General features: G+C 30.7%; 1 protein-coding gene and 1 long non-coding RNA gene across 2 annotated transcripts; one reads left to right on the top strand and one right to left on the bottom strand.

The window, feature by feature from the left end:
- The first annotated feature begins 51,968 nt into the window (after positions 1-51,968).
- Positions 51,969-142,910, top strand: imd (immune deficiency). Its single transcript, XM_065511135.1, has 2 exons — positions 51,969-52,575; positions 141,546-142,910. The coding sequence occupies exons 1-2, from the start codon at positions 52,021-52,023 to the stop codon at positions 141,705-141,707; spliced, it is 717 nt and encodes a 238-aa protein (XP_065367207.1). The 5' UTR covers positions 51,969-52,020; the 3' UTR covers positions 141,708-142,910.
- LOC135959972 (uncharacterized) lies at positions 75,181-75,702 on the bottom strand. Its single transcript, XR_010576566.1, has 3 exons — positions 75,635-75,702; positions 75,372-75,475; positions 75,181-75,314 (listed from the first exon to the last, which is right to left on the bottom strand). It is a non-coding gene; the product is annotated as an uncharacterized LOC135959972 (long non-coding RNA).
- Positions 142,911-144,179: the final 1,269 nt, after the last annotated feature.

Genomic DNA, 144,179 nt, shown 5'->3' with positions numbered 1-144,179 from the left:
TCTGTCCCGCAGAGAAAATATCATCAGGCCGGGTTTCAAGATGGGTGAAGGTGCGAGACGAATTAAAATGACAAATGACCAAATGAAAACCAGATATAGCTCACAACGTAATAAGGGTTTGTCATCCAAATTAAGGAATCACTGCAGGGCAGTTAAGAAATTGGACGACATGGTTTATAGAATACGGAAATGTGGAAGACCGATATCGGGAATTAAACTTGAACATCTGAAACGACTAGCCGCCTATGGGAGAAGTGAATCTATGCCTATTCGGGACGAACATACCTTAATATAAAGTATACCTTAATATAAATACTAAATACAAGACCTACAGTGATGAAGGTTTGTGTATTGAAAAAAAACAACAACAACAAACAAATGTATTTATAAAAATATACGTCTTTACTCATGCAAAATACTTCATATACCAACAACATGAAGAAAATCATGAAACCGGACAAAGCCTTGGTCTGGATTCTTAAACTCATCCTTCACTAGTGGCACTTCCAAGTCCCTGTGGATGTTTTCATTTCTTATGTACCATGGTGCACCCGTCATGGTCCTAAGAATTTTCGACTGGGCCCTCTGTATAAGCTCAATACTGGAATTACTGGCCGTTCCCCACAATTAGATTCCATATGTCCAAATTGGTTTTAAAATGATTTCATACAGGGTGACTTTATAGTCCAGGCTTAACTTTGATTGGTCACTTATTAACCAGTGAAGGCTAGATGCTTTTAACTTCATGTGAAGTCTCTTGGTTTCTATATGACGGCGCCAAGTAAGTCTTCTATCTAAGTGAATACCAAGGTATGTAACATAATCGGACTGAGGTATATTAACATTGTTAAGTGTGACAGGTGGACAGCATCCCCTCCTCAGTGTGAAAGTAACATGTTTGCTTTTTAACTCATTTACACGTATTCTCCATTTGTTTAACCATGTTTCCACACATCTTAAGTAGCCATCTAGTATACTAGATGCTATATATGGGTTTTCATGCGAGCTAATAATTGCGGTGTCATCAGCAAATGTAGAAATAGTCAATTCATCACTCGTAGGCAAATCAGAGGTGTAAATCAAATAGAGGGTAGGTCCAAGAACACTTCCTTGTGGTACTCCTGCTCCAATCCTATATTCTCTTGTCACGTAATCATTGTACTTAACTGTAAATATACGGTCCGATAAATAAGATTCCAATAGTTTATGAGTGGCAGCAAACATTTTATTTTATATACCAGGCCTTTGTGCCATACTTTGTCGAAGGCTTGAGCGACATCCAAAAATATAGCTGAACAATATTTCTTTAATTCAAAGGCTTTTCTTATCTCTCCGGTTATACGATTAACTTGTTCGATTGTTCCGTATCGTTCCCGGAAACCAAATTGATACTCATTTAAAAATGGTATGATTTTCTTTTGGAACACTTTTTCGAACAGTTTCGATAAGCAAGGAAGCAAGCTTATTGGTCTATAGGAGGATGGTACGGTCAAGTCCTTACCTGGCTTTGGTATCATTATTACCTGAGAAGTTTTCAAATTTGTCGGAAAAACTCCATGTTTAAAGATCGCATTAAATATTGTAGACAGCACAATTATTTCCACTCTCGGTAGGTTTTTAATCATAGTAGGTGTAACATAATCATTTCCAGGTGATTTTTTAATATTATATTATCCTTGATTACTTCGTTAATGTCTTCTGGGCTTATATCTAATATGTCATCATTAGATAATGTTGACACAGGTGGCTCTTCAAGTTCAAAAACAGTAGTTGGCGAGTTTGGTTGAAAGACTGTACTTAAGTGATCGGCAACTATTTTAACCTCTTCCTCCGTGCTGCGAGTCCAGGTACCGTCAGCTTTCCTTAAAGGGCTTTACCCCTCTACCGGTGGCTTGATATTTTTCGTTGCCTTCCAAAGGGAAAAATTTGTGTGTTTGGTATTTGTTAAACTTTGAATGTAATTTCTATTTCTGCGATCCTCCTCTAATTGAAGGGCTTTTTTTCAGATTTTTACAAGCAGCAGACAGCCTCTGCTTTGCAGCAGGTGATCTACTTTGTTGCCATTCTCTTCTGAGTTTTCTCTTTTCTAAAAGAAGTCGTTCAATATCTGAGTTGGAAATGTGCATATCAGTTTTAGGAAATATTTGACTCTTTGAATGATTCAGATTCAGAGCCGATACAATTAATGACGTAAAGTCATTGACACTTTTATCTACATCTTCCTCACACTGAATACAAAGATCTGTGTGGATATGACTGCTTATATATTTTTTATATTTAAGCCAATTTGTTTTAAAGTAATATGTTTCAGTATGAAATTTTGAAATGTTAGTCCTCCCGTAATAAGATACTATAATTGGGGAATGATCAGAAGATAAATCATATGACATTTCTGTAGATATTGAATTTCGATTAATATTTTTTGTTATGGCAAAGTCTATGAGATCAGGAATTTTTTTAGGATCAGCACGCCAGTATGTTGGTTGTCCAGGGGACACAATCAACTAATGCTTTATAAAGCTGTCTACCTCTGGGATTCATTAGTCGAGAGCCCCAGTAAGTGTGTTTGGCATTATAGTCGCCACATGCCAGAAAGCGACCTTCTAGCGTGCTAAAGAATTCTTCAAACTTCTCCTTGGTCATTGAAAAGCGTGGTGGGCAATAGATCGCGCTTATATTTAAATCTTCAGCAAAGCTTTCCAGATGAATGAATGTTGCCTGTATATAGTCTTTTGAGAATTCATCTAGGGGATAATGTTTTAAACGATTTCTAATTAAAATACCAGTGCCACCATGTGTCTTACCATCAGGATGATTTGTACAGTAGAATGTATAACCCGAAATATAAAAGTTATACCTATTGATAAGATGAGTTTCCGAAACCAATAGCACGTCGAAGTTTTTATTCTGCATGAAGTGGGATACCTCTGATTTGTGTTGGTTTAAACCGTTTGCATTCCAGAAACATAGTCTCAAATAACTAATTTTTTTGTTAAGAGGATTTGTATCATTTGGTTCTGCGCTCTTAAAAGCTCTTGTATTGTGTTTTGCATGGATGACATAAAGTTTGTCATATTTTGATTAAGAGAGGTAATATTCTCGATAAGCGCGTGCATAAGTGCATCTAACCCTCCCGTATTTTGGGGAACACCCGGTTGCTGGTAACCCGTTCTCAAAACATTGGCATAAGAACCTGCTACATTCTTAGGCTGATCAATTTGAGTGGATTGTGAATTTAATTGTGTTGAGGCTGCTTGCTTGTTCAATAACTCCTTATAAACTGGGCACCCGCGGTAGTTGGCTGAATGATCGCAACGACAGTTACCACATTTTCTTCTGAGACCATTCTTTAGGATATCACATTGTGATGAAGAATTAAGGTCTCCGCATGCCACACACACTGTTCGCAAGGTACAATAATTTTTAGTATGTCCAAACTCTTGACAATTGCCACATTGAACAGGACGATTTCTTTTAAGAGGCTCCTCAATGGTTATTCTACGATTTAACAGATATCGTGTTGAGTAAATTGGGTGAGTTTCATTTCCCCTCAATTTATTTTTTTCTGGCTCCAACTCGACTCTAAACATTGGCTGAGGAATTTTATCTTTGTTAAATATATTAACTACAGCTCTTATTTCGTAGCCAAATTCTTGCAGGGCCTCCTTGATATCATTAGTCTCAACACTGGACTCTATGCCTTTAATGACAACTGTCAACCCTTTACTACTTTTTAGTTGATAGGTATAAAAATTCTTTTTATTATCATTTAGGTATTGAGAGATTTTTCTATAAAAATCCTCAGTGTATACGACTATTTTCGTCTCTTGTACACCGCCTTTTCTTATTGGAACAATATGGAAATTATTTTTTCCAATGAGTTCAACAAATGTTTTGACCAAATTATTCGAGCTGGACACACGCAGATATATTGGTGGTGGCTTTAATGATTTCTTTTCGTAAGCACCATCTTTTATACTCTTATTATTATCCTCGCTCAAGAGTGCGAAACGATTGCCTATCAAGGGATTATCATTTGGGGAATTTTGGGGACTTAGATTTCTTTTACATATCTTAGATTTCTTTTACATATCTAAGCATACCTGGTAGTACTCGTGATTTCAATGTACTTATCTTTTTTTTTGGTATAGCTCCCTTCAGTGTACCATCATTATTTATTGTGGTTTGTTTAGTGTTAAAAACATTCAAACTCTCATATTCTTTGTTAGTGTTTATTAACAGTATTTGTCTGTGTTTTTAAAACTGGTATAGTTGTTGTTGTATTTAAATTTTTCATATTTTCTTTTATGCTTTGTTCTAAACATAAATTGGTTGGTGATATTGTTTGTGTATTATTTTGTTCGTGTAATTGTATCACGGGGGAACAAGATCGTGCTCTCTCAGCTGGTTTGGCGGTTAAATAATTTTTTTTGTAGCTGGGGTCATTTATTTTTTTGTTTTGATCACTCTCCCCGTTAAGAAATATGTAGGCATTTCTGCCGTTCATACTGAGCCTACTCTCATCATGAGAATTCATGTGCTCTTTTAAAACAAACAAAAGGAATTAACATTCTTAAACCAGTTGTTTTTCTTTTCTTTTTTAAACAAAATTGCTTTTGCAAATTTTTATATTTATCACTAGACACAAATATAATTTCAAAGCGTCCAATCGCTAATTTTTAAAATTTTTATTTGCACTAAAAAACAATAAAATTTTAAGAAAATCGCGGAGCGAATAAAATGCACGTCTGTTTGTAGAGAAAACAAACAGAAAACGATATGTTTTTAATATTTTTTAAAGTTAATATCTTTTTTCGTAAATGGGTCTTATAGGGGAGCTATGACCAATTATCGGCCAATCTGCATAAAATTTGGTAGTGATATCTATATTTAAACAAAAATGTTTTTTCAATATTTTATTTTTCAAGACTAAAAATATTTTTTTATTTTTTCATATTTTTCTACAAAAAGTTATTAATAAATTCAATGAAACTATTTTTATATTTTATTTTTTAAAACAAGTAGTTTTATGGTAGAGTAGTAGTTGCTACATATACTCCCCCACCAGAGAGTTTGTTATTGAACTCTCGAAAATTTTACTCTTTTTGGAATTCTTGACTTATTTGTGATCGGCACTGTTGAATTCGTATTGGAAGTTTGTGTTCGTCTTAGTTGAATGGTAACAGATTTTGGCTCTTCGATTATTTCCGAATTAAACATAAATGCTGGTTTTAATCGATCTATGGATATGACTTTACTGCATCCATTTATGTCTAAGGTAAAAAATTTGTCGGCCTTCTTTAAAACACGATAGGGACCATCATAAGGCTGTTGAAGAGGTTTCTTTACAGCATCGTTACGAACAAAAACGAATGAACAACTTTCCAAATTCTTGTGAAGAAATACGGATTTATTAGATTTATGCTTTACATCCACTGATTTAAGCATGTTCATTTGAGTTTTAAGATTTTGAACAAAATCACTATTTGGTGCAAATTCTGTAGAATTTTGAAGTAGGTCGCATGGTAGACGAATAGTTGTACCATATACAAGTTCAGCGGGAGTTGCATTTACATCTTCTCTGATACTTGAACGAAGACCCATAAGTACAGTAGGAAGTACTTCTAGCCAATTTTTGTTATTATGACACATTAGGGAAGCTTTTAGAGAACGATGCCATCGTTCTATCATGCCATTGGACGATGGATGGTAAGCTGTTGTTCTTATTCTTTTACTACCAAGAATAAGTGCGAGTTCTTTGAAAAGATCGGACTCGAACTGACGACCTTGATCAGTGGTTATATTAGTAGGGACACCAAAACGAGATATCCAACCGTTGTATAAAGCTTCGGCCACTTTTCGAGCAGTCATATTCTCCAATGGAATGGCCTCAGGCCATCTAGTATATCTGTCGATGCAAAATCTATATTGATATGGGAAAAACGTTCAGAAGTTGTGGGATACGTACCGACCTGACTATGTGTGTGTCGAGTTACTTTGGAACGCTGACACTCTATACAATTTTGGGTCCAAGTGTGTATGTCTTTCTTCATATTCGGCCAAACAAAACGATCATGTATTAGTTTTGTAGTTACTTTAATGCCACCATGTGACAAGCCATGAAGAGAATTGAATATGATTTTGCGAAAATTTGACGGCACAAACGGTCTTGCTTTATTTGTTGAAATGTCACAAATAACTGCTGGTTTATCCTGTAGAATTATTATGGACTTTAAAATAAGCGAAGTTGAATTATCTTTCAAGAGCGATTGAAGCTCTGTATCATCTTCTTGACTCTTGCTTAATTGATCGTAATCAATAGATGTTGGGACATCGATGGTAGAAATCCGTGAAAGTGTATCTGCAATTGTGTTTGCATGACCACTAATATGACGAATATCTGTTGAAAACTGTGATATAAAATCGAGTTGACGAAACTGTCGGGGAGAAGCTTTCTCAGGATTTTGCTTAAATGCAAAAGTTAGGGGCTTGTGATCCGTAAATATGATGAAATGACGCCCTTCCAGCATATGTCGAAAATATTTGACTACAGTGTAGATAGCCAAAAGCTCTCTATCATAGGTGCTGTATTTTCTTTGGGTTTCTGTGAGCTTTCTTGAAAAAAACTAAGAGGAAGCCAGCCATCATCGGATTGTTGTTGTAATACTCCACCAATAGTATGATCGGAAGCGTCTACCATTACACAAATTGGTTTGTTATCCATTGGATGTGAAAGGAGTGTAGCATTGGCTAATTCTGCTTTACATTTGTTAAAAGCGTTGTCAGCTTCAGGAGTCCAAACTATTGGAGTTTTGTCATTTTTCTTGTTGCCTTTTTGATATTCAAGAAGCGGTATTTGAGTTTCAGCAGCATGGTGAATAAATCTACGATAAAAGTTTATCATAGCAACAAAACGACGAACTTCTTTTACATTTGTGGGTTTTGGGTAATTTATAATCTCTGCTACTTTATCAGGCAGCGGATATATACCGTCCTTGTTAACCATATGACCAAGGAACTGAATTTCTGATTGGCCAAAATGACATTTTGATAGATTAAGCACTATACCATATTCGTTGAATCGTTGAAATACTAATTCTAGGTGATGGTAATGTTCTTCTTCCGACTTGGATGCGATAAGAACATCATCTAAATAGCTAAAGCAAAAGTCGAGGCCACGCAATACTTCATGTTTGAATCTTTGAAAGGTTTGGCCAGCATTACATAACCCGAACGTCATGTAATGAAATTCAAAGAGTCCAAAGGGTGTTATAATGGCAGTTTTTGGAATGTCTTCTGGAGCCACAGGAATTTGATTGTAGGCACGTACTAGGTCTATTGTAGAAAAAATTGTCTTACCATTCAATCCAAATCCGAAATCGTGGATATGTGGCAGCGGATATTTATCAGGAACTGTTATGGCATTCAGTCTTCGATAATCTCCACATGGTCGCCATTGGCCATTCTTTTTCGGAACCATATGTAATGGACTGGACCAATTGCTTTTGGATGGACAACACAGACCTTGTTCCATCATAAACGCAAATTCACGTTTTGCTATTTCTAATTGTTCTGGAGATAGGCGTCGTGCTTTTGATGTTACAGGTTGTCCTTTCGTTTCAATAATATGCTGTACATTGTGCTTTTGTTTGACAGATGTTGTTGAAGGATTGGTAATATCTGGAAAACGAGCAATCAAATCATGATATGGAATCTTGTTGTTAAGGGTTTTAATTTCGATATGATCTGTCTTTTTAACGAAAAAAGATGTATGAAGTCCTGTGGAGTTATCAATTAATTTCTTCTTTTTAAGATCTACAAGCAAACCGTAATGCTGTAAGAAGTCTGCCCCAATTATTGGATGATTAACGTCGGCGACAATAAACTTCCAGGAGAAACTTCTTCTTAAACCAAGTGTTGGGGATAGGATAGCATCACCATACGTATTGATTGATGTTCCATTAGCGGCGAACAATTTATAATTTTCTGGACGTTTCTTTAAATTTTCTTTTGACAAAGGTAAAACTGATATGTCAGCTCCAGTGTCAATCAAAAAACGTTTTTGAAGTTGGTAATCGAAAATAAATAAACGATTTGTTGCTTGGCTTCGGTCACTAGTTGTATTTAGTGACCGCCTTGGGAGTTTTCCGAATGTGTAGCATTGTACGAACATGGTTGACGACAACAACTAGCGTTATTTCCAAACTTACGATGATAATAGCATACCTGTTCTGATGAACTACGAGATCTTCGTGATCTGTTACGGGAATTAGAGCGTGATGAACGACGGTTTCGAGAAGTTTGGAGATTTTTTACTGCATTTGTTAGAGCTGAAATTTGTTCACGTAACTCACCAATTTCATTTGTACCTTGAATGGCAGCAATATTGTTTGAGGATGAACAAGAAATATCTCCAATCTTGTCAGCCATTGTAGCTAAATTGTCCAGGGTTTCTGAGGAAGTGGCTAAAATTGCTTGAGTCTGAGGAGGTAAACGTTGAAGCCACATAGTGCGGAGGAACTCATCTTTGACACCACCGTTGGCTAGACTACGCATTTCTCGTAATAAAAAGCTTGGTTTCTTGTCACCAATTGGTAATTCATTTAGCAGAGTTTTTATGCGCTTCTCTTCAGAAATGGAGAAATGATCAATGAGGCGCTGTTTTATTTTGGTGTAGGCATCGTTTGGGCGTTCAGTAATTATGTCACTGACTTGGGAGAGAACTTCTGGATCTAGTTCCGGTAAAACTGCAAAATATTTCGAGTTTTCATTGACTATGTTATGGTTCTCAAATTGTGCCTCCAACTGGGCAAACCAAATTGCTGGATTTTCTTTCCAAAATCGTGGAATACGGAGTGTTACCGTTGATGTAGTTACAACAGGTTCTGCTGCGGAATCTTGAGCATGTCTAGGCATCTTGCGTGAAGAATTCGGGGTCACCAATTTAAAAAAAAATGTTTTTTCAATATTTTATTTTTCAAGACTAAAAATATTTTTTTATTTTTTCATATTTTTCTACAAAAAGTTATTAATAAATTCAATGAAACTATTTTTATATTTTATTTTTTAAAACAAGTAGTTTTATGGTAGAGTAGTAGTTGCTACATATATATATGAATATAATTTTAGCATGATAAAGGTATTTATAAGAGATTTATGAGTACTTAACTGATTTTTTGAAGTGGACCTTATATGGGAGCTATGGTCAAATATGGACCGATATTCACAAAATCCAGTAGTATGATTTCTAAATATAAACTACGGATGTGTGTGAAATTTTGTTTTGATATTGATATTTTTTAGATATTTATGTATGTTCTTGTGTTTTTCGGAAGTGGTCCTTATATGGGAGCTATAACCAATTACACTATACAACAGTGAAAAAAACACTCGATTATGACTGTATACGTTCGACTCTACTACCAAAGGGTAGTAAAACCCTATACTCAGTTTGTCTATTTTGGTGACCGATTTTTTTTTATGGGCCTCCAAAGTTTCTAAAAATCAGTGGGGCCTCTAAAAAAAGTGTCATCAGTTTTTGGTTAACAGACAATTTAGACTTTGTGATACGGCTTAACTTTATATGACAATAATATATTCCAAAAAATAGCTTTTTCGTGCACTTTAAACAAAACAATGATTTTTTTGTTAAAATAGTATGATCAAGTCCACACTTCTATGTTGTGCTGTATTATTTACTCGGCTGAGGTGTTCGGAAAGGGGATCAGTGGGTGGACCCTCAATGTCACACATTTAAAAAAAAATCGCCAAAAAGCCATTTACGATCCGAATGAGCTGAAATTTAAAATATAGATATCTCTTTTAGTTCAAGAGATATTTAGGTTTAATTTTTTTTTAAATTTTGCTCGATCTTTTTTTTTTTGTATTTTATATATGATGGGATAATAAAGGTCGAAATTTGTTTTTTTATATATGACGTATATTTGCGATACAATTCTAATGAAAATAAAACAAACCTGATTACAATTATTTCGTCCCTATAAAAAGTAACACGCATCCAAAGTTGAAGCATTTTTTATATACATATTTCAACTTTTTTTTTTTTTTTTTTTTTTTCATCATTTATTTATTGTATCTTCATTATTTAATGAACTAACAATAAGTGGTTCAAATCTTATATCTAATATTATTATTTAATTAGTCCAGCCAGTGCCGGACGAAAAAATTTTGTGTTCATGGTTGTTTTGGTTAAATTGGCATTCTTCCTTCTAGATTAGGTCTGCTGTGTCCCTCCTTCTTAATCGAGTGTGGCCACGGTTATCTAATATGTTGCGGGCCAGCGGGTTTGGGTGAACTTCAAGTTTTTTTAAATATTTTTGTACGTTTTTCGAGATTTCAGTTTTTACAATGGGCACGTTTAGATCTTTGTGTATATTCGCGTTTTTGATATACCAGGGGGCAACTGTGATCATTCTTAGAAACTTGTTTTGGCGTCTTTGGATCTTTTCTACATTTGACGCTGAGGCCGTGCCCCATAACTGTATGCCATAACACCATATCGGTTTTATGATCATGTTATAAAGTAGAAGTTTACAATCTAAACTAAGCGTGGAGTTTCTGCCAATAATTGGCTTATTTGAATTGATTTCAATTTCATTTGAGTCAACTTTGCATCTATATGACTTTTCCATGTAAGGCGACGATCGAGATGTATTCCGAGGTATTTCACTTCCGATTGTTGAATTATTGTTTGGTTATTGATATGAATAGGGGGGCATGATTCTCTACGCAATGTAAATGTAATGTGTGTACATTTTTGCTCGTTGACTTTAATTTTCCATTGTTTTAACCATTTTTCTAATTCAAATATGTGGTTTTGTAAGTGACGAGACGCTTCTTGAGGGTTTTCATGAATGCTTAGAATAGCAGTATCATCAGCAAATGTTGATGTATGAGTGCGATTGTTAGTTGGCATATCAGACGAATACATCAAATATAAAAAGGTCCCAGGATACTGCCTTGGGGGACTCCAGCTTCAATGGGTTGTGCAGTACTTAAAAAGTTTCCCTCTTTAACCTTAAATGTTCGACCAGTTAAATAGCTTTCCAACAGCTTATGTGTGTTTGCCGGTAAATTTTGACTCAATTTGTATATTAATCCAGCATGCCATACCTTATCAAACGCTTGAGAGATGTCGATGAAGAGTGCAGAACAGTATTTCTTTTCTTCAAACGCTTTTCTCACCATATTTACAAGTCTATGGGTTTGTTCGATAGTACTGTGTTTTCTTCTAAATCCAAATTGATGATTCGGAATACAATTGTTTTCAGTTAACATCGGGTACAACTTGTTCATAAGTATCTTCTCAAATAGCTTTGATATATTAGACAATAGGCTGATGGGTCTGTATGATTCTAATTTTGTGTGATCTTTTCCCGGCTTGGGTATCATGGTAACCAGTGAAACCTTCCATTCTGGAGGATAATATTCAAGTCGTAATATAGCATTAAAAATAAAAAGAATTATTTTTATTGCTATCCGGGGTAGCTCCATAAGCATCTTGTTGCTGATCTTATCCATACCAGGCGCTTTCTTGGGATTTAAATCAGCAATAGCATTTTCGATCTCTCGAATCTCAAAACGTAGGGGTACGGCTGCTGCAAAATAGGGTGCAACAGGTGGCAACTCAATTGCTTCGTTTGATGTGTTCGGTGTAAATACTTTTTTTAAATGATTAACAAACAGATTCCCTTTTTCAGTATCATTTCTTGCCCAACCACCACTTGAATTTCGCAAGGGGGACTTACATATAACGGGTCTTTTAAGATTTTTTGTTGCTCGCCATAATGAGTAATCCGATTGTGGGGTTGCGTCCAGGCTTTCTAAATATTATTCAATGATTCCATTTTTCGAAATTCCAAGAGCTTTTTAAGTCTTTTTATACAATCTTTAAGCTTCGATTTTAGTTGGGGGGATCTGTGCAATTGCCACTCTCTTCGAAATCTTCTTTTTTCATTTAAGAGCCGTTGGACATCTGCAGAATTAATTCTATTATATCTGAATTTTCGGGGTGTTTGGGTAGCATGTTGAGCAGCCATTCTGAGATTTTTATCGAAATTGATAAGAGAGTGATCGATGTTTTCTGGTGTTCTTAGCGGTATGTTTTCCGAGCAATGTGTACTGAGGTATTTTTTATATTTGAGCCAATTTATTCTTGTGCCTGCCATCGCTAAATTACCAGTCGGGGATACAATTTCTAGTTGGCTCAATAAAGTAATAATAGTGGGTGAATGATATGAAGATAGTTCCAGCGAGGATTCAATTTGAATCATTTCTTTAGGGATATTTTTCATCACGCTAAAATCAATAACATCCGGTATTTTTCGTGGGTCAGTAGGCCAGTAAGTAGGTTGGCCGCTCGAAAGCACATGCAAACCCATTTTAGAAATTGAGTCGAACAAAACACGACCTTTAGGGGTAATCAGTCGTGATCCCCAGAATGTGTGCTTAGCATTATAATCGCCAGCAGCCAGGAAACGGGGGCCTAGTGATTTAAAAAATCTATTATATTGACTTTCTGTAATTGAGAATCTTGGGGGTGAGTATATCGATGAAATCACTAAGTTTCGATGAAAATCTTCAAGACAGATTGTAGTAGCTTGAAGATAATCTTCGCAAAAATCACACATTAAGTAGTGTTTTATTCGAGCTTTTATTAAAATTGCCGATCCTCCGCATGCTCTACCTCTGGGATCTTTGGTGTCATATATTACATATCCATTTATTCGAAAGGAACTTCTGGACGTCAAATGAGTTTCAGAAACCAGCATTACATCAATTTGTTGGTTTCTTAAAAAATATTCGAGTTCGTTTTTGTGTTGGCGTATGCCGTTTGCATTCCAAAAACATATTCTTAGGCAGTTCATGGTCTGTTAAGCACAGCCTGCAATAACATTGATTGCATCTTAAGCATTTCTTGCATCATGTTACTCATTGAGTTTGTAAAGTTATTTACCGATTGCACAAGAGTTTCTATTGTAGATTCTAGTCGGGTAAAATTGAAAATTGGCGTTTGCTCTCTTACCTCTGGGTTCATATTTTCGTTTTGGGGTTGACGGACTTGCGGCTGAGTTTGGTTGTTTCTAAGTACATTTGCATATGTTACTTTGTTGTCATATGTCTGTTGCAACGGGGGGTAGTTCAAATTGATGTTATTTAATGGCTGAGCGGGGAAAATCTTTGGTTTCTGGCTTTGTGATTTTTTAACAATTGAGTAGACAGGACAACCCCTGTAGTTTGCTGTGTGGTTACCTCCGCAATTGCTGCATTTTTTTATTTTAGGATCATCTTTAGATTTGTTACATTGGGATGTGTTATGCAACTCCCCGCAAATGACACATACTGGTGGCAATTTGCAATATGCCTTGGTGTGTCCATATTCTTGGCAATTCATACATTGAACGGGGCCAAATCGTTTGTGTGGTTCTTCTACCGTAATTTTACGATGCAATAAGTACTTCAAGTTATATATGGGATGTGTTTCATTTTTTTTCAGGTTTATGTCACCGGGTTCAAGTTCAACACGGAAGAGTGGTTGGGGTATTTTTTCGCGATTTCTAATATTTATCACATTTTTTGTCTTATAGCCTTTATCTTCTAAGCTTTGCTTTATTTCGAGTGGTTCAACATTACAGTCAATACCCTTTATTACAACTTGTATATTTCAACTTTGTATGAGTGTTTTTTAATTTTTTCCCAAAAAAGTCCCCACATTTTTTCTTTTATAAAAAACTAATTTTCTTCGGGACTATATACATTTTTTATGATCTGGAAAGAGAACTTAATGTAAAAACGTATAAAGTCAAATTTGACTAACTTAAGCGGACATAGTACCCCCCAGCCCTATCCAAACTTGGCCAATTTTGAAACAAAATTTTAGGTTTGAGTAAAAAATTCTAAAAACGCAAAGCAACGATCCTCAAAAACTCGTCATATTTGTATAGACATATATATTGTTTATATACATACAAAACGTTTTTACTATCATACAGTAAATAACGTCAAAGTGGGCTATTTTCAAAAAAAAACTCAGTTTTTGGAACACATTTTCCCCGTTTTAGGAATTTCGGTTTTTGAAAACAAAGAATTGCAACATTAGTGATGCCATTGACTTCAGAACATTTAGCAATATATTTACACCAATGACCAAAAATATTTTTTTTAGGTTGTTCCACATTTTAATTCATAACTTTGGTTCCACTGTACCGATTTCAATTCCAAACTGCTTAGGACAATAATAAACAATTTTCTTGCAACTCTACTAAGTTTGTTTGTGTATTTTTTGTGCATGGCTCAATCGAGAATTTCATAAGGATCAATAATATATATACTTTGTTGGGTCTCAGATGAATATTTCTCAATGTTACACACGGAATGACAAACTTATATATACCCTCATTCACCACTTATGGTGGTGGAGGGTATAATAAACCCCAGCGGGAAAAATATGCAGTAAAGAGGCCTTCCTAAAGGCCTTCTTTTGCAGACACAAGGACTTCTAGCCGCATTGCAAAATCATTTCAATTGTACACAGCGTGTCATTGCGAGCCAAGGCCTTGCACACTCGCTGCTGTTAGAGGGCTGAGAGAAGGCCTACTTAGGAAGGGCTACTAGAAGGCCTACTTTGCAAGGGCTTCTAGAAGGCCTAATTGGGAAGAGCTATTAGAAGGTCTACTTTGGAAGGGCTATTTGCAGGGCTGCTATATGGTCTTATGTCTGTACAAAAACCTGTTATTACTGATCTAATGAAAGGCCTGTAGAAGAATGTCATATGGAATGCCTAGAAAGGTAGGATTCTGCAAAGTCTTATGGAAGGGCTACATGAGAAGGCATAATAAAGTGCCTAAAAGAGATAAAAAGCATTAGAATAAGACATCAAAGGACGGCCTATGAAAAGTTGTGCATTTTCAAATTTTATAGAACGTCTACCATGGAAGACCTATTTAAAGTCTTATTAGAAGATCTAAAATAAAAATAAGAATTAAAATGAAGTTGTTTGTTTAATTTTTTGAAACATTATAATTTCTGATTACATACTTAAAAAAATAATAAAAATAAATAAGAAGCCACATCAAGCAATTTATTGTTGTAAATTTTGTAAAGAGAGTTAATCAAAGAGATGCAGAGTATTGTATTTTTTGATGTAGACTATTTTTATTTAACCACTTGTTATTAGAAGGGGATTCATAGGCCTTCTTGAACACCTTCTAAGAGCAGGCAGTGTGGAATGAGTATCGGATCTTTTAGAATGTGTAAGTATGCCTTTTAGAAGGCCTACTAACTGAAGTCCTATAATTTTTTCCCGCTGGGACCAAACGCACTCAACTACATACAAATTATGCACGCGTGTGTTTGATTTGTAATTCTCATTTCATTGCAATATATTTATAAAAAATACATGATGCGGGAGGGAAGTCAAAAGGGAAAGAAGCTGAAACAAAGAGCGTAACAATGCTATCGTTCTCTTGTTGTTTATGAGATCTTTTAATTCTCATTTATCAGCCTATATATGTGGGAGCGAACTTGCAGCTTCTGTAGAAAGCTTTATTGAAGGGAGAGCGGATGTTGCAAGTAACTCCCTCAGAACGTTAGTCTTGTACGCAGTTTAGTCCGATCAACATTGTAGGTGCGCGACAAAATCTACCATCCACTAAATTTGTATTAATACCTTTTATTTTAATTGAGCCAGAAATGTAATTTTAATAAATAAATGAATATTTAAAACGAAATACCATAAAATTGGGGACTCAACCAAAATAGTGAAAATAGAAACTTCTTTTACGTGCAAAAAAGAAAAAAAACGGAACAAAAATTATACGAAAAAAGTGATTGTGTTTGTGAGCAGGAAAGTGCATGAGGGGAATACTCTCTTGATCGTCTCATTGTGTTTGATTGTGTATGAAACGAAAGCTCTTGTTATTGTATATGTGTAAAAAGGGGGAAGAACTTTGATGAACACACATGTTGCATGTATGAGGACAACCCCAGTGAGAGAGACTGAGCTTTCGATATAGAACATTTGCAAAAAACACATTCATTGTTGTTGAGGAAAAGGAAAAAGGGGAAAGAAGTCTAACGTATTTTTCATGAACGTTGGAAGTGACTGTTTGAACATTGAAAATACTGTAACGTATATTTCGGTAACTAAGCGTGGAAGGAAAAAGAAAATAAAGTAGAGACAATGACGTGTTTAAATGATTTTGATTGTGTGCGTGAGAAATTGAGAACAAATGGTCGTGCAGCAGTGGTTGCTCTGCATAAGTTTATATTTGAAGGCGAGGGTGATCGTGGCAACAGACAACGTCTGCTTGAATTTGACGGGTTTGCAGACAATGATGAGAAGTACAAGACCAAGAAAAAGTATGTTGAGGAGAATTTGAGTGCAGCAGATTTGGTTTGTATATGTAATTTGCTTGACATAGACTACAACGCAGACAACTTGTTTGAACCCATATATATGAATTTGCGTGTGGGACAGTTGTTATGTACGAGAAGTGTTGATGACGTTGACGACGAAGATGATGATCATGACGACGGTGATAATGATGATTTAGGGAACACGATTGTGCAGAACAACAATAGACAAACGACGGCAGCAAATAATATGTTGGAAATGTGTGCAGGTGGTACAAGTGGTTTGACTGTTGATGCTTATCAACACAACGACGGCGGCAAACGACAGGCGATACCAAATGAAGAGTACTGCTTATACTCAAGGAATGTTTTACGACGCAAGGATGATTTGATTATTTATAACGACGGCAATATGCAACAACGACGCAATAATGATTATAACGACGGCTATATGCAACAACGACGCAATAATGATTATAACGACGGCTATATGCAACAACGACGCAATAATGATTATAACGACGGCTATATGCAAAAACGACGCAATAATGATTTTAACGACGACAATATGCAACAACGACGTGTGAGTAATCTGAATGATTACAACGACGACGACGGGCGACAGACTTTACGACGCCATAATAATTTCGATGATTATAACGACGGCTATATGCAACAAACTACTCGACGAGGTTTTACTATGAGTTTTAGGGATATAGAAGATTCTATACGTAGTTTAGATGGAACTAGTGTTCTACCAATTCATGCCTGGATAAAAGAGTTCGAGGAAACAGCAGCTGTAATGGGATGGGATGGGATGAATTACAACGATTTGTATTTGCGAAGAAATCTTTGAAAGGTGTGGCAAAATTATTTATCTCAAGTGAAAAGGGAATAACAACATACGATAGATTGAAGAACGCATTGCTTGATGAATTCGAAACCCTTACCAGCAGCATCCAGCTTCACAAAATGTTATCCGAACGCAAGATGGGAAAAGATGAAAATGTTCATGAGTACTACCTGAAAATGAGGGAATTAGCTGCTAGGGGCAATATTGACTACAGGTCACTGATACAGTACGTGATCGACGGCATAAACGATAGCGACGTGAATAAGATGATTTTGTATGGTGTAGATAATTCCAAGGATTTTAAGGATAAGTTGCGGTGTTACGAGACAATGAACAAATCCACGAAGCGTCCGATTTATACTAAGAAGAACGAGAAAGATTTACCCAAGGACAAAGATTCCGAAATAAAATGTTTTAACTGCGGCGGAAAAGGACATAAGTCTAATAATTGTGATAGTAAATCCAAAGGTACCAAATGTTTTAATTGTGAAAAATTTGGCCATATCTCCAAAGATTGTCCGCGGAAAAAAGGTGAGTCCAGTAATATTCGATTATTAAATGATTACGGCGATGACATCATGATGAAGATAATTAGAATTGGCGACGTAACGACGAACGCTCTTTTCGACACCGGCAGTAAATTTAACGTTATCCGAAAATCGATATTCAGCGAATTAGAGAGATCATCACCGGACTGTACCTTGACGGAATCTAATTTTTATTTGAGCGGTTTTGGTCACGACAGAAAGGATAATTTGATTAAACCTATCGGCAATACTCATTTTTTGGTGACAATTGGTGAGGAAGACTTCGACCTAACGTTTCATGTCGTACCCGATGATTGCATGGATGTTAGTGTAGTGTTAGGCAAACCACTTTGTCTGTTAGCCGACGTACGAATTACACCCGAAGGTCTCAGTATTACGAAATTCACCAAGGATGACGAAGTACACACGATTATGAAAATAGACCTCGTAGAAAAACCTGAATTGGATATTGACGGGACAGCTAGTAAGAGTGCTAAGCTAATGGTGACTGAGATGATTGAAAATTATGAACCGGCTAGGACTAGGACTACGAATGTGGAAATGCGTATAGTCCTTAAAGATGACAACCCGATCTATTGCAATCCACGACGTCTACCGTTAAAGGAGAGGACAATTGTTGAGGATCAGATCGAGCAATGGTTAAGTGAAGACGTTATTGAACCGTCAGAATCCAAATTCTGCAGTCCGATTGTTTTGGCGAGGAAACGAGATTTAACAGCTAGACTCTGTGTAGATTTCAGACGAATGAATAAGGTCATAGTGAAGGATCGTTACCCGCTTCCATTAATTGAGGACCAGTTAGATCGTTTACAGAAGGCGAAGATTTTTAGTACGATAGATCTACGTAATGGATTTTTCCATGTTTCCGTGCACGAGGATAGTAGGAAATAACATCCTTCGTAACCCATAATGGACAGTACCAATTTAAGAAAGTACCTTTCGGTCTTTCAAATTCTCCAGGCGTATTTCAACGGCACGTGAATGCGATTTTTAGAGACCTGACACGAGAAGGTATAGCCTTACCTTATGTTGACGACGTCATAATACCAGCTGGAAACGGGAACGACGCGCTAAATAATTTACAAAAGGTTTTGGAGCTATGTAGAGACTATGGTCTTGACATCAATGTGAAGAAGTGCCATTTTTTGAAAAGAAGAATTCAATTCTTAGGCCACGTAATAGAAGACCAGAAAATATCCCCATCACCGGATAAGACGACAGCTATGATAAAATACCCTGTACCGCGAAATATGAAGCAGTTGGAAAGTTTTCTTGGTTTTCCCGGATACTTCAGGAAATTTATCCCAAACTTTTCTATAATTGCGAAGCCACTTACCGATTTGAAGAAGAAGGACGCTATGTTTAAATTCGGAGATGAGCAGATGATTTCGTTTGATGCTTTGAAGACGACCATGAGTAAGAACCCAGTTTTGGGAATCTACAACCCGAATTACGAGACGGAAGTGCACACAGACGCCTCAATCGACGGATACGGTGTTGTATTATTACAGAAAATCCCAGATGACATCCTATTACACCCCATTTATTATATGAGTAGAAAGACAACAGATCCTGAACGAAAGTATACCAGCTACGAACTTGAGGTTTTGGCAGTCATAGAAGCCCTTAAGAAGTTTCGTGTTTATCTTATTGGTGTTAAGTTTAAATTAGTTACGGATTGTAATGCTTTTACCAAAACATTGGATAAAAAGGATCTTTCCACGAGAGTGGCAAGATGGATATTGTTCCTGCAGGAGTACGATTATATTTTTGAACATCGTCCCGGAACACAGATGCGGCACGTCGATGCTCTAAGCCGAAACCCAATAATGATGATAACGCAGGACGACTTGCCTACCAAAATTGTAAGAATGCAAGACCAGGACGAAGAGTTAAACACCATCAAGGAAATTTTGAAGGAAAAGTCAACATACAAGGATTATTTATTGAAGTCTGATGTTTTGTATAGAATTGTTGATGACTGTGAATTGTTGGTCGTACCTAAGGGTATGCAGAACGAGATGATCCGAAAGGCCCATGAGAAAGGTCACTTTTCTACGAAGAAGACAAAAGAGTTAATTTGCAGCCAATATTTTATACCCAAATTAGATGTGAAAATCAACAGGTGCATTGCAAATTGTATTTCTTGTGTTATAGCCAATCGTAAGAGGGGTAAGCAAGAGGGAGAACTTCACCCCATACCGAAGGAAGACGTACCCCTACATACTTACCATGTGGACTATCTGGGTCCACTTGAATCGACGAGTAAAATTTATAGGCACATTTTTGCGGTAATAGATTCATTTACGAAGTTTTGCTGGCTATACCCAACTAGGACAAAGTGCCATATTTGGGAACCCGTTCCAAATAGTTTCTGATCGTGGATCGGCGTTCACCGGTGATGACTTCAGAACTTATTGTGAGGATGAGAACATTAACCACATAATGATCACTACCGGTTTACCACGAGCTAACGGACAGGTCGAAAGACTCAACAGTTCCATAATTTCCGTTTTAGCTAAATTGAGTATTGAGGAACCCAGCAAATGGTACAGATATGTCAACAAGGTTCAGCAGATGATTAATTCGACGTATCATCGAAGTATCAACACGACGCCATTTCAGCTATTGGTCGGTTCGAAGATGCGAAGTAAGAATGACATCCAATTGAAAGATTTACTTGAAAGGGAGTTGATAGCTAATTTTGATGACCGGCGTAATGAGCTACGAGACGCAGCCAAGCAACAGATTTTGAAGGTCCAGTCCGAGAATTGCAGAACTTTTAATCGAAGGAGGAAACCTGCCTTGAAGTACAAAATTGACGACCTTGTAGCCATTAAAAGAACCCAGCTTGGAGGAGGACTGAAACTAAAGGCCAAATATCTAAGACCCTATAATGTTGTCAAGATGAAGCCAAATGACACTTACGATGTGCTAAAGTATGGTGATTGTGAGGGTCCAAAACGAACAACCACTTGTGCTGAGTACATGAAGCCTTGGCCTAATGAGTGCTATGATGATGATGATTTTGATGACCCGCAGGATGGCCGAGATGTGGGAGCGAACTTGCAGCTTCTGTAGAAAGCTTTATTGAAGGGAGAGCGGATGTTGCAAGTAACTCCCTCAGAACGTTAGTCTTGTACGCAGTTTAGTCCGATCAACATTGTAGGTGCGCGACAAAATCTACCATCCACTAAATTTGTATTAATACCTTTTATTTTAATTGAGCCAGAAATGTAATTTTAATAAATAAATGAATATTTAAAACGAAATACCATATATATGTGTGTGTATTAAAAACGTGAAAATAAAACAAAAATCTAACAAAAGAATTTTTGTTTCTTGCAATTTTGTGCAAATAACCTTCTTAAAAGCAAATGTGACCGATTGTGTATTGTAGAGTATGTGTTTTATTGTTGTACAGATAAAACTATATCGATTCGCACCGAAATTCAGATGCTGGTTTTATCTAAAATTAAAGAATTATAGGAATATAAAAATAACAACATAAGCTGCCTTGTTCATAAAAAATATTGTTACGTTTTAACATTTTCAAAACGTTTGTTTATTTCCTTTAAATAAACCGGATACTTTTGATTGCAAATAATAGCTGTTTAGTAATTTGAAAATTGTAACAACTCTTTATTTATTTAAAAATGTACAACAACAGAATTAAATAGTCACTCAATGTTTTTTTTATACACGTTTATAAATTCGCAGAAATACAGACACACTTTATAAAGTTCACTTGAAACACAGCACTCAGTTGATGTTTGTTCGAAAAGCGTCTCTGATAATCTAACTAACGACTGCAACCTCTGCCACTATTTATAACACTGCCATCTGTACTCTAGATTTCTCTTTAACTGTCTAGAGGTTTCTAATACATACGCCATCTGTGGTGTACATTCTACAATGTTCTTTAACTGAATATTCGAATTCGAATATACGGTCGCAGCAAACAGCGTTGTCAACTTACGATCAATGGTCAACTGAAAGCTTTTATTCAATGTTAATAATGCCCACAGATATGTTACTGTTTGCTATTACAGCACTGCTATTTGAAAACATTCTGCTACTTTTAAATCAGCCGTTAAAATCGTTACATTTGAATTCAAGTACAATTTCGTAACAATATTTTATGTTTATTAAAGCGTTGTGTTGGCTAATGCTTTTGGGGTCTTTTGCAAACCATGTTCTATATTTATTTCATAGTTGTGCGGTATAAATATTCTTATTAAAGATATTTAAATAGAGATTTAAATAAAACATATTATTATTCCTTCTTAAAGAATTTTGATTAGTTTTTATTTAATCATGTTGATTGGAAATGAAATAAATTTAGTTCTCATATATTCGGAATAAATTTATTTATGTATATTTCTATTCACAAATGTAAAAACAGATATTTACAAAAATAAAATTTGTGTTCTTAAATATAAATATGTACGTATATATGCACATTACGGCCATTTTCACAATGTACGATTAAAAGTTAACGTGAACTTTAACCGCAAGTTAGGCTAATATGAATTTCACAATGTACGATTAATTCTTAACTGACACTATTTAACAACAAAGTTGCGTTAAATATAACCGAATAAATTTCGCCGGTTAGCATCTTAATTGTAAGAAATATAATAAAAGAACATGGAAAAACATTTATATTTTTGTAATATTTATAATTTTTAAAAGTGTAAAGCGAAGAAAAGTAAATTTTGCACGGGGTGATCCATATACCACCCGGATATTGCACTTACAAACCAAACAACAAATGTGCACGTTTCCTTGTTGGTTTTCAGTAATTGTTGTTCAGTTTGTTCTGTAAATTTTACAGTTAGGTACCTTAATATTTTTGAGTTTTATACGTTTTTTTATTATACCACTAAGAAAACACAAATTATTATTTTTTATGCCGTCTTTTAGACAATTTTTTATATTTCAATCTTTCATTACATTATTGTTCGTAAACAAATGTATGCATTATTGCCATACTTTCTACTTAATGCTTTGGTTAAGTAATCAAATGATGGTGAAACGTAAATCGGTAACCGTTGGTTAAATGGTCCCCGTTAAACAAACCGACAGTTAGTTAATTTTCCGGTTAAAATGAAATAATCGTACATTGTGAAAATGGCCGTTAGGTTTAGGTTTTACAGGCAGCCACGAAATGAGGAAGAAAGAAGAGCAGCTCACATGGGTCCAAGCAATGGTCCTTTTTGTTACCTGAAATTAGAAGAAAGTAGAAGAAAGAGGGAGAGATATAAGTGAAAAAGAGAGAGGAGAAGATTGAAGAAGTTAAGAAGGAGATGTATGAAGAAAAAGAGAGGGAGGAGATCTTAAAAAATTTACGTGCCAATGAGTCGGCGGTTATTGGGTCACTCTAAAGTGATCCCCGTGTCTGGTCTTTTTAACCAATTACTCCTACCTATAAAGGCATTAATGCCCTCAATCCTCATATTCGAGAGCTCAGAAAGACTATTTAGGGAACGATGTCCCAGAAACCTTAGGCGTAGATCTCCTAATGCCGGACAATGACAAAGAAGATGAAAAATAGTTTCATCCTCCTCCTCGTTTTGACAACTTCTGCAGAAGTCGTGGTAAGGCAAACCAAGTCTCCTAGCGTGGTTACCAAAGGTGCAGTGTCCAGTTATGACCGCCACTACACCACTCAATTGTGAGCGTGTAAAGCCAAGAAGATGTATTGTCCGTCCGCGATTTAGTCGGGGCCATATCGTCCTGGTTATAGTGCATGTGGGTTCACAATCCCATCTTGCCTGAGCGAGCTCATAGTAGAAGTTACTAATTTGTAGCTTGCATTTGTATAACGGAATCCCACATAGGAAATCTGTCTCCGTCAGGTAACATGGCGCCTTTTTTCGCCAGATCATCGGCAACACAGTTGCCCATAATATCCCCGTGTCCCCGTACCCACTTGAGTACGACTGTTGAATGTCTCGCCATCCTGTTTAAGGATGCCCGGCATTCCTGGACTAAGTTAGATGTTGTGTATACACCTGTCAGGGATTTTATAGCGGCCTGACTGTCAGTATATATACAAATATCCCTGTCTGATATCTTGTTATAACTAAGCCAGTTTTGATGGCTGATAATTCAGCCTGAATAATGCTACATTCATTCGGAAGTCTGAAAGATAACCTAATATCGAGTTCCCGAATGTAGACACCTACGCCAACTCGATCTCCCTTCACAGAACCGTCCGTATAGACTGAGATACCCGTTGTGTCATGTAAGGGCCCGTTCATTGCTTCCGTACCGTACGGAATTGAGAAATCGAAATTCATCGCTATGAAGGGCCTAGAAATGCAGTAATCGATATTCTCCGGAAGAGTCTGAATACTACCTATTATGCTGGCGTGACCATATGGAGTGTGTTTCCACGCACCAATCGCGTTAAGTCTAAAGGCAGAAGTAAATGCCATTTTTCTTGCCATTAGATCCACAGGGATCCAGTTCAATATAGTAAAGAGCGACTTTGTTGCGGTCGTTCTTAAAGCTCCTGTTATCGGGATTGCCATTCTCTTTAAAACTCTCTCGAATATCATACACGTCGAGCCACTGTCTAATGCCTTCCACCAGACAGAAACTCCATAAAATAGTGTCGGCTTAATGACCGTATCACATAGCCAGTTAACGAACTGGGGTCTAATACCCCACTGCGTACCTATCGCCTTCTTACAGACATACATAGCCGTCAAAGCTTTTGACGTCCTTGAAAGGGTATTGGGTTTCCAGGATATTTTACTATCCAGAATAACTCCTAAGTATTTTGCATTGTCCGATAGTGTTAGTTCAACACCATTTAATCGGGGAAGCGAGAAATGAGGAATCTTGTACCTCCTTGTGAACAGTACACGTTCAGTTTTGCTTGGGTTTACACTCAATCCACTGTCCGTACTCCACCGACTCAGTATACTGAGTGCGTGTTCCAGGCGTTGTGATATCGTGTCCAAGTGGATCCCAGAGACTGCCACCGCGACGTCATCCGCGTAGGCGACAGTTTTATAATCTAAGAAATCCAATTTCCTGAGCAGACAATTTATGGCCAAATTCCACAGAAGTGGTGATAAGACGCCTCCCTGAGGTGTACGCCTAGTGGCCATTCTCGTGATCACTGCCGTTCCCTTTTCGGAGCGAATGATCCTGTATCGTAGAAGGTTTGTGATGAACCTTACAGTTGATTGGTCTAAACCAAGATCCTGTAGAGCTGAAACAATAGTTGCAGATTCTACGTTATTCTATATCCAGAAAGGCCACTAACGAGAAATTACCAAATTCAAGGGATTTCTCAATATATCCCACTAAGGAGTGAAGTGCTGTCTCAACAGATTTGCCTTTCATGTAGGCGTGTTGAGAAGGAGATAATGATCCTTGTTTCAAAGACACTCGTATATGGATGTCGATGATTCTTTCAAGGGTTTTCAGCAATAATGATGATAGACTTATCGGTCTGAAATATTTTGCTTTGGTGTATGACACTTTCCCTCCTTTCGGAATGAATGCCACAGTGCATTCGGTCCACCGTTTTGGTATGTACGACCATGCAAGACAGGCATGATAGATAGTTATCAGCCAAGGAGTGACTAGTTCTATATTATTCTGTAGATCAGCGGGTATTGTGCCATCTGGGCCCGGAGACTTGTAAGAGTCAAAACTCCGTATGGCCCATTTTATCAAATGTTCGTCAATTATAATTGACGGAGTTGTCCGGTTGGGATGCGCTAGCCATGTCTGGAGGCAAGTTCCCCGGAATGAGTGTCCATGAGTACTTCTAGTGTCTCACGTCTATCAGTAGTCCACCTACCATCCTGTTTCTGAATATAACCTTGAACAGTTGATGTTTTCGATAAGATCTTGCGCAGACGATTTGTTTCAGAGGAACTTTCGACGCCGCTGCAGAAATTCCTCCAGGACTTACGTTTCGCGCTCCTGATCTGATTCTTAAATTTGTTCAACATAGACTTGTACATTGACCTGTTGCCTGATCTTTTCGCCTCGTTGAATAGTTTATGACAACTACGCCTAGTGTTCGCTATGTCTAAAGACCACCATGGAGGTCTTACCTTTCCTCTGCGAGCAGAGGGAGTGCATGTACGTCTTGTGGCCTCACTGAGAGAAAGTGTGAGCTTTTCCACAGCGCTTTCAATGTCCCTAGTGTCACCTATAAGAGGGGGTGAGGGAAGTAAACCATCAAGGATCCACCTGTGATCATCCCACTTGGTTTTCCTCCTATTTAGAAAAGACTTTTCCTTTTCAACTTCCAATTCTATTAAAAATGTCAGATACCTATGATCAGACAGAGATCTGAAACCTTCCAATTCCTTATGAGTTGCGAGTGGCTTGCACTGACAAGCGTAATGTCCAGAACTTCTTGCCTATTTGCTACCACAAAAGTAGGTTCTGAACCTCGATTGACAACTACCAGATTAAAGTCTAATATGAAGTCTAGAATGTACTCACCTCGTTCGTTTATAACTGAGCTACCCCAGATTGTGTGGTGAGCATTTGTATCAGCTCCGATATTTACCGGAGTTCTGGCCCGGTTTGCGGCACGCATCATGTTAGATACCAGGTTGTTTGGTGGTGGTTCAACCTGGTCGTGCGCCATGTAGCTTGAGAGCAGCCACACCTTACCTGCACCTGTCTCCCAAGCAGCAGCTACTGTATCTTCATCGCTGTAATCAGGAAGAATGAAGATATCTTAACCAAAATGCAAGATCTTATTTTACCTGTGCGTCTTATGTACAAAAGTTTGTACTCTTTGGCGTTGAGTCCACGTATCTCGCCATTGTGTATCCACGGCTCCTGGACCAACGCAATGTCCTCCCCATATCTAGCAATGTGGAGGAGCAGGGCAGCCGAAGCTGCCTTAGAGTGGTGAAGGTTCACTTGGATCGCCTTCACCATGGTCTGGATCATATATGACCGTAACGTCGATGTCTTCTGGGTCTGATTCCAGAAGAACATCTTCATCCTCCACATCGCCCAGAGTGCAGAATAGGTCCCCAACCATACTGGAGTGTGATTGGGTCTCCATTTTGTCCTCAGAGCTAGCGGGGTCATCCAGTTTAACTTTGCAGTCCATATCCTGCGGAGCTTCCAGTTTAACACCAGAAGTTTCGGGGTCGAGCTTGTCGTCACCACGGTAGATGAACAGCTTGATGCTATCGAAACCATAGTAAATCTTGCTTTGCCTCTCACGTAGTGGCGCCAAGGATTCCTTGTTAAGGACTACGACCACCTTTCTATGCGCACCTTCAGGAGCGGAAACCTTAACCACCTTCCAGTTATGGGTTGTATGTATGCCAGAATCTCCTCAGGTTCATGTGGTTCCGCCGGAATAACTGCGACTGATCTCGGTCTGCGAGGTATCTCGTTTACCGGGATCACGTCCAGTTTCGCGCCAGGCCACAATTCCCCTAGGGACGCCATTGCTAATTTTAGCAGAAGAGCTGAGCGGTGATTGGTACATGCTAGCAGTTTTACATGGCCTTGATACCAGCCAGCATCATCGTTTTGCGGGGATGGACCGGGATTCTCCTTGAGAATCTTCCAGTATACCCCCAGCATACCCTGACGGTATGCTGGGGGTATACTTCACTGTAAGGCCTTCTTATCACACGAGCCTCTTGCTTCGGACGTTTAGTCCTCGGCTGTGGATTTTGCTGCTGGAGCAGCTCCTCCTCTGAGCGTTGCCGTTTGGACCCAGCAGATGCGCCTTGGTTCGCTGCATCTGCGCTTGGAGGAGGGTTTGAACTGTCCAGCTCAGCCAGTTGGGCCTTAGCCTAATTTAGTTTCGGCAATTCGTCGATATTAAGCGCATCGGCCGACTTGGATCCAAGCCGGTCGATAATGCGCATGGCGCACAGTGGGGGATCTGAAAAAAAAGTGGAAATAAATCTGTAACTTCTAAACGAATAGCCCGATTTTAATAAAATTTCCCATGGCTATATAGGAGGTGTCGGTAAGTTTAAGTTTTGAATTTGGGCTTAAACAACCAAGGGGGGGCCGAGCCACAATACCCCAAAGTGGGGTACCTCGGGTATATCAAAAATTAAAAATGATGCCAAATTTTTGTTTGCGATCCGATTTGAAAGATTTTTATATACAGTGGTGGCCACCAATTTAAGACAAATACTTGAATTTTTTTCATCAACTGAATTTTAAGTGCGATAGAGCCAAAATAAAAGGACCTCTAAGGGAATGAAATTTATTATTAATGTTTCTAGTTTCTGAAAAATGTTTGGAAAAATCGGTAAAACATATATGGACAAAGATATGTCGAAATACGTTGACCCACCTCAGCGAACATCCGCTGTTAATAACATGATATGACCGAAACTAATGGAACTAAAAATACGAAATTTGGTCCGAATATTTTATAATAATAAAAATATAATGATATAAATGTGAGAAAATATGTTTATTTAAAAAAAATTTTTTTGGTCAAGTTGTAGAAAAATTTTATGTGTTCGTGGAGAATATGTATGAATTGACACAGTCGAATAAAACACACTTGTGTGTTAAAACAGTTCTCATGCATACATATTTGTGGAAATATTTGAAAAAATAATTGACAATTACGTGGAATTTAGCAAAGAATTTTTGTCTTAAATTCCTGACCACCACTGTATATGGAATGTACTAGACGAGATCTACAAAAAACATTGCTTTAGCCATATATTATCTCTTATAGTTTACGAGTTATTCGCATTTGAAAAGTAAAATTTTATTTTTTTTGCCTACCTTGGCCTGCCATTTTGCTAATAACGGATCCAATTCTTTCCCGATTTTCTTGAATTAACAACAAATTTATTAATAATCTTAGGAAAGAATTGTTAAAAAATATCTACTGAGTCAAAAGTTATGTGCATTCAAACTTAAAAAAAATAAAAAAGTCGTTTTTTCGCCATTTTTTTTTCGAAAAAAGTACCTACATTAATTTTAAATTATACAGAAAATGAGAAAAAAATAAATAATGTGTTTATATTTTTCTGAAAGATAACATTTCGGGAAATATTATTTCGGAAAATATCAAAATTCGTATTATTGCGTGGTCCAGAGCCTTCCGAAGTAGACCTATTTTTTATGTAAATTTCAACTTTAGACAACATATTCTAAAATCGCATAGCTGCTTTCAAAAAATTAAGACCAGTTTTGTATGTCCCAATCTGTTCTTCAATATCATGCAAAGGGATCCAAAAATCAAAAAAATCCCAATTTTGGGATTTTTGGAAAGTTTTTTGGGAATTGTGGGATTGTCATTAACAATTCACAAATATCTTTTTCACTTTTGGATTTGCATCGAACGTTTCTATATAAGTGTAAAATTTCATTAAAAACGATTCATAAACAAAACTTTTATTGCATTTTAAAATTTAAAATTTTCCAAAAAAAATCAGCTATAATTTTTTATTCGCATATTTTTGAAAAAAGTCTTCAATAATTTTTTTAATTCTTAAAAATTTTGTACATTTTTGGAAAGAGGACATAATTTCCTACACGCTGTGTTTTGTAATACAATTTATTGCACTGCCATGCCGACTGCTGCATAACCAAATACCGGTGAACACTACAAGATGAAGCTATTACTGTGAGTTATCTATTTTGAAGCCATTAATGAGACTAGCGGAAAAGAAATGATATACATATTATATATCAGCGTGTAGGAAATTATGTCCTCTTTTCAAAAATGTACAAAATTTTTAAGAATTAAAAAAATTATTGAAGACTTTTTTCAAAAATATGCGAATAAAAAATTATAGCTGATTTTTTTGGAAAATTTAAAATTTTAAAATGCAATAAAAGTTTTGTTTATAAATCGTTTTAATGAAATTTTACACTTATATAGAAACGTTCGATGCAAATCCGTTGTTAATTCAAAAAAAGATACTTCAAGAAAATCGGGAAAGAATTGGATCCGTTATTAGCAAAATGGCAGACCAAGGTAGGCAAAAAAAATAAAATTTTACTTTTCAAATGCGAATAACTCGTAAACTATAAGAGATAATATATGGCTAAAGCAATGGTTTTTGTAGATCTCATCTAGTACATTCCATATATATAAAAATCTTTCAAATCGGATGGCAAACCAAAATTTGGCATCATTTTTAATTGTTGATATACCCGAGGTGCCCCACTTTGGGGCATTGTGGCTCGGCCCCCCTTGGTTGTTTAAGCCCAAATTCAAAACTTAAACTTATCGACACCTCCTCTATTATTAAAATCGGGCTATTCGTTTAGAAGTTACAGATTTATTTCCACTTTTTTTTCAGATCCCCCACTGTGTGGCGGCACGCCTTTGCACGAAAGCCCTCCTAGATGGTTCTTTGCGAATGGGGGCGTTCGGTTCTGCCGTAGTGGCGGGTGGGGCTACGGTGGTTGGACCCGACTTCTGGTTCAACGATCCAACCTGTAGCATTTTCGCAGGGACAACTGTCTTATCGACAGTGTCCAATGATGGGGCTGTTGCTGGTATATTACCAGCGAGGACTAATGAAGCTTTTGAGGTGCTCGGCTTAAAATCCAAGGCTATCTCGCTGCTTTTAATCAAACTGTCACCAGAAGGTTGGACAGTTGACTGTTTGCAATCAGCCAGCATAGGTTTCCCCTGCTGACCTTTTGCTGTTATTTGTTTTTTGTTGTTATGTGTTGGTGAATTTTTCATTTTTGTTCCCACGAGTGAGCGCGTAAGGGGATGGACACTCCATGCAGGGACGGCGTACATGGATTAGGCAAAAACTGTATTACAACCGACCCGTGCCCTGGCGTCGGAGGGGAGCTGTTAGCGACTAGTTTTCTTTAACCACTTACTAGCCATTCAGGTCTTCGGCACTGCTACCATCACCTTGACATTACAAGTGGGGGGGAAAGAAAGAGTAGAGAGAGAAAGAAAGAACAGTTTTGGTCCGCGGGTTGTAACACTAAGAAGAGAGAAAGAATGTGTTAGCACTAGGTAACCATTTGTCAAAAATGTATCACCAGTAATAACATTATCCTAACACCAATTACATCCTAATGTGACCATTTGTTATAAAATGCATCACAGTATTATGATAGTCGGCTAACGCAGTTCCGTTTACTAACCTAGCTATGTCAAGAAGTTTAGACCATTTGTTAAAAATGTATCTTAAGATATTGACATCGCTTGAGCATTTGTCAAGGCTAATGACCTGTTGTCAAAACAGTATCACTAGACTAGGCAGTTGCTCCCCCTATCCACCACCTGGGACGCGTCCGATGGGAGACTGAGAACTCCACACGAAACTGAGAACTCCACACGAAGAGTGATAGCCGATTTTTTTTATTTAGATTTCAAAGAGTGCCGGGTGAAATATTGTGACACTAGGCCTAAAAGTTAAGTGCTGAAAATTTGAGCCAAATCGGACAACGATTTCTGGACGCGCATCGAGGTCAAAGTTCAGATATATGCAAAATTTTACAATTTATATGACATAAACTCGTTAACTTTCTGCATTGTTTTATAGAAATATGTAGATTTATTTATATTAATGAATATCACATTAAAAAAAATGTTTGGAAATTAACCCTGTATCTCCTTTGGGTCAAAATGACATGCTTTCTGCATTCCTCAGTTGTAGATAATTATGTAAATAATATTATGGAGAAAATACTTTTCACAGTTTTCTCTTTTAATGGTATTAATGCAGGTCACTACATTGTATGTACATACATATCAAAATTGTCTAAAAAATGGAACTATAATTCGGTGCGAATCGATATAGTTTAATTTTTACAAAAATAAAACACATACTCTTGCCCTACAATTACACAATCGGTCGCATTAGCTCTTATGTTGATTATTTGCACATAAGTTGTTTGAAAACAAAGCACATTCAAGTAGAAAAATATCAAAAACCAGTTTTTAGCAAAAAAAAACAAAAACAAACACACACTTTGTGGATTTTTGCTCTCTTCAGTTCTCTAAGTCTTAGAGTCTAAGTAACAACATAAACCAACAACAAATTGTCTTTGCAAAATTCGTGAGAGAAATTATATGAGAGCGGGTCGTAATGATCAGTGTTGCCACAACCTCAAAATTTTTGTAACCAAGTTTGTTTAAAAAAATAACCAAAATGCTAAAAAAGTAACCAAAAAAAATTTATTGCAAACGTCATGTTTTTATACTTCAAGATAAATTTTATGTCAAGATTTCACCATTTACAATATTATGAAAATTAGTTCTTAATCATAAAAAATTCAGAAAAATCTACCAGAATAATTTGCAATTAAATATATATATTTTTTTTTTATTTTTCTATTTTACACAATTATTATTACTGAATGTAAATCTTTTAATTTTTTAAAAATATCTGACTTGAACATCTTGCGTTTGTTGATGCCTGAGGTAATGTCGGGTTAAGGAGAAGAAAATTTTACATGATATTTTGTTGTTGGGCAATAGATTTGCGCAACTAAATTGCCTAGTGTGAAAGGCGTCATAGCTTTTCAAATATTACACTTTTTCTGTGGTTTTGCTGAACATTTTTCATTTTAAAAATATCTGCATGCAGCCTGTGGCATATGATATTGGTAATTTTCAAGAATGATAAACTAAAGATTACGCCATCACGCGCACATAATTAAATCTTTCTGCTTATGTAGAACTCAAAGAAACTGTGTTCCTATTGGTTAATAGTCAAGTAATTGTAATTCTAAGGTTGCCAACTCTGACATAATACATAAAATGTTTCGCCAGAAATTGTAATTTTCACATATGAAACAGATTTGGCAACCCTTAAAATGGAATATCTACGTCATTTAATGGGAAATCGTGCGCAAGGCGTAATCTTTAGTTTATTATTCTAAACAAATAGCTAAGGTTGAAGCTAGCTAACTAAATATTATATTTAAACTTTCTTGTTCACATATTTTTAATCTTATTCAATTTAAAGAATCGATCAGAGGAACAAAATTGACAAATTATTTTGGTGCAGCGAAAAATATAATTGAAAACACATATGTGGGACATTTATTTTTAAAACTTTCTTTATTTTTGGATATTCTTCTGTTTATTCTATATGTTTCTTCTTATTGGTTAAATATTGCATAAATTGAATAAAATGTATAAATAAATCTGATACAAAAAAATAGTAGTGTAATACTGTACTCGGTTTTTTGCGAACCGGTTAATTTAAAATGTTGATTTTCGGTTAACCGGTTTATCCGGTTTTTATCACTCGGTTAACCGGTTTTTAAAATTTAGGTTTAAAATTAAGAAATCTCATGGTTTTGTGTATTTTTTTATATTCATTGTACAAAAATTATTGGTCTGATTTGAAACCTAAACTGCTGATTTACAATATAAACCTATTTAGATTGATATTTTTAAGAAGTAAAATGATTCTAAATAGTAGAGGACGATGAGTTTACTTAAAAGCTTGAGTTTACGATGAGTTTACATAATCAAACTATAAAAATTAAATTCCGCAGAATTCTAGAAGTTAAGCAAAATCTTAATAATGATTCATTATAAACTTAGTGATGATTTTACCAAACGTCAAGTTGAATTTGATGTGCATACCTTCTTTCAATCAATTTGACTTCATTAGTGTGTTTTGTTCTTAAAATTTTATTTTATTATTCATTTCGTTAGCTTAGTGTACAAAGTCCTTTTCAGAAATAACAACGTTCCAAAATCCATAATTTGAAATATTTTGAAATCTGATTCCATATCAGAAAAATTTAATGAATAAACCAATAATTAAAACAAGTATATTATATATTTAGTAACATATTTATACTCAATTCCATTTGACTGACATAATAATTTTGAAATTTTTACAAAATAAAATGGACTTAGCACTTTTGTATATTCATAGGTATTTAATATTAACCATTCCTGACTACTAAAAACTACAAATTTTAAAGCTGTATATACTTTATTGGACATTTTATGTTTTCTACATATATATGACGGTTAACCGGTTTAACCGGTTTTTTCGATGTCGGTTAACCGAAAAACCGGTTTTCTAAAAAAGCCCAATTTTCGGTTAACCGACAAACCGGTTTTTTAAAAAGTCGGTTTTTTATAAACACTAATCGTATATTGAAAAATCTGTCTATAACAAAATGTTTTGAAAAAAGTAACCAAAATGAAAAATAAATACACATCTACACATCAGGAATAAAAATAACCAATTTTGGTTATAAATAACCAAAACGGCAACACTGATTCCAATATATGTTAAAACGCACATTCTTTATACTTTATATTCTTTGCTATAAGCTTACTTGCAAAGTAAATTAATAAAGTAGACTCCATGGCATAATGATTATAAGGTGTATGCGTTACGGCAACAAATACAACAATACAAAAACAAATAACTTTTATAGTGTCAAAAACAGCTGACATAATGTATACAAACTACAGCAAAAAAAATTTTGACAAGATTAAAGTTGTAAACAAACTCGAGAAAAAAAATAATCAGCTGTTTGATTAATGTCACCTTGTATATCATTACACCATGGTAGACTCAGTAGAAAAGCTGACTATTTTTTTTACTTTGGTCTACTCTGTCAATTCACTTGTGGTTGTTGTGGCGAAAAATACAACAAGCCCAAAAGCAAAAACAACAACAGGCAACTTTGACAGCTCAGACCTTAAACCAAAAACAAAATTGCTTGTGGTTTTTGTAAATGTTGTATTTGTTGTAGTACTGTCGCTACTTTATTAATTTACTTTGCTTACTTGTGAGTTTTCTTATAATGATCATGTGTTTTCATCTCAGAGAACAAAATCAAATCAAATTCTCCGCAATTCTTATAATGACAGTGTTGCCATTTTAGCACTTTCAGTGCTAGATTTAGCATTTTGTTTCTTGAAAATGCATTGAAATTTTTAAAAATTATGCTAAATGCTTTTTAGCATAATTTGCTTGATAAAAAATTGTTTCTCGAACAAATTTTTACTTCCAAAAATATTTTACTCCATAAAATGACACTGTATAATGGAAATAAAAAATAACTTTTATTAATATTTCAACTAAATTTCTTTCGGTGTGGTAAGTAAATGAACACAACGCACAAATTTACTTCCTTTTTTTATAACTATGAATGTGTTACGCATTTTTATAACTGTTTTATATCAGTTGTTTAAAGAAATTAAAAACAAAAGGGAAAATAATAAAAGTTATTTTTTGAAACATTAATAGTAAGATTCTTTTGATGAATTTTTACTTCCATCGCCGTATTTAGGATATGAATTTGAAAATTTAATAAAGCAAGCGATTAGCTTAAAAAAATTCAATTGAATATGAGAAGAAAATTCGAAATATTTGCATTTTATTTTTAAAAGAACTCGTTAATCAACTAAGAAATCTTTTGTCTAAAAATATTAAAAAATATTTCCATGTTTTCTATACAAAATACCCTAAATCATGTAAAGAGCCCAATAACAAACATTTTAGAAGAGTTCAAGTATAGTTTAACCGATATAAATATTATTCAAAATCAGTGTTCTTATATCTCAATACAAGATTGGGATGAAAAATCTGATACAATGATTTTTTGGATTCAAGTATATAATTATAAAAATTCTGTCGGTGAAAATGTATTTAAAGAATTGTATATTTTTCTTTTGTCATTACTCATTTCACCATTTTCTAATGCCGAAGTTGAAAGACTTTTTAGTTTAATGGCTAAATAAAATTCTTAATCGAATTAAACCGGAATTGTTAAGTTCAATAATACAAATTCGAGAAGGATTGAAATTCGAAAATGCATGTTACACTTACAATATAATTAATGATATTGCAAATAAAATAAGATCATCATTCAATTAATTATTTTGTATAATCAGTAGGTTTCTAATAGCTTTTGTATCGAATAATATTGATAAATGTATTAATAAATTAAAAATTTTATTTCATTAAAACATGGAAGTTATAAAAAATATTTGTTATTTTATTCTTTAAAACAAAAACAGAAATTCAATATAAAAGTATATTTAAAAAAACTATATATGTATATTTAATGTAAAATACATATATAAAAGAATATTCAATTCTGAATATAATATATTTTTTAAAAATTAAAATATTTATTTAAATATTTTTGTACTACATTTTATAAAATAACCTATAATTTCTTATTCCCAATTTATTTTCAGAAAAAATTTTGAATTAATAATTCGTTACCTTAATATAGAAACGCCCTAACTCGTTTTTTTTTTCAAAATTTAGTTTTTTGCATACTTCGATAGATAATCCCGTAATACACCATTAATAAAATAAAATGTGACAACATTAAATTGGATGAAGACCTTCATAAAATTTTGTGTTAAAAAAATCACAACTACAGAAATTTAAGTTTTATTAAGTTATAGGGCCTTTCTATATTAAGGTAGCGATATGAAATGTAATCTATTAAAACACGTCAACAATTGTTATGAACAAAATTAGAAAAAACTTTAATTTATATTTGTAACATTTGAAATAAAAATTGTATTGTTACATTGAAAAAATTTAGCACTTTTTTTTTCTTCTGTAGAACATTTTAGCACTTAGTTTTTCAAGTTTTAGAATATTTTTAAATTCATTTTCTGGCAACACTGTATAATGGTCATGTGTTTGTTGCTTTGATTTCATCTCACAGAACAAAATCAAATCAAATTCTCCGCTGTTTTACCAACACAACCAAAGCTTTGATGGTATGTGTTCGGGCACCACTGCTCCCCAGCTAGCATTTACATGATTCATTAGCGATCGCGATTATTTTGCGACCATTTTTTTAATCGTCCACACGATTGTCCTCATTTTGTGAATCTTTTTTCAATCTTCCAGACGATTGTTTCATTTTGTGACTCGTTTTTTAATCGTGCAGACGATTTTTAAAAAAAATATATATTTTAATGTACCAAAAGATGCTGTTGCGAGTAATTTTGGCGATTGTTGAACGAATGAATCGTCGCTTATGCATTTTAGCGAGCATCAAAGGATTGTTGTTAGTCAATGATCGTATTTTACTCTTCCAAATGATGCATCTATTATTGTTAAACCGGTTTATTTATATTACGCTACAATCGCCGATTACGGACTCTGGAGATCGTTGGGCGAATTTTACCGTTATACGTATAAACGTTTAGCAAAAACAAATTATTTTGTCTTCTTTTCAACTCAGTTTATAATCAGTGTCGAGACAAGTAAGAATAAAAATGTGGTTTTTGAAGTTAATTAAATAAAAAAATTAATTTCTAATAAAGTTTCTTATAAATACTAAGTGTATTAACTAAAAAGTGTTTTATTAGAAATCAAAAATTAAATTTATAATATAAAATAATTTATAAGCTATCAAATAAAGCCATAAGATTGAAAAGCAAACGTGAAGCAAAAAAAATGATGGAGTCTGCTTATAATGAAGTGGGATCATCCAAAAAACAAGTTAAAGGCAGGGAAACATCTGATTGCGATGATGTCCCAATGAAAGTCAGTTCTTTCGAAAAATTGGTTGAATCGGATTTCACTGAAACATCATCCGTTTGCGATAATTTTTCAGTTGAATATATAGAAGAAATGAATTGGCCGAGTAATGAAAGTGTGAAAGAGAAAATTAGACTTTGGACAGTAAAACACCAAGCCAAGAAAATTGACGATTTGGCTGAAAAATAACTTTATTTTTTAATAATTTTTCTACTGCATAATTATTTCCATTATTCATATGTATGTATTTATTTTCATAATTGAATTCAAATTTATATTTTATTTTTTTTTATTTAAAGTTGACAAAAAATGCCAATGCAATAAACAATATAAAACAAATAACAATACTTTTTATTTTTAGCATATTTTTATGCATTTTAGGATCAATTAAAATCTCCTTTACGATCGTTCCAAGACTCTTCTATAATTCTTTTTATCGCATCGTAGAAGATTCATTAAGACGATTGTGTAAAGATTCTGTTTATCGCATCGTAGAAGATTCATTAAGACGATTGTGTCAAGACTCTTTTTAACACATCGTAGACGATTCATAGAGAAGAGTCGCGGCTGTGACACAGTTACTCCCGTTGCGTTGAACTTTCGTAATTGGAATACGATATCGTGGAAGATTAATTTAATCGCCAGCTCCAATCGCGTAAGATCATTTTTTGAAAGAAAATGCTAGCTGGGTCTATGCCCTGCCAACAATTACTATTCAAAAAGTGTCCCAAACGTATCATCTTGTAGTTGAAACTTATCGAATATGATATCGCTTTCTTATCGTAATAGTGTCACAGTGCGGGAGAAAACGTGCCACGCATATGATACCTAATAATTCTATCCATTTAGTGTATTATTATTATATCTAAATTTATGTCTAAAAAGTGTCCAGAGAGAAGATAATGTTTCCAATTCTGCTTCTTGCATTAAAATGGAAATATTTTATTGCATTCCAGTTATGAAAACACTATGCATATACGTATTTACATTAAAAATAAATAAAATAATGATATAACTTAACTTAATACGACTTTAATTAAAAATTATAGTATAAAAAACTATATAAAATATGTTTCACTAATTAATTGGAATAAGTATTTACATTTTTAACAAAAATTCACTAGTTATTGCACTAACTCTATACCTTTAAAAAAAACTTTATTTATTGGTACACTTTTAACAAACACTTCAATTACAAATATAATTTAAATTAATATAAAAGAGTAACGTTACTGACTCACTGGCTGACTGATTCATCATCGCACAGCCCAAACGACTGAAACTAGAATCATGAAATTTTAACTGTGGGTTCCTCCCTCCCCAAAACGATCCGATAAGAAGGAATTTTTGGAAATTCGAACGTTTAGGGGGTAAAAAGGGTAAATTCGGTAACCTTATATCTTAAAAACTAATAAAGATACAAAAAAAACTTAAAATTGCATGTTACTCCATTCAAAAAATAAGCTTACAGGTGTTTCGTACTTTTTCGAAATTCGAAACTTTTAGGGGAGAAAACGGGTAAAAACTGTATTTTGGTACTTTTTTGGCACCCTATGTATCTTTTAAACCAATAAACATAGAATCAAATTTTAAATCGTATTCTTTACTTATCAAAAAATAAAAAATATAAGTTTGGTACTTTTTGGAAATTCGAACCCTTAAGGGATAAAAATTGTGTTTATTTTTGGTACTTTTTCATAAAATATGTTTTTCTATAATTTGACATAGACATACGAATATTTTATTATGAGCTCCCACCACGTTACAGAAATTTATTTGAATAAAATTGTACCACCTCAATGGGGATAAAAAAGGTACCAAAAAGGGGATAAAATCTGGAAAATACATTATATTTGAAACTATTAAGCCAATTTTGATAATTTTTTTAACGTTGGTTCCTGGATTCATACAAAAATTAACTAACAGGGTGTTATTTGGAACTCGAGTACCAAGGTGTATATTGGGCCAAATCCGGGTAAACAGTTTGGTACTTTTTTAAAACATATTTATTCTTGGGCACATTAACACAGATTTTAATATTTTGAGACATGTCTGTAGCATTAACAATTTTGGCAAAATGGAATATTTTTAAATTTCAAACTTGAGGGGTGTTCAAGGAAGAAAAGGGAAATTGGTACTTTTCTCCTAATGGTACTTTTTTAACATTTTAAATTATTTCAGTTATCGACATTAAAGTTAGCTGATATGTATCTAAGTGAAGTTAGTGTTAGGATAGGGGATAATATTTAGGTACCAAAATGTGTGAACTGAACTATAGGTACTTTTTTGTTCTTCTAATGGTACTTTTTTGAAATTTCAATAACAATGGACTCAGAAACATGAAATTCAACATAAAAGTGAGTGAGAATTCTAGGGGGAGACTTTTTGGTACTTTTTTTTATTGGAATGGTACTTTTTGTAATTTCTTCACCAATGAACCTAAAGCCATGAAATTAAACTTATATGAACCCGAGTGAGTGGGAAACCACAAGTGGGGGATTTTTGGTACTTTTTATATATTCTAATGGTACTTTTTTGAATTTCCAATGAATTTCCAAAAAATCGAAGAATTTCAAAACCGGTTTTAAAAAATTAAACACCGATCGGTTTCGGTTTTGTGATAATTTATTAAATACTAGCTGACCCGGTGCGCTTCGCCACCCCAATTAGAAGAAAAAAATAGTACTATCAAGTCTCACTTTGTGAATCTAATTGAAAATGTCTAATTTCATATTTTTGGGTCCATTATTATAGAAAATGCAAAATGTGTTCCTAATTTAAAATTTTTAGGTTTATTATAAAATATTCAAAAAGTACCATTGTAATAAGGAAATAGTACCATTGATTATCACTTTTAAATTCGCATTCACTAAACCATAACCCATCAAGTTTGAATTTTAGATTTGTATATCATTTCCTATATTATCAACTAATTTTGTTTCTATAATACATAATATTTAATAAATTATCACAAAACCGAAACCGCGGTTTTCAAATTCTTCGGTTTCTTGGAAACGCTAGGTCCATTATTATAGTAAATTCACAAAAGTACATATGAGATCAAAGAAAAACTACCAAGAAGTATGGCCTAGAATTTTCACTCACTTGGGACCATATACGCCTAATTTCATATTTCTATGTCCATTATTAAACAAAATTAAAAAAGTACCATTAGAATATATAAAAAGTACCAAAAATCCCCCACCACCCTACCAAAAAGCAGCCCCTTGTGGATTTCCACTCACTCGAGTCCATATAAGCTTTATTGCATGTTTCTAGGTTCATCGGTGAAGAAATTACAAAAAGTAAAAAGTACCAAAAAGTCTCCCCCTAGAATTCTCACTCACTTTAGAACATATACGATTAATATCATATTTCTATGACCATTATTACAGAAAATTCAAAAAGTACCGCTACAATATATAAAAAGTACCAAAAATCAGGCACTTGTGGTCACTCCGGTCCATATAAGCTTTACTTCATGTTTCTAGGTTCATTGGTGAAGAAATTACAAAAAGTACCATTAGAATAAAGAAAAAGTACCAAAAAGTCTCCCCCTAGAATTCTCACTGACTTAGGACCTTGTATGCTTAATTTCATGATTCTTAGTCCAATGTTACAGAAAATTAAAAAAAAGTACCATAAAGTATCCGCACGAATTTTCACTCACATAGGACCATATACGCTTAATTTCATAATTCTAAGTCCAAAAAAAAAAATTTTAAAAGTACCATTAGAATATAGAAAAAGTAGCAAAAAGCAGCCACTTGTGGATTAACACTCACTCGGTTCCATATAATCTTTATTTCATGTTTCTAGGTTCATTGGTGAAGAAATTACAAAATGTACCATTCGAATAAAGAAAAAGTACCAAATAGTCTCCCCCTAGAATTCTCACTCACTTAGGACCATATATGCTTAATTTCATGTTTCTAAGTTCATTGTTATAGAAAATTCAAAAAAGTACCATTAGAATAAAGAAAAAGTACCAAAAAGTCTCCCCCTAGAATTCTCACTCACCTATGACCATATATGCTTAGTTTCATGTTTCTAAGTCCATAGTTATAGAAAATTCAAAAAAGTACCATTAGAACTTACAAAAAAGTACCAAAAAACCCACACTTGTGGTTTCCCACTCACTCGGTTTATTATAAGCTTTATTTCATGTTTCTAGGTTCGTTGGTGAAGAAATTACAAAAAGTACCATTCCAATAAAGAAAAAGTACCAAAAAGTCTCCCCCTAGAATTCTCACTCACTTAGGACCATATATGTTTAATTTCATGTTTCTAAGTCCATTGTTATAGAAATTTCAAAAAAGTACCATTAGAAGAACAAAAAAGTACCTATAGTTCAGTTCACACATTTTGGTACCTAAATATTATCCCCTATTCCTAACACTAACTTCACTCAGATACATATCAGCTAACTTTAATGTCGATAACTAAAATAATTTAAAATGTTAAAAAAGTACCATTAGGAGAAAAGTACCAATTTCCCTTTTCTTCCTTGAACACCCCTCAAATTTGAAATTTAAAAATATTCAATTTTGCCAAAATTGTTTATATTGTTTTAGGCATGTCTCAAAATATTAAAATCTGTGTTAATGTGCCCAAGAATAAATATGTTTTAAAAAAAGTACCAAACTGTTTACCCGGATTTGGCCCAATATACACCTTGGCACTCGAGTTCCAAATAACACCCTGTTAGTTAATTTTTGTATGAATCCAGGAACCAACGTTAAAAAAATTATCAAAATTGGCTTAATAATTTCAAATATAATGTATTTTCCCGATTTTATCCCCTTTTTGGTACATTTTTTATCCCCATTGCGGTGGTAAAATTTTATTCAAATAAAAATCTGCATCGTGGTAGGAGCTCATAATAAAATATTCGTATGTCTATGTCATATTATAGAAAAACATATTTTATGAAAAAGTACCAAAAATAAACACAAATTTTATCCCTTAAGGGTTCGAATTTCCAAAAAGTAGCAAACTTATATTTTTTATTTTTTGATAAGTAAAGATTTAAAATTTGTTTATATGTTTATTGGTTTAAAAGATACATAGGGTGCCAAAAAAGTACCAAAATACAGTTTTTACCCGTTTTCTCCCCTAAAGTGTTAGAATTTCGAAAAAGTACGAAACACCTGTCAGCTTATTTTTTAGATGAAGTAACATGCAATTTTAAGTTTTTTTGTATCTTTAGTTTTGAAGATATAAGGTTACCGAATTTACACGTTTTTACCCTTTTTTACCCCCTAAACGTTCGAATTTCCAAAAATCCCTTCTTATCGGATCGTTTTGGGGAGGGACGAACCCACAGTTAAAATTTCATGATTCTAGTTTCAGCCGTTTGGGCTGTGCGATGATGAATCAGTCAGTCAGTCAGTCAGTAACGTTACTCTTTTATATATATAGATTAACCCCCATTAACACGAAGTCTGGTTATGCCTTATCTAATAGTTATATTGTCGGTTAAAATTATCTTTGTATGAAAACTGTCAGTATAACTATTAGTTAAAACATGACCAGACTTCGTGTTACTGGGGGTAAGTATTATAGAAACAAAATTAGTTGATAATATAGGAAATGATATACAAATCTAAAATTCAAACTTGACGGGTTATGGTTTAGTGAATGCGAATTTAAAAGTGATAATCAATAGTACTATTTCCTTATTGCAATGGTACTTTTTGAATATTTTATAATAATAAACCTAAAAATTTAAAATTAGGAACACATTTTGCATTTTCTATAATAATGGACCCAGAAATATGAAATTAGACATTTACAATTAGATTCACAAAGTGAGACTTGATAGTACTATTTCTTTCTTCTAATTGGGGTGGCGAAGCGCACCGGGTCAGCTAGTTATTTAATAAAACTTTATCACTATTTAATTTGAACTTAAGTTAAAACACACACTTTTTATTTAACACAACCGATTATTTTAAAATTCATAAATATACTGAGTATTGTCATGTTCTTCTTCTTTCTTTTAAAATGTAAACAGTAAAAAGTCGGTATTAATGTAATTTGTTATTGTAAAATTTGTCACTAACCAAAAATAATATTCTTTTGTATACTAAAATGGATCGTTTTTTTTATCATAATGTACTTTTTAATATTATCTATTAAGTTAATTTTTAGGGATCTTTGTTTGTAACTAAAATGTACTTTAAGATGAGCATAATTCGATAGTAATGTAATTGTTTTTGTAAAATGTTTTTTATATGCTGAGTAACATTTTTGCCACACAAAAGATACACATTTTAGTATACATATCGAAAATATAACTTCCAATTGCTGGCAGGGTGGATATCAAAAACCAGTTTTTAGCTAAAAAAAAAACACACACTTTGGATGGTAAAAACGACAAACATGTGGATTTTTGCTCTCTTCAGTTCTCTAAGTGAGAACACAAACCAACAGTAAATTGAATTTGTAAAAATCGTGAGAAAAATTATATGAGAGCGGGTCGTTGTTGTTGTAGCAGCATGAACAATTTACAATAATCAATCTGGATGTTCTGGTGGTTCTGCATGTTGTTCAAGTCCAAGCGGGTCGTAATCAGCGTTGCCACTCATAAAATATTTTTCCTACCAAATTTCTAATTAAAAACTACCAAAGCCTACCAAATTTAAAATATTTGAGAAATGCTATATGAATTCGTTTCAAAATTAATAGTTAGCTTAAACATATATTATTGCTGCTATAAAATTATCCAGAGGAAGAATGATATTGAAGCAGAGTTTAACACATATTATTAGAAAATAAAAGTTTTGAGAGCCCTTTGGCATTTTTTGAACTCAACACTACTAAATAAATACACATTTACCTGACTAAACTAAATATTTTAGAAAATGCTATCTTCATATTTTGCAAATATGTAGTTTTATTATTTTGGCTTAACATAAGTAGTTTTTTCGTTATTATTTTAATTATTTTGTTCTTAAAAATACTTCTGTATTCAGAAATATCGTAGCCTACCAAAATACGACAAATATCGGAACAAACCAACCAAACTACCAAAAGTCAATTTGTTAACTTCAAAAACAAATTTTGGTCCAATTCCCAATAAGCATTTTTGCTGGAATTCAAGTGTAAAACAAGTTGAATTCCAGTCATACATTCAAACTTCAAGGGTTGAAATACAGTTGTATTACACTTGATTTCAATAGCATTCTCCAGTGAAAAGGAAACTTGAATTCAAGTCGAACATTACAGTGTTAATACAGTTGAATTCCAGCCTTGAATTACAATGAAATTCAAGTAGGAATTAAAATTGAATTCAAGCTCTTAAATACAGTTTAATTTAATCCTTTAATTAATGTATAATTCATGTCGAAATAGTAATTGAATTCAAGCTTTAATCTGTTATTATTTTGATTATTTTTATTTTTTAAGATATATTAAAAAGTTTTAAGTTATAACAAACAAAAGGTCAGTTAATAATTAGTTAATAATGAATGTCAAATAACTTATATAAATAAATTTGATCTTAATTTAGGATAGGAGCAAATATATTGAAAAAATTAATTTTAACTTCGTAGATTCGTTCTTGAAAGCTTGTTTATTAATATTTATCCAGGAATCTGTTCATTTTTTACTATTTGTGAGCGCTAGATGAATATATTGCATTCTGTGTGATGACAAACAATTTGTTATTAATTTGATATTGCTATTACCATTTTACTCACTGTTTTATTTTGACGGAAGACTTGCTTATTTATTGTTTGTGCTGCTGTGCAGTTTTTTGTACATTGATTTTAAATATTTCAAATTTTTTTTTACAAAATTGATTAATATTTATTATTTGTTTGACAAAAAACAAAAATATGTTCAAACATTTTATAGCTTGAAAAGTACTTGAAAAAGGGCCAGAAATTCAAGTTGAATTCCAATTAAATTTCCAATACTTGAATTTCAATTTATGGGGTGCTTATTGGGATTGGATCAAAGCGGCAACGCTGGTCGTAATCATAAAGAAATAAACCAGTGATGTTCAAAAATAAAAATGAAGATATTTGGTGAGAGAGCTACCCAGCAAACATAATGTCAAACACTTAAAATAATAACAAAATGAAGAAAGTTTAAATTTAGAATTTTTGTCAAATAAAACCAATTTATTAAATGAATATAATTTAAATTTTAAGGAAATGAAAGAATATACATTATACGGCCGAAATACTCTCAAATTTTTTATTTATTTTTAACTTTGTTTTTTTGTGTTCAATTGTAATTGAAACGCGTCTGTTTGCTATGCTTCATCCAAAAACCAACCAACAACAATGCTTATTGAATTTCTGAAAAAATGAGACATTTATTACGCTCTTAAAAGAGCGTAACAAATGTATTTAAATTTTTTAAACAATTGTTGCAAGGCGAATTTATACAAGGTGGTGGTAATTCTACAAAAACAACAAATGGTCTTAACAAATGTCAAAAAACAGAAATTAAAAATTAAACAAGTATGCATTAAAACTAAATATAGTGTAGACAATTGAATAGTGAGGGCTTTACTTATTTATGCAAAATATAAATATTTTGTTAATTAGCTTTGAATATGTAGATATTGAAGTATAAAAACAAGCTTTGACAGGTGTTAGAACCAAACAAGCGAAAAAAGAGTAATCAGCTGATTGACTAACTCCACCTTGTATAAATTCGCCTTGAATTGTTGTATGGGATGAACATCACTGAAATAAACACAGATGGCGACATAGCTCTCTTAAAAAAATTGTCTTAAGCTCAGTGACGTCAACAGTGACCCAACTGATTATGTTATACTAGCTGACCCGGTGCGCTTCGCCACCCCAATTAGCCTTTAACTTATGAGGTGGTGGTAAATTTTACACCCTCTCTTCATTTTTTTAAAGTTTTATCAAAAAGGCTTGCGTAATAAAGTGCCTGCATTTTTGTTTCAAATAACATTTTGTTTTATTTTTTTAATTTTTTTAAATTAAAATTGTTGTATCTTATTGTTAAAAAGCAAATATTAACGAAATAATGTTTTTTAAAGTAAAATTTTTTGCAAAAATTATAAGGTGTAAAATTTACACCACATCTGTGACTATTCACGTCATAAGTTAAAGGTTAGAAGAATGAAATAGTACTATTAAGCAAGGTTTCGAAGAACTACTAAAAGCAGTCGCATTTTATTTAACTTTTTACAGTCTCATGCTTAAAAAAAAGTAACTAGTTTCAGTTTTTGATCACATGGTTACTGAAAACAGTTGACTGTGCACACACATTACAACAGCAAGCAGCAATCGTTTTTGTTTTTTTCAGCAGCGAAACGAATCAGCAGCCGCCATGTTTCAGTTTTCAACTCTACCGAACTGATTACACGACTTCAGCAGCAAAAACATTTCTGTGTGAGCTGCTTACGCATTGTCAGTTTCGAGTTTTGTTTTTCGTACTACGCAGCGTAACAAAAACTGCTAGCTCGACTGAAGGCTCCATTAGTCTTTGCGTTCCGTAACGTTTCTGTTCTGTGCCGTTTGAATGCTGTTAAGGCTGGGTTAGCCGACCGTTGATGTAATGTAACCGTAATGTTGACTTAACGTAACACTTTAGTGCGATTATAGAACATTAAAAACGTGTCATATGTTTTTGACATAAACAAACAAATTTAAACAGCTGTTTGAAAGTGTTATCAACACAATTGTTTTAAATACTGTTCAAGCGATTTTATAATTTTTTTCTGCGATTTAAAAAAAATGTATTCATCATCATTGTGAAGTGCTTCGAAGTGACTTCATATATGTTTATATTAACCCATTAGGAGACAATTATAAATATTATTTATTACCTTGTCATACAGACTTTATTTATTAAAGGTCCGATAACTTAAAAATTAATTAATATTGTACTTTATACTAAGGGCCATTATTACAACATGCCTTTATGTTCGTAATAGTAATAGTTAACTTTAAGGGTACCTTTTTCTATTGCTTAAAGTTTCACCTTCACTATGTCGAACATAAAGGCAAGTTGTAATAATGGCCCTAATTTGTTAATTTAATTTGTCTATACAAAATATTAATTTAATATTTTCAAACTTATTACTTTCGATTATTATTAGTATACATTTTATAAATGCTTGTGTGAACTAATTTGTATAATATGTAAATATTACCATAACAATAAAAAAATTTTGTTTTTAGTAAGAATTGTGCTAAATTTCCCAATTATTGATAAATTCACTGACATTTATTGTTGTGGGATATGCTAGTTCCTTTGTCCCCTTTTACAATGCAGAAATTGAAAGGCAGACATTTTTCTCATTCTCTTTGGAACTAACCTAAACCTGTGTAATACACACTGTACCTCTTCAACACCTCGCTTTCAAACTTCGTCTGTCTACCTTTCAATTTCTGCATTGTAAACGTAGACTATGCGCATTTCACTGGTTGCTTAAGCCAGATCATCAGGAAACCTTTTCCCAAAAGGCTTTAGAAAAACTAAAGATATTATACAAATCAAACTTAGAGTGAATGAGAATTGCAGACACTCAAGCTTTATTTGTAAAAATATCAAAGCTTAAACAAAAAATCAACAATAAACAGTGAGTTTATCTTTTCTTACATTTTGTTTTTTATTTATGTATTTATATTATTGAAATATTTAAAACATTGAAAATATTGTTAAGCGTTCTGAGCATAAGTATTTTTTTATACAAGACTTTTAAAATCAACAAGTTGACAACACCGTTAGTAAATGTCACGTTGAAACGTAAAGAAATTCTGTTTTTAACAGGTTCAGACGTTACAGTTACGTTACATTTTGTCACTATAACTGCTTTACCTGGCGTTTACACATGCAAGTAACAGTGCAAGTAATTGAACACATTTATACGTTTGCACTAACACAATCACTATGCATGTGGAAATTTACACAATTGTGTTAGTGCAAAAGTATGAATGTGTTGAGTTTTTGCAACTGTTACTTGCATGTGTAAACGCTAGGTTAACTACTTTACACACAATAGAAACGATCAGCTGTTCCGTTCCGTTAAGGTTACATTACATTACAGTCGGCTAATCCACCCTTTATATTGTAGATAGTTTTTCCGTAAGATCGTATCAGCTGTTTTTAAAATAATAACCAAAAAACCATCTTGGTGATTTTGTTACTATTTTTAGTGTTTTTTGTATTTAGACCTTCAACATATTATTGTGAACATTTTTATAAATACATACATATATTTTTTGTTAATGATTTAATTTAAACAAATTTTTTTACATACATAGTACATACATTAAAAGAAATTTATATTTATTTTATTAAATTTCAATGTTTTTTTGAAAATATTATATTTTTTATTCTTTTGTTAATAATAAATATTTCCCTTTCAAAAATGTTGGCACCACTGCTTTCATATTGTTGGCATTTTTGTGTATATATGATATCGGACGCAGCTGAAGAAAACAAACAGGCCTATTTGGAAAACTTTTTTTTACAGAGTTGCAAAAAAAGTACTATTTATGTAAACTTTAGAAAAAATGTAAACAAAAGCATAACAAAAATATTGCTATATTTGTGGAATCATTAGCTGGTCATTTTAAAAGATATTTTAATTTTAAAAACTGGAATAAATTACTGAATGACCGTAGAATCAGATTTCGTGGTTGTCACTTGCGCCATTTTAGTACACCACGTGTTATTCAAATTTCAATTTAATCATCTACATTGGTGTTTCGTAGCAGACTTTTGCTCCTAAAAACGAAAATATTCGTTGAGCACCAATATGGAAAAAAGTATCTATTAAATGATGTATCGATCATTATCCTAAGTGCTTTCATTCAGATGTAATATGACAGCAAACTTTTGAAAAGTAGAAAAATAAGTAAATTTTGATTTTTTTTCCCTAAAAATTAAAATATTCGTTGAGCACCATTATGGAAATGAGTTCCGAATAGGGGACAGAAATACCTATTTATTTATGTATTGAACACTTTTCCAAGTACTTTCAGTCAGAAGTTATAGGTCAGCAAACTTTTGAAAAGTAGAAAAATAAGTAAAAAGTTTTTTCGCTCTAACACATAAAATATTCGTTGAGCACCAATATGGAAATAATTTCTGAATAGAGGACGAAAATACCTATTTACTGGTGTATCAATCATTTTTCCAAGTGCTTTCACTCAGAAGTGATAGGTCAGCAAACTTTTGAAAAATAAAAAAATAAGTAAATTTTGTTTTTTTTTTCCTAAAAATTAAAATATTCGTTGAGCACCATTATGGAAATGAGTTCCGAATAGGGGACAGAAATACCTATTTATTGATGTATTGAACACTTTTCCAAGTACTTTCAGTCAGAAGTTATAGGTCAGCAAACTTTTGAAAAGTAGAAAAATAAGTAAAAAGTTTTTTCGTTCTAAAAAATAAAATATTCGTTGAGCACGAATATGGAAATAATTTCTGAATAGAGGATGAAAATACCTATTTACTGGTGTATCAATCATTTTTCCAAGTGCTTTCACTCAGAAGTGGTAGGTCAGAAAACTTTTGAAAAATAAAAAAATAAGTAAATTTTGTTTTTTTTTTCTAAAGTACTTTCAGTCAGAAGTTATAGGTCAGCAAACTTTTGAAAAGTAGAAAAATAAGTAAAAAGTTTTTTCGTTCTAAAAAATAAAATATTCGTTGAGCACGAATATGGAAATGAGTTCTGCATAGGGGACAAAAATACCTATTTATTGAGGTATTGAACATTTTTCTAAGTACTTTCATTCAAAAGTAATATGACAGGAAACTTTTGAAAAGTATAAAAATTAATAAATTTTTATTTTTTTCCCTAAAAATTAAAATATTCGTTGAGCACCAATATGGAAATGAGTTCCGAATAGGGGACACAAATACCTATTTATTGATGTATTGAAAATTTTTCCAAGAATAGTAAGAATAAATTAATATATACATATATATGGGGCATTTCACGTCAAGTGAACCAACTTTTGAAATCGATGTCTTCCGATCGCGATGAAATTTGCACCAATGTTAGTTCTATTGGATAGTAATTCGGACACCATTTTTCAACAAGATCGGTCAAGAACTCTCTGAGTTATAGGAGGTCAAAATTTGACATTTTGGCCAAACAGGTGTTTTTTTTTTATCCATATAACTTATTACCTATTGTTCTTAGCAAAATGTGTCCCAAATAGTTTAGATAGCTATTTATGCAATCTTTCGAAAAAAAAAATTAAAAAAATTTAATAAAATATTTTTGATTTTTTTGTTTTAAATCAAAAATATTTTTGACTTTTTTTTTCAAAATGGGCCCTTTTTATTTTTTTTAAGAAAGCTTAGGTCTTTTCCTAAGCGACCTATATGGTCGCTTAGTGGGATGCGAGTCGGATATCTATCAAAAAAAATATTTTGTAACTCAAGATTTAAAATTTTTTAATTTTTTTGCAAAATCAAAAACTTTGTTGACTTTTTTTAAAAAAATGGACCCATTTTTTAATTTTTTTTTTGCTCAGAAGAAAGCTTATGTGTTTTCCTTTAAAACCGGCAACCGTATATAAAATATTTAAATATATATATTTAAATATTTTATATACGGTTGCCGCTATGCTTAGTCACATTGAGATAAGACGTAAATTTAATTCGATTTTTTCAAAGATTAGAAAGTGATAACTTCTGATTGAAAGTAATTAGAAAAATATTCAATCAATAAATAGGTATTTTTGTTCCCTATTTAGAACTCATTTCTATATTGTTGCTCAACGAATATTTTCGTTTTGAGGAGCAAAAGTCTGCTACGAAGCAACAATGTAGATGATTAAATTTAAATTTGAATAATATGTTTTCGAATGAAATGGCGCAAGTGACAACCATGAAATCTGATTCTATAGATTTGCAGTTATTCATTTCCGTTTTTTATTTTAAAATATCGTTTAAAATAACTCTATGATGAGTCCACAAATAAAGCAATATTTTTGCCATGCTTTTATTTACATTTTAATGACACGTGCTCACCCATATATACAAAATACTACCTTTTTATACAACTCTGAAAAAAGTTTTCTAAAAATGAAAAAAGTTTGTTTTCTTCATTCGGTGATTTTCGACACTTTCATACAAGTGAAGACAAATAGAGTTGCCAATAGATAGTTTTTGAAAAATTTAAAATAATAATTATTATATTTTTAACTTATTTTATGTATTTTCAAATGGTCACTAATGCTTATCGTTTTCGTAAAAATAGCAATTTCATTAGTTTTTATAAATAAACTTGTTACTAATATCTATAAAAATTGTTAACCTAACATTTTCCCCAGAAATGTTTGTATTTGAATATCATGGTAACACTTTATTGTTATTAATAAGAATAATAAAATTTGATTTCAAGCCGCAAATGGACTTAAAAATAACAAATACTGATATATAAAAGGTTTATTTATTGAGCTGCTATTCTTTTCCTTAATTTCGTGGCTGCCTGGAAACCTAACCTAACCTAAAGATGTCGTGGTGGCAAATGTAGAAAGTTACCTTTATTTTTGTCATGTTCTACATACATTTATTGTTATGGTTGTGTACGCACGTGTTTTTTGGCAACAAAAACAAACGTAGAAAAACTCACCCAAAGCGAATCTAATTAGATTCTCCTTGAACTCACCACACCACTAAGCACAATCAGCTGTTACGGTTTGATTAATTTCCAGAGTTTGTTTTGTTCACGCCGATACTATAGTTCCCTAGCAAGGCGAATTCATATGAATAGTCTATAGTGATATTGTCTAAATGTTTTGGCAACACTGAACTAGTGATTGGTATTTTAATGTTTTTAATAAAGAAAATTTTTAACTCTCCTTCGAAGAATAGCAAGGAAAATAAATGCGCACAAGGTTTTTTAGAAACAGATGCGCTCCCTGTGGAGGATACTAATTCACATCTAATACTTGATAGAAATACATCACAACAACCTGATATAAGTAACTCTATTTCCTTTCCGTCAGAAGTTAATGATGTCTCATTTAACTCTGAAAATAATACAATGAACTTAAACAATGTCAACCAACAAGTGGTGGTTCAGTTTTCAAACATTAATGGATTACAGATAGGCTCCACCTATAATATAAATAAAAATATTTATAAACCGGTGAATAAATATGAACAACTTGTAAAATCTAAAAATAAAGAAAAACACAAATTTCCGAAAACAATTACGATAGATGCAATGATGAAATCTCAAGAGGAACCTGATAGAGAAATACTAAATGAAATATCAACCCACTTAGGAAGCCATTATAAAGACTTCATGCGCGAGTTAGGATTTTCTGAAGGACAAATATCAGCAAAAACTATTGATCATAATGTGTACGGATTAAAAGAGGTAAGATTTCGTCCCCCTAATTTATAGTCGCTTTAGAAAATCACAAATTACCACAAATTCTAATCTTGGTCCTTATTTTGTAAATCCCGGCGTCAAGTGATAGTTTTATATACGTTTTAGTTGTCTAAACTGAACTACAATTTGTTCTTGTTTGTGCAAATTAAAGTTTAGACCAAGGTATATTAATTATTATACCTTGGATTAGACCAAAGAATAATAACAAGAAGTGAAACGCTGTCAAAAAAAAACCTAAGTCGGTTGTCAAAAAAAACCTAACTATAAGAATGTATGGGTAACATTTTATTTACAGTGCCGGACTTAAATATTCAAACAGCATACAGATTTATTTTTAACCTTTCATATTTTTTAAACGAAGGCCACAACTTTCGTACGGGATTCAAAAAAATATTTATTTACATATAACTTATTGAAATATATGGAAAAACTAAACATAAATTGGCACATTTCAGAAAAAAAAAATTAACTAATGTTTTGAAGTTCGATTTTAAGGGGACAAAAATATTCACACAGTTTATAATTTTTAATAGGAAAATAGTTTTTTTTGAATAGTTGATATTTTGTGGAGTAGCCTATCTCTTAAATGACTTCTTTTAATCGTCTTGGCATTGAATCGACCCATTTTTAGTGACGTCAGCTCCAATATTTTGTCATTCTTGTAACAGGACTTTAAGTTTAGTCTTACTAATAATATGGAGCTTTCCTCCACGTTCGTCCAAGTTATCCCACAGATGTTCTATGGGATTCATGTCAGGTGATTGCGGAGGAGTCGAGAGAATGTGGGGAACATGATACACTATCCATATTCGGACGTCATGGGTTGTGTGTTTGGGGTCATTGTACTGTTGAAAATAGAAATGTTCCCAAGCTTTAACTTTTGAGCGCATTGTAGTAGGTTTTCTTTTAAAATATTAAGGTACACGATTTTGTCCATTGAAGCGACGATGAAAACTAAGTTTCCTTTATCAGATGCAGCCATACAACCCCACAACATGACCCCTTCTCCACCATGTTTGACAGTGTTTACTACATTGTTCTTTTCCAATTATAGGAGGTCAAAATTTGACATTTTGGCCAAACAGGTGTTTTTTTTTATCCATATAATTTATTACCTATTGTTCTTAGCAAAATGTGTCCCAAATAGTTTAGATAGCTATTTATGCAATCTTTCGAAAAAAAAAATTAAAAAAATTTAATAAAATATTTTTGATTTTTTTTTTTTAAATCAAAAATATTTTTGACTTTTTTTTCAAAATGGGCCCTTTTTATTTTTTTTTTATTTTTTTTAAGAAAGCTTAGGTCTTTTCCTAAGCGACCTATATGGTCGCTTAGTGGGATGCGAGTGGGATATCTATCAAAAAAAATATTTTGAAACTCAAGATTTAAAATTTTTGAATTTTTTTGCAAAATCAAAAACTTTGTTGACTTTTTTTTAAAAAAATGGACCCATTTTTTAATTTTTTTTTTTTGCTCAGAAGAAAGCTTATCTGTTTTCCTTTTTGTCGCTTAGTGGGATGCGAGTGGGATATCTATAAAAAAATGTTTTGTAACTCAAGACATACAATTTTTTACTTTTTTTTGAAAAATCAAAAACCTTTTTGACTTTTTTTTTCCAAAATGGACTCTTTTTTTATTAATTTTTTTTTCTCAAAAGAAAGCTTAGGTCTTTTCCTTTAAAACCTTTTTGGTCGTTTAGTTTTTTGGTCCCTTCTTTTTGTTTGGGAGTGTGAGAATCCCATGCTCAGCAACCAATTGTTTAGCAATTCTTGCTTTTCGTTGAGACGTTCCAAACTCAGTCATTGTTTTTGCAGAACTCCATGTTCTTGGAGCAAGCGTGAGAAGTTGAATTCTTTCAGCTTCACTCTGTGACGTTTTGTATTTCTCTTTTATTTGTTCAAGAACTTCTACTGCATCCTTATGGTATTGGTTTCGACACTCATTCGTTGAATTTGAAAAGTTAGAATAACCATCATCATCAACAGTTCTGTCTTCATTCTCGGAATTACTTTTGTCTTCATCTGGAATAACTTCAACGCAAGGCTCATTACTATTCGGTAATTCGTTCAACTTTCCGAGCTCTTTCCTGCATGATCCACAAATTTTCAATCGTTTTGACAGCGTAGGGAATTTTTTTAATAAGCCGTCGGAAATATTTCGCATATCTGATGATATGTGCTTCATTTTGTTAAAGGGATTAAAACAAAAAGACGAATAAATTTAATTTTCAACCTTAGCCTTTTTAGAAGTCGTAGACATTTTGAATTTTGTAAGTATTTATGTAAATAACACACGTCTTAACTTTAACGCTGTTTCTAAAAAACTGATTTCCGTATGTCTTCAGAATGACAATAAATAGTTTTTTAAGATCATATAGGTAGTACGTTTTAATGAATGAGTCTAAAATCTTTTATTAGGGTCAAGAAGGGCTTACATACTAAAGTACCTAGTTTAACCAAATGTTACAAATAATAATAAAAATAAACCACCATATAAATAACCTACCTGTCAACTTCTACCTCTCCACCCACTTCTTAAAGTCAAATGTCATAAAATAATAAATAAACTGGTACTTCGGAGAAGGGCCATAAAATATTTCCACTTGATTCCAAAATCACGTGCGCTGAAAACTACCTCTAGGATTGACTAAAAAATCCGCAAGATACAAAACTCAGACAAATTTTGGGGGTGGAAAATTGATAGCGGTCGGCCTCATATTGCACCCCTCCAGTTGCTATTATCGGTCAGTTGTTGTGGTTTTTATTTTTAAGGTTTTAGAAACACTTACACAAATATGAAAAAAATCAATTTAAAAACATTTGTCTTGAGTTACAAAACATTTATTTTGATAGATATCCCACTCGCATCCCACTAAGCGACCAAAAAGGTTTTAAAGGAAAAGACCTAAGCTTTCTTTTGAGAAAAAAAATTAATACAAAAATAGGGCCCATTTTGGAAAAAAAAAGTCAAAAAGGTTTTTGATTTTTCAAAAAAAAGTAAAAAATTGTATGTCTTGAGTTACAAAACATTTTTTTTTATAGATATCCCACTCGCATCCCACTAAGCGACAAAAAGGGTGTTAAAGGAAAACACATAAGCTTTCTTCTGAGCAAAAAAAAAATTAAAAAATGGGTCCATTTTTTTAAAAAAAGTCAACAAAGTTTTTGATTTTGCAAAAAAATTCAAAAATTTTAAATCTTGAGTTACAAAATATTTTTTTTGATAGATATCCCACTCGCATCCCACTAAGCGACCATATAGGTCGCTTAGGAAAAGACCTAAGCTTTCTTAAAAAAAATAAAAATAAAAAAAATAATAAAAAGGGCCCATTTTGAAAAAAAGTCAAAAATATTTTTGATTTAAAAAAAAAATCAAAAATATTTTATTAAATTTTTTTAATTTTTTTTTCGAAAGATTGCATAAATAGCTATCTAAACTATTTGGGACACATTTTGCTAAGAACAATAGGTAATAAGTTATATGGATAAAAAAAAACACCTGTTTGGCCAAAATGTCTAATTTTGACCTCCTATAACTCAGAGAGTTCTTGACCGATCTTGTTGAAAAATGGTGTCCGAATTACTATCCAATAGAACTAACATTGGTGCAAATTTCATCGCGATCGGAAGACATCGATTTCAAAAGTTGGTTCACTTGACGTGAAATGCCCCATATATATTCTGGATCGTTATAGATAGCGGAGTCGATATAGCCATGTCCGTCTGTCTGTTGAAATCAACTTTCCAAATCCACTAAATAACTTACAAACATGATTGATACATCAAAATCTCCGGAATTCTTCCAGCTCGGTTGCTATTTAAAATCGAGAAAATTGGTCCACAAATGGCCGAGATACACTTGCTAGAATAAATATCCGTACACATAAGCTGTGGCAACCCAAATCGCCCCTCAGTCACCAGATCTTAATCCAATTGAACACCTGTGGGATTTACTTGAGTGCAGAATTCGTGAGCAGAACATTATCTCAAAGGAAATGCTAAAAGAACGAAATCACGGAACAGTGGGCAAAAATAACGACAGAGGAAACTTTAAAATTAGTAAAATCAATGCCAAGCCGGCCTGCTGAGGTATAAAAAAGAAAATATTGTCGAACAAGTTATTAGTTTTTATTTATTTTTTTCAAAAGTTGAATAATGTTTAATTTTACCTTTGTGTACGGAAACTTTTTCTTGTTAATTCCACTGATATTTTATATTTTTTCGGTTTTTTTAATGGAAATAATTAAAAATTAATTTTAAAACATTTCATTAAATAAAAATAAGTTAGTTAACGAATTATTTCTTAAGCTTTTATTAAAAAAATCTCTATTCATCATTGTATATTTAAGATTTGGGTTGAAACAGCTTATGTGTACGGATATTTATTCTAGCAAGTGTATAAGCAAAAAACCCAAAAACCCATGTATTTTGTTAGTGTTTCATGAAATCATGTACATATATAATAGCATAATAAAAAGAAAACAAAAGTTTAGTTGTGTGTATATATGTATGTAGATGTGTAATACACATTGGCCCATAATCATAGTCAAACACTAAAGTCGGTTCTTTTTAAAAACAACTTCAAAATAAAAACCAGCTTTTTATTAATTTGCAACCATAGTCAAAATTAAAGTATGTTTTAAATTGAACCGACTTTAACTGGGTGCCACCGCAAATGTAGAAAATGTTTTCATACAATATACAACAAAAAACAGACAAGTTGCCACTTGCTGAACAGCCGACATACAAAATTAAAAAAAAACAAAAAAGGTAAACAAATAAAAGTAACCGGGACAACTAAAGAAAAAAGTTATTTGTTGTGGAAAAATGGAAAAGATAAGATTAATATCATAATTAGGATATTTTGGTACTAATTTTATTGATAACTGTTCAATAATTGCAAAATCTCTACCAATATCTTGTAACTTAAACATTTTTTACTTTTTGACGAACTTTTTTGCTTGGTGAAGAACAGCTGATGCTGTTGTTAAACGAGTTAATAACAGTATGTGATAAGATGTTGTTGTTAAACGAGTTAATAACAGCTTCAGCTAGTTTTATATTTAAAGTCGACTTTAACGTCAAAAGTATATTTTATCTTGTCTATGGTAGACCTAAAGTCCACTCTTAAGTAAAGACGACTTTATTTCTCTTAAAATATACTTTATTTCTGACTATGATTATGGGCCATTGGTTTTCAAACCAATTTCACCACACTCAAACACACAGAGTTGTAAAAAAGCAACCTTAAAAATTTTATTACAATTAAATTTAAAAATTCAAACAATTCTCAAATTATTTGAATTATATTTGACCTGGAAAGCTTTTATAAATAGATTTGTCTGCTTTTTATTCCATAATTTCAGCAAAAATTTAATTTATTTCAATTTCTTATTAATTTTCAATACCAAATTTTACAAATGTGTTTTTTTCAGTTTGAATTTCAACCCCAAAAAATTAAAAGTCAAAAAAATTAAAAAAAAAAATATTGTTCGTTTGTGCAAAATATACATGTTTCGGTTACTTTAATGATTTAAATATGTGGAAAAAAATAAAAGAATATTATCTGCCTGTGAAAGAGTGTGTTAAAATTACAATTTTCAAGAAAAAGTTTTGAAGTAAAATCTCTCTCAAGTGTGTTGAATTCACATTGTATGTGAGAAGAGAGAGAGAGAGGTTGTTGTTGTACAAAAAGAGAGAGCCTTCCCTTCTTGTTATTCTTTGGTTTAGCAAAGTATACCAAGTAGTCCAACTCTCTAATTTTTAAAATTACTCTCTCACATATACGGGTACTGTGTAAATTCAACACCCTTGTGAGAGAATTATACACATCGAAAGTCTCGAAATTTTAGCTATAAATTGTCGAATAAATATAGTTTGATACAAGTAAATTCACTAACACACATTATTTTATAATTTTTTTCAACACATTTAGCACTTTTTCTTTTCCGAAGCACCATCATTTCGCACAAGCTAAAAAATATTTTTTTTTTATTAATTTTGACGTTTTATTTTGTTTGTGGTAGGTTTTAAAATATAGAACACGTTGACATCAAGTTCTCATTGAATACAGTTGACTTTAATACTCTCGCTTGCTTTAATAAACTTGTGTAAAAGAAAAAACACTGGTGTTTGATTCTCTATTACATTTAAATTTGTTTTTTTAACGCTTTTACTTTTCGCGAATTTTATAAGTTATTCGAATTTGAATTGTGTTAAACATGTCGTCCTCCTCGGGAGGAAATCCTTTTTCGATACTGGACCCGGATAAACAAAAAAGAACTCCATCACCTAAACGCAAAAAAATTAACAACCATCAAATTAACATTAACAATACTATAGATTTCCCTAAAATAGGAGAAAAAAACAACAACATTTCAAAACAACAGTGCCCAAAATTCATAGTGTTGAAAAGTAAAATCGCAGATAAACCAATCCAATCATATAATATATTTCTTGTTTCAAAGGCTTTGGAGGGTATATCCAACGAACCACCCCAAAAAACAACTTTTACCAAAGATGGTAATTTGCTAATACTCACTAAAAATCATAGCTGTAAATTGTAAATATTTTTATTCAAAATATTTCCAAAAACTCAATTATTTTTGAATTTTAGTTATATTTGAAAAAATAAATTTGTATTGAAATCATTCTATATTATTCAAAATAGGATACTAATTAATATATATCTATTTATAATATAAAGCAATAAATATTATTTGATTTAAATAGAATACGATATTAAATAAATTATACTTAAACGTTTTGAATAAACATTCATAAAATTATACTAATATTATTTGTATTTTAGTAACAATAAGTTGTATTTTATTCAATATATAATGAATAGATTTTAAAATATGTAATTATTTTCAATTTATATTTTTATAGTCAAAATTAAATATTAATTTAGTTTATTCAAATAGTTATAAATGAAATGTTATTTTACTTATTCGAAAATTTGTTGATGGATTTTATTCAAAGCAATTTTCTTTGAATAATTTTATTTCTCCAAAAAAAAGAAAAATATTTAAATATTCAACAAAAAAATTTAGAATACTTTTATTCATAGAAATTTTCTTTGAATAATTTTATTTGTGAAAATAAAGTCAAATATTTTAACAACAAATTTTTGAACAATTTTATAAAAAAATATTTTTGTGTGTGAAAATAGCTCGGACGATGAAGATTTTTCATCCGATGATTATGAAAAACATCCTTCGTTTGCTATGAAAAAATAAAAACAATGCTCAAAAATAATTCAACGATAAATAGCCCTAGGAGAAATGCCATGTCAGACGATCATTTTGAACAACTAGTTACTTTAAAAACAGTTTTCAAAAATAATTCAAGAATTTTGTTCTTCACAATTTAAATTAATAATAAACCTCCAATTGAAACCATAAATCAGTGTTCATATTCTAGTGATAATCAATGATTAAGTAGTAGTTTTTAAAAATAGAATATTAGATATCAGAGAATTAGGGTTTGAAAAAAAATTTGTAATTCGTTTTTCAACTCAGAATGCAATCAGAAGACATTTTACATCAGTATTATTGTGAAATAAAAATATTCTTTAACATTTATTAGAATTATTTCTATTCAGTAATTTTTGGAAAAATAAATTTATTTGTTTCAAATTTGTGAGAAATAAAAATATTTCTATTTTTTGTTTGAATAATTTTAGTTTTTTGTGTTTTGTTTGAATAAATATTCCAAAGAAATTAGTTGATTTTTTTTGTATCTAAATAAAATAAATTTAAATTTTATTCAACTTTGTTTTATTTGAATATATAAACTTTTACTATTTTCTAAAAAAATATCAATATAATTTAATTAAACTAATATAAAATGATTATATTTATAATTTATTTGGTTTTAAAAGATATAAATATGGATAAATTTAACTGTAAATATTATTAATAAATTAAACAAATACTTTATTTAACTAATAAATAATTTGGAATATAAATATTTATAATTGGAAACAAAAACTAAAATAATATAAAAAATATTTATATTTTGTATTTTATTCACAAGTTACAGCTATGCTAAAAATGAATCCCAAACAAACAAATTTCTAAAAACTACAAACTTACCTGGTATTTGTCAAATTGAAACTTTTTTACACCCTACACTTAATATTATCAAAGGAGTGATTTTTGCACCAACCCTGAAAAATCTAAAGGAGGATGAAATCGTTGAAGGTTTAAAAGATCAAGGTGTCGTCGAATGCAAAAAAATAACAAAATTCATTGATAACAAAGTCACTAACACTTCACTACATATACTAAACTTTAATCTTTATAAATTACCAAATGAAATTAAAATAGGATTTTTAAATTGCAAAGTTGAACCCTATATTCCAAACCCTATCCAATGTAAGAAATGTTTCAAATTAGGTCATACCAGGAAGTATTGTAATGGGATTGAAAACTGTGACATATGTGCCGCAGTCATACATGATCCAACACCTTGCATAAAAATACAATGCATTAACTGCAATCACCCTCACCGCTCTTCAAATAAAAACTGTCCAGCAATAAAAAAAAGACAAGAAATACTAAAAATAAAAACACTGAACAATTGCTCATACAAAGAAGCATCACAACAAATAAACAACACACATTCATACGACATTCCAACAGAGGACCTAAAAAAAGTTATTGAAGAAAGAAAAAATAAATTAAAAATAACAAATTCAAACATACCCGTTAACACAAATTCCTCTGCAGAATCAAATTTAACAAAAACAAACAACAGCACTGAAAAAATGACTCAAATAGATTTAACAAAAACACAAGAAACATCAACAAAAACTCTTCATACAAATATTGATACAATTTTAAATCGTACTAATGTCAAACCTACAACATCTGCAAACCAACATCAAACACAAGCACCAACTACATCGAACCAAAACAATAACAAAAAGACAACAATACTTACCAACAAAAACAATAAACAACAAATTAAAGATAAACCTTCGAGAGATAATTTATCCGAAAGATCTACTAATTTACCAAAGACAATATCTTTACATATGCAAAATTCATATAACCCATGTAAAATTACTGATAGGAGACCTGAATTAGACTCCTCTCTCTCCGATATGGAGATTTAAATATATTATTTACCAAACAATATGGCTATTCAAATACTACAGTGGAATATTAATGGTTTCTACAATAATCTACATGAATTACAAATTTTAATTCAAAACAATTCTCCTGATATAATAGCTCTTCAGGAAACCCACCACGGGCTTAATCATATACAGTTAAATGGATATAAAGCATCGTTATCTGACTCTACATCCAACAGAAGTGGAGGTACAGCTCTGTTTTTTAAAAACAATTTAAAATACAATATATCATCAACGAGCAATTTTCATACGGCTGTTGATTTATTCTTAGGATTCAAACTAAAAATCTATTCGCTCTATTTAAATCCTTCATAAAGATTACCTACTGCGGAATTAACAACATACTTCACAAACGCTAGCACACGTACAATCATATTAGGAGATTTTAATTCGCATTCTTTGTTATGGGGTTCTCCTCACACCAATCAAAGAGGTCATTTTATAGAAAATTTGCTCACTAATTCCAATATTATACAGTTAAATGACGGTAGCCCTACTCATTTTTCTACTAGATCCACGTTCACACATATCGATCTTTCTTTTGTCTCACCGGATTTATCACCACACATACTATGGAAAGTAAATCCCAATCTGCATGGCAGCGATCATTTCCCGATTCATATTACTTACCAACAACCAAATCATCTACATTCCTACTGTAATGCTAATTTAACACGCTTCAATATTGGAAAAGCTAATTGGCATAAATATCAAAATTATCTAGAAAATATTGACACCAAAAAACTTTCCTCCAACATTAACCTTCGCTTTACCAAAGGTTTTTTATGTACATGGTTTACCAATACCCACCCGGGTGACACTACACTTCTATAAATATATGCGACGAACAAAATAAAGGGTAAAACACCAGGCTTTGACAACATCTCATATCCTTTGTTAAAGAAATTGCCTAATAAAACTCTATCTATACTACTTGATCTATACAATTTAATTTTTAGAAATGGTATAATTCCGCAAACTTGGAAGACTGCAACTATAATCCCTATTATGAAACCCAACAAGGATATTACAAAAATTGAAGGATACAGGCCAATCTCGCTTATACCTTGCGTATCGAAATTACTCGAAAAAATAGTTGGAACTAGAATTACATGGTTTCTTCTAAAAAATAAACTTCTTAGCATTCATCAAGTTGCATTTAAACCAAATAAAGGAACTATCGATGCTTTAACTTATATTGACCATTTAACAGCTTCCGCGCTTACACATCATAGTCACATATCCATCATATCAGTTGATTTTGAAAAAGCTTTTGATCGCATTGGAATTCATTCGATTATTTCACAGCTCAAAGAATGGAAACTTGGAAAAAAAATTATCAATTTTGTGTACACTTTTCTATCTAATAGAAAGATAAAAGTTAAAGTAAATAACTGCTTTTCATCTACAGAAAATCTATATAATGGTATTCCCCAAGGGTCCCCATTATCTGTAATTCTTTTTCAAATTGCCACTAACCAACTAAACAAAATTATATCCAATAATAAATTTTTCAAACATATTATATATGCGGATGATTTATACATAATATACAAGCATAAGCCAAACTCGAATATTCAACAGGAAATAAACACTTTATTCATTCCTATAAGTGAGTGGTGCAACACAACTGGTGCAAAAATCGCATTCGATAAAACTAAATATCTACACATATGCAAGAAAAGATCATGTAATACTACAAATATTGTTATTCAAGGAAAACAAATTAGTAAGACAAAATCATTAAAAATTCTTGGTTTAATTTTCAACAGCAGTTTCACCTGGTCTTCGCATTTAGATCATATTAAAAAAACGCTATCATAACGAATTAATATATTAAAATGCATAGCTGGTAAAATTGGTAACTCTCATCCCAATACATCAATAAATATTGTTCGCAGTGTCATCCTGTCAACTATAGAATATGGTCTAACCATCTATGGAAAAGCCCCAAATTTATAACTAATCCATTAGAATTGCCCTTGGCGCTCTAAAAACTACTCCTATTAGGAATTTATTTGCTGAAGCCGGAATATCCACAATTGACCAAAGGTATAGAACGCTTACTACAAATTTAATAATTAAAATTATATTTCCATCAGATCAACACCTTATTTATCGATTATCAAACCTGCTATCACAGCCACCAATGCGCATTCCTTCAACGATCTACAACTCACTTAAATTCGCGTCCGATATTGGTTTGAACATAAAACAGCAAAAAGCTTATACACCCACTGAACCACCATGGAAATTGAAAAAGGATAGTTTTATTTCGGATCTTATTAACCTACCTAAAGAATCTACATCCAATTATATATACACTTCACTTTTTAAAGAAATACTTGTAACATACAAAAATTGGAATTTCTTGTATACAGATGGCTCAAAAACAAACTATTCTACAACATTTGCAGTAATAGATAAAACATTAAAAATTGAATTTCTTGCTAGTTTAAATCTTGAATGTTCAATTTTTACTGCAGAATCAACCGCTATTTATTACACCCTCAATAAATATAAAAATCTCCGTGGTAAATATATTATTTGTTCAGACTCAAAATCTACGATAACTGCCACCCAAAACTTAAAAAATAAAAATACAACAATCTCAAAAATAAGAGATATACTAATAAAATACCCCACTAAATTTAAAATAATGTGGATTCCGGGCCACTCTGGTATTAAAGGAAACACCTTAGCGGACGAAGCAGCAAAATTTGCTTCTTCTGCACCAATTTTTTCATATAACTCATCAAATAAGAGCAATTTCAACATCCATTAAAAAAACTGAATTTGAAGAATGGGCCAACTACCAACACATATACAAAACATTCAACCCAGATAAAAATCCACCAATATTTCCGAATGAAGCTAAAAGAAGTGATCTTCAAAAATATATTAGATTAAGATTAGGACATACCCGCTTAACTGTACAACATTTATTTAATAACTCTAACCAAAACCATTGCCAATTTTGTAATACAACATCAATTCTAAACACAGAACACTTAATTTTCTTTTGTAATTTTATAAAACAAGCTCAGATACATCTTTTTGGTAAAATTTGCTTAGTAGATCTCCTAAAAACTGTAAATATAGAAAACATAAAGACTGTAATCTTACTATTAAAATACTGTAATATATACAATAGAGTGACAATCAGTTGTATGGAAAAAAATTTTTGTTAAAATTTTGAAGAGTGCCGGGCGGAATATTGTGACACTAGGCCTAAATGTTAAGTGCTGAAAATTTGAGCCAAATCGGGCAACGATTTCTGGACGCGCATCGAGGTCAAAGTTCAGATATATGCAAAATTGTACTGTTAATATGGAATAAATAGGTGAAACTCGTTAGCTTTCTGCATTGTTTTCTAGAAATATGTAGATTTATTTATATTAATGAATATTACATTAAAAAAAAAGTTTTGGAAATTAACCCTGTATCTCCTTTGGTTCAAAATGACCCAAAAACTGTATTATCGCCAAAATTAGAGAAAAATGCAAATTTTTCAGTTTTTGAAAAAAATTTGCTACTAAATAAATACTTTTACAATTGAATGCAAAAGAATCGAAATATGTACGTAATTATCGTTGTAATGAGATATAAATGACAAAATTTGATTAAAAAATGTTAAAGTTATTACAAATTCGCCAGACCATTACCGTGTTTCAGACCACTTGAACAAAAAATTTAGAAAAAAAAATTAGATATTTCGAGAAAAATTAAAATAAAATCTAATTTTTACTTAAAATATGTCCATATTTACTTGTATATGAGTTTTTGTCTTCGTAGGATACCGTTAACCTATTCGCAGGTATGGCCAAAAAAAATAATTTTTTTTAACGGCTGTTTCAAAACTCTATTTTCAAACAACAGTGCAAAAATGAATTTTAACCTTTAAGAGGACTTGGGGTCAAAATGGTTGTGTTTTTCTTGATTTTAAAAGTTGAGAATAATTTGGACCCCAAGTGCTGCTAAGGGTTAATTTCCATTTTTGTGCTGTTATTTTAAATTCTGGACTTTATGTTATATTTTCCTCAAGTTTCATGAAAATCGGCCCAAAAATATGTAACATTTCGCTATCTTTTCATTAGAAATTCCAAATATTGAAAAATTTGACCTTTGACCTTCACGATTCAAAGGTTATCGTTTTCCGATTTTAGTAAAACTTTCAGAACATATTTAAAATTACAAGGACTATAATATTGTGAATAGGTTTTACTTAAAATTTATAACAGTAAGGAAATTGGACTCATTCGCCTAAATATGGACAAAAAATTTGTTTTTCTTGAAAAACGCAAAATTTCAATCGCAGGTACGGAAAAACTGTAAGAGGTATTGACATAATTTTTTCATATTTTTATTCCCTATTTTGATCTCAATAAACCCCAATGTGATGATCGAAAAAATCTGAAATTTGTTTAACAAAATTTTTAAAAATTTGAAAATAGAGTTTTGAAACAGCCGTTAAAAAAAATTATTTTTTTTGGCCATACCTGCGAATAGGTTAACGATATCCTACGAAGACAAAAACTCATATACAAGTAAATATGGACATATTTTAAGTAAAAATGAGCTTTTATTTTAATTTTTCTCGAAATATCTAAATTTTTTTTCTAAATTTTTTGTTCAAGTGGTCTGAAACACGGTAATGGTCTGGCGAATTTGTAATAACTTTAACATTTTTTAATCAAATTTTGTCATTTATATCTCATTACAACGATAATTACGTACATATTTCGATTCTTTTGCATTCAATTGCAAAAGTATTTATTTAGTAGCAAATTTTTTTCAAAAACTGAAAAATTTGCATTTTTCTCTAATTTTGGCGATAATACAGTTTTTGGGTCATTTTGAACCAAAGGAGATACAGGGTTAATTTCCAAAACTTTTTTTTAATGTAATATTCATTAATATAAATAAATCTACATATTTCTAGAAAACAATGCAGAAAGCTAACGAGTTTCACCTATTTATTCCATATTAACAGTACAATTTTGCATATATCTGAACTTTGACCTCGATGCGCGTCCAGAAATCGTTGCCCGATTTGGCTCAAATTTTCAGCACTTAACATTTAGGCCTAGTGTCACAATATTCCACCCGGCACTCTTTGAAATCTAAAAAAAAAAAATCGGCTGTCACTCTAATATACAATCTTATTTAACAAATATTAGGTCAAAAACCTTAGTTGTTAGTACCTATGTAAAAATATTTATTTTGTATTCATAATTTATTATGATTATAAAGTTTTTTTATAAATAAATAAATAAATAAATAAATAAATAAATAAATAAATAAATAAATAAATAAATAAATAAATAAATAAATAAATAAATAAATAAATAAATAAATAAATAAATAAATAAATAAATAAATAAATAAATAAATAAATAAATAAATAAATAAATAAATAAATAAATAAATAAATAAATAAATAAATAAATAAATAAATAAATAAATAAATAAATAAATAAATAAATAAATAAATAAATAAATAAATAAATAAATAAATAAATAAATAAATAAATAAATAAATAAATAAATAAATAAATAAATAAATAAATAAATAAATAAATAAATAAATAAATAAATAAATAAATAAATAAATAAATAAATAAATAAATAAATAAATAAATAAATAAATAAATAAATAAATAAATAAATAAATAAATAAATAAATAAATAAATAAATAAATAAATAAATAAATAAATAAATAAATAAATAAATAAATAAATAAATAAATAAATAAATAAATAAATAAATAAATAAATAAATAAATAAATAAATAAATAAATAAATAAATAAATAAATAAATAAATAAATAAATAAATAAATAAATAAATAAATAAATAAATAAATAAATAAATAAATAAATAAATAAATAAATAAATAAATAAATAAATAAATAAATAAATAAATAAATAAATAAATAAATAAATAAATAAATAAATAAATAAATAAATAAATAAATAAATAAATAAATAAATAAATAAATAAATAAATAAATAAATAAATAAATAAATAAATAAATAAATAAATAAATAAATAAATAAATAAATAAATAAATAAATAAATAAATAAATAAATAAATAAATAAATAAATAAATAAATAAATAAATAAATAAATAAATAAATAAATAAATAAATAAATAAATAAATAAATAAATAAATAAATAAATAAATAAATAAATAAATAAATAAATAAATAAATAAATAAATAAATAAATAAATAAATAAATAAATAAATAAATAAATAAATAAATAAATAAATAAATAAATAAATAAATAAATAAATAAATAAATAAATAAATAAATAAATAAATAAATAAATAAATAAATAAATAAATAAATAAATAAATAAATAAATAAATAAATAAATAAATAAATAAATAAATAAATAAATAAATAAATAAATAAATAAATAAATAAATAAATAAATAAATAAATAAATAAATAAATAAATAAATAAATAAATAAATAAATAAATAAATAAATAAATAAATAAATAAATAAATAAATAAATAAATAAATAAATAAATAAATAAATAAATAAATAAATAAATAAATAAATAAATAAATAAATAAATAAATAAATAAATAAATAAATAAATAAATAAATAAATAAATAAATAAATAAATAAATAAATAAATAAATAAATAAATAAATAAATAAATAAATAAATAAATAAATAAATAAATAAATAAATAAATAAATAAATAAATAAATAAATAAATAAATAAATAAATAAATAAATAAATAAATAAATAAATAAATAAATAAATAAATAAATAAATAAATAAATAAATAAATAAATAAATAAATAAATAAATAAATAAATAAATAAATAAATAAATAAATAAATAAATAAATAAATAAATAAATAAATAAATAAATAAATAAATAAATAAATAAATAAATAAATAAATAAATAAATAAATAAATAAATAAATAAATAAATAAATAAATAAATAAATAAATAAATAAATAAATAAATAAATAAATAAATAAATAAATAAATAAATAAATAAATAAATAAATAAATAAATAAATAAATAAATAAATAAATAAATAAATAAATAAATAAATAAATAAATAAATAAATAAATAAATAAATAAATAAATAAATAAATAAATAAATAAATAAATAAATAAATAAATAAATAAATAAATAAATAAATAAATAAATAAATAAATAAATAAATAAATAAATAAATAAATAAATAAATAAATAAATAAATAAATAAATAAATAAATAAATAAATAAATAAATAAATAAATAAATAAATAAATAAATAAATAAATAAATAAATAAATAAATAAATAAATAAATAAATAAATAAATAAATAAATAAATAAATAAATAAATAAATAAATAAATAAATAAATAAATAAATAAATAAATAAATAAATAAATAAATAAATAAATAAATAAATAAATAAATAAATAAATAAATAAATAAATAAATAAATAAATAAATAAATAAATAAATAAATAAATAAATAAATAAATAAATAAATAAATAAATAAATAAATAAATAAATAAATAAATAAATAAATAAATAAATAAATAAATAAATAAATAAATAAATAAATAAATAAATAAATAAATAAATAAATAAATAAATAAATAAATAAATAAATAAATAAATAAATAAATAAATAAATAAATAAATAAATAAATAAATAAATAAATAAATAAATAAATAAATAAATAAATAAATAAATAAATAAATAAATAAATAAATAAATAAATAAATAAATAAATAAATAAATAAATAAATAAATAAATAAATAAATAAATAAATAAATAAATAAATAAATAAATAAATAAATAAATAAATAAATAAATAAATAAATAAATAAATAAATAAATAAATAAATAAATAAATAAATAAATAAATAAATAAATAAATAAATAAATAAATAAATAAATAAATAAATAAATAAATAAATAAATAAATAAATAAATAAATAAATAAATAAATAAATAAATAAATAAATAAATAAATAAATAAATAAATAAATAAATAAATAAATAAATAAATAAATAAATAAATAAATAAATAAATAAATAAATAAATAAATAAATAAATAAATAAATAAATAAATAAATAAATAAATAAATAAATAAATAAATAAATAAATAAATAAATAAATAAATAAATAAATAAATAAATAAATAAATAAATAAATAAATAAATAAATAAATAAATAAATAAATAAATAAATAAATAAATAAATAAATAAATAAATAAATAAATAAATAAATAAATAAATAAATAAATAAATAAATAAATAAATAAATAAATAAATAAATAAATATAGAACAGAGTTTCAATTTTTGGTATTGAAAATAGAACAAAATTTAAATAAATTAAAATTTAAAAATTTTTTAGAACTCTGTGTGTCTGGTGAAAATTCAAGAGGCACCAACACATACACATTTTTGTTACAACAGTTCATTTCCAAATAAATAAACTGAACGAAAATACTGCAGTATAATTTAGGGACAATAAGTGCGATTAGTTCGTAAACAAATATGAACAAAAGGGAATACAAAACAATATACAAAATCCTAACGGACAAATGAACCAAACAACAATGATCATACAATTGGTAAATAAGACAATTTAAGTAAACATTAAGGTAGCTCACAAACAATAAATATAAACAAACCGAAATAATTCAAAATTAATAAAAATAAAAATCGTAATAAATTTAAATAAATAAATATATGAGCCATCGGCGACATTCCCACCCCCCGTGGATCGGCAACGATTCACTACTCCAAATCAAGGACTGCTAGTTTGGAAAATGTGCGTTTAAGTATTCCACTACTTGTTTGGACATCAGTTCTTCGGATTACACCATCACTGCCAGGAAACACATTTACGACACGACCTCTCTTCCAATCTCGACGGGAAACAGCTGGATCACAAATTAGTACAAGATCTCCCGGGGCCACATGCTTCGAATATTCGCACCATTTGGACCGTCTTGTAAGTGTGGGCAAATATACCACAATCCATCTTTTCCAAAAATGATCTCGTTGCTGTCGAGCAATTCGCCACTGCTTCTTCAGTACCACTGGCTTTGTAATTTCAATACCTTCTGGCGTTTGAGCCGTATTTGCAAAACCCAACAAGAAATTATTAGGCGTCAATAGTTCTTCGTCTTCAGGACTGACAGGCAAGTGGGTCGAGAGTTCACGATGTTTTCGGCTTCAATTAAAAAACTATGCAAGGTGTGCTCTTTTGGGGCGACTTCTTTTAGGGTTACTCTTAAAACCTTTTTAACACATATACCACCTTCTGCAGGATTATGTGGACAATTAAACTGCCATTTAATGCCCCTTGTGGACAACTCATCTTCAATTTTAACCAGATCAAATACTTCATCAAATCTCTGCGCTTCTTGGTTAACTCCAACAAAATTCTTTCCGTTATCACTCCGAATCTTCAACGGGGTGCCACGACGATTTATAAAATTCCGTATAGCCAAAATACACGAATCAGTAGAGAGATCATAGGCCACTTCTAAATGTACTGCTCTGATTGTAAGGCACGTAAACAGGGCAACCCAACGTTTTTCATGACGTCTACCAACAGTCACATTTAATGGGCCAAAATAGTCAAAACCAGTATAAGTAAATGGCCGGACATATGGAGTTAGTCTATCACTTGGCAACGATCCCATAAAAGGAGCTTCTGGAACGGCACGACGAATCTTACAAATGTTGCAATTTTATGTGGTCTTTTCAACATGTGTGTGAAGATAAATTTAAATTTATTTAGCACAGACCTAAACCACATATTTAGCTCAGCCCATTTTGCAGTTAACAGAGCACTGTTAATCACTTAGCAGTCATAATACTTGAATTATAATAAACAAATTTATACCTACAATATCTGAAATAATTTCAGAATAAGAAAAAAAATGGAAAAAATTAAAAAAAAAATAATAGATGGAACTGTGGTAGTGGGATATCTGAAATAATTTTGGGATTCCAATAAATTTGTCATAGTCATATATAGTGTCATATCCGAGCCCTTTTCCTAATTTCCATAGTGGCCAAAAATGCTCTCCAGATTTATTTTTTCACAAAACTCAAATTTATTGGAATCCCAAAAATATTTCAGATATCCCACTACCACAGTTCCATTAAGTGACCCTAGGACTACCATTTCTATATAGTGTCATATCCGAGCCCTTTTCCTAATTTCCATAATGGCCAAAAATCCTCTCCAGATTTATTTTTTCACAAAACTCAAATTTATTGGAATCCCAAAATTATTTCAGATATCCCACTACCACAGTTCCATTATGTGACCCTAGGACTACCATTTCTATATAGTGTCATATCCGAGCCCTTTTCCTAATTTCCATAATGGCCAAAAATCCTCCAGATTTATTTTTTCACAAAACTCAAATTTATTGGAATCCTGATATTACGATGGGTTCAAATATCCATCTATTATTTCAGATGGATAGTTTTTTTTAATTTTTTCCATTTTTTTTCTTATTCTGAAATTATTTCAGATATTGTAGGTATAAATTTGTTTATTATAATTCAAGTATTATGACTGTTAAGTGATTAACAGTGCTCTGTTAACTGCAAAATGGGCTGAGCTAAAATATGTGGTTTAGGTCTGTGCTAAATAAATTTAAATTTATCTTCACACACATCTTTTCAACAGATTTCGTAGTCGTGGAATCCAGAACCTTTTCCTTATTTCGCCAATGGTAGCCTCAAAACATTGCCACACACAATATTACAGCGATCGAAACGATAAGAAGCAAAAACGAAATCTCAAGTGTAACAATATAGAACAAACAAATGTAAGGATGTGTAAAGAAATAAAAAAGGTGATAAAAGAAACAAATGTCAAACAAAATAAGTTATCATTCTCTGACGCATTGAAAAACAACATGGCATTGCCAGAAGTGAAAAATCAAGTACCTTTAATAATTAAACCAAAAGAAAAACAAAAAATTGAAAAAACGAAAGACGATTTAAATAAAAAAGTGGATCCGGTAAATTTTAAAATAACAAACATTGAAAATAGGAAAAATGGTACATTAGTGATACAAAGTGAAAATATAGATGAAAGAGAAAAAATAAAAACCGCGATTGAAACCAAAATGAGTGAAAGTTATGACATAAAAGTCCCAAATGAGATTGATATGTCTATTGTCTTAACTGATATGAGTTTTAAATACGAAGATAGAGATCTGATTGAAAAATTAAAAAAACAAAATCAGATTTTGGAAAACAGCAAGATTGAACTAATTAAAGTGTATGAAATTAAGAGAAATAATAGAACCATATTTAACGCAAAATTAAAAATTGACAGTGAAACATACCCAAAAATAGTATCGGCTCAAAAGCTCAACGTCGGATGGGAGAAATGTAGAGTTTTTGATGCAACAGAAATAATACAATGTTTTAAATGCAAGGGTTTCAATCAGAGTTTAAAATTACTACTATATTAGTCAAAAAATTGCAAAAAAATTCATAATTTTACTGAAAACTGCAACAAATATTTAACAAGATAATATTTCATTGTATACATACTAAAAATATAAATACTATTTACAAATTCCATATATGCACAAGCTTCATGGTAGAAATATTTGTCGCAGTTTTTCCAAAAATATTTTGCCTTACAAAATATTTTACGTTGCAGCTAGAAGACAAAATGAAAATTTTTAATTTTTAAAACTTTTGCTGCCTAAATATATGTATATTTTTGGTTAGCAAAAACAAATTAAATTGCTTGTGTATAATATACAAAAAAAATACTACAAAAACATCATACATGCAAACAAATTGCAGCGTGAAAACCATAAACTGCAAACGATATGCGCAGTGAAAAATTCAAACAATGAAAATATGGAAGATGCTAAAAGTAGACTGCCAAACCATACGAAGTTGAAAAATGTAAAGTACGAAATTGTGCAAAGTTAAAAATGTTTAAAGCGAAAATGTTTATTTTTAAAATATTTCCGCCGCATATATGGTTTTGTTTTGCCGCATATAGTCATTGAGTAGAAAAATGTGAAAAAAACTATGAAGTTGATTTGGGTGTACAAAATAAAAAATTGTATTGAAATGTGTGTTAATAAAGAATTTTAGTGCAATAAAATAGAAGTTTTATTTTTTGAGGTATGTAATTGTATGTATTGTGAAAGATAAATTAAATTAAATAAGATTCTGGACAAAGGATAGCTAGCGGAGTATATTATTATTGAATTTTTTTATTGATTTGCTTTTTAATACGAATTCAAATGTATTCATGCTGGTGGTAATAGGAGTCCAGAAAAATTAGTAAGAAAAAAAATAATTTTGTATGTAAAGCGGTTAAAAAAGGATATATAATGCAACAACAAAATGTGACAACAACAGCCAAATACCATAAATAACAGGATCATTCTCTGTTGCTTATTTGTTTTTTTGTTCTCCTGTTAGAAATACTACGAATGGATACGAAAAACACAAACAAAGTCGATCATTTACGCTCTCACTTGATATTTGTATACAGTAAAATTTTCTTCACTGCAGAATTATATTTTCAGGAACTTTCTTAAATTTCGTATTTCCTGTTATTTATAACCTCTTTGTATTCATTTGTAGTGATAAATTATTCTTGCTGTCATGCATGTGTCCTTTCATAATCTGGTTGTTGCATTTTCTATCCCTTTTTAACTCTTTTCCTTTCTTTTGTTGATGCTTACATTTTCTACCATTCCTCTTTATCCTTTTTTCTCCTGCTACAAAATCACTCACGATCACGATTGAACCTATTTATGTATTTGTTTATGATTTTTGCATAAATTGTTGTTGTATGTACACACATACAGCAATTTTATATCATAATTACCTACTTGTGTGTATAAGTTGATGTTGTTGCAGTTAATTTCCTTTTGTTCCTGTTGTACTTATACCTGTGCCTTTTTTGCATTATATCTTACACATAAAATTGTTCTTCCACAATTATTTTCTATGCTGCTTATTTTTTTGTTTGTTCTCCTGTTACAAATTTTACGAAAGGAAACATTTGAATGTACAACACTTTATTATGATAGATTTTATTCATAAAATGAATGATCCTGTTATTTATGGTATTTGGCTGTTGTTGTCAAATTTTGTTGTTGCATTATATATCCTTTTTTAACCGCTTTACATACAAAATTATTTTTTTTCTTACTAATTTTTCTGGACTCCTATTACCACCAGCATGAATACAATTCGTATTAAAAAAGCAAATCAATAAAAAAATTCAATAATAATATCCTCCGCTAGCTATCCTTTGTCACAGAATATACAGAAGTGTCAAATTTGACGTTTAAAAAACGCCAAATCAGATGTTAGGGCAGTTCTCATAAAAAGAGATAGCAATATATTTTGTACTACAATACTAAGGAAATGTATTGGCAGGAATTTTCAAAGCTATACAAAACGATTTTCTAATACATACATTTATGGACAATCTGCTGTGGTACCACTCTGCAAATACGCCTTACGGCTCCAGAGGAAATTTGCTGATAATTTAGCTCTCCATGAAAATACACTGATGAACGATATGTATGAGTTTGAGAAGGAAATAGAGTGGTCAAGATGTACTTACCTGTCTCCAATAGGTATTTTGAACCAATTAATTGACAACGACGATCCCGTTCAGCTTATACTACCGGATTTCTACAGGGAAACACTCCCAGGCTCCCATAGGGGCTGAAAGGAAGGAAATAAGAAAGAAACTGATATTTTATTTATACATTTATTTTATTATACAATTTGTATTTTCGAATACTAATGATTGTCTATTTTATATTATTATAATTAATTTTAATTATTCCAATTTATGAACTTTTTACACTTTGTAATATTTACAATTCGTTAACATTCTGTGATATAAATGTTCTCTGTTTGTTATTGTTATTAACAGCTGTTTAGTTTAAGTTTTATTTAGTTTTATGTTTATTTATTTTGTTTACAGACTATCGCTCTGTTCGTCACACCTAATGCCGGGAGCAAGCATTTTTTTTCATATATTGAGCTGTTCGCTTTTACTTATTAATTTTTTTAAGCAAGTTGCTTTTGCCTCACACATAGTGTATTAGAATAAGACAATAATAGTTCTAAGATTATATTTTGTTATACGGTCGTTTGTATCTCATATTAAAAAAAAAAAAGTCTCAATAAAGTGTTTACTTACTTACTTACTTGTACTACAATATCAGTGATGTGTTAAAGCAAAACGCTATATACAACACGAATTTGGTAGACAAAGAAATGTGAACAAAACAAACAAATAAATTTGTAAGACAATTTTTTCGTAGTCTGTGGCACAAAATTTTTTAAAATGGAAAATTATAAAAATGTTTGTGGTGTTTACGTGTAAATTTAAATGAAACAAAATTCTTGGTTGTTTTTTACATTTGCAAAATAAAACTCCACATGTACAATGGCAATTAAAAGTGAAATATTACAAAAATAAATGATTGCATCAAACTAAATCGGAAAGAAATTGAATTATTGCGGCAGAAAATTAAGACTAAAACAAAATGAAAAGGGCAGTTACTAAAAATGAAACAAATATAGAACTATATTATTTTCTGTCTCGTGACGCCTCTGTATACTTTGTGCCTTAGTCCAGAATCTTATTTAATTTATCTTTCACAATACATACAATTACATACCTCAAAAAATAAAACTTCTATTTTATTGCACTAAAATTCTTTATTAACACATATTTCAATACAATTTTTTATTTTGTACACCCAAATCAACTTCATAGTTTTTTTTTCACATTTTTCTTTTCACGCTGCAATTTGTTTGCATGTATGATGTTTTTGTAGTAATTTTTTTGTATATTATACACAAGCAATTTTATTTGTTTTTGCTAACCAAAAATATACATATTGTTACGTTTTAACCTTTTCAAAACGCTGGTTTATTTCCTTTAAATAAACCGGATACTTTTGATTGCAAATAAAAGCCGTTTAGTAGTTTGAAAATTGTAACAACTCTTTATTTCTTTAAAATGTACAACAACAACAGAATTAAATAGCCACTCAATGTTTTTTATACACGTTTATAAATTCTCAGAATTACAGACACAATTTATAATGTACACGAATTTACTTTGAAAACACAACACACTTTAAGGCACTTAGATGATGTTTATTCGAAAAGCGTCTCTGATAAACTCACTAACGACTGCAACCTCTGCCACTATTTATAACACTGCATTACCTAGAAAGCTCTTTAACTGTCAAAGTTCGAATATTCTAGGTCATACGCCATCTGTGGTGTACTTTCTACAATGTTCTTTAACTGATTATTCGAACTCGAATACAGCGTTGCCAACTTACAATCAAATCAACTGAAAGCTTTTATTTAACAATGCCCACAGATATGTTACAGTTTTACAGCACTGTTACTTGAAAGCATTATGCTACTTTTAAATCAGCCGTTAAGATCGTTATATTTGAATTCAAGTACAATTTCGTAACACTGCCCATGGCATAGATTCACTTCTCCCATATGCAGCTAGTCGTTGTCTAGATGTACGACCTTAATTCCCGATATCAGTCTTCCACATTTCCGTATTCTATAAACCATGTCGTCCAATTTCTTAACTGCCCTATGTGGTCCTTTGCAGTGATTCCTTAATTTGGATGACAAACCCTTATTACTTTGTGAGCTATATCTGGTTTTCATTTGGTCATCTATCATTTTAATTCGGCTCCGAACGAGTTCATGCATTTCTTTTTCTGCTGAAGCACCTTCACCCATCTTGGAACCCGGCCTGATGATCTTTTCTCTGCGGGACAGACCTATCTCTCCAACAGGAACCATTCTGTCGTTGCACTGTTCAACGAGGGCCTCCATTGTTACATGGCCACTTCTCACATCCGCTGGTTCCAACACCAACAAACCATTGTCTATACAATCCTCCACTTCCTCACGGGCCCATACCAAATCCTCTGCCTCAGTGCTAGCTCTTTTTAAAGGTGGCTCCTGTAATACTTGATGATTCGCCAGCTGGTTATTTCTTGATGGTGAAACATATCTGGTTTGCTTTAATGGTGCTCTACAGTTTCGCTGAATATGACCAATTTTACCACAGTTATAACATTTAATTTTGGATTTACATTGCTTCTCAGTTAAAGCCTCTACAACTGTCTCTTTTTGACATTGAATATTATTCAAGTCCGACTCCTTTTTATCGATGCCATCCACTCTGTTGTTAATAACATCAGACACTTTCTGAATTTTCTTATCTGTGGCTCTAGAAGATTCTTGAAGTTTTGTTAGAAGTTTATCGTTGTTTACTCTGAAAGTTTATTTAACTTCAGCTAACAGCTTCTCGTTCTTTACTCGAAGTGCAGCTAGAAGCTTGTCGTTGTTTACTCGAAGTGCAGCTAGAAGCTTCTCGTTATTTACTTTATAAGTTTCTTGAAGTTTCATTTGCATTCCTTCCATCTTTTCCATAATAGCCACAAACATTGTGCTTAAATCCATGCTGCTTGTTGCTGAACGTGTAAAAACTTCCATTTCTTCCTTATATTCGAATTCGTAAGCTCCAATGTCAATATCACGCTGCTTGAATTCGTCTATCAGCCTATTCTGCAATTCTGCCTTATTACCTGCTATTGGTAGCTCCAACTTACTCAATTCTTTCTTGAGTTGTTCAACTTTTAGTTCTTCAAACTTCATGCTTATTAATTTGCAATCCCACTTCTGACACCAATTGTTACGTTTTAACCTTTTCAAAACGCTGGTTTATTTCCTTTAAATAAACCGGATACTTTTGATTGCAAATAAAAGCCGTTTAGTAGTTTGAAAATTGTAACAACTCTTTATTTCTTTAAAATGTACAACAACAACAGAATTAAATAGCCACTCAATGTTTTTTATACACGTTTATAAATTCTCAGAATTACAGACACAATTTATAATGTACACGAATTTACTTTGAAAACACAACACACTTTAAGGCACTTAGATGATGTTTATTCGAAAAGCGTCTCTGATAAACTCACTAACGACTGCAACCTCTGCCACTATTTATAACACTACATTACCACCTAGAAAGCTCTTTAACTGTCAAAGTTCGAATATTCTAGGTCATACGCCATCTGTGGTGTACTTTCTCGAATACAGCGTTGCCAACTTACAATCAAATCAACTGAAAGCTTTTATTTAACAATGCCCACAGATATGTTACAGTTTTACAGCACTGTTACTTGAAAGCATTATGCTACTTTTAAATCAGCCGTTAAAATCCTTATATTTGAATTCAAGTACAATATATTTAGGCAGCAAAAGTTTTAAAAATGAAAAATTTTCATTTTGTCTTCTAGCTGCAACGTAAAATATTTTGTAAGGCAAAATATTTTTGGAAAAACTGCGACAAATATTTCTACCATGAAGCTTCTGCATATATGGCATTGGTTTATAGTTTGTATATTTTCAGTATTTGTGCACATTAATATGAAAACGATTCATATTTATTGCGCAGTCGGTAGTCAAATGTAAAAAACGTTTAACTAATTTTAAACCCTGGTTTCAATCATAAATCTGTGGACTGTAAAAATGATGAAGAATGTTTTAGATGTAATGGAAACCATAAAACAAAGGAATGTAATAAAGAATATATAAATAAATGCATTAACTGTATCAGAATTAATAAGATGCTGAATTTGGGACTTGACGAGAATCATGCAACCATAAGTAAAGAATGTCCGGTGTACCAAAATAAATTAAAGTTAAAAAAGAGAAGAATGGGATTAATGGATTAACAATTAAAGAGTATACATGGAATTTACACTAACATACAAGGTCTAACTAACAACCTTAATCAGTTGGAAGCAATTGCAAATACGGATAAACTAGATTTTATTATATTAACGGAAACTCATTTACCAGAAAAAGTATATGAAGATGAAATACAATTAGAAGGATATCATCAATTTGCAACATTGTCAAACTCTACGAGAACAGGTGGATTAATCATATATTTCAATAAAGAATGGCAAGTGAACTTATTACAAGAAAGGGTATGTGATTCGAAATACTGGATAAGTGCATACACTGCAAAATACAAGAAAATCTCAATGATAATAGCTGCATATAGATCACCTGTATATAGATCACCTAGCAGTCAAGATTCAGAATTTTACGAAGTATTCGAGGAAACAATGGAAAAACTTAGTGAAAAAACAACGGATATAATTGTTGCAGGAGATTTTAATTTTGATTGGGCCAAAGAAAGTGAGAAGAAGTTAGAACAGATCATTAATGATAATGGATTAAAGCAAGTCATAACAGAATATACAAGAATAACACGTAATTCAAGAACAATAATTGACCATGTTATAACAAATAAAATAAATACGAAAGTAAATAATAGTAACAAAAATAAAATATCTGATCACGAAATAATTGAAATTGCAATAAACGATGAGAAAAGAAAACATTCAAATAAAAAAGAAATAGAGTTTTTTAAATACAACAAAAATAGATTTCAAAGAGAAGTTAATGAAATAAATTATGATGAAAGCCAAGATCTGAACAATAATGTAAATATTTTTGATGAAACTATTGAAAACGCAATAAAAAGACTATCAGTAAAGAAGACAGTAAATGAGAATAGTTTAAAAAATAAATGGTTTAATAGGCAACTACAACGTTTAAAAAATGAAAAAATAATAAAATATAATATCGCAAAAACCGAAAACACATATGCAGCATGGAATAACTACAAAATGGCAAGAAACATATATAAAATAAAGCTTGAAAATGAAAAAAATACATATATTAACAGGCATATAAGCAAAACCAAAGATCAAAAAGAAATGTGGAAAAACATTAAAGACTTAGTCCTAAAGAAAAACCGATCTGTGATACAATCTGTGATATTTAATAATATAGAATATAATAACAATTGTGATATAGCGAACCAGTTTAACGAATATTTTGTGAACAGTATTAAGGAAATTAGAGATAATATAGAAAATGTGCAATATTTAAATGAAATACCTGTGATAAATGTTAAATTTAAATTTCGTGCAATATCAAACATAGAACTTAAAAATATGTGTAAAAGCCTAAAAAAGAAACCAGATTTTAAAAATTTAAATATTCATATTATCTTAGATAATTGGAATTTAATTGGAGATGTTGTACTGAAAATAGTAAATACATCGTTGGAAACAGGAATTTTTCCAGAAAATTGGAAAACATCAATGGTAACACCAAAATAAATGCAAAAACAAATAAATGTGAAGAATTTCGTCCGATAAATGCATTAAAACTATGTGAAAAAATTCTGGAAAAAACTGTTAAGATACAACTAGAAGATTACTTAGAAAAAAATAATATATTATCAAAATATCAATCCGGGTTTAGAAGAAGTTTTTCGTGTGAAACATCAGTGAATTATGTTATAAATAGATGGAAAATATTAACAAAAACCACAAAATTATGGCAATTTTTCTCGATTTTAAAAGAGCTTTTGAGACTATAGATAGAAACATTCTATTGCTAAAACTTTACAAATACGGAATAGAAGATAAAGAACTGAGTTGGTTTGAATCATATTTAACCAACAGAAAGCAAATAACGAAAGTAAACAATATTAAATCGAACGAAATAAATAATGAGTATGGGGTTCCACAGGGATCGATCCTAGGAGCTCTACTATTTATTATTTACATAAATGATATGCCAAACGTACTTAACAGATGAGAAATAGTGCTATACGCGGACGATACTCTAATTTTTAATGAATCCGAAAATGAAATACAAAGCCAAAACGATCTAATTCAAAACATATTAAATATAAACACCTGGTTGAAAATGAATAAATTAAAACTAAACGAAAATAAGACGAAAATAATGGAAATAAACATGAACAGTAATACAATTTTTAAAATTAATGATAAAATAATAGAGAAAGTGGATAAGATAAAATACTTAGGTTTTATAATAGATAAAAACATGAACTTAAAAGATCATATAGAATATATTTGCAAAAAGATTGGAAAAAATATTGGTTTTTTTAGGAGAATAAGAAGCAAAATATCGACAATTACTGCTATAAATATGGGGGATTTCATGTCAAGTGAACCAATTTTTGAAATCGATGTCTTCCGATCGGGATGAAATTTGCACCAAGGTTAGCTCTATTGGATAGTAACTCAGACACAATTTTTCAACAACATCGGTCGAGAACTCTCTGAGTTATAGGGGGTAAAATTTTGACAATTTGGTCAAACAGGGGTTTTTTCTTATCCATGTAACTTATTACCTATTGTTCTTAGCAAAATGTGTTCCAAATAGTATAGATAGCTATTTCTTCGATCTTTCGAAAATAAATATTTAAAAAAAAAAATAAAAAATTTTTAATATTTTTTTTCCGAAATCAAAAACTTTTTTGACTTTTTTTTAAAATACGCTATTTTTTTTTATTTTTTTTTTTTTTCTTAAAATAAAGTTTAGATATTTTCCTTGAACACCTACTTGGTCGCTTAGTGGGATGCGAGTGGGATATCTATCAAAATAAATATTTTGTAACTCAAAACATAAAATTTTTGACTTTTTTTGCAAAATCAAAAACTTTGTTGACTTTTTTTTTCAAAATGGACCCTTTTTTAATCTTTTTTTTTAGGTCAAACAAAAGCTTAGATATTATCCTTGAAGACCCTTTATAAAATAATATTTTTTAACTCAAGACTTACAATTTTTGACTTTTTTTTTTGCAAATACGATTTTTTTTCCAAATGGGCCCTTTTTTTAAAATTTTTTTTGTAGTCAAAAGAAAGCTTAGGTCCATTCCTTTAAGATATTTTTAGTCCCTTAGTGGGATGCGAGTAGGATATCTATCAAAATAAATATTTTGTAACGCAAGACATACAATTTTTTAATTTTTTTTTGCAAAATCAAAATTTTTTTCCAATATGGGCCCTTTTTTAATTTTTTTTTTTGCTCAAAAGAAAGCCTAGGTCCATTCCTTTAAGATATTTTTAGTCCCTTAGTGGGATGCGAGTGGGATATCTATCAAAATAAATGTTTTAACACAAAAATTGTATGTCTTGAGTTACAAAACATTTATTTTGATATATATCCCACTCGCATCCCACTAAGCGATCAAAACCATCTTAAAGGAATAGGCCTAAGCTTTCTTTATAGCAAAAAAAAAAAATTACAAAAAGGGCCCATTTTAAAAAAAAGTCAAAAAAGTTTTTGATTTTGCCAAAAAATCAAAAATTGTATATCTTGAGTTACAAAATATTTATTTTGATAGATATCCCACTCGTATCCCACTAAGGGACCTAAAATATCTTAAAGGAATGGACCTATGCTTTCTTTTGACTAAAAAAAAATTTTTAAAAAAGGGCCCATTTTGAAAAAAAATTCGAATTTGCAAAAAAAAAGTCAATAATTGAATGTCTTGAGTTACAACATTTTTATTTTAATAGATATCCTACTCACATCTTCCTAAGTGACAAAATAGGTCTTAAAGGAAAAGACCTAAGCTTTCTTTTGAGCAAAAAAAAATTTAAAAAAAAAGTCCCATATTGGAAAAAAATTTCGATTTTGCAAAAAAAAATTAAAAAATTGTATGTCTTGCGTTACAAAATATTTATTTTGATAGATATCCCACTCGCATCCCACTAAGGGACTAAAAATATCTTAAAGGAATGGACCTAGGCTTTCTTTTGAGCAAAAAAAAAATTAAAAAAGGGCCCATATTGGAAAAAAATTTTGATTTTGCAAAAAAAAATTAAAAAATTGTATGTCTTGCGTTACAAAATATTTATTTTGATAGATATCCTACTCGCATCCCACTAAGGGACTAAAAATATCTTAAAGGAATGGACCTAAGCTTTCTTTTGACTACAAAAAAAATTTTAAAAAAAGGGCTCATTTGGAAAAAAAATCGTATTTGCAAAAAAAAAAGTCAAAAATTGTAAGTCTTGAGTTAAAAAATAATTATTTTGATAGATATCCCACTCGCATCCCACTAAGCGACCAAAAGGGTCTTCAAGGATAATATCTAAGCTTTTGTTTGACCTAAAAAAAAAGATTAAAAAAGGGTCCATTTTGAAAAAAAAAGTCAACAAAGTTTTTGATTTTGCAAAAAAAGTCAAAAATTTTATGTTTTGAGTTACAAAATATTTATTTTGATAGATATCCCACTCGCATCCCACTAAGCGACCAAGTAGGTGTTATTTTAAGAAAAAAAAAAATAAAAAAAAATAGCGTATTTTAAAAAAAAAGTCAAAAAAGTTTTTGATTTCGGAAAAAAAATATTAAAAATTTTTTATTTTTTTTTTTAAATATTTTTTTTCGAAAGATCGAAGAAATAGCTATCTATACTATTTGGAACACATTTTGCTAAGAACAATAGGTAATAAGTTACATGGATAAGAAAAAACCGCTGTTTGACCAAATTGTCAAAATTTTACCCCCTATAACTCAGAGAGTTCTCGACCGATGTTGTTGAAAAATTGTGTCTGAGTTACTATCCAATAGAGCTAACCTTGGTGCAAATTTCATCCCGATCGGAAGACATCGATTTCAAAAGTTGGTTCACTTGACATGAAATCCCCCATATATATAATACAATAATCAAACCACATTTTGAATTCGGTTCAACAATCTTATACACATGCTGCACAAATACACAAATAGAGAGACTGCAGAAACTACAAAATAAAGGTATGAGAGCTATAATTAAATGCAATAGGTTTACACCAATTCAATTTATGCTAGAAACACTAAAATGGCTAAACATCAGACAAAGACTCCAACTAAATACATTAACTTTTATATATAAAATTAAGATCGGAAGTGTTCCAGGATATTTAACAGAGCAACTAACATATGACAACGAAGTACAACCATACAATCTGCGAAATGCCAGCGATTTTAGGATACATAAAGCCACAAATAATGCCATGAAGAGATGCCTATTCTACAAAGGATTACAGTTATTCAACTTATTACCAAGTGATGTAAAAAGTGAACATTAATATATTTAAAAGAAATTATGTAGGTATTTTTTGTGAAAAATAATGTATATCAGAGCCTTTAAAAATTAAAATAATTTTAATCAAATGTTATATAGTTATAAGATAAAGTATTTAAAATACTACTAAATAAAAAATAATAATAAATAAACAAAAAAAATAAAATTTTGATGTTTCATTTTATTATGCACATGGGCAACAAATAGTTGTGTAAAGCGGTGAGAGGACGACAAAATAATAGGATGCCTGGGATCTAAAGGCAACCAACTCGCAGCATCAATACGATCAAAATATGGCGAAAGGGAAAATAACACGTTATCCTTTTTTAAAGAACCATCAGATTTTAAAACGTTTATTTCAAAGGCGAAACACTCTTCTTGGGACAGACGACACAGACTAGTTTCAGCAACCCTTAACTCTTCAGCACACAAGCATCTCGAACCATTACATTTATCATATTTTCGGCAGCGATTGATAAATCTCAGAACCCAAGCCATTGTTCGTTTAAGCCTGAGAAATGGAGAAAAACGATTAAAATCAATAACTAAATTTGTACTAACCAGCATGACAAATTTGGGGCGTAGTTCTTCTTCACACAAATCATCAGATTTCTCAGAATTCATATTCGGCTAGTCAGCTTCGTTTTCGTACAAAAATTGTGGCGCTTAGAACCAACGTGTTTCAATGGAAAAATAAAGTTTATTTTTAGCTCTTGTAGTATCATCGGCAACATTGAGAACTGTAGGCAACCATCTCCAATCATCTTCACTGGCATCAACAAAAATATGCAGCTCTAACTCCATGGACAACATTTCTTAGCTCTTGGCACCATTTATTCCACATCGCTTGTAATGACGCGGGCAACATCTCGTCCCAAAGTACACTATGTCTCCTGAGCATTTCAAAACTTTATGTATTTCCTTCACATAATGGGCAATACAGGGCGAACAGGCAGCTCCAAACGTCATCACAAGCATCTCATACACTTCCGGTGGACCACTAGCATCATCTCGCCACAAGAACCTCTGCGAACACCTGTCTTCCTCAGCAACAACAACTTGATGAAACATTTCCTTTATGTCCCCACAAACAGCTACGGAACCGATTCTAAAATTAAATAAAACTGATGGCAACGGTTTGTACTGCTGAGGGCCTTTCTAAAACTTTGAATTCAACGAGACACCTTCCACCTTTGCTGCTGCATCGAACACCATACGAATCTTCCCTGGCTTATTAGGGCTTACGACACCAAAGTGGGGCAAGTACCACGTTCTCGGATGAAATGTATCAACTTCACTCAATAATAATTTCCGTACATATCGCTTCTGCAAATATTCACTCATTAATTGTTTATAGGCCGCACCAAATTCAGGATTATTTTTCATTTTTCTTTCCATTCCAAAAAATCTATTAAGGGCCATGGAATAGCTATCCGGCAGGTCTACGTCATCATTACACCATAGTAGTCTGGATTCAAATCTTCCGGCAACCCTCTTCGTCGAATTTGTCAATATCTCTCGTGCACGTAAATCATCTCTTGACTCAATCACTGGTAGAGCCTTAACACCAAAATTTTCAGTTTCAAAATAATTTGCCACCAAATTATTTAAATTATCCAATTAGTACCTTTGGAGCCACACATTCATATGAGTTTAAAGGCACACCATGATTCTTTACTAAATCCGCATGACTAGGCAACTTCAAATTCGAGACACCATACACATTTTTCAAAGCATATTTCCTCTTCTTATTAACACCGCTCACATGAAGATCCACCACCATAACTTGTTCTTGTGCCGATTTACCACCATACCAACTCAAATTCAATTGACTTTGTCGTCCATGCAGACCAAGCTGTCTCACTAAAGAGCTATCCATCATCGTGACCGAAGAACCTTCATCTAGGGGTGCATAAGTTTCAATAGCACAATTTGGTCCATAAAGAACCACTGGGAGCACTCTGAACAACAAATCACTTCTTTCACTAGCACTGGAAACAACTAAGCACTGGCTCGACTGTTCAAGCTCTCTCTGTTGGCGGCACATTTACGGATCGTTCACTTGGTACATTAGGTTTAGTTTCATGCAACAATTTATTGTGATTTCTTTGACACATTTCCATTGGACACTGCTTACGCCGACGATAATCTTTACTTGAATGGCCACCACTGAGACACGAAAAACATAACTTCAATCTCTTCACTTCGTTTGTTTGTTTGATTATTAAGTTAATTAGATGCGTAGCATCTAAGATTTATTTGGCCTGTAAAATTACATAACGCCAACTCCAATTTTAGCAAGGATGTACTCGCTCATTATTAGCTATGTGTTTACTTATAAATTTTCATTTTCTCAGTGTTTTCTTTCATATCCTTTCATAACGTAACATCAATAGAATTTAGAAATTCGATAAGATGAATTATCTTTCCAGTTCCTTCGAATTGGAAGAAATCCTTAATATTGTTATATTTACTGATGATGGGAATCTTAATTCTCTCATCAGTGTAGAGTTGGAAATTAAATAGGATGTGGGAAGTATCCTCCATCGTTCCACAGTGTTCGCAATTTTCCGAAGGTTTGACACTCATTCGGTGTAACGTCTTTTTGCAGTAAGTGTGGCCAGAAAGAATTCGATTTGCAGTTCTAAAGTCGGAAGCCTTGAATTTTGTCATGTCAGTAATAGTATTATTAACCCATAAGTCCTTTAAAGTCATCGGAAATAGCCTACCATATTCGACACCTTTCGTAATCTTTATTTGAGTATATTCGGTATTCCATTCGCCACGTAAAAGAGATTCTATTACCAAGATTGCATCCTTGAGAGGCCACTTGATGTGTACCAGAGACCCTTTCCTAGAAGCCTCTTTGGCTGTTACGTCCGCTTTCTCATTTCCAGAGATGTTCATGTGCCCAGGAATGTAAATAATAAAAATTTTCTCAAATTGTGATTCATTACATTTGCTTATAATGTAATTTTGATGATCAGGATTCTGTAGAGCATAAAGACAGGATTTGAATCCGTAAAAATTGCCACCTTTTTGTATAAATTCCGAATAGCAAAATCAATTGCCAATTCAATTGCTAGAAGTTCTGCAGTCATTGAAGATAATATTCTAAAAGTATAGCAGGATTCGGCAGTATCGGTTTCCGGATGAAATAATGCAAATCCAGTAAAGTTGTTGGATACAGATCCATCAGTATATAAAATTTCAAATTCCTTGTGCTTAAAAAGTCTAATTTTTCGGCAAATAATCTTTTGACAATGTCCACATTCGCCTCTGCTTTTTTCTTACAAGAACCTTTGAAAAAATCTGTGTCGAAAATCATGTGATCATTGTGTTTATTCCTTGTAATTCATTAATATAGTTCGAAATTGTGAGTTTATATAGTAATGATTTTAAAATTTCCTTAGCTGTTATAAGGGTAATCCTGAATTTAGGAGGAAGTTCAATAGCCATGTGATACAGGATGTGTGTAGGTGTAGATCGCAGAAGGCCAAGTGCCTGTCTAAGGTAATTGTTGGTGTTGGTATTAATTATATTCAATGCATTTTTACCCATGTTGGAGAAAGTTGAGATAGCATATTCAATTCGAGGTCTTATAAAAGAGCGATATATTTGTAGAGCCCTATATGGAGCGATTCCAAAATTTCGATGATTAAGAATACGATAAAAGTTGCAAGATCTCTTTATATTGTAAAAGAATAAAGAACCTGTTGTGTTGTTTAGTGTTCAAAATAAGATTGATCTTCTTTATTTAAATCTTGTTCTTATATACTAATATTTTTACTAATTCTATGAGTGACTTTCTAAACTCACTCAATAACTTAAACTCTACTCAAAACAATTTCAATAAAAGTGCACTCAATGTATTTTGTTGTACTTGCATTAAACATACACCAAAAGTATTCCAGGTGGCACATGTTCTGCATTCCCATTACTTAGGTCAGTTTACAATAGTGACACACTTCAGAAACTGAAGGTATTACTACACAAACAACACACACAAATATAAACAAATATGCGGTTGGTTCAAAGTAACACTTTGTAACAGTTTAGTGCAACCCAATACACTGTATGCTTGCACTTGAACTAAATCAGAGTATGCATTTGTACTCTATAATATGCATACACTACAATATTATAAATAACATTCTTAATGTGATCCATGGATGAGTTGTTGTTCGAAATAGTACGTCATAAATATTTGATTGTTCTAACTTCGGGAATTGATTTCGAATCGATGATTAAGTTAAGTGGACGTGGTCTGTTGTTGAAATGAATTGCCTTTGTCTTCTCAAAATTAAATGATAATTCTAACTCCTTACATTGTGTCGACAAGCTAGTTAATTTATCCAGTAGATGTTGTCTCGCAGAATCGAAATTCCTATCGAATACTACCATAAAAAAATCATCCGCGAATTGAAAAATATGGTCCTTTCATCGTTAATTTCGTGTAAAATTGCCGTGAAGATGTTAAACAAGATGGGCGAAAGTGAGCTGCCTTGTGCCAAACCATTACTCGTTTGAGTTTCCTGGTTGCCAAGTACAAGAATTCTCTTTCCAAGAAAATTAAGCAGCCATTTTACTATATGGGTATTGAAATTCTTGCTCATCATAAAATTGCATAATAAATTGTGGTTGGTTTTGTCATAAGCTTTGTCGATATCCAAACAGGCCGCTACTACGTGAAGTCCCTTACTCTTAAGCTTGTAAACTGAATTGATGACATCATTAATGCATTGGGCGGTGGATCTCCCCCATACGATATCTCAGGTAATAAATTATTGACATCGATGTGATTCTCTATGTGGACCTTAATCAAAGCTTCGAGAGATTTAAAAAGAACCGAAAGAAGGCAAATGGGTCGATTATTAGAAATTATTGATGAATCCTTGTTCTTTTTCGGTACAGGACAGATAATAATTCGTCTCCAAGAGTCTGGAATTATACCATTTTGCCATAGTTTGTTGATTTCCTCAAATATTTTTCTTCTTCCGTCAGATATAAGATTCTGTAGAATCCTGTATGAAATCTCATCATCACCTTTTGCAGAATCAGGGTTTCGGGATGCAATATACTTTTCAAATTGTTCAAAGGATATCATGGGAATGTCCGAATTTGAAGAATCATTTATATTTTGTAAATTATTATTGACTATCGAAGAGTTGGATTCCGTTAATATCGATAGGAATTCCTTAATCTGGTCTAAGTTCCATGAATTGTTGACTTTCTTGGGTAATTGATATTTCTTTATTCTTGAAAGTTTTTTCCACATTTCTTTGATCGATTTTGGATGTGATAACTCATCCAAAAAATCATTAAACGCCTGATTTTTCTTTTCATTAATATATTTTCTAAGTTTAGTTTCGATGTCTCCGTAATTTTCGAGATTATGAATGGACTTATCCTTATGATATCTGTTTCTTGCTAAATTTCGTAGGCTAAATAACTTGTTTGCCTCAATTCCCCACCAACATTTGGGATAGTACCTATTCCCATCTGTTATTGTCATCGTGTTCTTGGTTCTAATATCTTTAATCGTTCTTGTAAAATTATTTAAATCGCCAATAACTTGAATATTGTTAATATTGTCATAAAATTCCTTCTTCTTAAGAATATATTTAAGATTCTTGTTCCTCGTAGTATTTGTAATTTCAATAATTATTGGACAGTGATTGCTACCAGTTTTTTAGAATTCAATACATTCCATGGAAAATTTTGTCTATTGCAAAAGGTTACATCTATGGCCGATGGTCTCGAATTTGGAGGTATAAATGTGTCAGAACCATTATTGATACAATTGTAGTTTGAGTTAATAAGAATATCCTCAATTATTATACCCTTATTATCGGATGAGTTCCTATTCCATAACTTGGATTTTGCGTTAAGATCGCCACAAATTATCGTAACACTTTTTTGACTTCTTGCATAATTGAAAATTTTTCTCATCTCATTACTAAATTCTTGAATATCCATGTTGGGAGGGCTATAATTGCAGATTATCGTGATGTTATTTTTTAGATTTATAGTTGAAATAGATATTGTATCGTATTGAGAATCTATATTATTAATTGTGAATCTTATATGCCTTCTGATATAAAATCCAACACCACCAAAACCATCTTGTCTATTCTTGCATACAAAGTTGTAGTTGTTCAGGCTCGTGCATGCGTTATCTGTCAACCAAGTTTCATATAAAATCGCAATATCAATCTTGTTGTTTATCATGAATAATTCAAGTAATTCTTTGTTTCCTTTCTTCTTTAAACTTTGAATGTTGAATTGTAATAACTTCATTTTGAAGGCTTGTGATTTAAAATTTCTATTCAATTATTGATTTATTAATCCTATCTGCATCCATATAATTCATTCCCTTATTTACGTTATCCCTCATATTTAGTAGCATTTTTCTCGTTTGATCTGAGTCAAATATTCCGTTTGTCTAGTTCGTTATTATACTTGTATTATCCTTTTGTTTGACATTACAAGAATTGTATAATTGAGAATTTATTTTCTACTGGGTGTACCTTATGTTGTTGTATCATGGGGTACAACTAGAGGCGCAACCAGCGTTGCCGCTTTGGTCCAATTGGACCAAAATTGGTAGTTTCAAGTTAACAAATTGACTTCTGGTAGTTTGGTTGGTTTGTTCCGATATTTGTCGTATTTTGGTAGGCTACGATATTTCTGAATACATAAGTATTTTTAAGAACAAAATAATTAAAATAATAACGAAAAAACTACTTATGTTAAGCCAAAATAATATTGTATAATATGAAGATACCATTTTCTTAAATATTTAGTTTAGTCAGGTAAATGTGTATTTATTTAGTAGTGTTGAGTTCAAAAAATGCCAAAGGGCTCTCAAAACTTTTATTTTCTTATAATATGTGTTATTATTCAATATTTCAGTTTCATCTGACACTTTAAATGTCCAATTATGGAAATTAGGACGCGTAATTTATTTCTATATGAAACTTATTTGTGTTGAATTTTTTCGGGATACCAACACTTTTAGGAGTTTTATATGGGAGCTATGGTCAATTATGAATTGAATTTTTAGGTGTAATTTATTTGTAAAAATGTTATTTAATATCTATATAAATCAAGCATTTATGACGGATAATGTCTTATTTCTGGAGGACATTTATATGGGGGCTATGTGAAATACATGGACAACCAGCCAGACAGACGTACGGAAGGACATCGTTAAATCGACTCAAAAATAAAATCTCGAAAACTGAACGATTTTAACATATTTATGATTGTAGTGTTATTAAATAACTTTCTTCCTCTGCACAGAGAAACAGATTCGTAGTAGCAACCGAATTTGTTATGTTATTGTTATTTAATATCTATATAAATCAAGCATTTATGACGGATAATGTCTTATTTCTGGAGGACATTTATATGGGGGCTATGTGAAATACATGGACAACCAGCCAGACAGACGTACGGAAGGACATCGTTAAATCGACTCAAAAATAAAATCTCGAAAACTGAACGATTTTAACATATTTATGATTGTAGTGTTATTAAATAACTTTCTTCCTCTGCACAGAGAAACAGATTCGTAGTAGCAACCGAATTTGTTGCCAATCAAATGATTCGGTTGCACACATAGAATTTTTCGGTTCTTTCAACAGAAAGTCAGTTAATAAAGAAGAAATTCGGTTGAAATAACCAAATTTTTGTTACTCCTTCTAAAATTTTTTACCCACAACTGTAAAATTCGGTTACTAAGGTAGAATCATTCGGCAACAAATTCGGTTGCCATCACGAATTTGGTTTCTCTGTGTGGGTCATTTTATAGCAGCAATAATATAATTTTAAGTTAACTATTAATTTTGAAACGAATCCATATAGCATTTCTCAAATATTATAAATTTGGTAGGTTTTTTTTTTTTCAAAAGAGAAGGCAATTAATTATGCCTATATATAAATGTGTTACTTTCTTTGGAAAAGGGATAGAGTGTAGAGAAAAAGGTGGTGAAAGGAGTAGAAAAGCTTTTATTTAACAACTCTGCAATTGCGCGTTATGTTTGTTATTAGTGCAGGTTGCAGCGCCTCTGGTGGTGAGATGGCGCCTTAGTCAAGCCAACAACCTTTATTTTATTATTTTACTTCGGTGGCGTTTTAGTGTTATACCACCGAAGGAGGGCGCTGTGATAAATATTAGTTATTAGTAAACTAATAATTATTATAAACTGATGTTGTTGATTGGCAGCGGCTGGGAACCCAGGCCACAAATACCATATCATGCTTAATGATCAAACGCGCTAACCAATTAAGCCACAGCACCCTGTTTTTGGTAGATTTTAATTAGAAATTTGGTAGGAAAAGTATTTTATGAGTGGCAACGCTAGGCGCAACTGAGAGTAAGCAGAGAGTAACAATAATTACTCTCTTCACACGTACTTGTGATATGTGAATTCAACTTGTGAGAGAATTAAACACATCAAAATACTTCAAATTTTAACTTTGATTTTCCGATTAAATACAGACCGAACCACTTTATTTCACTTCTACACAATTATACTTTAATTTCCAAAACACATTAATTTTGCTCAAATGAAAAAAAATATTTTTTATTAATTTTTGACACTTAATTTTATTGTGGTAGAATTTAATTTATAGAACAGAGTTTAAATTTTTGGTATTGAAAATAGAACAAAATTTAAATAAATCAAAATTTATACATTTTTATAGAACTCTGTGTGTCTGGTGAAAATTAAAAAGGCACCAACACCACCTCAAAACTATGTACTAATACATTCTCACGAATTAGGTTTTTGACAACAGACTTAGGTTTTTTTCCCTCTCAGTAACGCTTCTATGGATATATTATTCTATGGTTTAGACCAAGGCGAATTTATACAAGGTGGAGTCAGTCAATCAGCTGATTACTGTTTTTTTCGGTTATTTGGTTCTAACATCTGTCAAAGCTTGTTTTTATGCTTCAATATCTACATATATATTCTAAGCTAATTAACAACATATTTATATTTTGCATAAAGTTTAAATACACATTTGTTTAATTTTTAATTTTGGTTTTTGGAAAGAAATAAAACAAAATAATTAGGATATTTTCGAATTATTTATTCAATTGCTTGAAGGATGGATTCTTACCAAGTAGAAGAAGTAGGATTAATACAGCGATGTGAACAGTTTAGAGTTAGATTTGTATCTCTCTCAAAAAGAAGTATTTATGACTATATATTATTGATTTAGAACTAAATGACAATTAGAAGAATACTGCAACACATAACATTCTGCATTTATATATATTATGGAAAAATAGGAATTGCAGGGAAATAAGGAAAATCGCTAAGTGTTGTTTTGGCGTAAACATTCCGCCCGCCTTGCAGTATACATGTAGGAAGAAAATGGAATATGTAGTCGTAAATACTTGTTTTTGCTATGAGGAAAATTTAGAAATAAGTATTTGTAATTCAAGATATTTGGAAATTAGGATTACAATTCATATTACAAATGAAATATGTACATTATTATAAAATTCAATATTTAAAATTAAATTGTTATCATTTAAGGATAAATTCAAGTTAGTTTGTTTTCATTTTGCTTATTCTTACTAAAGTGCGTTGGAATTGGAAGAAAGAAATTAGAGTGCTTTGTTTCGTGATTTTCGGTAAATATTATGAGTTTCATTAAATAGAAAATGAAAACGCAATATTAAATGGATAGGTGAAAGGAATCGGAAAACATAGGATATAGTACGAATTTTAAGGAGAAAATTAAAATTTAATTCGGAAATATTAAATTTTGGAAAATATGCAAAATGGATTTTTACATAAGGAATAGTAAAATATTTTAATGGAGTATTGGATGCTATTAAGTGACTGGATCTCTTAATACCATTAGCTATTCGGATATGTAACGCATCACAAAATCCATGGAGTCGGATTTTAGTGTTCGGAACAATATTTTCCAGGACTGGAATTCGGATCTCATTATGAATGTAGTTCCTGGATTGAAAAATGTGCCATTGCTCTAAGGATTTCGATGAAAAATGCTTGTCCCAAATCATCTGCTTCTGGCTTTCTGGTAGAAACACGATCTTTGATAAAACCTCCTTCCATAAAATACATCGCGGCTTTGCGGTCCTGTTGTCATCACATCTTAGGAAGTTTTTATATAGCTAATGTTTAGGTTGAATGTCCGAAAGAATTTCTTTGGTATTTTTCTACCATTTTCTAATCGAAAATCCAGCAGGAATGTAATCGTTTTTGGATTCTTTCGCTTCTTGGATAGCGTGAGCATCGGCATACATATAACTACGGAGAATATGACTTACTTTTGGATAAGTAGCCCCTTGGAGTAAAGTCCGAATAGCTATGTATGGCGAGGAATTAACGCCGAGCGTCACTGCTGATTCGTAATTTTGGACAATTACGTATGGACTATTATGGAATTGGATTATTTGGATATTAGTATGCTTCGGATAGACTAGGATTTGTCGATCCATTTTTTGGACATCTGCATACTTGGAAAAACGACCATATAGAATTAATAGGTTTAAGCCATTTTGAAGGTTCGGAATAGCATGAAGGATATCATGAGTACTTAAACCATTAGGAGTTAGAAATGACTCAATGTCAGTAGTGCGTAGTTGGGAATATATGTCTAAAATGTATTGCGGAAACATTTTGAATATATGGATAGAATCAATATATTCCTCATCTAGGCTTTTGTAAATCGATTTTAGTTCAGGAATAAGGAATAGAAAACTGGTATTTTCTAGAAATTTGGATAATCTTTTTGGAGTTTGGCTATTTAAATGACTTTGAGCAGTCTTCAAATATAGCCTTACAGAAAGTAAAGATTCTATTTCTACTCTTGCTGTCCCCAGTAAAACCTCTTTATGATTTATGGAAAAACGAGATAGGACCATCTTAGCTCCGGAACTACAAGTGGACTGTATATTGTTTGAATTGGGTTGAAAGGGAGCTGAACCAATATTAAGATTTGAATTGGAACTAGAACTGGGGGCAGATTGTTGTACGGATGTGTCGGAATCTTTATGGAGTAATGTGTTATGCCTTTTGCTACAATGGATGCAACTATTTTGGCTATAACAGTTTCGGAATGCGTTTTGAGACACAAACTTTGTCGTTTTATCTCATTGAAGCGCTCAGAATAAGACATTTGCAAAAACTTTGAACATTTGCGTATTGGATGATGTTCGTTAGGACACCATTGACATTTGGACGAATTGCTTATCTTTTTAGTATTGGACTTTGAAGGTTTGAAAGTTTCACGAATTTCGGAAACTGAGGTCTGTCTAATGAAAGCTGGAGGAAAATCTGTAGAAATTGTACCGCATTTGTCTTGAGACTGGATACGAAAGGCATCAGACAATTTCGTAAGAATATTACAATAAGTAATGTATCTATTTTTTCGTTTGTCCCTAAATGTCTCCTCTTCAATAGCATTGACGAACAAAAATGTATCATATATTGATTTAATTCGACTCCATGTAGAATTCAATTCGGATTTGTGGAACTCTATCGCATAAATGGAATTTATATGATATCGATTAGACCAGACAATTGAAAATATTGAGAGACATATTGGCAATCAATGTGAAAATCGGAATAAAAGTTCGCAAAAATACAACCAGCAGGCAAATTTATGTTTGGAATTAGGATAAAATAGAATTTAATATTCAGAATTATTCTAAAAATTCTAATATAATCAATTATTTGTTTAATGCAAATTGCAAAAAAAATATTTGAAGAATTAATTGTTTTACAGAACTGGATTGTTAAAATCAACTGATCACAACTTTTTTTTGGAAAACAACAACAATGCAACTAGAATTTGTTTACAATTGTAATTCAATTAACCCTTTGGAGTATAGGAATAATAATTAAATAAATTTAAATTGATATTAACTATATGCTAGAATATTGTTTAGTTATAGATAGCACCATGGAAAAGGGAACGACAAATAAATTTTAAGAGTTATTTGTTGTATACAGATATTTATGGAATAAATTATTTACGGAATTAAATATTATTTATACAAATTTATTAAATTAATAAATTTATTGTACAAGAACAGTAAATATTTTCAAGAATAATATCAATTAATTTAAATAATTAATTTCAAACATAAATAAAATCATTAAAATTTTTTGAAAATAATTTAAAAAATTGTTCTGTTGATTTACATCCGCACAAACAAGTGTATTTATGGGAATGGTTGTAACCACGCATAAACAAGTGCAATGCTTGTTAGTGTGATATACAAACGGACAAACGTATGTAAATTATAGGATTAATAACTATACAATATTAATAAGGAGAATTAATATTGTTTGGAAAGAAACAAAACAAATTGTTAAGAGAAAGTTTTCACGAAAATTGAAGTGTGTGGAATATTTTTCGATGGGAAGAAATAAATCAAAATTATACAAAGAATTGAAATGCAATTGAACAGGGAAAAAATAAAAAGAGTTGAGCTGTAAGAGATATGCGCGGAGTTTAAATGGAATATTTATTAAATAAATATATTGGAGAAGAAATTAAGTGGAGCAAATATACACGACAAAACGAATGAAATACCCTAAGAAGGGTCAATAGAAATAGAAAAACTGTCGGTATATTTTCTCCGTACTACAAATGAAGTAAAAACTCTCTCGTTAATCTCTACAGCGTATTCATGTAGTGTAAACCAATGTCGATGTTTACATGTAAATTTTATTTTTATAAAATTCAATTGCCGTCGGCTTTTTGATTTATTTTTATTTTGGAGAACTATTTTTCACTTCACTAACACTCTTATTTAGCACTTTGTAACAAATATAACCAATGCAAAATATAATGAAAAACAAACTAACCTGTGTTATTGTCGAAGAGAATGGATTAAAAACTTGTTGTTGGTAGGAAATCCACAACAACTGAGTGAAATCTCAGAGAATAGATGAATCTTCCAATATAAATCCGGTTCGTACTGGACCAAATGTTGAGCTGAGAAGCTGGGTGAAGGGGGAAAGGGCTGGATGAATTGTAAGGTTGTTCAAACTCTCTGAGCTGAAACAAAATCGTTTAGATTTTGTTACTCAGAACAATTGCACAAATAAATATGGAAAAAAGAAAAGAAATAAAACAAAATAATTAGGATATTTTCGAATTATTTATTCAATTGCTTGAAGGATGGATTCTTACCAAGTAGAAGAAGTAGGAGTAATACAGCGATGTGAACAGGTTAGAGTTAGATTTGTATCTCTCTCAAAAAGAAGTATTTATGACTATTTATTATTGATTTAGAACTAACTGACAATTGCAGTATTCTTCTACTGCAACACATAACATTCTGCATTTATATATATTATGGAAAAATAGTAATTGCAGGGAAATAAGGAAAATCGCTAAGTGTTGTTTTGTCGTAAACAGGTATAAATACCGATATATTAGTTTTATACCAGTATACCGATACCGTTATAATTTAAATACCGTTACCGACACCCTTACCGTTATTCGTTTCGGTTGCCAACCTTGATTTAAATGTATAAAATTTTTTAAATTAATTTTAAATTTTCCGTTTTTCCCAGGAAAAAATTAAAATTTCCCGGGAATTCCCGTCAATAATTTTACCCGGAATTCCCGGACCCCAAACCCTAGGCACCTGACATGCGGTAAAAAACCTGATAAATAACCATTGACAAGTAGTATAAATATAGGGATTCTGGCTTGATTTAGAGGAATTTTTTTCCTCTAAACTGGCAGAGAAGAGGAATATTGAAAATTTTTATGAGGAATTTTTGGCAGAGAAAAATGCAGCGAAAATTTGATGACGAGGAATTTTTGGCAGAGAAAAAAGCAGCGACAATTTGTAATGCAGTTTTAATAGGAGGGTTTATTTTCTTTTAATTAGTCTACATTAGGGTATACAATTTTATTCAAAGGGAAGCTTAATTTTTTGTTGAGTATGGTCATGAATAATTTTGAATATTGTAATAAGAAATTAATGGGAGTATTTTTTTATTCACATTAAACAATATTTACATATGGAAGCTAAATTAAGATTTTCGCAATTTGAAATATTAAAGAGAAATTTGTACAATATTTGAATAAATTTACCATTTTTGTGAAAAGTTTGTTCACCAGAAACCTCAATGAAACAAAAGAGGAAACAACTAATTCAAAAAGATTTCTACCAATTATTATTTCATACATTTTGTTTCCTTGAAATATTTCTCGAAAATATCGGGGTTTAAAAAATAAAAATTCAATTAGTTTTTGGGGTTTTAAAATAAAATGGGGTTTTATTTAGTTTTTCTTCGGGGTTTTATATTTTTTCTATGTACGTACCGTACGCTTGGGGTTTACAAGAGTAAGTGAGTTAAAGTAATTACAAAATATGAGAATACAATAAAAAACATAGAATGGCCAGTGAACAATAACTGGCCATATACACTGTGCGCATAAACATCCCGCCCCCCTTGCTATACTGCAACAAGGAAGGCTGAGGATTCTGCGGGGTAAAATAACCGGGGTTTGTTGTTGCGGGTTATATGGATGGGGTTGTTGTTGCTGCTGACATGTCAGTTGGTGTTGTAGCTGCTTTTGATATTTGCGGGGGTTGTCCTGGCAGATACTGCTGGGGTTGTTGATGTTGACTTCGAGGCGGCGATTCAAACCTGACATCTTGCTATATGAGTTAAATAAAAAAAAGGAGAAAAGAAAAAATTAGTCAGATTCTGACTTTGGCAAGAGAACAAGCTTCACTATGGGCCGGGTAAAAATGCCCGAAGCTGTTCTCACGTCCGCAGAGCGGACCTTACTATCTTGCCCTACATGAGTCTTCTCTATCCTACCTAAGCGCCATTCATTCGGGGGTAAATTATCTTGACGGATCACAACTAAATCTCCTACTTTCAAGTCCCTTTGTGGATATTTCCACTTAGTTCGCCGATGGAGTTCTTTGAGGTATTCCTCTTTCCATCGCAGAGCACTTTGAGTTTCTGCCATCTATTAGCAATACTCAAAGAAAGATCGGAATGATTGGGTTCAGGGGGTGCCAAAAGAGGCGATCCGATCAAAAAATGACCAGGGGTTAATGGGACTAAATCGAGGGGATCATCGCTCATTGCAGTTAATGGTCTTGAGTTTAGGCAAGCTTCAATACGGCTTAACATTGTTGAAAACTCCTCAAATGTTAATTTTTGCATTCCAGCAATTTTGCGAAAATGAGTTTTTACACTCTTAACGAGCCCCAGGGGGTATAAAATGCCATTCAACTGGATGAGAACTATTTCGTACAAGTACTTTTTGCCTCAATTAGAGTAAAAACTGCTTTCGGTCAACTTCCAGTAAATTAGCAGCACCGACAAATGCAGTTCCGTTGTCCGAGTAAACATGAGCAGGACAACCTCGACGAGAGAAAAAACGGGCAAAAGCAGCAAGAAATGTTTCGGTCGACATATCACCGGTTGCCTCTAAATGAATCGCCTTTGTGGCGAAACAAACAAACACGAGAACATAACCTTTTGTTATTCGGCAACCTCTACCAATGTAGGATTTTATGTCGAAAGGACCTGCGAAATCTAAACCAGTATGTGTGAACGGTCTCGAAAGAGACGCACGTTCAGGGGGTAATGCAGCCATAATCTGCTGACCGGTTTTATTTCGGTAAATTGTACATTCCTTACAATTGAAAATAACTGTACGAATTAGATTCTTTAATTTCGGGACCCAAAACTCATTTCTAACTAATCTGAGCATTAATGAATGGCCACCATGGGCAGAACACTTGTGAACATGTTCAACAAACAAACGAGTAAAAACGGGCTGCATAAGGCAGAATTTTAGGGTAACGCTCATCGTATGTTAAGCCAGGTGATCGAACTAATCGACCATTGATTCTGACAAAACCATTCGGGGTTCAAAAGGGTTCATAAACGGGTTCAAAGTGAGTAAATTACTCTTGGAAGATATGGGTTTACCTTTTGAGAGTAAAGAATATTCGGGTATATAATTCTTTTGACATACTAAAACTAATCGATCACGAGTAAATCTCATTTCTGATTGGGTTAAATCTAAAGTGTTGTACAAGCATTTTCGGGTTTTCAAATACTGTAAACACCTGAACCAATACGAAATAATTCGCATTGCACGGGGTAAATCTGAAAAACGTTCCAGTATGCCAAATTTTAGTTCAGTCTGAACAGAAAAAGATTGAACTTCTAAATGTAGATGTTCGGTAACGATATTTTGTGGCCAGTATTCTCGCGGTTGTCGTAACCACGAGGGACCATACCACCATAAGGGGTTATCTACTAAATCTCGAGCAAGAGTTCCACGACTTGCGAGATCTGCGGGGTTATCTTTGGAATCAACATGAAACCAATTTTCGTTACCTACTTTCTTTACTATTAGTGCAACTCTGTTCTTGACAAAGGTTGGCCAATGACACGGGGGTTTTTTGAGCCAAGATAAAACTATAGTAGAATCGGTCCACATATAAATCTTTCTCTTGTCTAGATTTAATTGACTACACAAAGATTCTACCATGTTTGCCATCAAAGCCGCTCCACAAAGTTCTAAACGGGGTAATGTTTCAGACTTAACAGGAGCTACCTTCGTCTTTGCAGAGAGTAAATGTGAAGTGATTTCATTTGCCGAAATACTTCGAACATAAAGAGCACAGCCATAAGCCTTTTCTGAAGCATCAGAAAATGCATGAAGTTCAATTTCATGACTCGGGTGAAAATTAACCCATCTTGGAATGTTAATTTTCTCAATATTCGGGTAATCATTTAAAAATGAGCGCCATTGCGCAAGGGTTAAGGTTTTTAAACTTTCATCCCAATCTGTCTTGTCTTTCCATATTTGTTGCATTATAATTTTTGCAACAATAATTTTTGGAGAGAGCCAACCGGCGGGGTCAAATAGCTTAGCTATTTCTGACAAGACAGCACGTTTTGTCACAATATCCCGGCGTGGCTGCGATATGAGTCGGAAGTAGAAACTGTCAGTATCAGCATTCCATCGCAAGCCCAGGGTTTTTGTTGTGCTAGCATCTGCAAATTTTAAGAAGTCTGCATCAAGCAGATTCTCACGGGGTAAATCTTCTAAGAGACGTATATGATTGGCAGTCCATTTTCGTAAAACGAAACCAGCCGATTCGAGAACATGGGTGAGTTCAATACGTCTCTCAAAAGCGTCTTCTAGCTCATGAGAGCCAGCAAGTACGTCATCGACATACATTTGGGTTTTCAAAATTTGAGATGCTAACGGACTTTGGGGTTCACACTCGTTGGCCAATTGTAAAAGAGTTCGAATCGCTAAATACGGTGCACAATTCACTCCGAATGTGACTGTATTTAGCTCATAGTCCTTTATATCAGCTTCGGGATTATTGCGGTAAAAGATCCGCTGAAATTGTGTTTGTTCGGGATGAATTAAAATTTGGCGATACATTTTCTCAATGTCAGCGTTAGAAACGTAACGAAAGAGTCGCCATTGGAGGATTAAGACTGTAAGGTCTGCCTGTAAAACAGGACCGGGGTATAATATATTATTAAGGCTTACGCCATTGGAGGATGGGTTTGAGGCGTTAAATACCACACGGAGTTTGGTGGTCAAACTATCGGGTTTAAATACTGCATGATGCGGTAAATAATAACTAGTCGCTTTTGAATCAGAGGGATTAACTGCTTTGATATGTCCCATTTCAAAATACTCGCTAATCACAGTGTCATACTGTGATTTCAATTCGGGGTTCTTTAAAAGTCGATTTTCATTTCTCATGAACTGGGACAAAGCACTATGTCGAGAATCTCCTAATGTCACTTCATTATAAAATTCTCGACGAAAAGGGAGTGAAACTACATAGCGACCATCGGGGTTTCTGTAAGTAGTAGTCCGGTAAAGCTCCTCACAAATTTCTTCGCTTTCGGACCATCGTGTCGCTTGTGGAACTTCTTCAAGTTCCCAAAAACGAGCAAGTTGGGCGTTCAACTCAACTTGGTTGCAAAACGTTGCAAGGGTGTACATGGGTTCCGATTGAAATACCTCACCAGTTACTATCCAACCGAAAACTGTTCTTTGGGCGATCAGGTTGCCATTTGGATGCTTTCTAACATCCGAGGTTAAAATTTTTGGATAAACATTTCCTCCAAATAGGATATCCATACGGGTACACATGACGTCGGTCATGGTAATATCGGGAAAACTAGAGTTTACGATATCTGAAAGGGTACACGAGGGCAACCGACCGGTAATTTTCTCAACTACATATGCGCAAATTTTAAGTTTGAAACTGGGGTCTATCGGGGATCCGACAGAAAGAACGCACATAGTAGAGGAATTTCCAGCCAAGCAATCCATCATACCAGTGACATTTGTCGATGGTACTGAAAATGTTGGTATAGAAAGCTTCCTTTGTAATCTCCTAGAGATAAAGGTGCCTTGCGAACCAGGGTCAACTAGCGCTCGAGCCGCACATCTGAGATCGTTCATATGGACTATACAAATAGCCGAGCCCAACAGGACTGTGGAATGGGGGTTAGGGCTCAAATGTGCGGCCTACGTATGAACGTTTTGAGCCGCTGCAGATGTTGAAGGGGTAAAATTAAGAGGGGGTTGATTTTGGGTGCTTGCTGGAATCGGGTTAACATTATAAGGGGGTTGTAATGGTACATTAGTACCGGAAGCTATAGGAAATTGGGTTGCTAATTGAGAATTTTGACCTTGCGGTCTTTGATCTCTATGAAGCAAAGAGTGATGTTTCTGTCTACACAAAGAACAAACATGAGTACTTCTACAATTCTTAAAATCGTGAGAAGTCGCCAAACAATTTGAACAACACCTAAGTCTCTTTACGGTTGACATTCTATCATCGACAGTCTGACTCAAGAAGTTTGGACAAAGTCTAAGGGGGTGTGAGCCTTGACAAAGGAAACAACGACAAACTGTGGAACTAGGGTTAGTTTTTGTCGCAAAACTTTGAACTTTTCTAGAGTCATTAAATGATTTCTTAGGCGCATTAACAATCGAGTTCTATCGTGGTAATGTGTTCGGGGTTTTGTTCATATTTTGAACTGGGTTAGACTGTCTTATATCAGAAATCGACTCAAGAGTTTTAAAATGAGCTGTCAAAAATGCGTCCATATCCTCCCACTTTGGAGATTTTGGACAAAGTTTCTTCGACTGTTCCCAGAGACTTAAAGTGTTTTCGGGTAACTTTGTAGCACAAATATATACTAACATAACGTGATAAAATATTTCCGGAGTAACTTCTAATAGTGAAAGATTCGTAATACAATCATTAAGAGTTTGTTGCAGATTTTTAATATTCGGGCCTGTTTCTTGGGTAATGGGTTTAATACTCAAAAGAGTTCGAAGCTGTTCATTTATAAGAGCATCTTTGTTCTCATACGTATCAACTAACTTTTTCCATGCCACTGCATAGCCATCATTAGTTAATGGAACAGTTTGTATGACATCATGAGCATCCTTTGCAGTTTTCTGCAGCAAATAGTACAATTTCTGTACAGGGTTTAAACGGGGGTTATTGCCATACAAAGCTGAGAACATGTCTCGGAATGAAGGCCAGTTCTTATAGTCACCATAGAAAATAGGGGTGTCGCAAGGGGGTAAATGAACAAATGGCATTGAATTTATTCCCTGATCAATGGACTTTTCTGCCTGAGCAGAGGTTTTTAAATTGTCCAAATAGGTGGTTATCATGGAGAACCACGAGTATATGTACTATAAGAAGCCATATATCTGGCCTTCACCTCAACAATCTGTGGGGTTTTCAATTGTTCAGCTTCGATCAGCAAAGTATCGTATGCTGAACGAACAGCTTCCCATAAACGGTTTAATTCTTTTTCGTGGCTACTTAACGAACCAATTCGATGTTCACCGACGGGTATTATCGAAATATGAACCTCGAATTCTGCCAAACGATCGGCATTACGAATCAATGCGGACATGTCCATTTTTGATCTTAAAAAATATCGGGTAATTTTGAAAAAAAAGCAAGAAAAATCGAGTAACAAAATTTAAAAATAATCAAAAATAGGGAAAACTTGTTTAAAATTCAAAAAATAGACAAAACTAATCTTTAAATAATTTAAAAATTTGAATTTTATCACGATTGTTTGAAATACGAGGGTTTGAAATACTGAGTAAAATCGACAAAAAACGAGTAAAAGTTTCAAAAAATTCAAAAATAATCTTAAAAAGATGACAAATTTCAAAAATATTTGGGTTAATAGGAATTCACAAAGCAAATTCCACAAAAATAATGGGTTAAATATGTAAAATATTAAATAAGAAAGTGAATTTACACGTTGTTCGTTTTTTCTCAAGATAAAAAATATTCAAAAAATTAGGTAAATAATTTGAACAACGATTTTCTATAGTGTAAATGCACTTTCAATATTAAAAAAGGTATAAAAAATGTTTAATATACACTACTACTGCAAACGAATAAACGGTTACTCACTTTCGAATAAAATTAAATAATTAATTTTCACTAAAAGTAATTATTTTTCAATTATATTTTATTCACGGGTTAAATTTTAATTTAAAAATGCTCAATTAATTTATTTTCACGGGTTAAATATCAAAAAAATGAGTAAAAATGCACTTTATTACGATAAAATACACGGTAACCGGTTTATTCGTACGATTAAAATATTGCAGCACTAGCGTAAGTGACAATATAAAGCAAAAGAGAAAATAAACAACAACCAACAATTGCACTGTAATTTTTTTGAATGTTATTATTATTACAATAAATAACACACACACTCACTTTATATTGGGTTTATTAAAATTATATTTTTATTATTATTTATTTGATATTATTAAAATATCACAAAAAATATTACAATTAAACTAGCGAGTAAAATGTTTTTCTTCTTTATTCTCTTTTGTGCTATATTCGTTTAGATCAACACAGTTGAGTAAAAAACGTATCACTATTAAAGCTTTTGTTAACAGCAGTGTTAACAGAGAATAAAGAAGCTGGGATTAAAAAACAACAAAAACACTGAAGTAAATAAAAATATCACTTTTAAATAAAAGAAAAACACGGGTAATAAGGGAATAAACACTATGAATAAATATATGAAAAATCCACACAATATAAGAGTTTTTTCTTTTATTTTTGGAGTTAAACACACGCGTAAAAAAGTGAGGATATAAAAAAGGAATGCAGTAGAGAAAAAAATCGTTTGTGTTTTGCCGACGGCAAATTGCAATTTTTAAACAAGGGGTTTTTTAACTTGTTGGTTATTCTTTTGCTTTTTATAAAAAACACTTTTTTATTGTCACTTTTAGTTTTATTATATTCACTATTAAATTGAATAACGTACCTTTTTCCTTGGTTTTGTGGATAAGGTTTTAATTGAAAATATTTCCAAATTTGGTTGGGGTTATAGAGAAAAAATCCTCGGTTCTCTGAAAATAAAAATATTTTCATGAAATATCTCAAGGCCTCGGGGGTTTCTATCCGGTTCGAAGGACCAAAATGTTTCCTTGAAATATTTCTCGAAAATATCGGGGTTTAAAAAATAAAAATTCAATTAGTTTTTGGGGTTTTAAAATAAAATGGGGTTTTATTTAGTTTTTCTTCGGGGTTTTATATTTTTTCTATGTACGTACCGTACGCTTGGGGTTTACAAGAGTAAGTGAGTTAAAGTAATTACAAAATATGAGAATACAATAAAAAACATAGAATGGCCAGTGAACAATAACTGGCCATATACACTGTGCGCATAAACACATTTTAAGTGGAGTTATTGGAAAAATTTTAGAAAATATTAAATAATTTATCCAAATTAATAGTTCTTAGGGTATACAATTTTATTCAAAGGGAAGATTAATTTTTTGTTGCATCAAATTAAAAAATTGTACATCATAATATCAAATATAACCACAAACATTAAAAGTTTCATCAGTATAACATAAAATCTAAACAATTTTCATAGTAGCAGATATAACCACGAACAATAAAAAATCTCTATATAAAAATTTAAATAACTATAACAGGTCTCACTAAGCCTTTAATTCACAAGTCTCCACTAAATACAACTTTAAAACGAAAATAAAATGTTAATAAAAGTCTTTACTTTAATCAAATTTTAAGAAAAAAATATGAATTACCTACTTAAAACAATATAAAATAAATCCCCACACCAGTTTTACAAATTTCAAACATTTTAATCTCAGAACAAGGTCTCAATATATAAAAATAAATTCACAAAATAAATATTTTCATTTCATCCAAAATTTAAGAAACAAATATCAATTATTTAACTGCTACAAATCAATAATAAATTATATTCAAACTTAGTTTTCAGTCTTTATTTGGGAATTGAACTTTCAACCTCCTAATTGATAGATTAGCTCATTACCAAATAGCTTGTCGAGTCATCTCAACTATATAATATTAACATAATAAAATTCTGGTTATTGAAATTACTTTTTAAACCCTAAACAACAATATTAGATGTATAACAAGGTCTCATTAAAAATAATTACAAGTCTCCACTTATTATAACTCCACTAAAACATAATTTTAACAATCAATGAAATCCCCTATAAAGTAAATAAAATTATCAATTAATGAAATGAAGAATAATAAAAATAGATTAATAATTTTTAATTCAAAATCAAATAAAGATTTCAAAATACAAAAATATAAATTTTAATATTAAACTACCTCAAGCGCATTAATGATCGAAATAATAATAAGGATTCAAAAAGAATTTTCCAGAATTTTCAACACAACATCCATTATAAAATTCTCCACTCAAACCTAACATTGTCAAACAAATAAAAACCACCCATTTTAATCTCACATTTCTAACACAATATTTTAGATTCAAAAAGCTAATTAAGCAGATAATAAAATTTATCATTTTTAAAACATAAAATTAAATCAACAACAACTTTAACCACAACTTCAAAAATCCAATATCAGAGTCTCCAAAATTTTCAAAGTTTACATCAAAGTCTACATAAAATAATATGGTCTACAAAATATTTCAAACTATAAATATTAAAAATTTCTACAATTGCATAACAACTAATGAATAATATATTCAATTCAAGTTTAAAAATTTTCTACTTTTTTACATTTATACTTTTATAATTTTTTACTTTTCTACTTTTATAATTTTTACTTTTTTCTTTTCTACTTTTTTACATTTCTACATTTCTACTTTTATAATTTTTTGCTTTTCTACTTTTTTTTACTTTTATAATTTTTTACTTTTCTACATTTCTACTTTTCTACTTTTATAATTTTTAGTTTTTTACTTTTTTACATTTCTACTTTTATAATTTTTTGCTTTTCTACTTTTTTTACTTTTCTACTTCTACTTTTCTACATTTTTACTTTTATAATTTTTTACATTTCTACATTTATAATTTTTACTTTTCTACTTTTTTACATTTTTACTTTTTTACATTTCTACTTTTATAATTTTTTGCTTTTCTACTTTTTTACTTTTTTACTTTTATAATTTTTTACTTTTTTTTACTTTTCTACTTTTATAATTTTTACTTTTATCTCTTAAATAAATCACATTAAAATCTGACAGATGGCATAAATGAAATCAAAATAATTAAATTTTACTAAAATGCAAAATCCTCTATCTTATCATTTTCATACATACAAATTGAATATTTTGAGAAGACAAACCTTCTATCTATCATAAAGTCCCCAATAATTTTAAAAACCAACTATTTTCTCGGCCAATCAAAAATACAAATATTTACAATATTACTCTTAGTAAAAGCTTAGCGAAAGACCAAAAGTATGAGTAATAATAAGACAGACTTTCACGAATTACATCATGAAAACCAAAAATATCCAAGCGAATCCAAGGATGCAGTATTTTTTCTGAATCTAAGGTCGTTGAAGTTGTAAGTCACATACAGAACACATTAATCATAATGAAATAATCCAGACACTTCGATTACGTGAAAAATTAGGTTTTACATATAAAAACATGGGTTTTTATAATACATATTGCTTAACAATTTCTATATTACATATGTATGTACGTATTTGAATTGAAATAATTTTTTATTTTAGAAAACTCGGTCAAGACCGACCATATAATACCCTACACTAAGTAAATGACCAAAAAATTAGGTAACATGACTTCCGTATACATAAAACTTATTTGCAGAGAAATTTGTGTAGATACCTATAAAAATTAAACATTTATGATCGATAAAGTCCAATTTCTGGTGGACATTTGTATTGGGGGCTAGGTAAAATAATGGACCGATTTCAGCCAGTTTCAATAGGATTCGTCCTTGGGTCGAAAAAAAAATTCATTTGCCAAATTTTATAGAAATATCTTCAAAATTGCGACCTGTACTTTGCGCACTCTATTTTTTAAAATCGACTCGATAATCCACAAATCATGTAATTATCATGAGATTTCACATACTTGTTTTCAAACAAAATCAAGTAAATTTACTGGTTTTTGTTGTTGGTTTTGCTTTCTTGAAAGCAAAATTAGGTTTTTATAAAAAAAATGTTTTTTTTTTAAATTTTTTCATTTCCGTTGAATTTAACCTTGAACATATTTTCAAATATGAATCTTTAATGCATTTCCACCATGTTGGTTATTGACCCGCATTGTGTTGTTACTTCACTTATACGATTCAGTTTTCATTTCATAATTTTTTTGCAATCCCAAATTATTTAAAAACAAAAAAATAAATGGATTTATAAAAATATTAAATTGTGGCGTAAGCAAAATGTATTTTCCCATAGAATGCATAGTTTTTATGTTTGTCGCGTGCCGGTATTAAGTTGTAATTTAAAACACATTAATATTTAAAATAAAATAAAAATTTCTTCGAATTTAACCTTGAACATATCATCTGATAACGAATTTTCAATGCATTTTTACAGAGTTGTGTTGTTGACCCTCTTTGTGTTGTTGATTCATTTATTGAATTCAGTTTTCATGGCTGGCTGGCTATCGATGTAAACCTTGTGCGCAAAGTACAGGTCGCAATTTTGAAGATATTTCTATAAAATTTGGCAAATGCATTTTTTTTCGAAACAAGGACGAATCCTATTGAAACTGGCTGAAATCGGTCCATTATTTTACCTAGCCCCCCATACAAATGTCCACCAGAAATTGGACTTTATCGATCATAAATGTTTAATTTTTATAGGTATCTACACAAATTTCTCTGCAAATAAGTTTTATATATACGGAAGTCATGTTACCTAATTTTTTGGCCATTTACTTAGTGTAGGGAATTATATGGTCGGGCTTGACCGAGTTTTCTAAAATAAAAAATTATTTCAATTCAAATACGTACATACATATGTAATATAGAAATTGTTAAGCAATATGTATTATAAAAACCCATGTTTTTATATGTAAAACCTAATTTTTCACGTAATCGTAATCTTAGATTCAGAAAAAATACTGCATCCTTGGATTCGGTTGGATATTTTTGGTTTTCATGATGTAATTCGTGAAAGTCTGTCTTATTATTACTCATACTTTTGGTCTTTCGCTAAGCTTTTACTAAGAGTAATATTGCAAATATTTGTATTTTTGATTGGCCGAGAAAATATTTGGTTTTTAAAATTATTGGGGACTTTATGATAGATAGAAGGTTTTTCTTCTCAAAATATTCAATTTGTATGTATGAAAATGATAAGATAGAGGATTTTGCATTTTAATAAAATTTAATTATTTTGATGTCATTTATGCCATCTGTCAGATTTTAATGTGATTTATTTAAGATAATGGCTAATAATACAACATAGGATAAAAAAAAATTAACAATTAATAATATTAAACAAAAAGTTAAAAAAAAAATTTTGTTTTTGCTTTTTTAAGTTTTTTTTTGGATTTTGTTGGTGTAAATTATCGTAAAATAATAGATGACACTTTAAAGTAGACACTTTTTTAAGCATACTCCAACTTTAACCATTTATTTTTATACCATGGACATTATATTTTCCAAATACAAAAGTTAACATATTTTCATGGTAATTCAATTCAGAATCGACATTCGCTATTTTGATAAATGAAATGAAAAATTCATGTTCAGCATGCAAAAATTAGTAAGAAAACATGAATTGCAAGAAGAAATTATTTCAAAAAAATATTAGAAAAGTAAAAAGTTATAAAAGTAGAAATGTAAAAAAGTAGAAAAGTAAAAAATTATAAAAGTAGAAATGTAAAAAAAGTAAAAAGTAGAAAAGTAAAAATTATAAAAGTAGAAATGTAAAAAAAGTAGAAATTATAAAAGTAGAAATGTAAAAAATTATAAAAGTAGAAATGTAAAAAATTATAAAAGTAAAAATGTAAAAAAGTAAAAAATTATAAAAGTAGAAATGTAAAAAAAGTAGAAAAGCAAAAAATTATAAAAGTAGAAATGTAAAAAAGTAGAAAAGTAGAAAAGCAAAAAATTATAAAAGTAGAAATGTAAAAAAGTAAAAAAGTAGAAAAGATAAAAGTAAAAATTATAAAAGTAGAAAAGTAAAAAAAAGTAGAAAAGTAAAAAATTAATTATAGAAGTAAAAAAGTAGAAAAGTAGAAATGTAAAAATGTAAAAAAGTAAAAATTATAAAAGTAGAAATGTAAAAAATTATAAACGTAAAAATGAAAAAAGTAGAAAAGTAAAAATTATAAAAGTAGAAGTAGAAAAGTAAAAAAAGTAGAAAAGCAAAAAATTATAAAAGAAGAAATGTAAAAAAGTAAAAAGTAGAAAAGTAAAAAAAAGTAGAAAAGCAAAAAATTATAAAAGTAGAAATGTAAAAAAGTAGAAAAGTAAAAAATTATAAATGTAAAATAGTAGAAAAGTAAAAATGTATAAAAGTAGAAATGTAAAAAAGTAGAAAAGTAAAAAATTATAAAAGTAGAAATGTAAAAAAAGTAAAAAGTAGAAAAGTAAAAATTATAAAAGTAGAAATGTAAAAAAAGTATAAATTATAAAAGTAGAAATGTAAAAAATTATAAAAGTAGAAATGTAAAAAATTATAAAAGTAAAAATGTAAAAAAGTAAAAAATTATAAAAGTAGAAATGTAAAAAAGTAGAAAAGTAGAAAAGCAAAAAATTATAAAAGTAGAAATGTAAAAAAGTAGAAAAGATAAAAGTAAAAATTATAAAAGTAGAAAAGTAAAAAAAAGTAGAAAAGTAAAAAATTAATTATAGAAGTAAAAAAGTAGAAAAGTAGAAATGTAAAAAAGTAAAAATGTAAAAAAGTAAAAATTATAAAAGTAGAAATGTAAAAAATTATAAACGTAAAAATGAAAAAAGTAGAAAAGTAAAAATTATAAAAGTAGAAGTAGAAAAGTAAAAAAAGTAGAAAAGCAAAAAATTATAAAAGAAGAAATGTAAAAAAGTAAAAAGTAGAAAAGTAAAAAAAAGTAGAAAAGCAAAAAATTATAAAAGTAGAAATGTAAAAAAGTAAAAAGGTAGAAAAGAAAAAATTATAAAAGTAAAAAATTATAAATGTAAAATAGTAGAAAAGTAAAAATTTATAAAAAAAGAAATGTAAAAAATTATAAAAGTAAAAAATTATAAATGTAAAATAGTAGAAAAGTAAAAATTTATAAAAATAGAAATGTAAAAAATTATAAAAGTAAAAAGTAGAAAAGTAAAAATTATAAAAGTAGAAGTAGAAAAGTAAAAAAAGTAGAAAAGCAAAAAATTATAAAAGTAGAAATGTAAAAAAGTAAAAAGTAGAAAAGTAAAAAAAAAGTAGAAAAGCAAAAAATTATAAAAGTAGAAATGTAAAAAAGTAGAAAAGAAAAAAGTAAAAATTATAAAAGTAGAAAAGTAAAAAAAGTAGAAAAGTAAAAAATTATAAAAGTAGAAAAGCAAAAAATTATAAAAGTAGAAATGTAAAAAAGTAAAAAAGTAGAAAGTAAAAAATTATAAAAGTAGAAATGTAAAAAAGTAAAAAGTAGAAAAGTAAAGATTAAAAAAGTAGAAGTAGAAAAGTAAAAAAAAGTAGAAAAGCAAAAAATTATAAAAGTAGAAATGTAAAAAAGTAGAAAAGAAAAAAGTAAAAATTATAAAAGTAAAAAAAGTAAAAAAGTAAAAAATTATAAAAGTAGAAAAGCAAAAAATTATTTTGAAGTCGTGGTTAAAGTTGTTGTTGATTTAATTTTTTGTTTTAAAAATGATAAATTTTATTATCTGCTTAATTAGCTTTTTGAAATGGTTTTTATTTGTTTGACAAAGTTAAGTTTGAGTGGAGAATTTTATAATGGATGTTGTGTTGAAAATTCTTTTTGAATCCTTATTATTATTTCGATCATTAATGCTCTTGAGGTAGTTTAATATTAAAATTTATATTTTTGTATTTTGAAATCTTTATTTGATTTTGAATTAAAAATTATTAATCTATTTTTATTATTCTTCATTTCATTAATTTATAATTTTATTTACTTTATAGGGGATTTCATTGATTGTTAAAATTATGTTTTAGTGGAGTTATAATAAGTGGAGACTTGTAACTATTTTTAATGAGGCCTTGGTATTCATCTAATATTGTTGTTTATGGTTTAAAAAGTAATTTCAATAACCACAATTTTATTAATTTATTATTATATAGTTGAGATGACTCGACAGGCTATTTGGTAATCAGCTAATCTATCAATTAGGAGGTTGAAAGTTCAATTCCCAAATAAAAACTGAAAACTAAGTTTGAATATAATTTATTATTGATTTGTAGCAGTTAAATAATTGGTATTTGTTTCTTAAATTTTGGATGAAATGAAAATATTTATTTTGTGAATTTATTTTTATATCTTGAGACCTTGTTCTGAGATTAAAATGTTTGAAATTTTTATAACTTGTGTGGGGATTTCTTTTATATTGTTTTAAGTAGGTAATTCATATTTTTTTCTTAAAATTTGGTTAAAGTAAAGACTTTTATTAACATTTTATTTTCGTTTTAAAGTTATATTTAGTGGAAACTTGTGAATTAAAGGCTTAGTGAGACCTGTTATAGTTATTTAAATTTTTATTTGAATAGAGAGATTTTTTATTGTTCGTTTTTATATTTGCTACTATGAAAATTGTTTAGATTTTATGTTATACTGATGAAACTTTTAATTTTTGTGGTTATATTTGCTATTATGATGCACAATTTGATGCAACAAAAAATTAATCTTCCCTTTGAAAAACTATTAATTTGGATAAATTATTTAATATTTTCTAAAATTTTTCCAATAACTCAACTTAAAATGTATGAAATAATAATTGGTAGAAATCTTTTTGAATTAGTTGTTTCCTCTTTTGTTTCATTGAGGTTTCTGGTGAATAAACTTTTCACAAAAATGGTAAGTTTATTCAAATATTGTACAAATTTCTCTTTAATATTTCAAATTGCGAAAATCTTAATTTAGCTTCCATGTGTAAATATTGTTTAATGTGAATAAAAAAAATACTCACAATTATTTATTATTACAATATTCAAAATTATTCATGACCATACTCAACAAAAAATTAAGCTTCCCTTTGAATAAAATTGTATACCCTAATGTAGACTAATTAAAAGAAAATAAACCCTCCTATTAAAACTGCATTACAAATTGTCGCTGCCTTTTTCTCTGCCAAAAATTCCTCATAAAAATGTTCAATATTCCTCTTCTCTGCCAGTTTAGAGGAAAAAAATTCCTCTAAATCAATCCAGAATCCCTATATTTATACTACTTCGACATACCATTCGATTTTAAACGCTTGCAGTTTCCGGTATTAACCTTGAAAATCCATGCTTTTCGCATGGTCAATTGTATGTCACCCGTTCCCGTATCGGAACACCATCAGCAATATTTGTTTACGCGCCAAACAAAAAAGCATTTCAATGAACGAAATTATGATATCACAGCAAAGCAATCGAAAAAAGTATTTAATTATTTTAATTGGTTACCTAACCAGTGATCTTTCAATCAAAATGTAAATAGAATTGCATAATAAAGGGTAGAACTTGAGGCATCGGCAACTCTGTTCACCACCTGGACGAAGGAGGTAAAACTCAACTTAGGCATCATGGTCGACGGCGTACAAATTCCGACAGTGTACCACCAGAAAATCTTGGGTGCCACTTTTGATAGCCTTTTTACATCCTCAGCACACGCCACTGCGACCTCGCATAAAATGCGAAATAATAACAAGGTCCTCAAAGCACTAGCCGGCAGTACTTGGGGTATGGACAAAGTAACCTTGATTGTTACCTACAAGACGATTGGTCGGTCAGTGGTTAACTATGCTGCTCCAGTGTGGTCGCCTTCGTTGAGTGATACCCAGTGGAAAAATATTCAAAGCTGTCAAAACGCAACCGTAAGGACAGTCACAGGCTGCCTTCAAATAACCTCCGAACACCATCTATATGGGGAAACCAAGGTTCTACCGGCCAGGGAACACAACGTCATGTTGACGCAACAGTTCCTTCTGGGATGTCACCAGAGGGGTCATCCAAATTTCAACATCACACAGTTGGAGTCTCCCCCGAGGCATGTCAGACAGGACCTACGGAAATAAGAGGAGAGCATACAGAGGTATGTGCAGGATCCATTTAATCGCCGCTCGTATATGGCAGCTTTGAACGACATTCACAGAGACGCCATCAATTCCGCGGTAGCAGCATACCGTATGAATATTGGAGGTCGCCCACCACCGATAGCAGACGCTGAGAAGATTCTGTCTCAACTTAGATCAGGATGAAGCAACAGACTTTATCCATTTTGGTCCCGCATAGACCGTGCCGTCCTAAACTTATGCCCAGCTTGTGGTCAAGGTCCTCATGACACCCTCCACATATTTAACTGTTCAGCCAACCCTACTTTACTACGTCCTATGGATTTATGGACTCATATTTAACTGTTCAGCCAACCCTACTTTACTACGTCCTATGGATTTATGGACTACGTCCTATGGATTTATGGACTGTTTATGATGCGCAGCATCATAAACAGTTGCTACAACAACTGTTTATGATGCTGCGCAACTAAGAGTAAGCTGAGATTAAAATTTTATGGCTGCCACAAAAACAAAATACATTGATTTATATATATGTATTGTTGTTGCTTTCAACTTTGGTTTTGACAACTTTGGCTTTTTGTCTCTCAGTAACGCTTCAATGTAGTATATTTTATTCCATTACCATAAGTCTCGTTGTACATATTTTCAAATCAAATGTAAATCAAACATTAACTAAACCTACATATATTGATATATTTAATAGCAAACTGCAAAAAATAAGGCTACGCCCAACTGCCTTTAAGCTAATTTACCAGGCGATAGGCAATAAGAAGTCGTCATTCTGTACTGAAATTGTTGTCAACAACATTTCCGTAGTTACTACAGTAGAGTCTACAGCGAAAACACACCTGAGCGGCCGTTAGACAATATTAATTCCCGTATATCCACTTTAATGGAAGTTATGCCACAACACATATATTCTTTTGACATAACTTCAAATTCCTTGGAAAATCGTGATAATTATCATTTTACTAATCTTGATGACGTTAAGCAAATTGTTAAAAAAGTAAACAATAAAAAATCGTATGGTATAGACGGGGTCTCAAATTTTATTCTGAAAAAGCTCCCGGACATATCGTTGAAATTTCTGACCATATTATTTAACAATTACCTCAACAACTATTACTTTCCTGCATCATGGAAATCTGCTAAAATTATTCCAATAAAGAAGAAGGATAGCAGTAACAATCTTGCAGATTTTCGCCCTATATCGTTACTATCAAATATCGGAAAGGTATTTGAGCACATTATTAAAAATAAACTTGAAAATGATTTCTTGGTTAACCCAGAGTCACCGTTCCAATTTGGATTTAAAAAAATACCACTCCACACAACATGCTCTTTTAAAACTGCACAATGACGCCATTCATAACCTGAGGCAAAATATTTGTACCGTTGCCATTTCTCTAGACATTGAAAAGGCCTTTGATTCGACCTAGCATAAGGTAATTTTATATAAGCTAATTGAGCTTGAGGTTGATCCTTTTCTTGTAAGGATGTTTGAGAGTTATTTCACAGACCGTAGGTTCAACGAGTATATGTCTAGTTTTGATTCAGTAAACAGCGGTGTGCCCCAAGGAAGTTATTACTTATTTAACCTATTTCTGTACGACTTTCCTCACTGTGTAGGAACCACTAAAGCCATTTTATATACGGACGACTGTCTAATCTACGCTCACCATGAATCACCAGCACAGGCATTGTGTAATGCTACTCTTCACCTGAACACAATCGATAATTATTATAGAAAGTGGGGCATTAAGATAAACGCTGCAAAATCTCAGGCTATTTGTATAAGAAATGCATCTGGTAAATGCGCTAGATTCGTGGTTCCGGAAAGTAAGCTTCTGAGACTCTCCTTGAATGTCGTTGAAATTCCATTTAAATCCAGTATTAAGTACCTTGGAGTAAACGTTGATAAGTTAATGAAATTTAATAATAACGGAAGAATTTTACTTACCAAAGCTAAACGTATTACTGGCATGATTTCCAGTTTACTTAATAGTTCACACCTTCACCAAAACACGAAACACAGATCAGCTCTCATTTATGCATTTCCAATCTGGTTTTCTATTTCACCGATAGTTGCAAAAGAATTGGAAATACATGAAAGAAAAGTTTTGGAAGAAATTTTCAAAGCCATACCAAACGATACTCCAACTCATATATATATATATATATATATATGGGGGATTTCATGTCAAGTGAACCAACTTTTGAAATCGATGTCTTCCGATCGGGATGAAATTTGCACCAAGGTTAGCTCTATTGGATAGTAACTCAGACACAATTTTTCAACAACATCGGTCGAGAACTCTCTGAGTTATAGGGGGTAAAATTTTGACAATTTGGTCAAACAGGGGTTTTTTGTTATCCATGTAACTTATTACCTATTGTTCTTAGCAAAATGTGTTCCAAATAGTATAGATAGCTATTTCTTCGATCTTTCGAAAAAAAATATTTAAAAAAAAAAATAAAAAAATTTTAATATTTTTTTTCCGAAATCAAAAACTTTTTTGACTTTTTTTTAAAATACGCTATTTTTTTTTATTTTTTTTTTTTTCTTAAAATAAAGTTTAGATATTTTCCTTGAACACCTACTTGGTCGCTTAGTGGGATGCGAGTGGGATATCTATCAAAATAAATATTTTGTAACTCAAAACATAAAATTTTTGACTTTTTTTGCAAAATCAAAAACTTTGTTGACTTTTTTTTTTTCAAAATGGACCCTTTTTTAATCTTTTTTTTTAGGTCAAACAAAAGCTTAGATATTATCCTTGAAGACCCTTTTGGTCGCTTAGTGGGATGCGAGTGGGATATCTATCAAAATAAATATTTTTTAACTCAAGACTTACAATTTTTGACTTTTTTTTTTGCAAATACGATTTTTTTTCCAAATGGGCCCTTTTTTTAAAATTTTTTTTGTAGTCAAAAGAAAGCTTAGGTCCATTCCTTTAAGATATTTAGTCCCTTAGTGGGATGCGAGTAGGATATCTATCAAAATAAATATTTTGTAACGCAAGACATACAATTTTTTAATTTTTTTTTGCAAAATCAAAATTTTTTTCCAATATGGGCCCTTTCTTAATTTTTTTTTTTTGCTCAAAAGAAAGCCTAGGTCCATTCCTTTAAGATATTTTTAGTCCCTTAGTGGGATGCGAGTGGGATATCTATCAAAATAAATATTTTGTAACGCAAGACATACAATTTTTTAATTTTTTTTTGCAAAATCGAAATTTTTTTCCAATATGGGACTTTTTTTTTAAATTTTTTTTTGCTCAAAAGAAAGCTTAGGTCTTTTCCTTTAAGACCTATTTTGTCACTTAGGAAGATGTGAGTAGGATATCTATTAAAATAAAAATGTTGTAACTCAAGACATTCAATTATTGACTTTTTTTTTGCAAATTCGAATTTTTTTTCAAAATGGGCCCTTTTTTAAAATTTTTTTTTTAGTCAAAAGAAAGCTTAGGTCCATTCCTTTAAGATACTTTAGGTCCCTTAGTGGGATACGAGTGGGATATCTATCAAAATAAATATTTTGTAACTCAAGATATACAATTTTTGATTTTTTGGCAAAATCAAAAACTTTTTTGACTTTTTTTTAAAATGGGCCCTTTTTGTAATTTTTTTTTTTGCTATAAAGAAAGCTTAGGCCTATTCCTTTAAGATGGTTTTGATCGCTTAGTGGGATGCGAGTGGGATATATATCAAAATAAATGTTTTGTAACTCAAGACATACAATTTTTGTGTTAAAACATTTATTTTGATAGATATCCCATTCGCATCCCACTAAGGGACTAAAAATATCTTAAAGGAATGGACCTAGGCTTTCTTTTGAGCAAAAAAAAAAATTAAAAAAGGGCCCATATTGGAAAAAAATTTTGATTTTGCAAAAAAAAATTAAAAAATTGTATGTCTTGCGTTACAAAATATTTATTTTGATAGATATCCTACTCGCATCCCACTAATGGACTAAAAATATCTTAAAGGAATGGACCTAAGCTTTCTTTTGACTACAAAAAAAATTTTAAAAAAAGGGCCCATTTGGAAAAAAAATCGTATTTGCAAAAAAAAAAGTCAAAAATTGTAAGTCTTGAGTTAAAAAATATTTATTTTGATAGATATCCCACTCGCATCCCACTAAGCGACCAAAAGGGTCTTCAAGGATAATATCTAAGCTTTTGTTTGACCTAAAAAAAAAGATTAAAAAAGGGTCCATTTTGAAAAAAAAAAGTCAACAAAGTTTTTGATTTTGCAAAAAAAGTCAAAAATTTTATGTTTTGAGTTACAAAATATTTATTTTGATAGATATCCCACTCGCATCCCACTAAGCGACCAAGTAGGTGTTCAAGGAAAATATCTAAACTTTATTTTAAGAAAAAAAAAAAAAAAAAAAAAAAAAAAAATAGCGTATTTTAAAAAAAAGTCAAAAAAGTTTTTGATTTCGGAAAAAAAATATTAAAATTTTTTTATTTTTTTTTTTAAATATTTTTTTTCAAAAGATCGAAGAAATAGCTATCTATACTATTTGGAACACATTTTGCTAAGAACAATAGGTAATAAGTTACATGGATAAGAAAAAACCCCTGTTTGACCAAATTGTCAAAATTTTACCCCCTATAACTCAGAGAGTTCTCGACCGATGTTGTTGAAAAATTGTGTCTGAGTTACTATCCAATAGAGCTAACCTTGGTGCAAATTTCATCCCGATCGGAAGACATCGATTTCAAAAGTTGGTTCACTTGACATGAAATCCCCCATATATATATGGTCGGCCATATATATATTTTTTATATAAAAAAAATAAATAAAAAGGGCCCATTTTGAAAAAAAAAGTCAAAAATATTTTTGATTTAAAAAAAAAAAATCAAAAATATTTTATTAAATTTTTTTAATTTTTTTTTTCGAAGGATTGCATAAATAGCTATCTAAACTATTTGGGACACATTTTGCTAAAAACAATAGGTAATAAGTTATATGGATAAAAAAAAACACCTGTTTGGCCAAAATGTCAAATTTTGACCTCCTATAACTCAGAGAGTTCTTGACCGATCTTGTTGAAAAATGGTGTCCGAATTACTATCCAATAGAACTAACATTGGTGCAAATTTCATCGCGATCGGAAGACATCGATTTCAAAAGTTGGTTCACTTGACGTGAAATGCCCCATATGTATGTATATAGCCTTTCCACTTATGTTTAAACTTTAAAGGTATTAAAAGAATTAAACACAACAATCGAACAAAAAGCTTTTTCTGAAATGTTTGTTATTTACTTTCATGGTTAAAAACGGCTAAACAAAATAGAATAACAATATGGGAGTCAAGGCGAATTGTTTAGACAAGTGAACTGTCAATTCACTTATGGTTGTTGTGGCGAAAAATACAACAAACCCAAAAGCAAAAACAATAAGAGGCAACTTTGACAGTTCAATTATCTTTTAACAAAAACAAAGTACCTATTGTTTTTGTACATGTTTTAGTTCTCGCGTCACCTTCTTTAGATTCGCCTTGATGCTCAATTATTTGTTGACAATAGCAACAAACAACAACAAAAATGAAATAAGCGCAAACGCAACGTGCTCAAACAACGTGGTTGTTGTTTTTGTACAATATGTATTCTGTGCAGTGTTACCATATGTCAAGTTTTCCCTTTTTTTCAAGGTTTTTGAGACGCAACAAGTTTTATTTTTGAAAAAAAAGTTTTTTTTTGGAAAATTTATATCAATAAGTTGAACCGATAATTTCAAAATGATAGTCCCCAAATTCATTCACTAAATGGGGAGATTGAATATATTGAAAGTGTCTCCAGCACTAAATTCACATAAATTATCTCAGTTTGATTACATATATGTACGAATTGGGTTTTGTAATTTTAGTATGTACTGAAAAAGTTTTTTTGTTGAAAAAAAAGTTTTTTTTTAGAAATAAAAAGTTTTCTTCAAAAAATATATGTCAACACTGGTTCTGTGTACGCGTGAGAGAGTTGCTCTTTGTGAGAACACATTATAAAATGCTCTCTCTATTTTCTTAGTCAACAGTGTTGCCACAACCTCAAAATATTTGTAAAGTTTCAGGGTTGGCAAAATTGATACCATCGTACTTTTTTTGATACTATTTAATGTTCAAAAGTACCGTGGTACTCCCGAGACTCATTTGATACGCACAAATCATTGTAAATAATTTCAGAGAAAATTGCAAAAAATTTTATAAAAAGTTTTGTCAAATTTTAAGAGAACGTTTAGATTTCGTTGACTATATTTTGGTCTGGTTTAACAAATTTTCTCCAGAAAATGTTTTGAATGGAAAAACTAATAGTATTATTCCGTTTTTAATGAAAATGTTTCCAAACGAAAAAAAATTATTTGAGTCAATTAACACTCAATATAGAGCATTGGGCTGATATAATTGAAATTAAACATTATCTAATGAAAATATATGTAATTTTTGTTTAATGGTATCGCAACTAAAAAACAAATTAAATGAATTAATATTTTAGTAAAATTGTTTTTATGCTAAATTCCCAATTTTATTGATAAATTCACTGAAATTTATTGTTGGGCGCATTTCACTGGGGGTTATTATGTAACTCCTTTCGAAAAGAAATTCGTTCGAATTTGTATACTTTATACTTTGTATTTCGAAAGTGTTTTGATTTGAATCGAATTACATAATAACCCCTGGTTGCTTAGGCCAGATCATCAGGAAACCTTTTCCCAAAAGGCTTTAGAAAAACTAAAGACATTATACAAATAAAACCATAGAGTGATTGAGAATTACTGACAGCTTTATTTGTAAAAATATCAAAGTTTAAACAAAACCCCAACAATAAACAGTGCTTTTATCTTTTTTTACATTTCCTTACTACAATTGGTAGGTTTCTTGCCGACACAAACTGTAGTGTGTAGGTGAGTAAAGAAAAAACAAAAATAAAACAACTTGCTTTATTGTTTTCGCAAGAAAATCAAAATAAAGCGAGTTGCCAGTTTAGTCTTGATGCACGGGCACCTGCAAATTTATCGGGTTAAAATTAATTTCTAGAATTGACTGGAATTTTGTCTATACCTCATTCATCGGCTAATGTCGAAAGAGTATTTTCAATTCAAAACATAAAAACAAAAGAAAGGAACAAACTTCATTGTATAATCTTATTCAAACCAAAGATTTACTTAAATCTTCAAATACTTGCTGTTTCAATTTATTCTATGTGTGTAAGTTTTTTGAAATCGGAACACAAACGAAAAAAGAGGATCGTTTTAAAAATTTATCATACCCGCATCTCTGGTAGACTCATGTGGTCAAAATTCAAACCTTAAACTCGTCAACAATTCTTCTGTGTATATGTCAAATTTCATTAGATTTATTTCCCTCTTTTTTGTCTATACGTCTGTGCACTGCACGATGTAGCCAATTATTACGAGTTATGTATTTTGATAAAATATTAGGGGATATTTGTATTAGTTTTTGTGAATAAAATGAAAAGTTCTGGACAGAATTTAATTATTTAGAGCTTATTTTATTTGGAACTTCGCTTTCTAAATGTGTAATAAAAATTAAGATCGTATATGCATATAAAGCTAAAAATTTCGAAATTTTTCTAAAAAAATTTATATTTCGAAGATTATAAACATGTTAAGCTTTACTTGAAGGTAATTTCGTTTTTCTTCAGTTTATTCAATAAACTAAACTGTGTTTGAGTTATGCGACCATATGTTGTGCAACCTCCTCCATTTTCGAAATAACGGTATATCTCAAAAATACGAGCTAACCTAAAAAAACGGTTAGCACCACTGAATTCAGCGTACCCGAATTAGTTTAAGCCACTGGGTGCCCCTCTTGGCAGAAAAAAGTGTCAATTTCGTTTATAGTGTTATTATCCAAAAATACATAAAAATTTTATATTTGTATTTAATATTTACAACTACTTATGATCTCAATTTGTTTTATGTTATTTATATAATTTTTGTTTTTATAAACTATGTCTATATGAATTATAAAAGAATATTTCATAAACAAAAATGTTATAATTATAATTAAACAGAACTGAATTAAATTTTAAGTTATTATTCGCCCCTATCGGCAATAACATGTGAAATTTTGTTCCCATGAAATTTTCATTTCCCTCGAAGGGAAAATTGCTATCGGGAATATCATGATGAACTTTACATTCACAATAGTTGATTTTGTTCGTAACAGCTGTTTATTGTTTACAAAATTCCATCTAAAAATTTCACAACAAGGGGAATTTTTTTCACGTGAACAAAGTTGATGAACGAAAAAAGGAAAAGGAAAAATATTTCATGTGAAATGTTGATTCGCGATAGGGGTGATTATTGCTAAGCTTTAACTGAATTATTATACGTTTTTCTTGTTTTTTTTTGTTGTTAATAAATACTAAAAAAAATTGTTTTAGTACCCTGGGGTTCAAAAAAGTACTCTCAATAAAATATTTTGATACCGGAAGAAAAAATCATTTACCATCCCTGCCAAGTTTGTTTAAAAAAATAACCAAAATGCTAAAAAAATAACCAAAAAAATTTATTGGAAACGTCATGTTTTTAACTTTTGTATATCACGTAAATAAAAAACTCAAATTTCTATTGCTGCAGTTAGATTTAAATTACCTAAAGAATTAATTTATAATAAAAATGTTTTTTAGGATGTAAAATTTCGGGGTATTATCCAAATATTTCATTACATTTTTAATTAATTTTTCATTTTAATTAAAAACTATGTTCACTTGAATGTGAAGTGTTAAATTTTTATTTTTTTATCGTTTTAGGAATAAACATTTTAGTGAGAATAAAGCAAAAAGAGTCAAATTTCAACATTCTTGAAATATCAGACAAATATTCCAAAACATACACCAGAATTATTATACTCAAAAGAAACATATGTTTACGTAGACCAGTTTAATGCTAAAAAAAATTTCATATTCTAAGCTGCATTACCCAAAATTTATAAGAAAAATTACTAAAAATAGGGTATGTAATGTGATTATAAAAACCGCGATATTTCGAAAACGCGAGCTGACTTGAAAAAAAAAACATGTTTAACATTGTACTGAGGGTTCATCAACTCGTACAAAACGTAGTTGAAATTTCCGTCACCAAAATTTCTTTTCCCCTGTGTAATTAAACCAATATTGTGAACTCATTTAAATCCCTAAATAACAAAAATCGTAAATATCTTTTAAAATAATTATTCGTTCTCACCTACAACAAGGATTAACACAAAAAGAAGTAAAAAAATTTTTTTGGAGTACACCTTATATTGCTGTATATATACGATATCGTTATAATATAAAAATAACCAAAATGAAAAAACACATCTACACATCACGAAAAAAAATAACCAATTTTGGTTATAAATAACCAAAACGGCAACACTGTTAGTGAATAAGATTCAAGGCGAATTTATATACCAGGTGGTGTTGATAGCACAGCTGATTAATGTTGTTTGAGCTGTCAATTATCCTGGTTTGTTCCGGCGAATGTTACAACAAATGTAAATGTAACAAAAACAACAGGCAAACTTTGACAGCTTAAACCACATAAACAAAAACAAATTGCAAGTGGTTTTTGTAAATGTACTTGTTGTAGAATCGACACCACCTGGTATATAAATTCGCCTTTAGATTTACAAAAAACAAACAATACATATTAAGCTTTGTTTGTTATTATACATACATATATTAGCAAGGCGAATTTATACAAGGTGTAGTCAGTCAAACAGCTGATAATTTTTTTTTCGCTTTTTGGTTTTAACACTTGTCAAAGCTTGTTTTTATATTTAAATATCTACATATTCTAATCGTATTAACAAAATATTTATTTTTTACATAAATAAGTAAAGCCCTCACTATACAATTATCTACACTACATTAAGTTTTAATACATATTTGTTTATTTTTTCATTTTTTGTTTTTTGACATTTGTTAAGACCAATTGTTGTATTTGTAGAACTGATAGCACCTTGTATAAATTCGCCTTGTATATTAGCATGACGTCATTGAAAACAATGACAAAATGACGTCATTGAAAATAATGACAAATTATATTGTTTTTTGGTTTTTTGCTTATATCTCAGCCCATTGTAGGTCCAACTTACAATGGTCTTATATACGTCGTTGCAAAGGTCTTTGAAATGTCTATCATTAGATATCCATATTGTGTATATTAACGACTTAGTAATTCAGATATAGGTCAAAAATAGGTAAAAAATCGAGATTGTCCTGGTTTTTTCCTTATATCTCAGCCATTTGTTGACCGATTTTCTCGATTTTAAATAGCAACCGAGCCGGAAGAATTCCGGAGATATTGATATATGAATCATGTATGTATGTTATTTGGGGGCTTCGGAAAGTTGATTTCAACACACAGACGGACATGGCTATATCGATTCTTTATGGGGTCGCAAATGAAAAATGTGGAAATTACAAAAGGAAAGACAAACTTATATATACCCTTGCCACTCATGGTGAAGGGTATTAAAAAGTACCATGAAGTATCCGCTTGAATTTTCACTCACATAGGACCATATACGCTTAATTTCATGTTTCTGTCCATTATTATAGAAAATTCAAAAAGTACCATTATAATATAGAACAAGTAACAGAGCTATATTCGGCTGTGCCGAATCTTATATACCCTTCACCAAATTATACTTCAAAATAAAAATTTTAAATGTTTATAGGTAAACAAAATTTATTTTTTTCCAAAAAAATAAAAAAAAATTTTTTTTAAATTTAAAATTTTTTTTTAAATTTAAAATTTTTTTTTAAATTTTAAATTTTTTTGTTTTTTTTGTGAAAAAAAAAAATTCGGGTTTAAAATTTTTTTTTCCGATTTTGACCCATTGTAGGTCCAACATACTATGGTCTTATACACGTCGCACAGTGGGGGATCTGAAAAAAAAGTGGAAATAAATCTGTAACTTCTAAACGAATAGCCCGATTTTAATAAAATTTCCCATGGCTATAGAGGAGGTGTCGATAAGTTTAAGTTTTGAATTTGGGGTATATTGGGGTATATCAAAAATTAAAAATGATGCCAAATTTTTGTTTGCGATCCGATTTGAAAGATTTTTATATATATGGAATGTACTAGACGAGATCTACAAAATTTTTTTTTATGGCTAATTATCTCATAGTTTACGAGTTATTCGCATTTGAAAAGTAAAATTTTATTTTTTTTGCCTACCTTGGTCTGCCATTTTGCTAATAACGGATCCAATTCTTTCCCGATTTTCTTGAAGTATCTTTTTTTGAATTAACAACAAAAGAGGATTCCCAAAAAACTTTTCAAAAATCCCAAAATTGGGATCTATTGAAGGTACCAAGCTCGGGGCTATGAAATCCCTTTGCATGATATTGAAGAACAGATTGGGACATACAAAACTGGTCTTAATTTTTTGAAAGCAGCTATGCGATTTTAGAATATGTTGTCTAAAGTTGAAATTTACAAAAAAATAGGTCTACTTCGGAAGACTATTATTATTTTGCTTTTATAATATTTCCCGAAATGTTATCTTTCAGAAAAATATAAACACATTATTTATTTTTTTTCTCATTTTCTGTATAATTTAAAATTAATGTAGGTACTTTTTCGAAAAAATGGCGAAAAACGACTTTTTTATTTTTTTTAAGTTTGAATGCACATAACTTTTGACTCAGTAGATATTTTTTAACAATTCTTTCTTAAGATTATTAATAAATTAATGTTGTTAATTCAAAAAAAGATACTTCAAGAAAATCGGAAAAGAATTGGATCCGTTATTAGCAAAATGGCAGACCAAGGTAGGCAAAAAAATAAAATTTTACTTTTCAAATGCGAATAACTCGTAAACTATAAGAGATAATATATGGCTAAAGCAATGTTTTTTGTAGATCTCGTCTAGTACATTCCATATATATAAAAATCTTTCAAATCGGATCGCAAACAAAAATTTGGCATCATTTTTAATTTTTGATATACCCGAGGTGCCCCACTTTGGGGCATTGTGGCTCGGCCCCCCCCCTTGGTTGTTTAAGCCCAAATTCAAAATTTAAACTTATCGACACCTCCTCTATAGCCATGATTTTATTAAAATCGGCCTATTCGTTTAGAAGTTACAGATTTATTTCCACTTTTTTTTCAGATCCCCCACTGTGCGTCGTTGCAAATGTCTTCGAAATATCTATCATTAGATATCCATATTGTCTATGTTAATGTCTTAGTAATCCAGATATAGGTAAAAAAATAAATAGCAAACTTCTCGAAAGCATGTCTGACTGAATTATTGAAGATTTGAATCCCGAAGATATCTGGGGTCTTCAGAAAATTGATTTCAAAAGACAGACAGACGGACATGGCTTAATCGACTCCGCTATCGATAAGGATCCAGAATATATATACTTTATAGGGTCGGAAATGAAAAATGTAGAAATTACAAACGGAATGACAAACTTATATATACCCTTCTCACGAAGGTGAAGGGTATAAAAAGTACCAAAAATCAGCCACTTGTGTATTCCCACCCACTCACTCCCATATAAGCTTAATTTCATGGTTTTAGGTTAAAATATTAAAATCTGTGTTAATGTGCCCAAGAAAAAATATGTTTTAAAAAAAGTACAAAACTGTTTACCCGGATTTGGCCCAATATACACCTTGGCAATCGAGTTCCAAATAACACCATGTTATTTAATTTTTGTATGAATCCAGGAACCACATTGGTTAAAAAAATTATCAAAATTGGCTTAATAATTTCAAATAAAATGTATTTTCCCGATTTTATCCCCTTTTTGGTACCTTTTTTATCCCCATTGCTTTGGTAAAATTTTATTCAAATAAAAATCTGCATCGTGTTGGGAGTTCATAATAAAATATTCGTATGTCTATGTCAAATTATAGAAAAATATGCTTTATGAAAAAGCACCAAAAATAAAGAGTTCGAATTTCCAAAAAGTACCAAACTTATATTTTTTATTTTTTTGTAAAGTAAAGAATATGATTTAAGATTTGTTTCTATGTTTAATGGTTTAAAAGATACGTGGGTTGCCAAAAAAGTACCAAAATACAGTTTTTACCCGTTTTCTCCCTAAAAGATTCGAATTTCGAAAAAGTACCAGACACCTGTCAGCTTAATTTTTAAATGGAGTAACATGCAAATTTAAGTCTTTTTGTATCTTTATTAGTTTTGAAGATATAAGGTTACCGAATTTACCCGTTTTTACCCCCTAAACGTTCGAATTTCCAAAAATCCCTTCTTAGTGGATCGTTTTGGGGAGGGAGGAACCCACAGTTAAAATTTCATGATTCTAGCTTCAGTCGTTTGGGCTGTGCGATGATGAATCAGTCAGTCATTCAGTCAGTCAGTAACGTTACTCTTTTATATATATAGATTATGTTGTCAATAAACCCCCAAGTGATGATCAAAAAATTCTGAAATTTGTTTAACAAAATTTTTAAAAATTTGAAATAGGAGTTTTGAAACTGCCCCACAGTGGTATGAGAAAAAAAATAAACAGGGAAATAAATCTGTAACTTCTAAACCATTAGTCCGATTTAAATGAAATTTGACATGCGCACAGAAGAAGTGTTGTCGAGTTTAAGTTTCGAATTTTGACTGCATGGGCCCACCGGGGGTGCGGCCAGGGTTCCCCAAAGTAGGACACCTCGGGTATGTTAAATTTTTAAAACGATCCTATTTTTTCGGCTGTGTTCCGATTTCAATCTCCTCGTCGAGCACTACAAAAAACCTCTATCAATTATCTCTAATAACATAGGAGATATTCGCATTTGAAAATTAAATTTTCATAATTTTTGCCCACCCTACTCCAGTTTTTTGATAACAGCGGGTCCAAATATTTCCCGATTTTCTCCATTTTGCTTTTATTGGACTAAAAATATCAAATATAGAAAGAATTGTTTAAAAATCATGACTGAGTCCAAAGTTACATGCATTTGAATTTAAAAAGGCTATTTTTCGCTATTTTTTTGGTATAAAAGTACTATTATTCTTTTTAACCCATTTTCGGCTGGTGGTCGAATTTTCGACCAGCAACTTTGTAAGTGAATATTTAAGAAGCTGACCATAATTTTTTAAATATGTTTTAACAGAAATGAAGTTTTATATTTTTTTAACATCTTTGATATATTTATTTTTTGTCTTTAAGTAAAACCAGAATTTTTTCTTGATGGAGCAAAAAATGCAATTTTTAGTCACTTTTCTAAAATGTTAAAAAAATTAAAAAAATAAAAAAGTAATTTATTTTTATTACATTTCCGTGAAGACAAAATACCAAATTATCGGAAAAGAAAGAAATCATATTCAAAATGATAAAACTCTTATTTTTGAGAGGCCGTAATTTTTGGTGGTCGAAAATTCGACCATTGGCCGAAACCCATCATATAGCGTCATGCATATTAATTTAATTATTTTCTTTTCTTATTATATTAAAATGCTTCAAAATCATAACATATGTTTTATTTTTACCCTTGGGTAATTTTTGTGTGATAAATGCATATCATTTTGTTTTGTGGGACCTAAATCTCCCTTTGATATGTATGCACTACATTTGGATAATTCCATTATTGCGGAAATGGTTGCTTTTACAAATGTATATGTGCGTGAAAATAATGTTACTGCTAACCTTACACCAACAGAATTGCGTCGGTTCATAGGAATTTTATATTTGTCTGGTTATCATACTTTACCACATATCGATCAATTTAGGTCTTCTCAATCCGACTTGGCATTGTCAATATTGAAACAGGTATTTGCATCTTGCCGATAATACTAATTTGGATATATCAGATCGTTTTGTTGCACTCATGTAAGATGTTTATAAAATAAAAGCCAATTCGATTCGGCTTTAAGTCGTGGTGCTTATGTTCAGAAAAGGGCTACTTATTTTATAGTATTTTATACAGTGTTTCAGCCACATCTTATAGTAAGAGCATATGTCCTGGTGCCCAAGAAGTTTTAAATATGCTTGCTAACGTACCTGATCCTGAGTTTCATACTGTTTCCTTTGACAATTTTTTGTTCTTCTTATCAGCTTATGTGTCTTTTTGAGCGAAAATTTTATGCAACTGGAACTATACGTGAAAACAGAATGGAAAATGTTCCGTTACAAAATCTAAAGAAAGGTAGCGAGGAGAATTTGTTCCTTTAGTTGATAGTCAACAGTAATGTTATAACAATAACTCCACAGTTGAACCACTGGTCAATGCAAAAGGATATTGTCGCAAGTAGAAGAAAACCATAACAAATCCATAGCCGAAAGTAAGACCCCTTTCACACTAGGCAATTTAGTTGCGCAAGTCTCTTGTGTTTGTTGATGCCAGAGGTAATGTCGGGTTAAGGAGACGAACATTTTCCATGCTATTTTGTTGTTGGGCAAGAGACTTGCGCAACTAAATTGCCTAGTGTGAAAGGGGTCTAATAAAAGAACAGAAAAACTTCAAAACAACAAACCATTATCGCAAATTGATTTTCATTCTGAAGTCACAAGTAAACTATTGACATACGAAAAGGATAATGAGTCTGAAAATGAGAACTTGGAATATCCCACGAATATTCCTCGAATCAATGAGAAAGTACATGCCGTAAGCTATGCAAGAAGCACACTTTATTTACATGTAAGAAGTGCAATATTTATATACACATCAAATGTTTTGATGAATACCATACATTTTTTTTAAATGTCACGTATTCAGAAATAATAATTATTTTAAATAAAACCGCATTACTTTAATATTTTCCTTCAAACTAAAGATTTTCTTTTATTAATTGCATTTCATTATATTTCTTAAATTATATCGTTTTCGGCCAATGGTCGATTTTTGTCCCAAAAAGTTTAGATAGCTCTTTCTTCAATGTTTAAAAAAAAATAAAAAATTTTTAATATTTTTTTCCGAAATCAAAATCTTTTTTGACTTTTTTTTAATATGGGCCCTTTTTTTCTTAAAATAAAGCTTAGATATTTTCCTTGAACACGTATTTGGTCGCTTAGTGGGATGCGAGTGGGATATCTATCAAATGTGGGATGCGAGTGGGATTAATATGGGCCCTTTTTTTCTTAAAATAAAGCTTAGATATTTTCCTTGAACACGTATTTGGTCGCTTAGTGGGATATCTATCAAAATAAATATTTTGTAACTCAAAACATAAAATTTTTGACTTTTTTTTTTGCAAAATCAAAAACGTTGTTGACTTTTTTTCAAAATGGACCCTTTTTTAATTTTTTTTTTAGCTCAAACAAAAGCTTAGATATTATCCTTGAAGACCCTTTTGGTCGCTTAGTGGGATGCGAGTGGGATATCTATCAAAATAAATATTTTTTAACTCAAGACTTACAATTTTTGACTTTTATTTTTGCAAATACGAATTTTTTTTCAAAATAGGCCCTTTTTTTAAAAAAAAATTTTTAGTCAAAAGAAAGCTTAGGTCCATTCCTTTAAGATATTTTTAGTCCCTTAGTGGGATGCGAGTGGGATATCTATCAAAATAAATATTTTATAACTCAAGAAATACAATTTTTGAAATTTTTTTTCAAAATCAAATTTTTTTTCCACTATGGGCCCTTTTTTAAATTTTTTTTTTTGCTCAAAAGATAGCCTAGGTCCATTCCTTTAAGATATTTTTAGTCCCTTAGTGGGATGCGAGTAAGATATCTATCAAAATAAATATTTTGTAACATATAAAAATCGAAATTTTTTTTTAAAATTTTTTTTTTGCTCAAAATAAAGCTTAGGTCTTTTCCTTTAAGACCTATTTTGTCACTTACGGCCATTTTCACAATGTACGATTAAAAGTTAACGTGAACTTTAACCGCATGTTAGGCTAATATGAATTTCACAATGTACGATTAATTCTTAACTGACACTATTTAACAACAAAGTTGCTGTTAAATATAACCGAATAAATTTCGCCGGTTAGCATCTTAATTGTAAGAAATATTATAAAAGAACATGGAAAAACATTTATATTTTTGTAATATTTATAATTTTTAAAAGTGTAAAGCGAAGAAAAGTAAATTTTGCACGGGGATACCACCCGGATATTGCACTTACAAACCAAACAACAAATGTTCACTTTTCCTTGTTGGTTTTCAGTATTTGTTGTTTAGTTTGTTCTGTAAATTTTACAGTTAGGTACCTTAATATTTTTGAGTTTTATACGTTTTTTTATTATACCACAAAGAAAACACAAATTATTATTTTTTATGCCGTCTTTTAGACAATTTTTTATATTTCAATCTTTCATTACACTATTTTTCGTAAACAAATGTATGCATTAATGCCATACTTTCTACTGAATGCTTTGGTTAAGTAATCAAATGATGGTGAAACGTAAATCGGTAACCGTTGGTTAAATGGTCCCCGTTAAACAAACCGACAGTTAGTTAATTTTCCGGTTAAAATGAAATAATCGTAATTTGTGAAAATGGCCGTTAGTAAGATGTGAGTGGGATATCTATCAAAATAAAAATGTTGTAACTCCAGATTTAAAAACATTTATTTTGATAGATATCCCACTCGCATCCCACTAAGGGACTAAAAATATCTTAAAGGAATGGACCTAAGCTTTCTTTTGACTAAAAAAAAATTTTAAAAAGGGCCCATTTTGAAAAAAAAAAATTCGTGTTTGCAAAAATAAAAGTCAAAAATTGTAAGTCTTGAATTAAAAAATATTTATTTTGATAGATATCCCACTCGCATCCCACTAAGGGACTAAAAATATCTTAAAGGAATGGACCTAAAAGTCAAAAATTGTAAGTCTTGAGTTAAAAAATATTTATTTTGATAGATATCCCACTCGCATCCCACTAAGCGACCAAATAGGTTTTCAAAGGAAATATCTAAGCTTTATTTTAAAAAAAAGGCCAATTGTAAAAAAAAGTCAAAAAAAGTTTTTGATTTCGGAAAAAAAATATTAAAATTTTTTTTTTTTTTTTTAAATATTTTTTTTCGAAAGATTGAAGAAGGAGCTATCTAAACTATTTGGGACACATTTTGCTAAGAACAATAGGTAATAAGTTCCATGGATAAGAAAAAACCCCTGTTTGACCAAAATGTCAAAATTTGACTATAACTCAGAGAGTTCTCGACCGTTCTTGTTGAAAAATTGTGTCTGAGTTACTATCCAATAGAACTAACCTTGGTGCAAATTTCATCCCGATCGGAAGATATCGATTTCAAAAGTTGGTTCACTTGACATGAAATGTCCCATATATATAAAAATACACTAATACACATATAAAAAAATTAACTTAAACACCATCGCACAGTGGGGGATCTGAAAAAAAAGTGGAAATAAATCTGTAACTTCTAAACGAATTTCCCATGACCATAGAGGATTTGTTAATAAGATTAAGTTTTGAATTTGGGCTTATAACAACAAGGGGGTGCCGAGCCACAATGCCCCAAAGGGGGACACCTCGGGTATATCAAAAATTAAAAATGATGCAAAATTTTTGTTTGCGATCCGATTTGAAAGATTTTTATATATATGGAATCTACTAGACGAGATCTACATTTCTATATAAGTATAAAATTTCATTAAAAACGATTCATAAACAAAACTTTTATTGCATTTTAAAAATTCAAATTTTCCAAAAAATCAGCTATAATTTTTTATTCCCATATTTTTGAAAAAAGTCTTCTATAATTTTTTTAATTCTTAAAAATTTTGTACATTTTTGAAAAGAGGACATAATTTCCTACACGTTATATAATATGTATATCTTTTCTTTTCCACTAGTCAAATGTATGGATTCAAAATCAACAACAAACAGAAAATTATAAAATCTTGCCGTTATGTAATACATTTTGTTGCACTGCTTTGCTGGCTAGAGTTGTGTAGCTCTTGAATGACCTAGTTCAATTGAACTATTCACTCAACTGAGCGAAGTGAATCATTCATCATACTGAGCGTTCAGCACTGAGCGGTTTCGTTTTATGCTCATGTTTCTTTCAGTACTCATGAAAGAGCTGCACAAGCACATTCATTTGTCATCTTCAATGTTTCACATGTTTCAATTTACTCGTCAATTCTGTAACATTCTTTCGCTCACTGACATTGAAAAGTGAGTGAGTATTGTGTCCTACAAAAATAAAACGATCATTCGAATGTAGGTTTGTTATGTGTATGATCGTATGCTGCCGCGAATATATTTTTGCTTTGATATGATACAACGTTTGTATGAACTGTTTCAAGAATTATTAGAGTTATTCAAATTGTTTTTGTTTTCATGAAGGAAATTTTATATGTGTGCTATTGAATGAGTGTGGATTTATTTATGGCATGGTGATGTAGAATTAAATAAAGAAAGAGTATTGCTACAGTTTGTAAGTATATTTCATAAAATAATAATGAATAAGGGAAATAAATAATTGTTATTGTTAAAATAATAATTGTAATTGAAAGTATGTTATTAGTAAAAAAAATTCTATTTCAAAAATACATTAGTGGGATTATATCTACCAAAAAACATAATTAAACAAAATACAAAGTACTGATATTCTTAATTAAATTAGCAATATTATTTCAATCACTTTTTTAGAAAACATATTTCTTATGCACTTTTTTACTATACTGCTACATCAACAGAACATTTGTCAGCTGTTTTCGCTGTAAAATAATAAAATCTTATTCCTTAAATTCAGAAATTCTATTTATATATTGTTATATCATAAAATAATTAAGTTAATGTTGAAAATATTTTTATACAAATTGTATCACAAAACTATTTTTCTTTCGTATTTTTAGTAGAAATTTTGTTGATGATATATATATAAGTTGTGAAAGTCAGGTAAAAAATATATATTTTGATAATTGATAACTAACATTATGTAAATGGGAAAACCCCCAAAAAATTGCAACAATATTAATTTTGGTTTAGTTATTGTCACATTTTTATTTTGGATCACAATTATCAGATCATCAAAATATTTTTCCTTTTTCAAATTCCAGTTAATATCTTGAGTTTTTTGTTGATTTTATTATTTTGTGGTAAAATAATACCTTATAGTTAGTGAATGTTCTGCTTAACAAATATTGTCTAAACATTTGGTTACTATCGGAAATTAGAAATAATAAAAAATTAACTCTTTTTTCCGCAAAAATATTAGTTTAAATAAAATACAATTTTATTTTTTAAAATTTTAATCAATTATTTCACGCATAAATCTCTAATTGTCAAAAGACTGTGTATTTTTACAACTAACAACAGAAATAATTGATTTAATTCACTACAAGCAATTCTCAAAATGAAATGGTCATTATACAACATACTGAGCTAAAAGAGCGACCTAGTTCATTTCAGTGAGCTGAGCTGAAAAGAGTGGTCACTTCACTGAGCTAATAAACCCAACTCTATTGCTGACTGCTGCATAACCAAATACCGGTGAACAGTACAAGATGAAGCTAATTACTGTTAGTTATGTATTTTGAAGCCATTAATGATGTTGAAGTTATGTTTTTAATAATTGTATTGTACTTGTTTAAACAAAACTTATGTTTGTTATTATGATCAAATAGTTTTTGATATTGTAATATTTTTTAAATCAAATATTTTTCACTTCAATAAAAACTCTGCTTACAATAGGTTATGTGCCCAGAAGTCTTAGAAATTTAAAATAAAAATTGAAAGAAATTTTTTTTTAAATATTGAAAAATAATTGTGTGTGAATAATAAGATAAATTATTCAAGACTCAAGAAATTTGAAGACGCAAGATAATTTAAGACACAAGAAAACTCAAGATCAAGACTTAAGAAAGATCAAGACTCAAGAAATGGAATTTTGTAAAAACATCAAGCAACTATCTGGTGAGACCAATTGGCCTATATGGAAGAGAAAGGTTAGAGACCTTTTTGAATTTTATGAAGGTGCAATAGATGTGGTTGAGAATAAGCTCGATAAGCCACAGCCCCTTGAAGGTCAGTCAACGGAAGCTCAACTAAGAGAACACAAAAAACAATGTGAGTTTTATAGAAAAGCCAATTGCTATGCAAAAAGCATCATCACAAGCACAATTAGTGATGAAATTTATCAAAAAGTGATGGATAAGGAAAGTGCTTTTGAAATGTGGGAAGCTTTGAAACAACAATTCGAGGCAACATCGAAAGACCAATTATTTAAGATGTGTACTGAACTTTTTTCATTTCAATGGAATAATAAAGAAGATGTTTCAACACATATTTCAAAATTAAAGAATTTGTTTAATGAAATAAATAACGGTTTGACATTGAAAAGGGAAAATGCGTTGCCAGATTTGTTATTAGTGTGCAAAATTCTGTATGTTTTACCCAGTTCATTTGAGATGTTTAAATCAAGTTGGATGATGCTTACCCGAGACGGAGATAAGACACTTGATGAATTAATAATGCAGTTGTGCCTTTTCGAAAGGAATTTGAATAAGAGTGAAACTGACGGTGATAATGAAGAAGCTTTGATGGTAAACCAAAGAAAGGAGTTCAATCGTAAAAAGAATTTCAAGACACATAATAAGAAAGAGGACATTTGTCATTATTGCAAAAAGAAAGGACACTGGTTGAAAGAATGTCGCAAATGGAATTCAGATGGAAGACCAAGTAAGTTTCAAAAAGAAAAAGTTGAACATTCCAACGTGGTTCTCCAATCTCTATCAGAAGAAGTAAATTCGGTGACTTCTAAAGTGGATTGGTGGGTAGATAATGGTGCTACGAAACATGTGACACATTCATCGGAATTTTTCATTGAATATGAAACCTTCAAGGAACCACGCTCTATTCAAGCTGCTGGTAAAGAAACCCTTAATTCTGTTGGAAAAGGTACTATAGAGTTTTTATCGAAAATTAACAACAATAAGGAAATCAAGATTAAATTGGAAGATGTTTGGTATGTTCCGGGAATTACAAGGAACCTTTTTTCGGTTTTGGCAGCACATGATAAAAGTTCTTCAAGTGAATTCAAATCGTTTCCGCAAAAATGTTATTTTAAAGTAAATAATGAAGTAGTTTTAACTGGAAAACGTGAAGTAGGCGGATCGCTGTACAAAACAAGTATTATTCCAATAACAACAAATGAAGTGAACATGGCTCTTGATAAAAGTTCGATCTTACAATTATACCACGAAAGATGGGGACACCAAAATAAGCAACATGTGATGAATAAAATACAAAAAGAATTTGGTGTTAAAGTTAAATATAATAATGACGTATGTGAATCATGTGTATATGGGAAATCGTGCAGGTTACCATTTGGAAGACGTGAGACAGCAACAACTCCTGGAGAACTTATTTCTACTGATGTCTGTGGTCCCTTCCCTCCTTCATTTAAAGGATACCGATACATGGTGGTATATAAAGATGATTATACAAAGTACAGGTATGGATATATTATAAGAAATAAATCTGATGTGAAGGATACCCTATTAGAAATGCTAGCTAATGCAAAAAGTCAGGGCCACACTATTAAAACAGTTCTCAGTGATAATGGTGGAGAGTTTATTAGTAATGATATAAAGAACATTTTCAAAGCTAATGGTATTAATCACAAACTAACTGCTCCATACACCCCTCAACAGAATGGTAAGGCCGAAAGAGAAAATAGGACAATCGTAGAGATGGCGCGAACATTTAAATATTCGAACAAGAATGTTAAGTTTCCTGATAGTCTGTGGGCTGAATTTGTGAAGTCAGCTATTTATATTCTAAATCGAACTGGAAAGAGTTCCGTCAAAGATATTAGTCCATTTGAACTTTGGCATGGAAAGAAACCTAGAATAAGTCATCTCAGAATTATCGGATCATCATGTTTCATTCATATATCGAGTCAAAAACGTAAGAAGTTAGATAAGAAAGCAATTAAAGGTTTTCTTGTTGGTTATGATGGAGATGAAAGATATCGAGTGTACATTAAAGATAAAAACAGTGTTGAACTGTCGAGAGATGTTAAGTTCTTGGAAAGCGTTACAGATTGCAGCAAATATGTGGACAAAGATAAACATAAGACTAAAACAAAGAACAAAAATAATGATAAAACAAATAATAAAAATAATGATAAATCTATAACTGTAAATATAAAAGAAATCAACGAAGAAGAATTATACGATAGTGAAAGTGATTGTGAAGACTTCGAAGGTTTTGAGGATGCGCAGCAAGATGCCGAAGCGCAAACAGAAAATGAAACCCTAAGTGAACAAACAGAAAATGAAACCCTAAGTGAACAAACAGAAAATGAAACCCTAAGTATGGAAAGTAGTAGTGAATATGCGGTGCAAGATGCCGAACCGCGAAGCAGTAAACGTTTACGAGAAGGTGAAGAAGATTCCGAGAATGATGAGCCTATCACAAAGCGGTTGCGTAATCGTACAGTTATCATTGATAATATAAATCATGATATTGTACTTACATCGATGGAATATGTAAACAAAATCCAAACTCCTAGTACATACAAAGAAGCTACTGAAAGCGATCAGAAAGAGAATTGGAAAAAAGCCATGATTGCCGAAATGAATTCGCTCAAAGAAAACCAGACTTGGGAACTAACAGAATTACCAAATGGTTACAAAGCTCTTCCTGGAAAATGGGTGTATAAAATCAAAACAAATCCAGACGGTACGATTGATAAGTATAAAGCCAGGTTGGTGATAAAAGGTTTTAACCAAAAGAAGGGTGTCGACTACGATCAAACATTTAGTCCAGTGGCAAGGATGTCCACTATTCGTTCAATTTTAAGTATTGCCGCAACCGAGGGTTTACACTTAGCCCAATTTGATGTGTCTACAGCATTCTTGTATGGTGAGTTAGAAGAAAACATATTTATGAAGCAGCCAGAAGGATTTAATGATGGAACGAATCGAGTATGCCATTTAAAGAGAAGCTTATACGGACTAAAACAAGCTCCAAGATGCTGGAATAAACGAATTGGAAACTATATTAAACAACTTGGATTTAAAAATAGTTCAGCTGACACCTGTTTGTACGTAAGGGAGAAGAATGGAAATAAAATAATACTTGCGTTGTACGTAGATGATAGCAGCTTCTAATATGAATGAATTAAATGATGTTATGAAAGAAATGAAAAAAGAATTCAAAATTGTTAACAAGGACGCATCATATTTCCTTGGATTAGAGATAGAAAAGAAGGAAGAATATATTAAGATTCATCAAAAAGCATATGCCAAGAAAATATTAAGTAAATTTAACTTTTCTGAATGTCGTCCTGTCACTACGCCAATGGAGAAAGTTTCTATTACAAATGACAAAGAAAAAAATAAAGAGAATATTGAATTTCCATATAGACAAGCAGTTGGTGCTTTGATGTACCTAATGTTGGGAACTAGGCCAGACCTGGCATATAGTGTTGGTTATTTGTCAAGGTCTTTAGAGAATCCAACTAAAGAAGATGTGCAACGTGTGAAGCGTGTATTTAGATACATAGCTGGAACCTTAGATGTTGGCATTGTTTATAATAAAAAAGGACCTAAGTCACTAGAATGTTTCAGTGATGCTGATTTTGGCGGATGTATTACTACTGGTCGGTCAACATCTGGTGTTGTGGTGGCGTATGCAGGTGGTGCCATATCATGGTTAAGTCAGAGGCAGGTAATGGTATAATGGTATTTTAGTCAAATACCTTGTATTCAAATTGACAATACTGCAGCAATTCGTTTGGCACAAAACCCTGAGTTTCATAAACGTACGAAACACATAGCTATTAAACATTTCTTTATTCGAGAGATGGTTACTGATGGTTATTTATCGGTGCAGCAAGTGTCAACAGAAGAGCAAGCAGCCGATATGTTAACAAAGCCGTTATCAAAAATTCGATTGAAATTTTTATGTGATTGTTTAAACATTAAATAATTATTTAAAAACAAGGGGAAGTGTTGAAGTTATGTTTTTAATAATTGTATTGTACTTGTTTAAACAAAACTTATGTTTGTTATTATGATCAAATAGTTTTTGATATTGTAATATTTTTTAAATCAAATATTTTTCACTTCAATAAAAACTCTGCTTACAATAAATGAGACTAGCGAAAAAGAAAAGATATACATATTATATATCATCGTGTAGGAAATTATGTCCTCTTTTCAAAAATGTACAAAATGTTTAAGAATTATAAAAATTATAGAAAACTTTTTTCAAAAATATGGGAATAAAAAATTATAGCTGATTGTTTTGGAAAATTTTAATTTTTAAAATGCAATAAAAGTTTTGTTTATGAATAGTTTTTAATGAAATTTTACACTTATATGAAACGTTCGATCCAAATCCAAAAGTGAAGAAGATATTTGTAAATGGTTAATGACAATCCCACAATTCCCAAAAAACTGGGATTTTTAAGATTTTTTGATTTATTGAAGGCACCAAGCACGGGGCTATGAAATCCCTTTGCACAATATTGAAGAACATATTGGGACACACAAAACAGGTCTTAATTTTTTGAAAGCAGCTATGCGATTTGAGAAAATGTTGTCTTAAGTTGAAATTCATATAAAAAATAGGTCTACTTCGGAAGGCTCTTGACCACGCAATACTACGAATTTTGATATTATTTTGCTTTTATAATATTTCCCGAAATGTTGTCTTTCAGAAAAATATAAATACACTATTTATATTTTTCTTATTTTCTGTATAATTTAAAATTAATGTAAGTACTTTTTTCGAATAAAGGACTCAGTAGAGGAGCCTTGCTCGGCCCCCCTTTGGTGTTATAAGCCCAAATTCAAAACTTAATCTTATCAACACCTCCTCTATGGCCATGGGAAATTTTATTAAAATCGGGCTGTTCGTTTAGAAGTTACAGATTTATTTCCACCTTTTTTTCAGATCCCCCACTGTGCATCGGTCCACAATGTTCCATAGCTGCCGTATAAGCACCATTCTCAAAAATTCCATTAATGTGCATAAATCTCTGAAATATATTAGTATCCAAATAAAATTTAACACAAATATGTTTCATATATACGACAATCATCCCACCAAAATTTGTGGCGATCGGTCCATAATTAGTGATAGCTACCATATAAGGTCCACTTCCGAAAATAACTTTGTCGAACATAAATAAAGATTCAATTCAAATAAGTTTCATATCAAAAGAAAACTGTTTACAATCATATACTCGGTGTAGGGTATCATATGGTCGGGATTTGCGAGTATACTTTCTTGCTTGTTTTAAAATAAAAACTTTAAACATTTTGAGCAACATTTTCTAAAATAATATACAAAGTTCTTCTTCTCTCATTTTAGGTTATTTATCAACTTTTGTTAGACTGGTTACGGAACGCTGACGGGGAGGGAACTGTTGGATACCTTGTAACTAAGCTTTGGAATTCTGGTCATCGCGAATGCGTTTATCGGCTTAAATCGATATGGAAGTCAAAAGTTCGAACGAATGATGCCGTCAACTAAACAGCAACGTGTTTTACTTTTATTATATAATTTTTGTTCGTTCTGTTAATTAACAGTAGAGTGTAGGACAAAAATTTTTTAGGAATACAGTAGTTTTGACTTACGTGCCTTTCACTTAAGAGCATTTTGCTTATAAGTGCACAACACTTGTGTTTTGTATATTTATTTATCAAACTCCATACAAATTGGTTAATTTAAGTGCATTGTTCATACCTGCACATTTAAGATAAGTGCTTAGGAAGCTATAATTGGTTTTCATGAAAAAAATTTCATTTAGCTGCTTAATATAAAATTAAATCAAAACAAAATAAGAAAAATACGATTTTGAATAAAAAATTGTGTTGTAAACTTTTTAATAATATTAAATTTGTCGTTATTTTTAAAGGGAAACATCACAAAACTTCATGTAAATTATTTGCCGTTAGCTGCTTTTTTGGGCAGTAAACTTAAATGCACTTACCAGCATCAAGGACCAGTTAAGTTAACTGATGTTAACTGCACTTTTAATTTACCTGCACAAAATATCGTGCAAAGTTGGTTGTGCAGGTAAGTCAAAATTACTGTACCACTTAAACAACGATGGGCAAAAGTTTGCAAATTATAATTATGTAATTTCTTGCAGCCATTTAATGAAACTTTTTATTTTGACAAATTGTACTTTTCTGATTCTTCCTTCTTCTTCCATCAATACGAATCGTTTGAGTTGTATTTCTACATCAGATTCCCAAAAAAGTATTCTAATAAGAAGTGGACGCGCTAATATAAATATAATGTTTGATATTTTCAGAGTATATAACCTATCGTTGTAACCCTGGAAACAAATTAGGAAGTAGTATTAAAATCACATGTTCATTTCATACCAAGTATCTTTACTTTTGTTAACACTTTAGTCAGTTATGATTTCAAATATTTTAGCAGTTAGTTAAAAAGGTGTTAAAATACTTTTATAATTTATAAGACATATTGAATGATTTGGTTCTAAATACAATCTTTCATAACATATAATAATACTTAAAAGTTACAAAAATTTCAGCAATTTGAATCAGGTTGTGTTTCTGCAATGATGCTCTGTTTTGCTGGGAAATTACAAGATTATCAGAACGAACGATTGAGCTATAAAACATATTATTATTATTAACTTCAAACTATATCGATTTATATTTTGAAATTGAAATTCCTTAAAATATACTTTTCAATACAAAATGTTTTGCTGTCCTACTTTTTATCAATCTCATATGTATTTTTTTGCATTTACAGAAACATAATTGCGCCGTATAAACGTAAAAGTGCACGATGTTTGGTTGTCAAATTAAAATATATGGCATTTTTTAAAATGACACAACATTCGACGCAATCGATAGATTTATCTATTTTCCTATCAGAAACTCGTTAAAAATACTCATAAAAGTAAACGTGTAGTTAAAATAAACGGACGTGTTTTTTCTATCTCCGCAATTATTTCATTTTATTTTTAATGATATTGACGTATAAAAATATAATAAACAAGAGCCCAATATTCGGCTGTGCCGAATATTATACACCCTTCACCAAATTATACTTCAAAATACAAATTTTAAATATTTTTAGGTAAACAAAATTATTTTTTTTTTTCAAAGTTATTTTTATAATTTTTTGGAATTTTTATTTTAAATTTTTTAAAAAAAATTTTGTTTTTTAATTTTTTTTTTGGAGAAAAAAAAATCGGGTTAAAAAATAGTTTTGCAAATGTCTTTGAAATATCTATCATCAGATATCCATATCTATATATATAAAAATGGATGTTTGTATGTGGGTATGTATGTTCCGAATGAACTCAAAAACGGCTCCACCGATTTTGATGAAATTTTCAGGGACACTGTAAGTCAGATTTTTGATTTTCGGTCTGTGGGCGGAGGGGCGTGGCATTATCAAATTTTTACATTATACCGCTAATATCATCTATATATATAAAAAACTTCTGGACCGATTTTGATGAAATTTTCAGGGAATCTTCAGAATAACCAGATATAGTCAGATTTTTGATATTCGGTCTGTGGGCGGAGAGGTGTGTAAAAATCAAATTTTTACATAATACCGCTAATGCCATTATATATAAAAACAGATGTGTGTATATATGTTCCATATGGACTCAAAAACGGCTGGACCGATTTTGATAAAATTTTCACGGAATCTTCAGAAAAGCATAGCGGGTAACACTAAATTAGGTGCATGATTACAAAATTTCCATATGAAATCTATTAAAAAAATAATATTTTGAAAACTCTCCGCATATCACTTTTAATAAAAAATAACGGTTTTATTCAAATAAAATTTGTTTTCGAAAGGGCATCTACGTCTAGAGTCGCAGAAACGGGAAGTGAACTAGAATCACGGCTTCAGGAAATGCGTCGCAGTGCATCTTCATCGAGTGCTGCAGAAACACCGCAACAGCATATAGTTATTCGTTCCCGAATGGCTCGATCATGAGAAAGA

This window comes from Calliphora vicina, chromosome 5, assembly GCF_958450345.1.
Source record: "Calliphora vicina chromosome 5, idCalVici1.1, whole genome shotgun sequence".
NCBI classification, from domain to species: domain Eukaryota; kingdom Metazoa; phylum Arthropoda; class Insecta; order Diptera; family Calliphoridae; genus Calliphora; species Calliphora vicina.
Note: the sequence above shows the minus strand (reverse complement) of the source record. Positions and strands in the feature narration are given on the sequence as shown.

What these genes read in the sequence shown, in the direction of transcription:
- imd (XM_065511135.1), top strand. Translation starts at nt 52,021, where the DNA reads ATGTTTTTAATAAAGAAAATTTTTAACTCTCCTTCGAAGAATAGCAAG. An exon ending in ATGTGTACGGATTAAAAGAG is followed by an intron (nt 52,576 to 141,545) that starts GTAAGATTTCGT and finishes CTCTCATTTTAG; the next exon opens with GTTATTTATCAACTTTTGTT.